At 35.6% G+C, this 127,311-nt stretch overlaps 2 protein-coding genes across 3 annotated transcripts; one reads left to right on the top strand and one right to left on the bottom strand.

The window, feature by feature from the left end:
• Positions 1–8,449: 8,449 nt before the first annotated feature.
• On the top strand, positions 8,450–21,580 carry LOC141829552 (uncharacterized). Of its 2 annotated transcripts, none has more exons than XM_074717055.1 (9): positions 8,450–8,647; positions 8,745–8,964; positions 9,060–9,153; positions 9,558–9,677; positions 9,758–9,806; positions 19,533–19,632; positions 19,724–19,785; positions 19,890–19,948; positions 21,313–21,580. In XM_074717055.1, exons 2-9 carry the CDS (start codon positions 8,813–8,815, stop codon positions 21,415–21,417), a joined length of 741 nt encoding a protein of 246 aa, XP_074573156.1. In that variant the 5' UTR covers positions 8,450–8,647; positions 8,745–8,812; the 3' UTR covers positions 21,418–21,580. The 2 variants fall into 2 exon arrangements, with proteins under 2 accessions (XP_074573156.1, XP_074573155.1); XM_074717054.1 differs by having other exon boundaries at positions 8,508–8,647; positions 8,790–8,964.
• A 31,779-nt stretch (positions 21,581–53,359) lies between these two features.
• On the bottom strand, positions 53,360–120,530 carry LOC141828989 (AP-1 complex subunit gamma-2-like). Its single transcript, XM_074716388.1, has 19 exons — positions 120,331–120,530; positions 115,056–115,358; positions 114,813–114,954; positions 106,945–107,118; positions 91,356–91,535; positions 91,033–91,187; positions 90,319–90,409; positions 86,838–87,001; positions 86,154–86,208; positions 85,139–85,261; positions 84,957–85,052; positions 84,256–84,383; positions 76,309–76,413; positions 75,938–76,209; positions 74,139–74,243; positions 73,964–74,050; positions 73,717–73,892; positions 73,178–73,282; positions 53,360–53,772 (listed from the first exon to the last, which is right to left on the bottom strand). The coding sequence occupies exons 1-19, from the start codon at positions 120,360–120,362 to the stop codon at positions 53,677–53,679; spliced, it is 2,589 nt and encodes an 862-aa protein (XP_074572489.1). The 5' UTR covers positions 120,363–120,530; the 3' UTR covers positions 53,360–53,676.
• Positions 120,531–127,311: the final 6,781 nt, after the last annotated feature.

Genomic DNA, 127,311 nt, shown 5'->3' on the forward strand with positions numbered 1-127,311 from the left:
TTGATGAATAAGAGATTGAATGAAGCCGAAGAGATAATAAAAAGTGTGACACTCAACCACTATCAATGAGCATCTGAAAGAGGTAACCCCACGAAGGTTGCGATAAGTATGATGTAAACACCCTAGACTTAATTGCAGTAAAAATGGGCTCGCTCACTAAAAGGTTTGAATCTTTTAACATTAATATGGTGGGCATAACTAATGTGTCCTATGAGGTTTATGGTTTGACAGGACATGCGATGAATAGTTGTCAACTAAGAGCTATTTTTGCACAAGTGGCCCAGGTCGAACAAGTAGATGTCATTAATAACTTCAACCAATGACAAGGCAACCCTTACTCAAACACATATAACCTTGGTTGGAGGAATCACCCGAATTTCTCATATAGGAATAATCAAGGTCAAGGAGGACAAGGCAACTATGTACAAGCCATCAGTGATGGTTCAACAAGCATCTCTAATATCTAGATTTGAAAACATGTTCGAAGGGTTCATGACTAAACAAGACCAAGTGAATAAAGAGTTTCGACAGCTACATGCGACCATTGAGGAGGCCATCAATCAAATAAAAGGTATGATTGACAACCTTATGAACCATACTAAAATGTTTGAAATTCAAATTTCAGAGATCGTTAGCTTGTCATCGAGGGCTCCAGGAAGATTTCCGAGGCAACAAGAGACAAACTCTATCGAACATTGCAATGTCATCATCCTGAGGAGTGGGAGAACCTTAAAGGAACTGCATGTATCTAAAAAGGATAAGAAGGATGATTTAATTAATGGGAACAGAGCAACTCGGATAACCATAGATGAAGAGGATATGCACAAAGAATCTGAGAAGAAGACCGACAAACCAAGCTCTAAGACTCCGTCAAGAACCTATGTACCACTAGTGCCTTTCTCCTGAAGATTGACAAAAACCAAGAAGGATGAGAAATTTGGCAAATTTAGAGGTGATCAAGTCCTTTTGCATAGACTTGCTTTTACTTGATGCTTTACAACAAATACTGAAGTTTACAAAATTCATGAAGGACCTCTTCGCACGCTAGAGGAAGGTAGAAGACTATGAAACCATTGCATTAACAGAGGAATATAGTGCATTAATTCTAAATAAGCTACCTCCAAAGCTCAAAGATCCAAGAAGCTTCTCAACACTATGCACCATCGGGAAGTGAAAGATAAGTAAAACCTTCTGTGATCTTGGCTCAAGCGTAAGTCTTATGCCTCTTTTGATTTGCAAGAAATTAGGGTTAGGAGACTTGAAATTGATAACCATGACCTTGCAACTTACCGATCACTCTTGTAGATACCTATTGGATATTCAAGAGGATGTACTGGTAAAAGTAGATGAATTCTTAGTGCATACTAATTTTGTTATATTAGAGATGGCTGAAAACCCCTAAGATCCCTAGGGAGGCCTTTCCTAGCCACTACCGAAGTGGTAATTGACGCAAAAAAATCATAAACTCTCTTTGATGGTAAGGATAAAATAGAATTTGACTTATCTGAGACCACTAACTATTTGTACAATGAGAAAATTTGTTGCAAGATTGATGATGTGCAAAAGAAAGAGAAGAGCAGATCGAACAAGCCATCATCGGATGGACCACCAAGTCGAGGATATCAAAAAGTTAAACTAAAGGAGACAGTTGACAAGTATATTATTCTGGCACCAAGAGAAAGAATTAAACTTGGGCCTCATGATGGAGACATCTTCAGAAGAGGGGAACACACGCCCCATAAGGCCAAAGCCCCAAGCTAGAGCTTAGACAGGGGTCGAGCATATGACCATAAAATAAGGGCTTCTTGGAAGGCAACCTAAGTTTTTCCTTTATTTGTCATTTCATTTTCATCTTTCAAATTTGTTTTCTTTTAGTTTTCAAGAAATTCATGAGTTGGTCATAGCTAGAGCAACGAGCGTGAATCAAAAAACAAACTCTGAAGTTGGCACACCTCTGTTGTTGGGTGTCTTTGTGTGCATTTTAAAATTTTATTTCGCAAAACAAGCAATGAAAGCATAATAATAAACTAAATTATTATAGCACGTGCATTATACATATATAGGATACATACATGTGTAGGCATAATCGTATAATTAAATTGTATAAATAAATTATACCTGTTTATGATGTGAAGTGGAAATGACATCAACTAGCAACCTTTTGAAAGATTGCCTTTGCTTATATCTAGGGTGTAATCGAATTGAGCTAAATCGAACATTAAGAGACTCGAGCTTGTGCTCGGTTCATTTTCCCTAAGCTTAAGCTCGACTCGAGTTCGATTCGAACTTTAATTCTCAAGCTTGAATTCGACTCGTAATAAAATTAAATAGTTCGCAAACGACTCGATCTTGATTTAAAAATGACTCATTTAAAACTTAAACGAGCTTAGTTCAAGTTTAGTTCGAAAATAGCTAGTTTAAAAGTTAAATGAACTTAGCTCGAGCTTGGCTGATTAATATACACACACACACATGAGTCTCTTAACGAAAATGTTCGTGAGCCTCTAAATACACACACACGAACCTCTTAACAAACATGTTAGCAAGCCTCTAAATGAATATGTTCGCGAGCTCATGAACCAAATACTGTTAAACTCGAGCTTGGTTCGATAATGTTTTTGAGCTTAAAATCAAGCTCGAGCTTGGCTCGTTAACTTAATTAAACGAACTCGAACAAACTTTTTTTAGAACCGAAACTCGAATAGCTCGAGCAGCTTGGCTCGTTTACACCCATACTTGTATCTACGTTGAGATCTCCGTGAGATGCCTTCACTAAGTCATGTATCATGTCTTCGTTTGAATACTAGTCAAAGGAGGAAGACAAAGCGATCCAAGAGAGGACTCACGGTTCAATTTAGTATTCGACAGCACAAGGCAACTCGATGATATGAAATACACTGAACGGAGGCAATGAAGCCGTTGTTTGAAGGTGGGAAAGCTCACCGCCGACAAGGGACAGCAGGCCTAGTGGTGTCAGAGTTCCGACAGCAATAGTTTCTCATTATTGGAACAGTATCCTAGGGTGGCGAAAGGGGCTATCGGGGGTGGAACAACGACTGTGTGGCTGTTGTCCATCATTGATGAAGGCTGCTACCGGCTGTGACTAGTAGCCACTGCACTCTGAAGGCCGGTGGCTGGCTAGCAGAGGAAGGAGTGGTAGGAGGATAGGTCTCCAACGGTCTTGGATAGTGGCGACTAGTCCATCGGTGGCACAAAGGAGAAGTTTTTCCCTTGGTGGTCAACAACACAGGGAGACAGGGGCGGAGCCACGAGGGGGGCAGGTAGGGGCCATCGCCCCCCCCCCCCCCCCCCCCAGCTTTTTATTTTTTTGAAATAAATTACTAATATTTTAATATATTTATTTTAAAATTAATAATTAATTATTAAATATTTAAAATGTGACCCCCCCTCTCGTGGAAACCTGCCTCCGGCCCTGGAGGAGATCAAAACCTAACCTTTAGGTTTTAATCCCAAAAATAAAAATGTTATTTTTCTCTTCTAACTGAATCTATTTATAGATTTCCTAATGGGGTTGATTAGCGAATCCAAATCCATATCCGCTAATCCAAAATTTAAATCATTAGCCTTAAGTTTGGTTCAAAATCAAATCACCTTGGTTCAATAACTAAACCATCTTTTAATTAAAATCAAACTAATTTGGTCTATAATTAAACCAAAGAGGGTCCAATTCATCTTCAAAAGATGTGACCCATCTACGCTTCCATTCTGATAAAATATCTTCCATATTTATCCTTCGCCTAGTTAGGGTTAAATATTCGGTTAAAACTGAACCAAATTAGCCAAAATCGAACTGTCGAATTTTCAAATAAAAATTGAACAAATCAAACCGATAAAATATCGATTAATTCAGTTTTTGACCGAATTAACTGAAATAACCAAAATTTTTAAATATTATAAAAAATTTACCAATTAGTTAGGGATTTATAAGTTTACTAACTTAAGAATTTATAAATTATTTTTTTTATTTTGATTAATTTAATTTATTCAGTTTATTCGATTTAATTGAATAAAAAATTTAAAAATTGAAATCGAACCGAATTAACTAATTTTTTTTTAAAAAATAACTAAAATTTTGAAATAACCAAATTGAATTTTTAAATTCGGTCAGTTTGATCGGTTTATTCAGTTTAACTGAATTTTTGCTCACCCCTACGTCTAGTCCATTCAGACTCAATCTCTCTCGATTTGAGAATTCTATTCTCAAACTTATTTTATGTCTTTTGGATAAACTCATAGTACGTGTGACCTTATAGGTTCTCAGTTTATATTGGACATTTATAAGCAACCATTAATTATGGATCGATCATGAGTGACACCTAATAGTATATCATGATCCCTAATTAATCAGAAAATCACAGTTAATTCGAGAACCACTTATGAACCCTTCGTCAACTATAGTTGTTCGTGCATCTATTCTTTTTACACATCTTATACTCACTTGGTTCAGGATATGGTCTATGTGTTAGTCTCCACTAGGCTGACTCTGTTATACCTAACCCAAGAAATAGTTCTTTATTCTGTATATTCAAATTACTCAAATAACTATCCAAGAGGATCATCCTCTTGACATGTTTCTGCTTTAGCCAAAGACTTACGAATAATAATCCTAACAAGTTGTCATAGGGTGTACGTCTCCTAATAAAAGGAGTGATGAATTCTCCGTGGGCTATTCAATCACCTTTGGGTACTTCGGCTTATACCCAATTATTTTGGGGTCATACTTCCAAATAGATGTTTGCTTAAGATGTTGAAGTATAAGTCTCCATGACCAAGATGACTTGAATACCTCAAGTTGAAGAAAACTTGCACTTGAGTTGCAAGGAGATCTTCATAGACATTCATAGAACCATATGAAATCTCATGGCAGGTTACTTCTAATGAACTAATTATCATTAACCAACATTCATATGTTAACTCTCAACATCCCAATGTTTCCAGCCAATAAAGATCAACTGCTTGGTAAAACCAAAGAGTCTAACATATGCTAGTCTCGTAAAATTAATGATGTCTAGTCTCATCAATTCATCGACTAGGAAATATTTCAATACGTATATAATTGCACATGTAGAGATACCCACTAATTGTGATAAATAATAATTTTATTTATCCAATAATTAATACAATATCTAAGATGATTCCCTTAGGACACCTCTAAAATATAACATATACATGGACGACATTGATCCAAACACAAATCGACTCCTCACAATTACAAGCTTCTAGAGGGGACACTACCTTTCAGATATCTAGGGATTCCACTGGCTTCTGTGAAAATGAGTATATCCGACTACACATCTCTATTGAATTTGTTATCTCAAAAAATAACAACATGGGCCAAGAATACGCTTTAGTATGTTGGGAAAGCATATCTTATAGCCTCTATCTTGTAGTGAGTTGAATGTTATTGGATGCCCATACTACTATTCCCTATTGGTATTATAGAGAGCATCTATATCATCTGCAGGGGCTTTATATGGTCAACTAAGCACCCAACCCACCAATAGCTTGGTCTGAAATGTATAGACCCAAAGTGAAAGGAGGGTTAGGATTTAGGAAATTAAAAGCATGGAATAATGCATTGTTATCTATAAGCTGAGGATAATTGACTACACACCATTGTTGAATTTTCTTTCTTAGAAAATAACAGCATGGGCCAAGAATATGCTTTCGAAAGCATAGCTTATAGCCTCTATCTTGTAGGGAGTTGAATGCTACTGGATATCCATACTACCACTCCCTATTGGCATTGTGGAGCGCATCTACACCATCTGCAAGGGCTTTATGTGGTCAACCAAGCACCCACCAATAGCTTGGTTTGAAATGTGCAAACCAAGCAAAATGAGGAGTTCAGACAATAACATTTAGCTACTGAAGAGTCAATCAAACAAATCATAGGGAAGCTGGACAACTTGGTTAACCATACCAAGATGTTAAAAATTCAAATTGCGTAGATTGCTAGTTCCTCTTTGAGATCTTCAGACAGATTTTTAGGTTAATTCAAAATGAACCCTATTGAACATTGCAATGCTATTACGTTAAGGAGTGGTAGAGTTTTGGAGGAACCTAAAATGAGCAAGGAGGATGAAGATGGTACAAAGAACAAGAAGGATGGATCAATTCGAAATTCACATAAAGAATAGGACACGAAGGAATTCAAAGAGAAAAGTGAAGAACCTAGCTCCGCGACTTCGGAGAGGACTTATCAACCATCGATACTGTTCCCTCGATGATTAATCAAGACAAAGTTAAACGAGTAGTTCGATAAATTCTTGGAGATGATCAAGAAGCTTTATGTGAATATACCCTTCATAGATGCTTTACAACAAACACCTACATATTCGAAGTTTCTAAGGGATATCCTATCGCACAGAAGGAAGGTCGAGGAATATGAGTTGTGACTTTGACGGAGGAGTGCAATGTTGATTTTATACTTGAGCAATCGATTAATAATCATACCGATTGAATTGATTCAATTAAAATTGAGCAAACTGAACTTTTTTGGAAATAACTGGACTGATTGAACTTTCCAAGAAAAATCGAACAAACCAAATGAGAAAACATCAATTAATTTGGTCAAAAATTTAACTAATTGATTTTCCATCATCAATCGACTGATACTTTTCAATAATCAATTGATGATGGACAATCAAACTTATCAATTGATTATGTAGCATTCTATTTTGTTTTTGATTTCCAACAGTCGATTGTTGAAATCATCAATCGATTAGTGGCATGAACTCGACCGCCCAATCGATTCCAAGCCAACAATCGATTGGTGATGGTTACCAATTGATTGCTATTATTGACAAACACTGATAACCTCTGATTTTTTGTCTGATTTCATGCCATATCGCATGGTTATACTTAAACACATTCGAGCTAAGCCACTAAACGCATATAACTCCCCTATATTCATAGAATTAATATAAGAACAATCAAAATATCTCCCCTATATTTATAGAATTAATTTCCCTGTGTATTTACAAAATTAACTCAATAAAATACTTCAAAATTATTTATATTCTTACATATCACAAAATTAACTAAATTAATTATCTCAAATTAAATCACATTCACATTCTTACATTTCACCATGAATGATCTACAAGTTCCCAACTTCCAACAAGTTCAACCACTATAAATTCAAAATTAAGAATAACAAGTTTTATCAAATGTCAATTAAAATTTAAGAGATGATAAACATAATTCTACTTCCATTGTTCCACATAAATTACATTGGAAAGAATAAAGAATAAAGATCATATATTGCAAACTTAATTCTTGTGCATGGTGTGGCAACGTTGAGATTTTGTTTTGTCCTCGACTTCTTGTGTAGCACTTGTCCCTGATGAATCAAGAAGTAAAAATTTATTATTTACCATCTGAACAAGATAATCAATTTAAATAAAATAAAATATTTAAAATATATAATTGATTATTATGTTTTTCATCCATGTATCGATGTTGTCGAATAAGATAAGTCCATTATAATTTTTGAGAATTTTGATAAAAAATGCAAGTCAATTAAATAAGTACTTTATAAGTTTATAATTATAAATAAAAATCTAACTATATTTTTCTTAAAAAGAAAAAACTTTCACTTTTAAATTTTTCCACATCCTCTAAAATTTCTTCAATGTTGATTGATTTCAAATTTAACCGAAATTAATCTTGAATACAAATAAGACTTTCTACTGCATTTAGAAGTCAATAAACTCCTGAAATAATTAAGTATCTGACCACCTATATTGAAAGCATATTTTGAAGCAAATGTTGATATTGGAATGATTAATACATCATGAGCAATTTGAGAAAGTATAGGCATCCCAAAATATCAAAAGCATCATAATACTTGTCAACTACTAAGTACTTGTCTAATTCTGACATATTATAAACTTTATAAACTATTATTATACTTCTTGATTTTATTTTATTTTCACTTGGTTACCTTTCTTTTAGAATCTATAGTTATTTTTGTTCCCACTAAAGGACTTGTGATGATATCAAATAACTATTATCAACGTCCATATTTCATAAATCTCTTTGCATTGACATATACAATAGATGATCTACATATATAATAAACATAATTTCCATCAAAATTAACAGTTGGATAATATCAATTTATTCAGTTTCAACGAATTTGAATTTTTAAAATCCAGATCGAACTAAATTATTTGAAATAATTGATATTAATCAAATTTAACTTATGAGTTCGATCAATTTAATTGATTAATTAGATTTAATCAAATTTTTACTCTGTAAGTAGCTGAGGCATATTATTGTAACATTATCGCACATGATCCAATTTGAGAATGACTTGATTTGAAGGAGTACCTTCGCTTTGCCGAACCTTTATTTAGGGCAGTTCACAACGGAAAAAAGAGGATTATTTGGGAATTTTTAATCATTGGGAGCGTTTTTGGGCATTTCCCCAAATTTGCCTCTATTTTCTGTTCTCTCCTCCTCCTCCTCCTCCTCGGCAAACGAGCCGGCGGCCGCCGCTGCACCCCCGGCAGTGTGCTGCTTTTTCGTCTCCGAGACTTGGACGTATTCCTTCCTTTCAAGTCGCATCGAGCAAGCACTGAGGCCTGTCGCCAAAGCAGAGTTCCTTATCGACCGACAGGTTTATCCTCCTGTCATATCCGGATCTAGATCTAGTTTCGAATTTATTTTGGTTTCTACTACCTTTTCTGCCTTACCTTTGCTCCATGCGATCCTAGGTAGATTGAACCTAGTGGGTGTAACTGATGAAGGAACTGCTTTAGGTTTGCAAGGACATATTACCACGATGGCGGAAGATCTTGTCCTTGACAGGGCCATAAGGGATTGGGTCTTGATTCCTCTCTCCGTTGTGATGGTGTTGATCGGCGTCCTCCGCTACTTTGTCTCCAAGCTTATGCGATCCTACCAGACCCCAGATCGTAAAGTTGTGAAGGAAGGGTTCGTCTCTCTTTCATTTGCCATTCTCCCTCTCTCACTTCCTAGTCTAATTAATTCTGCCCTCCAATTCTCCTGTCTTCCTTTATCGTTTTTAGGCAAGTGGTTCTTAGAGCGAGGAATTTGAGGGCTGCAGCTGGATTTATTCCCACAAAGTCTTTCTGGTCCCGAAGGGTGTATTTCACCAATGAGGTAGACATCTCGTTTCAGTGAAGTGCTTAAAAGAAATTGTTTTATTAATACCTTTATCTCCCTGCTATCCGTAAATCTTAATTTTCCTGAACTAGAGGCAGAGAGAATCAAACTTTTGTGATAATACGATGTATGTTTCATAAAATCATGGTAGAACCTCAATGGGTTATGGTAAAATCATTGTTGTTGCAAAATAGCTGGAAAGAGGAAATATGTTCTCTTTTATCTCATAACTACTCAAAAGGTTTTCTTCAATAGATTTGTGCATCTCTACTTAGCAAATACATTTTGCAGAAACATTGTCTATTTGATTGGCATAGAAGTTGTGTTGAGAAGAAAACTGTAATGGAAACAATATTAGCCAATCCAATCTTCTTGGATAGTGATAACACTTGGTGCTGCAGGAGAATGGCTTGCTGCATGTTCCAAAAGGGCAAGCTCAGAACCCACAAGCACAGATGTTTTCAGATCCAAACATGGCTATGGATATGATGAAAAAGAACATTTCAATGATTGTTCCACAGGTTAAAAACTTTCAGCACTTTTTTGAATGGCTTTATCTCCACTTTCATTTTTTGATGGAAAATAATATTATATCTTTCAGACACTTACCTTTGCATGGGTGAACTTTTTCTTCTCTGGTTTTGTGGCAGGTAAATATGTCTTCCATTGTCTGTTGTCAGTTTATTGTTTACTTTATGTAACAATTGGTTGAGTTGATAGGTCTCTTGCAGTAAAGGATACCACTAAACTTTCTTTCCTAATCCATTAATCATGGAATCATGTCATTATTATCAACCTCTACATTTTTAGGCATCATGGATCAATTTATTTTGGTTTGAGATGAATGAAAAGAAACAAGGAAAGTGAAGTATCTATTTTTTTCTTTCAAATATACAGTTGATGTAAATGCAGAGTAGCATATATAACATGATCGAGAAAAACATTTTTTGTCCAAGCCTTTATTCTTTAAGTGTTTGTCCTGGCGAACTCATACCATCTCTTAATCTTGGTGGTATGCCTGTTGCATAAACTAATGATCAAAGTGAAGGAATCTCTGGAACGGAAGAGGATCTTACCCTGTTTAGACACTCTTAGTTCGTAGAGCTTACTATTCCTCATCAGAGTTTGGACATGATACATGTCCCCAAGTTCTGTATAATACCTCAGAAGAATAATACCATCGAACCTGGTAAAGTTATGGAAGTAAATAGTTCAAATATTAGGATTCTTCTTCACTGCAACTTCTAAATTGGATATGAATTCATATTATTTTGGAACTCCTTTCCCCAAAGTTAGGATTCGATTGGATGTTTTCCTCACAAAAATATGCATAGGCAAAGTTGCTATCTTGCATTAATTAATTTGCTTGTTGTTGGATAGTAAAATCACATTTCTCATACTGAACTTGCAACTTAAAACTCTTGCAACCAGGGCTTGACATTGTTCTTCTATCCTTGGAAGTGATGTTAGAGATACAAAAACTACTATGCTCTTTTAGGAGGGAACACCTTTCTCATACTCAAAAGGAATTGGGGATAGGTTTAGCTGCTAGGAGATTTTAGCATCTAGATTCATGCATAGGAAAAGTGAAGGGCAATATTTGGAAGTGATTTAAATGAATGATAAGTAGTTGATACTGTATTGTTGTACTACAATAAAATTTAATGCCGACCCCCTTATTCTAGTGCAATATAAGGCAATCCGGATCGTGCCTTGAGGAGTGCAACAGTGAATTATAATCTTAAGATCAAATGGTAATGAGGGTTGTTTTTTGATTGAACACGAATGACAACAAATATGTAAATCAAATGCAACTAATAGAAATATAAATTCACTAAACTACAACATGAAAGAGATAATGACAAACGTAAAATGATGCATATAATAAAATTGTAACCTCACTAAACTACAGACGTAAAGAAATTAACGAAAACCTATAACATTCAAACGAAACAAGCATTATAGAAATTAAAGGAATTAAAATGCATTTATAGAAGTAAAAGTAGTGTAAGGAAATCAAACAATTGAGCTAAATGAAACCAAGCGCTAGAGATGATGGAACCTATCCCGATCGGGATGAGGCTTGCAGATTGAGCTCTAGAATCCCGGAGCTCACGGATGGAGATTGAGGTGGCTGGGGAAATCCCTTTAGTCGGTGTTGATGGAGGATGAAGGTGGAGGTCTGACAATGGCTTCCTTCATGGAATGAGCACCCTCCTTTTGATCAAATAGAGAGAGATGGCTATAGGAACTATGGATGAGAGATGGCTGGAGATATGGGATGGTGGCACCTCTCCCAATCTGGTTAAGGGCTTGTCGATGGAGGATTCAGCAATGGAGGTGTGGGATGGCGGCACCTCTCCCAACCGGGCCGAGGGCTTATCGATGGAGGATTCTAGCGATGGAGGTGTGGGATGGTGACACCTCTCCCAATCAGGCTGAGTGCTTGTCGATGGAGGATTCCAACGATGGAGATGTGGGATGGTGCCACCTCTCCCAATCGCGCCGAGGGCTTGTCGATGGAGGATTTTGACGATGGAGATGGAGCTTTGTGAGGTGGAATGGAGGTGCGTGAGTGTTGGATTAGATCTGATGGAGGCTTCCCATAGGTTTTCTCAAGTGAACCAGTTTCTTCCCATTGAACCAACGCTACACACGCCACGACTGTGCTAGGGGGCACGATCAGGCCGCGTGACCTACTATATTGCCCTAGTTAAGATACAACACGGGACACGACCAGGCCGTGTTCCTCTAGAAGTGCTCTGGACGGATTGATTCACTTCAACGATGGCAACAATGAACATAGCCATGTCAGTGGACACAACCAGGTTGTGTTGCCTTTTAGAGCTTCGGTTGAAGTCCTTTGATGCTATACAAGATAAGATACATTCACATTTTAAAAATAATGCTATCAATTAGAAAGAAATTGAAACGTTGAACTTGTTACCATTCGGCTGATATGGATAGGAATTGGCAAGTGTTGATCATATTTTGGCTTAGATCAAAATTGAGAAGTGTTGATTTGATTTTGTCAAGAAATCAAGCACACTTAGAGGAAAACTACAATATGTGAGATTATTGAAGAAAATAGGCAGAAACCAAGGATTGAATTTTCGAGCCGTATCGCGCGATACCGACGAAAATTTTAATTCCGCCGACGGACCAACACCAACATTTCGGTCGGGATACTGTCTAGAGGCGTCGCCTAGGCTTGGCAACGCCATCGGAGGTGTCGCGTGGGCCGTGCGCACTCCCGGTCGCGCGTGGCCAGTCACAGTTCTTTTTTTTTTAAATTTAGGTTTAATAAGTTTTTAATAATTAATTCCTAACTATAGTTGGGGATAATTTAAATAGGCTTAATTAAAGCCCATAAAATTATCCTATTATTTTAAAAAAAATATTTTATTTTTTATTTTTAAATATTTAGATTAAATTTTTTATTTTAGTTAATATATTTTATATTTGAAAAATATCGAAACTATACCGGCACGGTATGATACGGTACTGAAACTGTATCGTTCTGGTCCGAGGCCGAAACCTTAGTACGGCTTAAAATTTTCAACCTTGGCAGAAACCAATTGAAGAAAGAATCACATATAATTTTTATTGACTTGAAAACGTCATATGACAGAGCCCAGACCCTCCACTAATATTGTTGTAGGTTATAGAGAAGAAAGGAATTTCTAATAATTATATTGGAGTGATAAATGATACCAATCTTGATATAGTTACTAGTGTTGGAGCTATAGATAATGTGTCATAATTTTCCTATAATTTTAGGTTTCTATCAAAATGCTCAATTTCAACTTTTTATCTTTTTAATCTAATACTAGATGACTTCACCAATATAGATAAACGAATATTTGCAAATAATATAATTCAAAGATTTGTATTCTTAGAAAAATCTGAAACTAAGGGCTTCAAGTAGAACAAACCCTTAACATACAAGGTGTATGGGATTAAGTTAAGAAAAAATAAATATATTTAAGGCAGGTAATATTAAATTGTTGTTGCCAAGTTTTTTTTAAAAATCTTGGTACAATTATTTAGTAGGAAGTAAATATTTATGAAAATGACATTAATATGAGAATGTACGCTTGAAATGGAGAGAAGGTTCTAAAGTTTTATGCATTATTGTGCCATTTAAGAGAGAAGAAAATATATATGTAGAGCCCAAAGTTTAGTATCAATATATAATAAGATGTGGGAATAGTTTGTTTGAGGATCTAGAGGTCGAACTATAGGGGGTGAATAGCGAACATTTCTAATTCAAGATTTGAACGATTCTTGTTGATTGTTAGCAAGGTAAGATGATGACAAATCGAAGTGGAAAATAAATAAAAATAAATGCAAAGGCAAGCAAATTAGGTGTTGTAAGATTTAGTGTCGTTTACAACTCCCCATGAACTGCTACGTCCATGGTCTAAGTTGTTGAATCACTATTAATCTTTTCCTTCTCGATTAAGTAATGGAGGTGTAGAAATTTTTACACTTAAAAAATATTACAATTAACAACTCACAGGAAGGCTCTCAAATTGCTCGAGAATATCCTCAAATATAGTTGGAAATGTTACTTCTTCAAACTCCAAATTAAGCAACTTTTATAGTCTTTATTCAACCTCTTTCCGTTGTTGCCCGATGTTAGTAGTTGATTGAGATTTTTCATCAATTGATTGGTTAACTGTTGTTGTTAGTTGATCTTATTATTGTTGCTTTATCAACAACTTGTAGCAGTGTGGATTGCGTAACAGAAGTTGATCGGAAATTGCCCCACAAGCCGACTTAGCTGTCGACTGGGCCTCGAACAAAAACGTTCTTTTCACTAGCCATTTAGCTCTAGTCCATTGCATCATCTGACTGGACAACTAGCATACCTGGTTTAAAACTTTAACTTTTTATGCGATTTGGGGCTTCACCAGTTGATTGATTCCCATCCATTAGTCGATTGAAATAAAAAAACCACGAATAGAAAACTCTTTTGCTTGAACATCAAGTCCTCGACTTAGTCATCAACTGATTAGTGTCAAGTACTAGTCGTGTAGTTATAAACTCTGGCCATTTCAAAGCCTGAATCTACCTATGGTGAGATACTACTCTTCGCCTAGGTACACTTCTCTAACACTCAAACTCTCCAAGAGTTTACCTTGCCTTGAAGCCATCTCTCGTCAAACTATTTGTCCCTCAAATGCGCCTACGACTCCTTGTGCTATCCTTCATGCCTTCTCCTTTGCCTACAATGTTTGCTTCCTTAGCTTTGTCATCCCCCAATGCTCGTCTTGCTGTCCTTCGGATGCGTCACACCATTCTTCTCCGAACTCTATGGGCCTTGAGCCATTAGATCATCATTTGATCTTGGCTACACCAAGTCGTCTCCATGTGTATATCACTAAGTTCTGCATGACTTAAATATACATTAAATACAACAATAATCCTAACTTAAACTATTTGTTCAATCCATCAAAATATTGACCGTATAGGATCTCTAAGGATGTGATTGCACCAACATAGTTGAGATGACATTAACATGTTTAATGGCAACTAATAAATTTATGAATTGTTAGAATAGGTGTAAGGGATAAAGGGAAACTAGAGAAAATTTTAACATAATAAAAACAATTAAACACTTTGAATGTTACTAGTGATATAATTTTGTATATATATATAATATAATCTTAGTATTTAGAAATTCTAACTTTATTTGTTTTTCTTTTCTTGTGATAAATCGTGGGGACAACATTAGTATGTAAATAATGAAAAGATGTGCGCATTGTCAAAGTATGTATATGAGCATAAACCCTCCCCTGTAGTGGCCAGCTGCAGCTTCCTGATTTACCTCCTCACAAATGGTCGTGGGGCCGATCGTGTGGGGTTGTTGGGGTGGCGGATTCCACCTTATACTGAAGTATATGAGCATAAAGATTGTTGGATTGGATGATGTGGCTAGAGGGGTGAATAGACACATTTATATTTTTGTTATTTCGATCATCCTTGCCTCTATAATATGTTAGCGTGCAGCGAAAATATAAATCAAAACACAAGCACAAGATGCAAGTACAAAATTAGTTAGCATGTACGTGGTTCAGAATCTTGATTTTTATTTCATGGCTTATTATCTATTGTTATCCTTTCTCCTTTTTTGGATATACTCCGCTCTTAACAATAACTTAGTCTTAGAAGATCACAAGAAATGCAAAGGAATACATGCAAAATACAAACTAATGTGATAAATGAACTTAGAATCGAGAAGATCTCTTTGCCATCTTTTTTGTTGCTTTAGTTTGCTCTTTGAAGGATAGTGTCGTAAATGAACCAAACGTTTGTGGTAAAAACTTGTTTATGTTCGTTTAATATACAATGGACAAGTTTGAACAACTTATTAAATTAAACAAACACGCTTGAAGACACATGCATTCAGTTCATTAATATTCATAAACAAATATTGTAAACTCTTCGTGAATAATATCCACAAAAAAAGTTTGTGGACCATACTTATCAACAAAGTTCTTATTATACTTGCAAATAGACAATGAAACTCTCAAAATGAAAAAACAAGCTTGGAATATGAAGCTTATTAAACAACCAAATAAGTTTAAAATGTAAGTTTCAAGTAATCAAACAAACTCAATTTGAGTGCTCGATAACATTTAAACGAATAAAACTCAAGCCATATTTGAACCAAGCTCAAGTTCATAAAAGGGAAGCTAAGTCAAGCTTGAATAACTGTACCAATAACTTTATCATTTTAGGCTCAATCTGGTTTAGCTCAGCTTCCTTATTAAACAAGCTAGAACAACACAAAGTTTGACTCGACTTTGTTTATTTACAACCTTTTGAAGGTTCTAGAATGCAACAACACTCACCTAAGAACCCAACGAACAGATGTATTGAATCCTTCATGGATCTAGATTTTTGTTCATGACTTGAATCCGTCGATCAATCAATTGCTTATTGATTAATCAGTTGACACTTCTGTTAGTCAACTGGTATTAGCATCAGTCAATTAATCCAAATCATAATCCATTCAAATCACAACTTGCTGATTTTGAATTTCCAATCGACTAACAAGCTGACAGCAAGCACATTTAAGTTTCCATTTCATGTAAGGCTGAATTGACTTACTAGATGACTCTTCATCAGTCGACTTATCCAAATCACAAATTTGTCCAAACCAAGATTTAAAATATCGAGCCGTGCCGGAGTTTCGGTCCCGGACCGGAACGATATAGTTTCGGTACCGTATCGTACCGTGCCGGTATAGTTTCGGTATTTTTAAAATATAAAATATATTAATTAAAATAAAAAAATTAATCTAAATATTTAAAAATAAAAAATAATTTTTTTTTTGATAATTTATAGGTTTTAATAAAGCCTATTTAAATTATCTCGAATTATAACATTGAACTATAGCTAGGAGTTGATTATTAAAACTTAATTAAAACCTAAAGTTTTAAAAACAAAAAATAGGAAAAAATCGCACGATCGCGATCGGGTGCGCCCGCGCAGAGCATGGCCGGGCCCTGGTGGCGTCGCCGGGTCCAAACCAAGTTTGTGGTTTTAGATTAATCAATCGATTGCTCCTACGCATTAGTTGATTGATACTTTGATTCCAACCACACCAAGGTTGAATCTATGTCGTGCCAAGAGACTCCATCTCTTTGGGATTTCCTCGTTCGTCAACTACAAGTCAACCTTGACTCGATCTCGACTCACCAAGATTTCATTCATGCTTAGTATCTAGTTAAACTTACCAAGATTTTCCTTGCCTAGAGATTCTTCATCTCTGGGACTTCATCTATTGCCTAATGTCCATCTGATCTCGACCTACTTGGATTTCCACTTGCCCACCCTTAAGTCAACCTTAACTTGCCAAGACTTTCACTATCTAAGTTTACGTTTCTAGGACTTTAACCTTGCCTGACATTTAGTTATCGTTAACTTGCCATGACTTCATCACTTGTCTTGAGTTCACTCCTCTGGGACTTCAACATTGTTTGATATCCTATCACCTTTGGCCTGTTAGGACTTCATCACGTGCCAAGCATTCATTCATGTATGACCTTTCTAGATTTCCACCACTACTTTGTATCTAGTCCTCTTCCATGAGTTGTCTAAACTTCCGTCACTGCCAAATATCTAATCGTCCTTCACCTTAACTTTAAGCTGCTAGGACTTTTCTCATGTGCCTAAGATCCAATCCTTTTTTATTTGAGAGGACTTCCTTCATGTGCCTAAGATTCTATTGGCAATAATGGTTGCACTTCTCCAGGCCAAGGGTCTTGCCTGCCTGACTCATTTAGAGTTCCCATTAACTAAGTGTTCAATGAACCTTTATCTCACTTGGACTTTTTCACCATCAAGTATCTAATCAATTTTCACTTGACAAATCCAAACACATTGATGAAATATCAAAATTCAATCCATACCACGGTCGATTGCACCAACAAGGATAACAAATTAGGATATTAAAAAAATTGCTTGGTTAAATAAAAAGGGTAGTTATAAGAGAAAAAATGGACGACATCTACGAAGGCAACTTTTGATTTATTGGCTTATCTTTATCCAAATTGAACCTACATGAACTCAATTTTTTTTTTGATATTTTGCATTGATACCTAATAAAAAACCCAAGAATTTGGATTGATTTGGTTTCTTGGTTTCTTTTTTTGATGCCCATCCCTATTATTGTTACCATCAATACATCCTTAAAGTGTTGAATAAGAAGATTTGTATTGTTTACATCAAATAGTTGATGATAAATTGTTTGTGCATCTAGAGGGATTGAAAAATACATAACCTAAAAATAAAATTCCTTTATTTGCAAAGTCAAATATAAAGATTAAGTGTAGCGGAATAATAAAAGTAATAAGAGAAATTACAAGTGCCAACACGGATAGTTTACGTGGTACTACCCCACGACCTAGCAATCCCTTAGGTGGACTTAGTTTGAAATTCCCACTATGAAAGAACTTCTTGAGAATGGTTAAGAAACTTTGTACATAATATATTTTTACAAATATGAAATAAGCACAAAAAAGATACTACCAAACGTGAGTATTAGAAGTCTTAGAATGAACATAGAGAAGCTAATATTGGTTGAGCATACCCCTTACATCATGATTTATAGTAATGCTAGTGTATTCTAGCTCTTCTATCTCATCCAGGTCTTTTTTGGTTGGAATCAGTTGACTCAATTATTTAAGAGTCAACTAATATCCACATAAGATAATGTTATCACTCAACGACTAGCATACAATCGACTAACTCTTACATCCAGTTGACTAATAACACATCCGATTGACAGTCGACTGATTACACATCTAGTTGACTGTGTTGGATAAGATCACAAGCCTAAGTTCGAACATTAGTTAGAATAAGCATTAGTCGGATTCAATCTTTGGTTTTGCTCAACTTACACCTCGTAAACCCTCGTAATCCTTTGAGATCAAGCTTATGCTTAGATTATGACTAGGAACTCATGTTCCTCTATCGAAGGCTCTCAATCAAGCCTATCCAATATATAATCGTAAACCCAAAGATTCAATCTTCTAATTATCTCAGCTTTATGTCGTCTAAGAGTCCACCTCTCTCATTTGGGTGTGTTAATTCTATGGCTTGCTTCACATGCTATCCTTTACTTTCACTTATTCGGATCTTATACCATCCTTCTCTAAATTCTAATGGGTCTCTTGAGTTGGTCATGTCAAGTCAACATCACAATTCGACCATGTTGATCTACAATCCTTGCATGTGCACATTACCAAGTCGCTGTAAACTCCATGTACACATTACTCCATGTACACATTAGTAACATTGACAAAATCCTAATTTAAAAGCTTTCGCCAAACATATCAAAATATTTGTGAGTTTTGTGGCTAACATTGCACCAACAATTGTGACTCACAATCTGTCTATTCTTTTCAGTTTTGCACAATTATATAATAATCTCAATATTTTTATTGTAAAATTCATTATTGGTTTGATTCTAAAGCTTCTTAATTTGATTCTTGTAAATGTATAAAGCTACAATTACATTTTTTCCCCTTAATGTTTTGTAGTAAAATGCATCTACTTTTTCAAACTCTATTTTGGGTGGTCAGTGTTGTAAGCAGAGTAACATTGGTGAATACAAGTGTATATGTTTTAAGCAGTGTATATGACCTATCTTATCATGGTATAGAACATGATCTAGTCAATTGTCTTCAGATTTTCTCCAAATGCATTGCTAGTTAACATGATGATTTTGTTTAATCTTCCAAGACAGTGCTACAAGATTCTGTAAAGTTGTAATATTTGTTTATAATTTCTTTTAGACTATATCTTTTTTTTTTAATTTAATACTTTCTGTAAAATTGACCATATTATAAATATACTTGCAGCAAAAATACCATTTCCTTTAACCCAAAGATTCAGGGGAATGCTACAGAATGGGATTGACCTGAGCACTGTTGACGTCAGCTATGTCAGCAGTCGTTCTTGGTATATGTTGCTGTATTATTTACTGTTTCTGTTTGTCTGCCCTTATCTTTTACTATTCAAGGACAAGATATGAAATTCAATTCTCCAACAGGTACTTTCTTAATTTGTTTGGACTAAGGGGTTTATTCACTCTTATTCTTGGTGAAGAAAATGGTCAGTACGAAAGTCATCATTTTGTACTAACTTTTAGGATGCAGATTTGAGTTACTCATATGGCTGATTATTCTATTTGTGGATACTTTTGTATGTCTTCTTAGCCACGGATGATACACAGCGAATGATGCAGATGAGTGGATTTGGTTTTGATCCAACAAGGGTAAATTGTCTAGAAATCATATTCTGTTTCTAAAATTTTTTTCCTTACACTATGTAGCAACTTTTTGGGCAATACACACTTCGTTTCATGTGTGATTTTCCTACACTAATGCTGCACAATCTTCGATGGAATGAAGTAGAGATTGTTCATATCATTTTTACTACATTATAAATTACACTATGATTTAATGAGCCCTCTTTAGATATGTAGTTTACTGAAAATTATGGTTAGTAATTATAGAATTGTTTGTAGTATTAGATCAAATGGGATTAAAGCATCTCTTAAGAAAAATAAAGGTTGTAAAAGTGTAGGTCTGGATGGTAGTGAATTTAAAGAATTTAAGGGATCGACATAATTGGTCAATAAGTTAACAAAATTTTGAGGATTAAGAAGAAGCTCAGGAATTGAGGAAAAGTTCTAATATATATTAATAAATGGGATATACAATGTTGTAGTAATAGAGAGATTAAGTTGTGAGCTGTCATGAAATTTTTGGAAAGTATGAAATTTTGGAGAAAATTGAGATTTGAAAGAAGAAACAAGAGATAAAAATTTTCTTAAAAAAATTTGAGTTCATGGCCTGAAGATCAATTTTAGATGCTATTTAATTTACAAAATAATTAATAGAGAAATATATATAAAAAAGAAGAATTTACATATGATTTTTAAACATTGGAAAAAAAAAAGCTTATTATAGAGTTTATAGAGAATTGCTGTGGTGATTTCTAGAGAGTGGATATCTAGTGATTATATTAATGTAATAAGAATGTGATAGTGTAGTTGCTACCGTCACAATTTAATTCTTAAAACTGTAATAGATGATTTTTTCCATACTGTCGATTAACACCAAGCTTCAACTCTAGTAGGATCTATGTTTTAACATGACTATCTTTTCATCTCTAGGCAAATTTATATTAATCTGTTAAAGATTAATTGTCACAACCCATTTGGTCCTTTCCACAGGTGAAATTAGATTCATTTATTAAGGCGATATTCCCATTGGGATGATATTGTGCTGGTTGTTGGATCATCTAGAGGAAGCATTACAAAAATGCATGCAATATGGCAAAACCTGTGACTGATCAACACAGCATGAAAAATAACCAAATATAGTACAAGAACAAGGTAATAAATGGATAACTAAAATGTCACTAAAGAATTTCTAACAAACTAACCCTAGTTTGGAATTGTCACTGGCCAAACAAAAATGTTTCCTTCATCGATGGGCATGCAGAATAACACAAGATCATTGACCCTGTATTTATATATTGGTATTAATTGAATCATTCATTAAAATTTGGTCTTTCATCGTTGATTTACTTAATATCAAAAATTTAATCTTTATCATTTTTGATAATTTTCAGAGTTTAAGTGCCGAGAAGGATAGCCTGGACATCGTTCAACATGAGTGGGTTCTTCCCAAGATGGAGAAACGTGCTGAAGATGTCTTGAAGAAACTACTCAAGTAGCCACATCAACTAAGAATTAACACCCATAGTATGACTTTCCAAATTCTGTTTTCATTTTACAAAATTTTCCAAGTGAGAGATAGCTCATCTTGCTCTATTCCTAAGTAGTCCAGGTATTAAACTAAGGATTACCATGATAATTTATTTGAATTGTTCTTAGCAATTCACCAAACTCGATTATATTTTCTTGGTGGTTAAATTTTTTATATCTTCATAATCAACAAGTCATTATTAGGGTTTTAATGTGTTATTATATTTCGGTTTATATTTCCATTAAAAATGTCAAACGCAGGCTATTGCTTTAGATGTTGCTAGTAGAGGAAGCAACAAGTAAGCAAAAATTATGCGATTGAAAGCCAGAGCCGTATAAGATTTGCATACTGTAAGGTTCTTGTATAAATTAAAATGTTTACTAGGAGCGGAATGAATTAGGCGGCTGTATACTGTAAGGTTCTTGTATAAATTAAAATGTTTACTAGGAGCGGAATGAATTAGGCGGCCGTTATGCATGAGGTAGTGCAGTGACTAGATTGGAATTAAAAAAAAGGAAGCAAACATGAATCTTTCTCAAGTCTTTTTACAAGGGGTTTTTCCTAAGTGAACTTGGATAGAGCCTCCCCTCCCCTATAATAGTGTCAAGGTAGACAAAGCATATCACTTCCTCATATTGACCTAAGATCGAAAGATAAGAGTTAAGCCGATAATAAGATAGAGTTAAGTTGATTATAAAAGACATTTGTTTGTTTTTTTTTTGCTTTTAAAATACTCATTTATTTATTATGTGACTTGGAGCAAAGAAAAGAATATTAACAAAAGACATAATTCCTTATCTAAAAATTGATAATCAGGTGACTTATGTAATAATGAATTAAAGATGTTGAAACATCTATTTTTTGAATATCAGTACAATAAATATATATGGGAACATATCAAATAATGAATGAACATTAATTGTCAATGTTGACATTGAAGAGTGCCAACAAATAGATGCATACACAAATAAGAGAAATCTCATACCGAAATTGAGCCAAAAAAATATTGATAGCTCACAATCAAGTAGTTTTTGAGTCTACTTCTGTTTCGAAGTCTTGTGTTATTTACACAATAAAAATTCAAATGTATAGGATTATATTTATTCTACACTTTAATATTTAGATTTGATTTGAACAGTGGATAGTTGATATTCGTATAGAGTGATAGACATAATTGTTGTGTGAGTGTGACTACAGATTAATTTTATTTTAAATGATTTTAGAAAGTTAGTTAGAAGTGAAATATTTCATGCATTAATATATATATTTACATTTGAGATAAAAAAAATTACAGCAAAAATGAAAGAAAACTAATATGTCCCAACAAGTAACACACTAAAATAACAAGAGTATATCTCTAAGTCAAATTTAAAAGTTGACTTAAACAAGTAGAAGTAAATTATTAGCATCATGACAGTCTCTTCTTTGAGCATGGTTGTGGACTTATCGTCCACTATCTCACTTTTTTTTATGAAAGGTAAATATATATCATCAAAATGTATAAAACATACATGTGCCCATAGATAGCTGCTCATTTATGATGAAGTATCAGATTTGAATAGATATCCAAGGTATATGATACCATATACATGTGTTTGTACTCTCATGAATATCAATCTCACAACCAAATGATCACCATCAAGCATACAAACATACCATGACCCCTTTCTTGCCATGAACCTTGGTTGACATGGCAAGGTGCCAAGTCAACCTCAAATTGCTAGTGCCATGGTAGTGGCTCCTGACTGCCCACACTCCCTCCAATATATTATCACCTCCCATGTCACGTGCAGTCTCCAATTAATCACTAGTCATAGCTGATGCACCAATGCATAGTCGTCTCTGTGTCTGTTCATCTGGAGGTCATGTGCTCCTTTGCCTCCTCCGCTCACCACAAAATGTACCATGTCTATCCTCCGTTGGTGAAATGATGGGTCCAAGTATGTGCCAATGCGCATGTATCTCCTGCTATGAAATGAATGACATGACTAGGTGTCGAGTCTGCATCTGCCTGCTACTACCACGGCAACATCCATTAGATCTGTATCCATGAAGCATGTGTATACCCTCCAACACAATGTCTCTCTATAGGATGGTAATCCAACTACCCATCTCCAAGTGGTCCCCAGCCTCTAATCCTCCTCTGTGAATGTCTGGTCAGCTCGTATCCTCAATTTGTTTTTAAAAGGATTGTACATACGTGCTATGATTATATCGTACACTAGCTCTATATCAAAATGTATACTCTCAAAAAGCATACTATGTCAAGACTCTATGCATGAACTATCCAAATGCACAATGTGACTTGGGATATCTCCTCATGCCTGATGAAGTATCCGATCTGAGTGCCTAAGGTCCTATATCCTATAGATAAGTGTTAAGACTGTACTGAATGCTAGCACTAAATTGAATACTATATCAACATGTATATCCACTAGACTCAATATGCATGAAGGTAGTAATAGACCATATTATGTTAAAACCCTATATGAATGAAGTATCAAAATGCAAGATGTGACCGGGGTTAGCTACTTGTGACTGATGAAGTATCCAACTTGAGTAGCTATCCGAGGCCTTATATACCAGTGCTAAGAATGTACCGAATACTGGTACTATATCAAAATTTATACCTTCAAGACTCTATAAGCTGATCAAAGGTATCAAATTATTATTATTATTTGGATATCTACTCATGTCCGATGGAGTATTAGATCTGAGTAGATGTCTAAGGTGTGGTATACATGGGTTTGTACTTTCTTGAGGATCAACTCACCATCAAAATGTGCCCCCTCAAACCTGCTATGGTTCTTGGCCTGCCATGGTGTATCGTAGGTAGGTGTTGAGCCTGCATCAATCTGCTAGTGCCACGGTAGTGGCGTGGCGAATGAAAACACACAACATCCTCTTGTATGTGTTCATTTCCTGCGTTATGTGGAGCCACCATTGGATCCTACTCCAAAAGTGTCTAACATCCGAGCATTGAAAGAATAGATGCTCCTGAGTCTCCTCAGCTCCTCGACAAAAGGTGCAGATGTGGTCCTCCATATAGTCCAACCTATATCTGGTCGGAAGCCTGTGGTGGGCCAGTAACCATAGTGTGAATGCGTGGCTGGGCTGAATGTATCTCTTCCACATTGTGCCTACCCAGGGCTTCTGCCGTCTAGTGTCTCTGAACAAATCATAAGCCTGACTAGTTCCTTTTCTTGACTGACTGAACCATGTTGCTAATCTCTACTAGGCTCCTTCTATATACAATAGCTTCTTTATGAATGGGGAGTTTGTGTGCTTGGCTTGTCCCACAAGTCAGTCTGCCTGAGATAAGTGTGGTGCACCTATCGGATCCATAAGACATCTTTCTTATCCTGGATGCACCATAGTACCTTTGCCAATAAGGCACTATTCCATGCTCGCAATTCTCGATATCCCAACCCCCTCACATGGCCGACCAAGCAATGGGGGGGGGGGGGGGGGGGGGTGCTTAGTAGTCCACATGAACCCTCGGCAGATGGTATATACGCGCTCAACAATACCTCTGGGTAGAGGTAATGGACATCCAATAGCACTCAACTTCTTGCAATATAGAGGTGATAAGCTGAGCTTTTCCGACATATGAGAGTGTGTTTAGGCCAAGCTATGATCTTCTTGATCAATGAGTCCATCAATGAGTGTAGTCCAAATCATCCGCATTAGCAAGGTGAGTTATCCGTAGTTCTCCATTTGGGATGGAAGTGGAAATCAGCCCTTCTAATGTGTTGGTTGAGTAAGCATGCCAAGTACTCGATGCATATTTCAAATAGGTAGGGTGAACGGGGGTCTCCTTGTCTAAGGCCCCAAGCTCCTTTGGAAAACTCATACATGCCATCATTTATAGCTAGAGAGTATGATATAGTAGTGACACATTCATTGATCTATGCAATAAAAGTGGTGGGAAACTATAGGCCTATGAGTACATCATGTAGGAAGTCCCAGTGAACTGTGTCAAACGTTTTTTGTCGATCAACTTTCAAGATTCATCTTGGAGATATTCTTTTCTTGGCGTAATTCCTCATGATTTCTTGGGCTAAGTGAATGTTATCTATGATAGTCCTCCCTTTGACAAATGCGGCTTGTGCAAGATGGAATAGATGATCTACTATGTTAGCTAATTTGGTTGCTAAGAGCTTTGATATGACTTTGTAGAACACAGTGGAACAGGAGATTGACCTGTAGTTAGTCACCTTGCTAGGGTATTCTTTCTTTGGCACCAGCGAGATGAGTGTATGATTCCATTGTTTAAGAAGTTTCCCATGTTGGAATAATTCATGGATGGCAGTAGTGAAGTCATTTTGCACAACATCCCAAGAGTGTTTGAAGAATTTGGCTCCATACCCATCTGGTCCGGGTGCTTTCTGATCTCCAATGCTAAATAAGGGCTTACTTTATTTCTTCAATTGTTGGTTTGCGGATTAATGTTCCTTGCTGTTCTTGGGTTAGTGTTTTGCCAAACTGCAAACATTGGGTTTGGAGTGGAGTGCAGCCGGTTGTAGTGCCCAATTGGGTTTGGAAGGCATTCAAGAATTCAGTCGCCAGTTCCTGTGTGCTTGTGGTTTGCTCTCCCCCTTCTGTTTCAATCACAACTATCTCACGCTTCTGGTTGGTTCTCTTCACCAGAGAGTGAAAGTAGGTGTTGTTTCTATCCATTTCTTTGAAATAGTTGCACTTGGCATGCTGCACATAGAAGAGGTATTCAACTTTATTGAGTTGGGTGGCTGTTTTCTGCATTTGCTTATAGTTTGCTGGGTATGTTCCATTATTTAGCCCATTTTGTTGCAGCTCTTGTAGTGTTTCTTGTGCCCGTGCAACTCGCTCTCTCTCTCTCTGATATGTTGAAAATGGAGTTGGTTCAGTTTCTTCAGTTCAGGTTTCAGAAATTTGAGTTTCTATTTCAGTCTAAACTGTGTTGTACCCCTGTCTACTTGCCTCTCAGCCATGTCCCAGGTTTGTGCAACTAGAGGGTGGAAGTGTTCATGAGTTACCCACATGTTGTAAAACTTAAATGGCTTCTTGACATGGCCCCTTTCTCCCATAACAATAACAATGCAGGGGGTTGATCGAATGCATATCCAGTTTGCAGGAGGTGAAAATTCAGCCATGCTACTTGAATCCTGCTCCATCCAGATTTTATTCACCATTGTTCTATCAAGTTTGCAGAATACATTGCCAAGTTTGCAGAATACGTTGCCATTGGACCATGTATATTGGCAGCCCACTTGAGGAAGATCTTCCATACCATTGAGGATTACAAAGTCGTGGAAGTCTGAAATTTGGTAATTTGGGAAAGCCAACCCTCCCCGAGTTGGTTTAGTCCTTCCCATAGGCTTCTCCTGCTAGTAATTGAGAGTTGACCACAAACGAAGTTGATTGCATACTTCTGCTGGGTTAATTTGCAACAGATAGTGGTGTGAATGAATTGTTCATGCCATTGCCCTATCTCCAGTTCAATTTTCTGTGGATCCCAGAGTATCAGTATACGACTCCTGGATGAGGTAAGAGTGTGATGTTGTATCTCAAGATGTTGAAATCTCTATGTTTTCATTGTCTGAAAGGCAGTGTTTGTGAGTTTAGTCCCCATGATTCCCATCACTGCCAATCCATGTTTGTGAAAGAAGTTAGCAACTTCCTTCTGCTTGAGGTACAGGAACCTATCTTCATTGGGGTTTAGATGGCTGTGGCCGCTTAGTTGATTGTGATTGTCCACCATTTGCTTCCTGTTTACTTCCCTGCTGTTGGATTTCCCTCCCTTCATTGCTCTAGTGCTGACCATGTCAGTTTGTGTGCCAGTTAGTTCTCTTATAGCGGAGCTCCTATTTGTAGGCATTGCTTTGTCTGTCTCCTGAGCTGTGGGAAGAGGTTTGTCTATACCTAGCATTTGGTGAAACGCTGATGCTGGTAACACACTGACCAATTGGGTGTTCATTATTACATTCCGAGAGTTCTCATTGAGTGACTGTTCAATTAGTAGTTGTTGAGGAGGTAGTCTGGAAACAGGGTTTGTCTTTCTCCTCGCAGCTTTAGATCGGGTCTGTATTGTCCAGGGGCCCTCTAGATCATGGTTCTGTGCTGCTGCTTCAGTTGAATCAGATTGGATATCTGACCAGGTTCTATAGCTGTATCATGGTCAGTCTGTTTCCCAGTTTTCTGGTCTCTTCCATTGGTCAGGTGACATGGTGCTTCAATCAGTGTCTGACTTGCTGGTGGAGCTGGACTATCATAGTGTTTTGTTCTCCTTAGAGCTGACACTTGTGGTGAGGGTGGAACTGATCCTGTGTTTGAAATTGTAGGATTAGGGTTTGACTGTTCTGTTGACTGCGTGTCATTGCTAGTCTTGTTGCATGGTCTATCATCCTGTTGTGCTCTGGTTGACTTTACTGGTGTCTTGGTGTTCAAGGGCGAGGAGGTCTGTATTGGTAGTGAGAGGGATTCAGAATTTGGGTTTCAGGTTGTATTGTATTGATCCTGTTGGGGATGCTATTGCACTGATCTCCCGGTGCTAATTTCCTAATGAATTTTGTATCCATACAGCCCTTCTGGGTGTGCGGTTTATGCACATTGCCTGTTCCACTATCTTGCGAATCTACAGGCTATAAAATAACAAGTGACGTCAATATCATATCCCTAACATAATCAACATTAACATACACGAAAGACCCATAAAAAGGTCACAAATATCATATGCAACAACCAGTAAAATTAAAAAAAAAGGCCCTCTTCACAATAATAAAATAACCAGGTACCTTTCTTATTGATGTTAAACGGTGCATTTTGATGCAGACATCGAGGCACAGTGCAACAGTAAGATATTGCGCACGGTTTGAATCTTGGTCAGAAAGTATTTGTCTGCAGTGGGATTATAGACCGTGAACGTCCGACGTGAAATGAATGACGTGAGTATTCTTTGAATTTATTTTGATAATTTTTTTAATCTGAATTAATCATCTTTAAAATTAATCAATTTTAAAAATTGAATTATCAAAAATAAAAGATAAAAAACGGTGAGTCTGCATAGTTTTAACAAACATTTAACACCAACCCATCAAATCCACTTCTAAAGTAAGTCGATTGTAAATTGGATGAAGTCCATCAGTTAAGGCGACAATCACATTAATTGCCTTGTATCTTGGGAACTAAGTGCACTTTAAACCTTTTTTTTATCCCCTAATCCATTCTGGAATTTTCCGTTTAGTCCCTAAAACATTTTAGGCAGCCTCAACCTTGTTGAGAAAAATTGCATAAGGTGGTTATGCCTCCTAAATCCCATCCACCTTGAACTTTCTTGCAAATCCAATTAAATTAAAAATAAATAAATATTATTTTTTTTACAAGTATAATACATATTTGTAATTGCCATTTGTTTTGAATAATTAAGGTTTTCAAATACTCATGTCAAAATAATTACGATATTACGATCTAATCTATCACATTATTTTTTAAAATAAAATAAAATAAAATAGTATGATAAATTTAGCCAACTCGGTTTAATATTTTAATCCGCATAAATATAGTTATCTTCTAAGCCTTAGATGACATGCCATATTACTCCAATGAGACACAAGGTGATTTTAAGCATACCATAAAAGCACAAATCCTTTATTTAAATACAAATAAAATTGCAAAAATATAGATAAACTACATTTACATAGTAAAAATAAAAATTCATATTTATTAATAATAATAAAAAAATACAATGCAGGGTTCAAATAAAAAAATCAAAATAAATATTGAATTAATATTTTTTTATTAGATCAATTTAATTCCACCATATTTGATTGAATCAAAAATAATTTTTTATTCAGTTAATTGTAAATAAATTTAAAATGAAAATATTTTTTATAAAAATTTTACAAATATTTTTTTACCAAATGCTTTTTTAAATTTATTATAAAAGAGAGCTCAAATTGATGTTTACCGGTTTCACTCTTCTAAAACTAGCCAAAACTACTACTCGCGTATGATACTAAAAATATTAGATCCTAAGTCTAACTAAAAAACTTATATCACTCATGTGATAAAAGATGATAAGCGCTCCTCAATGCATGTTCCACAGCAATTTGAAAAAAGGTAAGTTACGAGTGACCTCTATAAGTGGGAGAGATTTTATTTCTTAAAAATTATTTCTTTGATGATTTGATGGTTATTTTCATGTGATAATCTATTATATGAGTATCAACATGTGATAATCTATTATATGAGTAACAACTTGATTATGTCCACAGGGAAAAAAATTTATCAGTCAAATCTATATAGTTCCTGTCCAAAAAGTACTCATATTTGCTCAAACAGTATAATTTTGTACCCATACAAATGTCATATCATCTCTGTAAAGGTTATTTCATCTCCTTGCTAATGGCTTTTGCTTCTCAGTAGACTTCTTCCCCTTGCTTCTATTTACTATTGTCTTTCTCTGTTTATTTATGTTTCATTTCTCTTTTGATTTTATGTATTTGTGTTAGGGTTTTTTTTTGAGCCACGTAGTTTTTCAAAACTACTGCATCAGCTTATATTAGTCTAATTTAATAACCAAACATTGTGTGATTTTTTAAAAAAGTTGCATGAGATATTCAACTAATTCTAGAAGTGACTAGTTCAGTTTCATGAAAGTTTTCCATCATCTATCAAAGTAAATCTGAAAACGCTCACAGTGACCCATTCAGATAGCCCGCTTTCTCTGATCTGCTACTCATTGGAGGAAAATTACTCTTGCAGTGTGCCACAGCTGAATCTCAAATTCGAGATTCTTGAGATCCATCAGAGTGTAGGGAACCTATGTGACAAACAAGAAAATTCGCAACAGAAGTAGGATCCCAACGAGCGATCCATGCGAAAGAAAACTTGTACGAAGTTTGATTTATCTATCTAATAGATCTATACCTTTGAAGCGTGCCTTTCGCTTATCCTGCTCGTCCTCGGTTCACTGGATCTCTTGCACGTTCAAGTGTCTGTGTCTCTATGCGTATCCACACGAACACGATCTCAAGCTTCGAAGAAGAATCACCTTTGTGGTGCTAGCCACACAAGGAGGAGAAAGAAAAGGGATGTTCGGCCAAGAGGGAGAAGATAGCTCAAAATGTTGATGCAAGGAGCACCAAATGATCGAATCTTAGTTTTGATAATGACAAAAGGTTCAAATTAAGTGTGTGATGTTTACTAATGAGCTGATCTAAGTGTGCAAATAGCATAGACAAGTCCTAGTTGAGGCTAGACATGGGCAAGTCCTAGTGGATACTAGGCAGTGGAAGTCCTAGTAGAGACTAGGCAGTGGAAGTCCTGGCTGGAGGCTAGGCACACAGGCAAGTCCTAGTGGATATTAGGCAGTGGAAGTCCTAGTGGAGACTAGGCAGTGGAAGTTCTGGCTGGAGGCTAGGCATACCTAACTTGGAGGGTTAGGTGGGAAGTCCTGGTTTGGAGGACTAGGTATTAGTAGTAGTCCTAGAGCCAATTATGTGATGATTGACTAGAAACTTTTATATTATATTCTATTATTAATAAAGGCAAGATTTTTGGTTATTATACTTTATGTTTGTGCCAAATAACTAAATATAATAATGTCCTTGGGTAACTAGTTCTAATCTACATCATATCGATCGTTTGAGTCGATAGTGAGATAATATAGAGAATATTACTCTTAATTATTCCTAGTCAAGCATTAATATTCAGGGATGATATTAATGCATTGAGACTAGCATGTAAGTCAATCGGATGACTTGATCTCACAAGTCATGGATATGGGATATCGAATTGACACATGAGTATACATTAGAGAATATATACTGAATTGACCCACCATGAGAAAGTTTCATGGATCGTTATATGAGTGTCATAAACTTTCTCATGTGACTATTGGTATGAATAGTCCTTAGACTTGAAGTCATTGCGGTTCCCTACATAAGGAGTTATGTATTTTGGTGTCGTCAAACATCACCTGTAATAGGGTGGACTATAAAGGCAATCACTGGTATGTAACAAATTATGCGGAGGGATGTGAGTGATATAGATGAGATCTATCTTTTCAATATGACGGGAGTGATATCTTGAGACCTCTTGATAAAGTAGGACCACGAAATGCATGATCATGCTCAAATGAGTCAATATAAGATATTGAGCTCATTTGCTTTAGTGAGTCTACTTGGGGATCAAGAAACACAAAGATTGGTAAAAGGATGACACAATCTATGCCTCATTTATTAATCTAGATATCGAGGATAGAAGGACATGGTCATAAATTATTATAGTCATAAAGGTTATGTCGGATCTTGATATTCTTGTCACTTGGGTAGCAATGATGCATTGCTAGATGTCACTCATTGCTTATGTTTCTAAAATAGGTTTTAGAGACATTGTCAATGTTACGAGAACCTATTGGGTCACACATAAATAATATTCTATTTTAGAGATGTGTTCATTTTAATTTGACTAAAGAAACAATTAAGCTCATTAGATGGCCGAGACTTGAGTTAGACTCAAGTTGATTGAATTTGAGTTGGACTCAAATTAAACCAAGTTGATGAATAAAGTTTGATTTATCATACATGATTAATGTAGATTGATCATGCATTGAAGAAGATGAAGTTAAATTCATTATGCATGATTAATCATAGCATTGATAAGGGAATACCAAAAGCCTAAAAACCTTTGGTATTCATGACTTGTGTGTAAAAGAGTTTTTTTTCTCCAAAATTCATGTTGGATGTTCATCTTCTTGCCCTCTCTTTTCTTGGCTAAGACTTACATCAAAGGTTGCTAGCACAACCAAAACTTTCTCTAAAAAGTGAGTGTTTGTGTCGATACACATAGAGGCACGGACACTTGAATGTGCAAGAGATCCGACAAACTTTGGACGAGCGGGATAAGTGAAGGGCAAGCTCCAAAGGTATACCCTATTAGATAGGATTTTGTAGATCTAAAGTTGTATGAGTTTGCTTTCGCATGGATCACTAAAGGGATCCTTTTTCCGCTACGATTTATTGTTTATCGCATATGATTCCCTACAATCACTTTGTAGACTTCATACCTGTCAAACATCCGGTCCTCTAGACTTGCTTAGGCTTACCTTTGCCTAACTTCTAGTTAGGACTGGTCACTCGATAGACTTTTCACTAATCAAACATCCGGTTCTCTAAATTTGCTTGGACTTTCCCTCGCTTAATATCCAGTTAGGACTAGTTGTAGGATCGTTAGAAGTGCTAGAGGAGGGGTGAATAACACTTCTGAGTGTTTTCACAATCTTTAAGAAATTCGTAAAACTTGCGTACATGAAATAGAATAGGCAGCGGAAATGGCACAAGTACATGATTGTTTTACTTGGTTCACAACCACAGGCTGTTACTCCAAGACCCATGATCAGAGATTATTTTCGACGGGCAATTCACTAAGTAACTCCCCTCTTACGAAAGAGAGTTAATCTCTTTACAAAATAAGTAGGATCGGTAACAAGTATACCGACCTAAAATTTAAGGATAAAAAATAAAGCACTAAAGTGTTATACTGATAGAGTATGAACGTGTAGATTTCGATGCAGCTCCTCGGCATGACGACAGTATTCTAAATGGAATATCTTCATGCAGACGGTCATCGTTAAGTCGTAATCAGATATCTCTAGGATTCCCCTTCGAGCCTACTTTTATTGACTGATTTGGGCACCTGGAACCTTTTTCAAGCGCCTTCACGTTGTCCTGTTGATCTACTTCCGACGTTGACTCAGCGTTTTTGGGTGCCTGTATCCCTTTTTGGGCGCTTGTATCCTGACATGGAGGTTGCCAGATCAACCTTGACTCCGCAATGCCTTATCCAGATTCGAGCGCTTGGAACCTTTTCGAGCGTCTGGAAGCTGAGTTGTTCCGACCATTGGGACTGTACCACCTCATTGCCTCGCTGGCTCGTTTCACTAATGCCCAATCGCTTGGAATCAATCCGGGCACCTGGAGGTCCAGTCGCCTGGATCCAAATAAGGGTGCCTGGAACACAAAGTTTCAGCCCCTCTTTTCCTACATTATAAGTTAGTGCAAAATATAAAAAGTAACAAGAAAGAAATAGTTTAACCAAATTATTTTGGTCTCGACATCAGGTTTCCAGTGAAACTCTAGGTCAAACCGACGCCTACTGTTCCCCTTATCAGGAACGCGCCATCATCCACTCCTTTCGAGAGAATTTACCTTGTGCAAACTAAGTCTTCCTGACTTGTTGGACTTTTACTTAGTCTCAATCCTCGGCCCCTAAGACTTCCACCGTTAGACATCTAGTCCTCCAGACTCGCCTAGACTTCCGTCTGGTGCTCTTGATCCGTCAAGACTTCCTGTTTAGTCCTCTTGACTAAGACTTCCTTACCCAACCCTCCAAACTAGGTCGTCCACTTAATCCTCCAGATTAGGTCTTCTTTTTTCTAGCCTCCAGCTAGGACTTCCACCACCTAGCTGCAACTAGGACTTTCCTGTGCTTAGTTGTAACTAGGGCTTTCCTATGCTACTTGCATACTCAGTTCAGCTCATCAAATAACTTTATACACTAAAACTTAGGTTCGATAATCTGGTGCTCCCTATACCAACAATCTCTCCCTTTTTTATTATGACAACCTAGGTTCCAAGTTAAGTAAAAATATTTTCAATAATATAGAAGAAATAAACATAGCAACAATCAATGCAAGTTATAATGATCAAATAGGACTTAACACACTTGACTCTCCCTCAATTCCCCCTGAAATTAAGTTTTAAAGAAGAATAATTTTTGAAAAATATTTTTCTTCTCTCTCCTTGAACTCGACATGTTTTAGTTTTTGATTAAGTTATTACCAACCATTCAAATCATACTTAGAATTAAAAAATAATTAAATTAATTTGTAAAAATTTACTTTGAAAAATCATATTTTTCAAGACTTAACCATTTGGACTCAAAATCACTTTGAAAAATATTTAACAAGATTTTTCAGGAGTTAAAAAATATTTTTGAATTTGAATTTAATTTTAAACTATCTTTTCCCCCTTTGACATAATAAAAAAAATTTAAAAATATTTTATTTTTGTAAAAAAATTTTAAAATCACTCAATCACGTAAAAAAATATAAGTTTGAGTCCAAGCATATTATAATACTAAAAAATACTTAAATAAAAAAATTACCTCATAGGCACATGTCCAACTTAGGTTTTGGCTAAATATCAAAAGATAGTAGCTTGACAAAGTTAGTCAAGTTTAAGTGTATCATTCCACTTAGCTTATGCTAAGTAGGAACATTTAACTTGATCCATAGTCTGTGTTTTTAGCCCAAGTTTTGGTTTGATGCATAGATATAAATATCTGAAACTCAGGCTATGACTCTATGCATCTCAGATCGTTCTAGGTTTTATAATACACAATTAAGTTACCTACTATGCTTTATGAGATGCGCCAACCTAAGTCTATAGGTGCATGATCTCTACTAGAAGTACTTAGATTAGGGCCAAAAATTTCTTTTACTTGTTAAAATCCTAAATTTTAAATTAAGTTTTTTAAAGATAAAATAAAATTTTGAAAACCATATTGAAAAACTAATTAATAGTAGATGAGTTATGAAATATAAGAAAATTTATACTTAGTTTACCAAACACATTCCTAATTGACTTCTAAGTGTACTAAACTTAGATTCAGGTAGTGGTTTTGTGAATATGCCAGCTAAGTTTGATTTGGACTCAACATAGTCGAGTACAATTTCTCCCTTAATGATATGATCTCTAGCAAAATGGTGTTTAACCTGTTTGTGTTTTATTCTAGAGTGATGTATTAAGTTTTTGGTCAAGTTGATTGAACTAATATTATCAATTAACACCTTGATATTATGATATTTCAGGTTGTAATCAGTTAATGTGTGCATCATCCAAAGTAGTTGTGCAACACATTTACCCATAACTATGTATTCTGCTTTAGTTATAAATAGTGCAACATATTGTTGCTTTCTATTACACCAGCTGACTAGACATGGATTTAAAAACTGACATCCTCCACTTATACTTTTTTTGTCTAGTTTCCAACCAGTATAGTCTGAGTCAGAGTATCCTACTAGGTCAAAGTGATTACTTCTAGGGTACCATATTCCTACATTCAGTGTTTCTTTAACATACCTTAGTATCCTTTTTACTGCTGTTAAATGAGATTTCTTAGTATTTGATTGATACCTATCACATATACCTACTGCAAATAAAATATCAGGCTGACTTACAGTTAGATATACTAGACTACCTATTATACTCTTATAATATTTTAAGTTTACTTATTTTCCTTCTGGGTCACTATCAATGTTGGTGTTGGTTGCTATAGGTATTTGTATTTCTTTTAAATTTTTTATTCCAAATTTAGTAATTAATTCTTTGGTGTATTTAGTTTGATAAAAATAATTACCATCTTCGGTTTGTTTTATCTGTAACCCTAAGAAAAAGTATAGTTCACCTACCCCATTTATTTCAAATTTATTTTTCATTAACTCAACAAATTCTTTTAAAAATTTAGTGTTGGTTGAACCAAAAATAATGTCATGTATATAAATTTGAGTTATAAAGAACTCTTTTTCTACAGTCTTAACAAATAAGGAAGGGTCAATTTGTCCTTGGTGAAAGCCTTTAGATATTAGGTATGTTGATAGTCTTTCATATCATGCCCTAGATGCTTGTTTTAACTCATATAAGGCTTTCTTGAATTTGAAGACATAATCTGGATGGTCCTTATCTTCAAACCCAGGTGGTTGACCTATATAGACTTCTTCTTTAATGAACCTGTTCAAGAAAGTGAACTTTACGACTATCTGGTAGAGCTTAAATCCTTTATGAGCCACATAGGCTAATAATATTCTAATGGATTCAAGTCTAGTTATGGGTGTATATGTTTCATCATAGTCTAGCTCTTCTACCCGACTAAATTCTTTAGCTACTAATCTAGCTTTGTTTCTTACTACCTTTTCCTTTTTCATCTATTTTGTTTCTAAATACTCATTTAGTTACTATGATGGATTTATTGGTTGGTCTGGGAACTAAGTCTCATACTTGGTTTCTTTCAAATTGTGCTAGTTCTTCTTGCATTACAATTATCCAATCAAGGTCAGGTAGAACTGTAACGACTTGGTCCGTCCGTCCTTGAGAATTCTACTTATCCCGACCCCTTCTATGGGTCATGGGCCGTCGACCATCGACCGTGTCGTTACCTACTAGGACTTTCCACTCCTGCCCAGGATTTTTGCCTTCCCCAGATTCGAACTCTAGACCTGCAGGCTAAAGTACTAAAGTTCCTTAAATCTGCTCACTTGGTTACCAGATTTAAGGAACTTTAGTACTTTAGCCTGCACTAGACGAATCTGGGGAAGGCAAAAATCCACTGGGCAGGAGTGGAAAGTCCTAGTAGGTAACGACACGGTCGATGGTCGACGACCCATGACCCATAGAAAAATAGGGGTCGGGATAAGTAGAAATCCCAAGGGCAGACGGGCTGGGTTGTTACAATAAAAAAATGCGCCTTTTTATTGTAACGACCCGACCCGTCCGCCCTTGGGAATTCTACTTATCCCGACCCTTATTTTTCTGTGGGTCATGGGTCGTCGACCATCGATCGTGCCGTTACCTACTAGAACTTTTCACCCCTGCCCAGTGGATTTTTACCTTCTCCAGATTCAAACTCTAGACCTGCAGGCTAAAGTACTAAAGTTCCTTGAATCTGGTAACCAAGTGAGAAGGTCTAGAGTTCGAATTTGGGGAAGGCAAAAATCCACTAGGCAGGGGTGGAAAGTCCTAGTAGGTAACGACACGATCGATGGTCGACGACCCATGACCCATAGAAAAATAGGGGTCGAGATAAGTATAATTTCCAAGGACAAACGGGCCGGGTCGTTACAATAAAAAGGCTATGATACCATTCTTTTTTTTCTCTCTCTCTTTCATTTTTTTTCTTCTTCTTCTTTTTTTTTTTCATATTTCTTCCTCTTTTCTTTCTTTCTCTTTTCCTCTTCTATTTTCTTTCTTTTTATCATTTCTTTTTTTTTCTTCTTCCTTTCTTTTTTCTTCTCTTTTTCTTTTTTTTTTCTTTTCTATCATTCCTCTTTTATCTCTTTTCTTTCTTTCTCTTTTATACTTTCTCTTTCTCACTTCTTCTATTTTTTTACTGTCTCTTTTTATCTTTATTTTCTTCTTATTATCTTCCATTATTTCATTTTATCTTTTTTCCTTTCTCATCTTCTCTCATCTATCTTTTCTTTTCTTACTCTCTTTCTCTCATCATCATATTATCACTTTCCTCTTCTTTCCTCTCTTTATTTTTTATTGTAACGACCTGACCCGTCCGTCCGTGGAAATTCTACTTATCCTGACCCCTATTTTTTTGTGGGTCATGGGCCATTGACCATCGATAGTGTCGTTACCTACTAGGACTTTCCACCCTTGCCCAGTGGATTTTTACCTTTCCCAGATTCGAACTCTAGAACTGCAGGCTAAAGTACTAAAGTTCCTTGAATCCGGTAACCAAGTGAGAGCTCTCACTTGGTTACCAGATTCAAGGAACTTTAGTACTTTAGCCTGCAGGTCTAGAGTTCGAATCTGGGGAAGGTAAAAATCCACTGGGCAGGGGTGGAAAGTCCTAGTAGGTAACGGCACGGTCGATGGTCGACGGCCCATGACTCACAAAAAATAGGGGTCTACTAGGGTCGTTACAATTAGAAGAGAAAAGAAAACACCCCTGCCCAGTGGATTTTTGTCTTCCCCAGATTCAAACTCTAGACCTGCAGGCTAAAGTACTAAAGTCCTTTGAATCTGGTAACCAAGTGAGAACTTCTCACTTGGTTACCAGATTCAAAGGACTTTAGTATTTTAGCCTGCAGGTCTAGAGTTCGAATCTGGGGAAGGCAAAAATCCACTGGGCAGGGATGGAAAGTCCTAGTAGGTAACGACACGGTCGATGGTCGACGACCCATGACCCACAGAAAAATATGGGTCAGGATAAGTAGAATTCCCACGGGCGGAGAGGTCGGGTCGTTACATCTTGTCAACCTCGATGCCTCGGGATGCCTTATAAAATGGACGATCGAATTGAGCGAATACGATATTCAATACCTACCCCGAACTGCTATCAAAGCTCAAGCCTTAGTTGATTTTCTGATTGAAGTCATGGGCTAAGAATCTTCAAAAACCTGGAAGATCTTCGTTGATGGGTCGGCCATTGAGAAGGATAGTGGAGTTGGAGTGTTATTGTGTACCCCACAAGGGGACATGTGGTAGCTGGCTGTGAAGTTACAATTCCGAGCTTCTAATAACGAGGTCGAATACAAAACTTTACTCATAGGGCTCCAAGCTGCCTGACATGTAAGCGCTTCCCGAGTTATCATACACTCGGACACGTAGTTGGTGGATCAACAAATCAAAGGCACCTTTGAGATCCGCAACGAGCCGCTCAATCGCTATGCCGAGGTCGTGGACAAATTGAAGGCCGAATTTCAGGAGATTACTCTACAGAAAGTGCCTTGGGTTGATAATCATAAGGAGGATGAGTTGGCCAAGCTGGTCAGTGTAGTGGCTACTTGGGATTTAGAGGAGCCCACCATACAAGAACAGCTGATTGCTCACATGGATCAAGTACCTTAGCCTGCCGGGCCTGTTGATTGGCAAACCTCTATCATCTCCTTTTTACAATAAGGGGCTTTACCCGAAGGGCCCGAGCAGGCTCAGACCTTCAAAAGAAGAGCCACCCAGTTTATATTGATCAAGGATACTTTGTACAAGCGAGTCTTCTCCTGCCCTCTCCTCAAGTGCCTCGGATCCGATGAAACTGATTATGTTATGCGTGAAATACATCAAGGATGCTGTGGCAACCATACTGGCGGAAGGACTTTGACTCGAAAAGTATTATTGGCCGAATATTTCTAGCCTACCTTACAAGTTGACTCAGCTCGGCTCGGCTCGTCAAAGGCATCAGCCTTGACTTCACCAATCGGCCGAGCCTCTAAAAAACTGTTTCTTGTCCCTTTGACAGTGGGGGATGAACATTGTTGGTCTTTTCCCTGCTTATCCAAAAGAAATTCCTTTTGATTGCGGTGGTAAGTGGGTGGAACTGATCACTCACACAGATCATAGAGAAGAGCGTTCTTAAATTTATATGGTAGAACCTTGTCTGTCAGTATGTCATTCCCCGCAAGTTGGTGTTTGATAATGGAAGGCAATTCAGGATCGCAAACTTCAGGAGTGGTGTCAGAATTTGGGGATTCAACAAGCTTTTACCTTGGTCTACTATCCGCAGAGCAATGGGCAGACTGAAGTAGTGAATCGAGATCTCATCTGAGGGCTGAAAACTAAATTGGATCACATAAGTGAGAAAACCAGTGTATCCCTTGTTTAACATCCTCTGTGCTTTTAGAGCCGATAGAATTTTCCAGTTCTCCTCTTTGGCCTCACTCGGTCTCAGGCTGAAATACCACTCTTCGCTTACGACACTCGATAGAAGCACTGTATTTACTCAGAAAATCCATACCCAATATGACATCAAAATCTTGCATGTCCAGCACTATCAGATCGCAGTAGAGTTCTCTTTCTGCGATTCTGATTGGTACGACACGCAGCATATGGGTAGATGTCATTATAACCTACATTCCATCATCATATGCCTGTCCATAGCATGTAAGGACAGTAAATAAAATATTTGTCAATATTTACTCCTCATTTATTGACAACAATATTTTACTCATGATAACAGAATTTATTTTATATACAACATTGTTCATTCTTATTACATTGACTCCACTCTACTTAGTGACTAGATAAGACGTCACTGCTCCCACGAAGAAAGATACCACAGTAGTAGTAAGGATAAGACCCATCTTCATGGCCTTAACGAAATCATCCTTAGGGGGATCAAGAACCATTGGAGGATGGTTCTCTGGTACCTCTTCGGGGTCCACTATAGTCTCTTCCAGATCCTCGTCTAACTCTTCTCCTTCCAGATCCGGCTCTAGCTCCATGGGATCCTCATCCAAACCCCACTCCATATCTATAATGTCGTTGGGGTTGATTCCTGGATCCAGAAATGATGTCATCATGTCCGGATCCTCTAGATCCATCTCGATCATCTCGATCATCGCCGGATCAACCTCCGGGACTTCCTCGATCATCGCGGGATCATCCTCCTCCACAGGATCATCCTCCTCGGACTCGAAATACTCCAGAATCTCTGGATCTTCTTCGACGTCCTCGGAATCAGACTCAGATTCCCCCAGATCCTCTGGAAACTCGTGACGCAGCAGTTGTTTGCACAACTCTGTGTATGTGAGGCGACAGTCAAGCTGGCCCCAAATCTGGTGTGCTACTACTCTAGCGCGCTTGGGCAAAGCACGCATCAGTGCCCCGATGCGGTGGTCGTCTATCATAGGGAATCCTTCTTGCTCGAGTTTCCAGAAAACTCGATCCAGTTTACCCATGACGCCCTGCACTCCCAGAATTGGGTTATACTCCACTGTCTCCAGCTCTGCCAGCAGCCTCTCCGCCATGCTGTACATATACATCACTTTATTACTTCTTCTAGCCATGTTTTTCTTTACAAAAATAACAAGTAGCTAGTCTAAGGTCATTGTCGTATTTGTTAATTCAAATACATCATAAGGTAAGATTTAATTACCCTCCTATATGCATTATTTCTTCTAAGTTAAGAACATGCTTCCATCATATATGTTTTATTCAAACATAACATTATCATTTAAAATACGAAGCAAGGTAACTTAGAATTCTTACTTACTTGGAAGCGGCAGGATGAAGGCTTGATGTGTGTGTAGTGAGATGACTTTAGGCTCTGATACCAATCTGTAACGCCCGCCCTTATCAGAGCCTTGACGGACGCTACAGTTTGCTTTCATTCATTCATACTAATACCACATACGAAAAATCCACAAAACTTCGCAGCGGAAAAACATAAAATATATAACATGGCAGGGATTTCATATGTGATAAATAAAAATATAATATGCATGTATTGTCTAGATTATTAAGTTCTAATTAAACATCATAGCATAGCAAGTCTTAAACCAAACATTAAACAATCCAAACATCCAACATGCAAGTAATAAAGTTTCATATTGCCAGGAACATCTGCCACGTCACCATCACACACATCATTGTCAGCCCTTTCCTGCTGCCTCCCATTGCTTAGTGACTTCTATTTGGCTCTGCAACATAAGAAAGAAAACTATAAGCACGAGGCTTAGTAAGCTCCTTTCCTACTCACCAAAAACCAATCGTCACTTCAAGCATAACATTTACATCACATAATAAACACATAAGCATGGAAGCACATTAACTTTGCATAAAGCACATAAACATTCTTTTCACCTTAACATTGAAATCATATGCATATAAAATGATGAAAATGCCTTTGAAAACTTATTATCATAATAGATAAACATAATCATCATCATCATTGTTTGGGGTCCCCGGCTTATACCCATTCATTCATTTTTGCATTCATTCCTTAAGTAGATCCGGGGTAGCTAATCCCGAACCCACTAGGGAACTAGGTCCTTCGACCTGTCTTCACCCGTTTGATGCAGTCTGACCCGGTGAGACTTGAGCCCGGTCAGACTTAAGTCTGTTTTGTTGTTTGACAACTAATTAAGTCCGATTAAATGAAATAAGATTTAAGTTTAGATTAGCCGAGATGACCGAGATAAGTTAACTCTAGAAAGCCTTTAACATATTAAAGTAATGATCGATTACAAGCTTTTCAATTAAGAAAAAGAGAGAAAAGATAAAAGAAAAGAAAAAGATTAAGATAAGATATAAGAAATAAGTATGTGTTGCTTAAGTATGGAAATGTGCATGCATGAAAATTAAGCATATTAGCATGGAAAATTAACGTGCATGCAACCCTTATAGCATGGAAAACCTTTTGCATGCATATAATTTTTGAAGGTTAATTGTAAATCACTTCACAATTAATAGGTTGGTCGACCACATGGTCGACCATCAGCTTTGATCGACCAGCTTGCTTGGTCGATCAGTTGATCGACCACGTGCATCGGTCGAGCCTGCCCTGATCGACCAGCGGTCGCTTGGCCTAATCGACCAGCTGGTCGACCAGCGTGCCGTGATCGACCATGTGGTCGATCAGGTCCTGTGTTATCGTGTTTTCTTAAGCCGGGAAAACTGCTCTTGGCCGAGAAGATACTGCCCGGGAAAATAATGTCTTGGTCGGAAAAATATTACTACCTTACCCGGGAAGAAGTTCATCTTAGTCTAGAGTAGGTTGGCCGGGAAGAGAGAAGTGAAGCTGAGAAGAAGAGAAGTGAAGCTGAGAAGAAGAGAAGTGAAGTCGGGAAGAAGAGAAGAGTATCGAGAGAAAGTTGCCCGGGAACCGGGAGTAATAAGTTTTTGCCCGGGAGAAGTAAGATCTTGCCCGGCAAGGAGATTAACTTTGTCGAGAGACGTTTGGCCGGGAGAAGAGATGTTTGGCCGGGAGAAACAAAGCCGAGAGAAGATTGTCCGGGAGAATGCTTGGATAGCCTGACTTCTGTCCGGAGGAGAGTGTCTTAACCGGAGAAGTGAGATCTTGCCCGGGAGATGTAAGATCTTGCCCGGGAAAGTGATTATCTGATCGGGAGAGGTGAAACCGGGAAGGTATTGCCCTTGGCCGAGAGACAAGAAGCCTTTGTGGCTCAGGACTGTGATTGCCGAGAGCTTGGTGCTCGTGGGCGAATGGAGAGAGCTTTGGTAGCTCGTCTCCGGATTGGTCCAGAAGGAGCCTTTGTGGCTCAGGACCGAAGTAGCCGAGAACTTGGTGTTCGTGGGCGAATGGAGAGAGCTTTTGTAGCTCGTCTCCGGGATGGTCCAGGAGAGCTTTGGTAGCTCGGCTCGAGGACCGTGAGCTTTGGTAGCTCGATCTTCAGGGAGCCTTGGTGGCTCAGGACCTGATTGGCCGGGAGCTTGGTGCGAATGGCCGGATGGTCCGGGAGAGCTTTGGTAGCTCGGCTCGGGACCGTGAGCTTTGGTAGCTCGATTTCAGGGAGCCTTGGTGGCTCAGAACCTGAGTGGCCGGGAGCTTGGTGCGAATGGCCGGATGGTCCGGGAGAGCTTTGGTAGCTCGGCTCGGGACCGTGAGCTTTGGTAGCTCGATCTCAGGAGGAGGGCCTTGGTGGCTCGGTCTCCTGATTCCTCAAGAGGAGGGCCTTGGTGGCTCGGTCTCTTGATTCCAGGAGGAGGGCCTTGGTGGCCCGGTCTCCTGTTTGGTCCGAGAAAGCTTTGGTAGCTTTGCTCGTGACCTGGACTTTAATGTTTTATCCATCCTTATACTATGTCCTTGTGCTGGAATGTTTTAATGCTGCTTTTGAGTGTGCAGATATACAGGACAGGTTATGGAGGAAAATTCAAATGGATGGTGAGAGTTCCAAGGCGGGCTTTTGAGCTGTCTCTTCTGCAGGGAGAGTTCTGTGACAACGGACGGCAGCTGGTGTCAGCTTTGGCAGGGATCCGTTGGGCACAAGAACCAAGCAGAGGCTATAAGAGAAGCGAGAAGCAGCGCTGAGGAGGTGAGCTTCACGACTATTCGTTGATCATCCTTGAGAGCTCAGAAGCGCCATTGCCAATCTTACGAGAGCCTGATCGTGAATCGAAGAAGAGGAAACAAGAGCAACGTCCTGTGTTTGGAGGAACCGGCTTGCAAGCTGTTCTTGTTGGCTCTGTCTAGAGCAACGTCCTGTGTTTGGAGGAACAGGCTTGTGCTGCTAGCTGTTCTTGTTGGCTCTGTCTAGAGCAACGTCCTGTGTTTGGAGGAACAGGCTGAGCAGCAAGCGGTTCTTGTTGTCTCTGTTGTCCGATCTTTGATTCATTGTATTCTCCTTGTCTTGAGCTTATCTTTGTATCATTTGAGACATTCTGTGGAGAGGTTCCTCCACCGAGAAGGAGATCTATTATAGCCGGTGTTTTCGGGGTCTGATCTACCAATAGATCGAGGGATCGTCCACCTTACGGACACGCCGAGGAGTAGGAGCATCATCTCCGAACCTCGTTAAATACCTGTGTCAAGTGTGCTGATCAGTCTTCGTGTTCTCTGATTGTTCTTTCCGCTGTGCCAACGAAGACGAAGGAAGAAAAGGCGAAAAGTGTGGACGGCTATTCACACCCCCCCTCTCTAGCCGGTGTCCATGGTTAAGAGATCCAACATTAGGTTTTAAAACATCACCTAAGGCCCTAATCTAATCATGGCCGAAACTTACAACATAGGGTTTCTTCATGCTCTTGCAACAACAACACATAAACATTAGAAATTCCATGAAAACATCAACATAGAGCAATTATGTTGCAAGGTGAGGGGAGACTTACACTTGGTTCTTGAGTCCTTAGAATTATACCCTAAACAAAGAAGATGAAGCCCTTCACTTGTGATCTCCTTGGTTCTTCTCCTTGCTTCCCTAAAGCCTCCAAGCCCTTGCCCTAGATCCCTTGCCTTGAGAGCTTGGTGAAGGAAGAAACCTCCAAGACCTCTCGGCCAAGGAAGCAAATGGGAGAAAGATGGAGAGATTTCGGTGAAAATGGGCAAGAGAAGGGAATTTTCGGTGAGGAGAGGTTTAAAAGGAGAGTGGGGAAGGGAGTTTCAATTAAACTTTGCAACTCCTTCCTTAAATTCCCATAAATCCATGTAGTAAAGGCAAGAGGTGTCTCTTCACTTGTTCATGTGCCCCTTCATGTACCTTTAACCTTAAGTAGCATTTCCCCTATCATTTTCATAACAAAAACTTGCTAGACCTTGTGGCTAACTCATGCTTCTTTTAGGCTTGCCACTTCCTTGAGGTCCAAGGTTCAATCCTTGACACCTCCATTCTTTTCTTTTTTTTTTATTTTAGGCAAAGGCCACATGAGATAAGCCCATGGTCCATTAAGGGTAGGAGCCTATTTAGTATTAAGGACCATTTAGTATTTCTACTAAATTTTTCTCATGACTAGGCTATCATTCATTAATATCAAGGAACTATTGAAGAAAAATTACGGGTGTTACAGTTCTGGTTTAATATGATTCTTTGAGATGAAAAACATAAGCAATTTCATGACTTAAGGTTTCATGGCATGCCTTGTTGATTAATATACATCCTAGCTCTATCCATTGGTAGAAAACTCTATCCTTCTTCATTGGTGATACTAAACTCTTCATGACCTTAAAACTTCATATTTTTGATACATAGTATCAAAATCATATTTTAATATGCAAAACCTTTTTAAATTATTTTTCCCAAATTTTATATCATGTAAGTAATTACAATATGAAATTTCATAATTTTTGGAAGAAAACTGAATTACTTATGTATCTTTGAAGCTGGGTCTGAAAAACTAAGTTTTTCAGTCATCAGTCGACTGATACAGAGATCAGTCAACTGATGTCACTGTTTGTCACTATTTTGATCTGTTTCTTGATAATTGGACATCCTTTGCCCTCTATTAGCTGATGCATGCTCTAGGAGCATAGTTATGATCTATAGGAATATTCAAAACCTATAACTTAGATGTCCTAACTAAATTGTTGGTGCTTGTTTTAAGGAAAGTATGATTTTAGGGGGAGCCCATGTCAAAACTACTCAAACTTGACCTCTAAGGCTCCATACTGGGATTTCCTAGGATGGATTTTATAACTTGTGGTGTAAAATCTTAAAACTATGGTGGTTTGGTACGTATGATAACTATGGATGTTAGAAGTTTAAACTACTTATTTTAAGAATGATGTTATATTATATTAAGTGTTTGTGAGTTGAGTTGCATTCATACTCATGTTAGATTTTTTATGCATTAAGGGAGAGTATTTAGACTGAAAATAAATTTTTGACACACTTGCATGAATTTAGGGGGAGTATTTAGATTGAAAGTGAATTTTTGAAACACTTGAATGAATTCAGGGGGAGTGTTTTAGGTTATAATAAGTTTCCAAGATATAAACTATTATCAAATTTCAAGAATTAAGGAGTCATGACATTTCTTGTAGGATATTACACATTCTAGGCTCCTTAATTGGTGAAAAGATCTATTCATACTAAATGTTGATACTTTGATCATGAGAAACTTAAAGTTTCAAGTTTTTAATACATGGTATCAAAATAACATTTTAATAATGTAAAATTTATGAAACTAATTTTCCCTAATGACAAATGAGTTAAACAACTATGGTATCAAATTTCATAATTTTTCGACGAAAATTGAATAAGTTATGAATTTTTGAAGTTGGGACTGAAAAACCATATTTTTCAGTCATCAGTCGACTGATGCAGCTACCAGTCGACTGATGTCTCTGTTCAACTGTGTATTTGACCAGTTTCTTGGCAATTGACCACTCTTTGACCACCAACTCCTAGTGTATACTCTAAAATATCATTATTGATCAATTGGACTGGTCTAAACTTAAATATTGATAAGTTGTCAAAATTATGTCAAATATTGATAAGTTGGACGTGTTATGCTCCTTATTGCTCTTAAAATCAAAATTTCTTTCTCCTCCTTATTGGTTCCTGTTGCTTTCTGATGATTGTCAAAAAGGGGGAGAATGAGTTCTTTTTGATGAACAAAGGCGAGTCGAAATTGCTTGAACAAAGGAGGAGTATGTGTTAAGGGGGAGAAAATACCAATACTATCATGATAAATACTACCTATTTAGATTCTTTTTATCTAGTTTTATTTTCCCTGTTAATTATGATTACTTTTTGCTGGTTGTCAAAAAGGGGGAGAATGGGGTTGTTTAAAGTTAGACTTTAATACTTTTATGCTGTTATTCATGATTATCGATTCATGATTCATTTAATATCATTGTGATAATTTGATGTTATTATATAATGTTGTATTAAAGACCTAACTTAAATAAATTTTTATCAAACATCAAAAAGGGGGAGAGTGTTGGTGCAATCGTGCCCCAAGTGAATTGGATTTTAATGTTTGGCTAAAATGAGTTTAAGTTAGACAATGTTGGTGATCTAACGTGTGTGAATTGAGTTCACAGGAAAGTCCAGGTTGGAAGAGTTGGCAAATGGTGAAGTCCCAGGGGCGTGACCTTTTGACAAATGTGAAGTCCCGGAGGCGAGACCTCTTGACAAAGGATGAAGTCCCGGAGGTGCCTCACAGGCGTGTCCCTCAGACGCGGCCGTGTCTCCCACCAGAGAAGCCCCTGCCTTTGGTCGTGTCCTATAGACACGGGCATGTGTCCTCCACAGAGTCATGCCAAGACATGACCGTGTCCCTTAGACATGTCTTCTAACAGAGAAGAGTCGGCCTCAGCCCGTGCCTCACAGGCACGGCCGTGCCTCAGGACAGAACCTCAACTATTCTTGGCCGTGCCTCACAGGCACGGCCGTGCCTCAGGACAGAACCTCAACTATTCTTGGCCGTGCCTCACAGGCACGACCGTGCCTCACAGGCACGACCGTGCCTCACAGGCACGACCGTGCCTCCACCACAGCTGGGCGACCACTCCAGGCCGTGTCTCCCAGACACGACCGTGTGACGGGGGCGTGCCTGGCCTATTTTCAGGGCATTTCGTGAGGGCCTATAAATATATCCCCTTAAGAGCCCTAAAAAGGAGGGGGAGATCTTGGAGAGCCACCGGAGCGTGCTAGAGCCACCGACGCCTTATTTCGGAGCCAGATTCGACGATCCGTTCATCCGCTTGGACACTTCATCACATCTATATCCCACCTTCGCAGGAGATTGCAGTCCGGAGAAGAAGAACTTCATTGATAAGTCTTATTTCCTTATTTCTCTTAGATTTCTTGGAATAGGATGTATTATTTTTACTCTCCTCTGTATTGTAACCTCCCCGATATGGAGTAGTCCTCCAGATTCTAGGATGTAGGAATAATCGGGGTTATTGGATGATTGTAAACTTGAGATTTGTTAATCTACCATGTTCTATGATATTATTATGCAATTGCTTTGTGGATTTATGCTTTATGCTTGTTTGATGATATGCTTGTGAATAGTATGAATCCATGAGGGTAGAGATTATTCATAATTTGAGGAATTCTTAGGATTGTATACCCGGGGCGCCTCGTGACAGAAGGAAAGCCTTAACCGGACCTTCCGAGGGATTGCTTAAGCTATGAATAATGTTTATGAGGGATAACTAACGGTTGTTTAGTGTTGGGGAGAGGTCTCTAAAAGGGATACCCTGTGACAGGGGGTAGGAATCTAGTAGTATTCTGGGGCGCCTGCGTGACACAGGAAAGCCTTGAACCAGGCTATCTAGAATCATCTCGAACCAACCTAAGTAACATTAGAACACCATTGATTTATTCCGAGGAAGCCTGACGAGGTCTAATTGGATAATTTGGTTAGAATCCCTACAATTGTGTAATGATTGAGGAATGATAGAGGATCCAGGTCAATCAATCAATACCCCGAGGAATCCGAAGTCCTAGAGTCGTTTTCTACACATTGTCACAGTCAGACTCTATCTTCGAATTAAGGTTTAGGAACTCTAGAACACTCCTTCTCCCCCACACCAAACCAATTCCAATGAACTCTCCACTCTTATTGTGCTAGGATAGTAATTAATTCTACGGTCCCTGTGGATTCGATATCTTTTATTACTTGGTGACATTCCGTATACTTGCGGAACACGCATCATGCGGCCTCTTGGCAAAGGAAGATTTAGCACGACGAAGCTGAGGAAAACGTCTCAAGCAAGTGCAAGAAGGGCACGAGGCTTGTGGAAGGCGTTTGAAGGTTTGCGTCAAGGCTAAGAGTTGAAGAAGAAGCTGAAAGGGGAGTTTCAGCTTGGTCAGTCGACTAGAATTGTGATTCAGTAGACTGATCAGAAGTATCAATCGACTGGACTGTAGTTTCAGTCGACTGGAGATTGATCAGAAGCACACCGAAGCAAACAGAAAGATCAGTCGAGTGAGCAGTTGACTAGTACCAGTCGACTGGTGTTGGAGTAGTCGACTGATAGACTACCGTTGGGTGACAATTGGCGAATTAAATGCGTATTAAAGAGCTGTTGAAGCCCATCAGTCGACTGACCCTTGGAGCAGTCGACTGATGCACGGAATTCTATAAAAACGCAGTTTGACGATTGGAGAAGGAGCGATTCATTCTTCTATATTCTTGTACGAACTCCAATCACTGTAAACCTGATTCTTCTTCCTCTAAACTTTACTACCAATCTTGTACAAGGAAGAGATCGATTTGTAAAGGTTTCTCCGCCTTCAAAGTGCTCTTTGAAAAGGAGAAGTTTCATAGTGGAAAGGTGCTCGATGTGTGTGGATCCTTAGATTAGTCACCTCGTTGAGGTGGATACCAAGTAAATAACCGAGTTAGCGTTTGATCTTTGTATTTAATTATTATTATTTTGCTTCCGCTATCAATCTCGCAGAGAAAGATCGAAAAATGCTATTCACCCCCATCTAGCGAACGTCTCGGTCCCAACAGCCTCTGGATAAAGCCTCGTATCAATCCAATGAGATTCTGTTAAAATTCTGTTGAGAATTTGGTTAGAATTCTGTTAGAATTCTATTAAAAATTCAGTTAATAGAATTCGGATTAATTCTAAATATAATTATCTTAATTTTGTTATCCAACAAAATTTTATTAAATTTTGTTATCCAATAAAATTATATTAATTCTGTTATTTTTTCCTAAATTTTCTATGATGGCAAAGCTATAAAAGGGGAGGATAGGGAGAGGCAAAAACACAATTTATATTTGCTTCTAAACCCATTAGGGTCGGCGCCTCCTCCTTGCACATCTTCCTCCTTCCCTTGCCTAAGGCCGACGCCCCTCTTAGAACTTCTTCCCCTTTGTGTGCTTGGGCGTTCCTCCTCTTACCCTTTGCTAGGGCCGGCGCACAAGGCTCCCATCCTTGCTAGGGCCGGCGGCCAAGAAGGGAGAAAGAAGAAGAGAAAGAAGGAGAGGAAGAGGAAGAAGGGGAAAGCTTCTACCTTAAGTTCTTGCCATCGGATTAGAAGAGAGGAAAAGAAGGAATTGGGTGGATTCATCTTGGTAGATCATCGCCCACACGACGTCTAAGAAGAGGAGAGGAATACAGCAGAAGATCAAGAGGTCTTCAGGTACTAATCATCTTCTATATAATCTACAAAGAAGAAAAGTATAACTATTTATTCTGCTGCATAGTTATTTTTGTTTTCCTTTGTATGGATCCTGAATACCAACACAAGAGTCCAAGATCATATGCTTCGATCAAGGTGTGCTTTGATTGGTCAAGAAATTGCTTGATCAATCAAGCACATGTCTGATCGAGGACGTAGGTTGTTTGGAAAGGTTCTGTACCTGAAAATTTTTGTCTAGCAAGAATTGAACGGAACAGAATTCCAGGCACCTTCAAAGTCTCCTCCAAGTGGATGTACTTAGTGACTCTTTCAAACAACCTTTGATAACTTGTTGGTAGTTTCTTTACCAAGGACCAACAGAAATTTTCATCTAGCAATCCTTGAGTGAAGGCACTTGTCAAAATGTCAGAGGAAGTCGAGGGCACATTCCAAACGACTTGGTCAAAATGGTGGAGATATTCTCGCAATATTTCTTGAGGTTTTTGCTTCATTGTGAATAGATTGAGGAGAGTCTTCTGATACTTCTTGCTACTGGCGAATTGGTGTAAGAAGACCACTTTGAAATCTTTGAAGGAGTAGATGTAGGAGGTCAAGAGTTGGTTGAACCATCATTGTGCCGATCTAGAGAGAGTATTGAGGAAGACTCGGCATTTGACTCCGTTTGTGTACTGTTGTAGCAAAGAAGTATTCTTGAAGCTTGAAGCGACATAGGTGGTCTTCTGGGTCAACGGACCCAGTATATTCACCCAATTATGGATGTTGAAAATGACGGAGCAGCTCCTACTCAAGGATTCCCTGGGCGAAGGGAGTCTTGGGCATGTTGTCAGAGTGATGGATTGGGGCCTTCCCTTTGCGCGCATCCTGCATCCCATCTTTTATGCGGGACTCATGCAAATCTTCTTCCGTAGGGGCGACACCTCGGTTGATGGAGCCCACAGGCGGCAAAATATCATCCAATGGCGATCGCCTCTGTCCTTCAAGCGGGCCATCGGTAGCAGGTATCGACGGAGGTGGAGGTTGTACATGTCATAGGGCTTCTTGGACAGCTCCATGAATGAGTTGATTAAGATCTTCCCGCGTCAACGTAATTGAACCCTCATGATTCCTTTCTTCAATGGGGTCATGGTTATCGGTGGTGCGTCTGGTGTTAACCATCATGACGTCTAGCTCAGTTTCCCACAGACGGCGCCAATTTTGTTCTGGTCTGATACCCTAGACGGTCAAACCACCAGTCAATAATATGTCACCTCATGCATTGTCACTCCTGCTAGCGAAGGACCTTGAAGACAAGCCGAGCAACCGGATTAGCAGGGTGCCGAAAATTCCCAATAAGTCACTTCGACGCTCAAGTTAGTAGAGGAAAGACAAAAGAAGAAGATGGAGTTGCTGGAAAATCGCTAAAGAGAGCCTTCGTACTTGCAGGAGGGATTATACACTCACAAGAAGGAATCTCCATGTTGGCACGAGGGCAGACCCTTGACGTGGCTGAAGGGGACAAGTTATAACCATCACTGTCAAGTGGCCCCGACATGCGGCATCTAGAGGACCAAATCTGACAACCTCGTAATTGCCCTATAGCTCGACAGAGCTGAATATTCTTACCTTTTGACTGTAGGTGCAAACACGAGGCTATACAAGGGACCAAGTCTAACAACCTTGTAATCGACCTGATTCTTTGACATGGTTCGCACATTTGAGAGCTTTTGGCATCTTCTGGGATGAGAATAGCTAAGAGAGAGAGAGAGTCGAGGTTGGAGTGACCGAGATGAGGACTGAGTGACCGAGCTTGTAGAGGTTGGGAGGGCCGAGAGATAGATCGAGTGACCAAACTTATCAAGGTCGAGAGGGCCGAGAGATAAGCCGAGTGGCCGAGAGATAGACCGAGTGACCGAGCTTGTCGAGATCTGGAGAGCCGAGAAGTAGGTCGAGCGATTGAGCTTGTTGAGGTTGAGAGGGCCGAGAGATAGGTCAAGCAACCGAGCTTGTCGAGGTTGGGAGGGCTGAGAGATAGACCGAATGACCAAGTTTGTCAAAGCCGGGAGGACCGAGAGATAGATCGAGTGACCGAGCTTGTTGAGGTCGGAAGGGCCGAGAGATAGACCGAATGACCGAGCTTGTTGAGGTCAAGAGAGTTGAATCTACCTAAGGTTGCTATTGACCCTTTGACTTGCCATATCAGCCTGCTTCTTGACTTTTGTTGCCACGTAAGACTTCTCGAGATCCACCACATCAATGATCAATAAAAACAATGAGCTAAACTGGAACAATTTTGTAAGAGTACACGGGAAATGACCAAAGAAACACCATTAACTTTTGCAGGCCGAATGACCTACCAAGTTTAGTTATCAAGTTTATTTATGAAGTCGACTGTTCAGCTTCTACAGTTAGATCGGCTAGAAAAGAGGAATATTTCATGTATCAAAAATTGAATGGAATGCTAGTTTGCTGTTTTTTTTTAAGTAGCTTATCGATGATAACAATAATGAGTGTCATTTTGATTTTTGTCCTTTATACATTAATAAAAATCAAGAGTTTTGGGTGGGGAGGAGAAAAAAAATTAAAGGATAAAATCGAAAGTAAACGAAGACACATTTAGTGAAAATCATCTGCAGACAATGTCCCCTTGAAAGCATCTGCCTCGTTCAGTGAAAGCCAATGCTAGCTTGGAAATTGACTTAACTAGAACAAGCAATACATAAAATAAAGAAAACAGTATTCATTACATGTTCGGTAAATGCTGCCATGTACAGTTCGACAGTTCGACATGCATGACACGTACACTAACACCTTAAGAATGGATTTTATTGAACAATCGCTTAAAATTGCAATTTCAACTTTTCCAATTATCCAAGAAAATCAGTAAACAACACGCCACCAGTGATAGATATAGCCATCGGATAACATTTTACATCCACTAGCTCAAGTTTCATCACAATCTTATCCCTCCGGGAGAAATGAATTGACTTCTGAACTAATGCTAATCCAAATGGGAGTAAAAGAACTCCCCATGGTGGAAACTTAACATTCTTGCACAATTCTTTATGAACTATACATTGCATTGGATAAGGATCAAAATTTCCCAGCATTCTTTGAGAACATGAAGAAGAGAAAGCAAAAGGCCTATATTCCTTGCATGGAAGGGTAAATTTACTAGGGAAAAAAAAGATGTTTGAAGACTCATAAACCAGGAGGGAAATTGTTGATTTGTCCTTGTTCCAGTTTCTCTTGATTGTTAACTTTGTAAACAATCCTTATGCGCATGGCCAAGGCTTTCTGAAATGACATAACAAGTATTTAGCCATAGTTCATAAAATCATGATACCTTTATAAGAAGATGAAAAAGAATGTACATAGTAAAATTCAGGGCTATAAAAAGGATGTGGAATTATCATATGAATAATACAAATTTTCCTAACAAAGTCAGTCTCATCATTATTGTGAAGTGCGACTAAGATGCTACCATGAGTTGGGAAAAAATATATGAACTGCTACATGGAATATAAAACCCACACAAGCTATTAAGTAAAGATAATTTTCAGTAGTTACTTCAAATAAGAAGCAATACACATTCAGCAATTTGACACAGTGTGAGCCAAATCCATGTGCCTTAGTCGACAATTTCACAGATTTGATGTGGCACTTTGATATGCTGCTCAGTTGACGATCTCTTGGGTTTTCATACAGTAGTTAATAGCAAAATTTTAAGAAAATGAGACTAAAATTTAAAATTAGATCATGATCCAGTTTATCTTAATAGGCCAGCTTAAAGGATTTATTTTTATTGCTTCAGTATCCATCAAGAAATCAATTTCTGTTATGTTGAAGAATTGTCTTCAAGGAACAAAGCATCTGCTTCATTGTCATCTCCTTTCATCTATTCCAACAAATAATGTAGCACTAAAAGTTACCACATGGCAAAAACACTGTATGCAAGTTAACCTTGATTTTGATATGCTGAAATGATAGTTTCCATATATTTTATATTTAAAAAATATCGAAACCATATCGACATGGCACGTATCGTTCCAATTATAAACTAAAACTCCGATACAGGTTGAAATTTTAACACATGGATTGGGGTTAAAGGAGTTGGCATATTAAACAAATAAGCAAAACCAATCTTTGTAACAACATGAGTTGAAGTGACACGAAGACTATTGCAAAGCTTTTTTTGGCATGTTAAACAAATAATCTACACTAATCTTTCTCACAAGATGAGTCGGAGTATGAGTTGGAATGACATGAAGATTGCTGCAAAATTTTTAAGGAATTATTTAGCTATATGAACCAAGGCTTCAATCTTCTATATTTTACACTTTTAGTCTTTTATGTTGATTAGCATGTAATTTGTAATATTTGTTGGAAACAAGATTTTGTAAAAGTTGTATTAAAAATCTAATGGAAGTTTTAGGATTTTTTATTAGAAAAATTTGTTATAAAAAAAGTCATGAATTTATAAAAGAGATTAAGATCCCATGTATTTGACAAGTTTTTTTAAATAATATATTTTTATATTTTCAACATGGTATTAAAGTAAACCCTAGTCGTCACTCCAAATGCAAGTCGTCTATCCTGTCACAACCGTTGGACTACTAACCCTAGCCTCCTCTTCCCTTGTTAAACGTCACTAACAATACTTATTTGCTATTGTTACGGGCAAACATCCGATCCCTCTCTTCTCCCCTTTTCCACATTCTCTTTTCGTTTTCTATTTTTAAGGATAAATAAGAATATTTCTTATACCAACCTTTGTAATTTGATACTTTATAGTTGGATTAATTTTTCCTTGTTTTCTTTTACCAGCTGGACTTTTCCATGTTACTCGGCCTTCATTGTGGATTTTCCATGTCTCTAATCAGCTTACAATCAAAAGCTCCTAATCGTGTTAATTTATGGCGCAATGTCATACTTGTAAATGGTGTGGGAAGCTTCATGGAAAACCTCTCAGCCAAGAGTATAGACATAAAAGAAAACAAATAAGGATCAATAGTTAGATACATATGGAAAATACACAACAGAATGAAGCAACACCCAAAGGAGTCAGGTGGATTCAACAAGAAGAGGCTGAGAAGCTAAAATATCTTATTCGTAACCTTAACAAGCCTTTAGATACTTATTCGTTGGTGCACTCAAGTATGTTTCCATCCTCTATTAGATTAAATGTCTCAGATACAACTTTTTTTCAATTCTTAGATCATGGATCCAGGAGCTAACAATTATATGACCCCCTCACCCTTTTCCATATACTCCCCCTATAATAAGAAAATATCCGCAGCTAATGACTCTTTGACTACCATAGTAAGTGTAGGAGATGTTAAAATAAGTTCATCATTAACCTTAAGAGATGTTGTTTATATCCTCAGAGTAACCATAAATCTTGTCTCTATCAAATAATTTACTCAACATTTCCATTGAAATGTGATTTTTCAATGTGTATTTTAAGACAAAAATTTGGGAAAGATGATTGGACAAGCTAAAGAAAGGGATGGGCTCTACTATTTTGAAATACAAGGTCAGTCAAATATTACCAAAGACAATGTTAGCTTCAACTTTAATTTTAGAACTTTATTCGTCTAATCATGATAAAGATTTGGCTTCACCATCATCGACTTGGACATCCATTATTTAAAATCATTAAAATTTTATTTCCATCTTTATTCCAAAGTATAGATGTTGAGAGTCTCAATTGTAAAGTGTGTGAACTTGCTAACCATACACATGTCTCTATTCCATTAAGTAATACAAGAAGCTTTCCCCCCTTTATTTTATTCACAGTGATTGAGTGATTGGTTTGTGTCATTGATTAATTATTGTACTCATTTTACTAGGATTTTTTACTTAAACATAAATCTGATGTTAAGAATGTCCTCCCAATTTTTGTTATATGATAAAAAACCAATTTAGGGTCAATATGAAAAAGTTTAGAACGAATAATGCTAAGGATTATTTTAATCAAGTCCTAATCGTTATTTTTAAAAAGAAAGATAATACATTAAGTCATTTTGTGTCATTACACCACAACAAAATGGATCTGCAGAAAAAAATGGTCAATTCCTACAACTAACCTAAGGCCTTTTATTCCAAAAGAATGTGCCTAAATCTTTTTTAGAGAGCAATTATTACAACTGTTTATCTTATAAATTGCTTGCTTTCCAAAATTTTAGGATTTACGAGTCTAATGGAAACACTCTCAACATTCTATCCAAACATACCAAAAATAATTGTCTTTAGGATATTTGGGTGTGTGTCATTTGTTAATGTGCGCAATCAATGCAGAGATAGAATTCCAAGCAATGGCTCAAGGTGTATGAACTACTTTTGTTAAAAATCATCTTAAAAGACTTCAAGATCAAGTGGGATGATCCAATAAGACTTTATTGTGATAATAAGTTTGCTAATAGTTCACAATCTAGTACAACATGATTAAATGAAGCACATTAAAATTGATAAACATTTCATCAAGGAGAAACCAAAGAGTGAGTTGATTTATAGCCCTTATGTATCTACATAGGCCATCAAGTATTCTAATACATACAAATCTCAAATTTGGAATAATAAAGGAAGATATCGTAGTAGATAAAGGTATGTATTGACGTCTAGTAGGAAAACATATTTATTTATATTATACATGACAACACATAGCATATGCAACAAGTGTAGTTAGTCAATTCATGCATAAGCCAAAAAAAGCTCATCTACAAGTAGCTCATCAAGTATCATAGTATGTTAAAGGAACATAGAAATGATATTTTGTTTAAAAGAAATGGAGGTTTAGTGCTACAATTATCATAAACATACTCATATCATTATATTTCCTTATCATATCCCATCACATCAATCATAACAAAAAAACAGGTAAGTAAGGTATACCTAAATATCTTACTTGAGCGGCAGGATAAAGGCTTGATGTGTGTGTGTAGTGACATAATTTGTAATCCAACTCATTATCTTACTTAGTGACCCTTTGTGGGAATAAAGATCATTTGTATGTGCCTAAGGCTAAGAAAAATGCTTTTCAAAGACTTGCCCTTTTAAGAAACATCCAATATATCACTAACCCTGCAATAGGACAGACTTCTACCATATTTTATCATCATTCTTCTGAGATCAACCAAACCCTCAAGAGCTCCAAATCTCGAAGAGCCTCCTGATGCCTTGTTCTCTTTAATAAACATTCCACTTATTACTAATAGTTACTTTGTAGACTTGGAACCCTTTGTACTTGCTTTGGAGTTCAAAAGAGTAAACTAAACTAATTAAATAGAATGTCAAATTAAGAATAGCCAGCTAAGTCAAAGCATATCAATTTCAGCCTACAGATCTCACTTTGAGGTCTCCTTTTCAGCAGAGGGAGCAAGGCAATGAAGAGGCTCAAGCCCTTCCCTTCAAGAACGTACTGCTACACAAACCAATATATCTATACAATTCTCTTATCTTGATCTTTCCACATTTGTATCACTGGGTAAAACGTGATTTTACAATTAGCTCAGATTCAATCCTTTTGCCAATTGACAAATTTGCTAATAAAAGTTTTATTAGAATATCTTCTGGTATTTATCTATTCATAGTTATGTATGAATCAAAAGAGCATTAGCTTGTTGATTTCGTTTCCTTTGTCTATTTCTTTTCACCAAACAAATAATTCTAATAAAAAGCCTAAAAACTCTAACATACTTTCTAAAACTAAATGCAGGTTATCGACATAATATTCTAAATACCTGTCTTGCCTACATAAAACGATAAGTGCGCTTACTAATATAAATCTAACCACCCATATCCGGCATGGAAGGTTAGCCTATTCAGGGAACCATCCTTCATAACTTAAGTCCCCCTCCTAACTACTTAAGTGAAAGTTCCACTCCATCTTCCACCAGTATAGTGATCCTCTTCTTCAACATATGATACTTAAAATGCTTTATTCCCATCTTATTGATCACCTTGCTCTTTACATACTTCCACCTACCTTAGTTAGGAGGTGCTACCCTTCCTACTAAGACATACAACGACATGATGGTAAATAACAACCACAACTGCAAAGTCATGACAAGATCTTCCTGTGGTGGAACAGGAGCTATCGGAGCAGGGTTCTCCGGTATCTCGTCAGGATCCTCTACAGTCTCCTCCATGTCCTCATCTGGATCCTCTATCTCAAGATCCCCATCTGCTTCTTCCTCCTCCAGGATCACCATCTCTATTTCTTCATTCTCCTCAGGAGCGTCCTCAAAACCCTCCTCAGGCTCAGGGTCCTCCTCAGACTCATAATACTCCAGAATTTCTGGATCTTCCTCTTCGTCTTCGGACTCTGATCCTGACTCCCCTAGATCTTCTGGAAACTCATGCTGTAGCAATAGCCTGCACAACGCTGGGTAAGCCAGGCGACAACCATGCTGACCCCAAATCTCCTGAGCTACCGTCCTCGCGCGCCTGGGTAAAGCACGCATCAGTGCCCCGATCCGGTGGTCGTTCAGCATAGGGAACCTCTCTTGTTCTAGCTTCCAGAAGGTTCGATCCACTCTTCCAATAACTCCTTGGATTCCTAGGACCGGACTGTACTCAATTGCATCTAGCTCATCGAACAACTCCTCCAATCGTTCATTATAACGAGCCATGCTGTGAGACAGTATATCAAGTCAAGTGAGTTATCATAAACATAACAAAGGATGCTACAGTACTTCAGTTGAGGGTGGGTTAGGCAATTCCTATCTATTGTTGTTTAGCATAGGGGGAATATACTTAAGGATGAGTGGCAAGATATTTCCCTTAAAGGATCATACTGTAGGGTGGTGTGTTTCCCTATGTGGAGTTATGTGTTTTAATAGAGTGAGCTTCAAATATTATTCAGTATTTAGAACCTTATAATAAGCCTCTTCTATTGAATTAGGCAAAAACAATTTAATGCTTTCTTACATTTCCAGTCGTATCCGTTGTGAACTATTCTTGGACTGGCCCAATTTCATTCTTAATGTTAAAATTCATATGCAATTTATCATACTTTCATATTTTGTTAGAATTAAGGATAATGTTAAATTTATTCTTGGTATGTACCTATGTAAACCAATTTATCATACTTTCATATTTATCATTCTAAATAGGCTTGAGCACTTTGCTTGAATTTCTTTGGATCCAACAAGTTTCATTGTGGCAAATTATGCTAATTAATAGTTGATTATACCATACTAGTTGACATAATTTTCATGTAGGCTAACCAATTAGACAATTAGATCTAACTAGTTGGTATAACAATTAGATCACGTTGATGTAGAGGGTATCAGATAACATAATTTTCATTGTGGATTTGATATCTTTGTTAAGTATCCAGGACTTAACAAGAAAGTCCTAATAAGTCAGGTGGACTGAATACTAGGCAACGAAAGTCTTAGCGGATCAAGAGGACTGGACACCAGGCATAGGAAATCTAGATGGGTTAGAGGGACCGGACATCTGGCAGGACGGACTTGATGGGTTAACAAGAACTGAACATCGAGTTAAAAGAAGACTTAGTGGATCGAACAATAAGCAAAGGAAGCCCAAGCAGGTTAGGTAGACCGGAGGTTTGGCAAAAAGTAAGGAAGGTAAGCTCCTAGAGTAGAGTGGTCCTTCTGAAAAGAATGCAGTGAGGACGTGTTCTCATTGAAGGGACAAGCTTAGACATTGATCCGACTAAGAATCTCACTCGGGGTTCAAAATCGAGATTAGACAGTTACTATTTAACTATCTTAATTAAATCATTCATAACTTATCTTATACTGTATTCTATGCTAACTTTGTATTGTAGGGTTTAGTTGACCGAAAGGTAAGTTCGATCGACCAAACAGAAAAGTTCAGTCTATCGAAAGCTGAAGTGACATAGTAATCTGAGCTGGCTCAGAAGGTTGACGAGGCAGATGATGTGTTTGGTGACATAGCTTAGATAAGCTCCAGAATATTGACATGGCACAAATAAGTCTCAAAGTGATGAGGATGACATGGCAACAAAGGTGTCAAGATATAAGCTTCGGAAAAGTTGACATGGCTGGAGATAAACTTCGGAATGCTAATGTGGTTGTTGCATGGTCAACGATAAGCATCAAAGTTCTAACGTGTTAGATGACGTGACTGAGGATAAAGGTCAAGCAGTTAACGTGTCAGAAGATAAGCTGCAAGGATCCGACGTGGACAAGGTTCGATCAATCAAACTTGTGCACCGATCGACCATAAAGGTAGATCTGGATCAAGTCGACTTAAGATAAGATTGTTGATCAATTGATCGAACTAAGGAATTGATTGACCGAATAACACCTATAAAAAGGACTTCAAGCAGAGGGTTCAAAATATTAACTCATATGCTCTCGAGCTCTCGTCTCGATGTTCAAAGCAACAGTTCTATGCCACTGTGCTATCTGACAATCTATGCTCAACTTCTATTCTTTGTTGTTGGTAAATTTAAGTTACTGTACTTCTTTTGTGCATTCAATTCTAAAAGGGACGGTAAAGTGTTACTGGACCTTTTTTGTCTGTAAGAGATTTCTCCACCTCCAAAAAGTCGTTCGGAAGGAGAACTATAGTACTTGCCCACTCATAAGCGATCCACGATCGGATCACAAACCTTGGAGTAACAATCTAAAGGATTGTGAACCAAGTAAAAAAAAATCACTTGTGTGCTTTCATGTTTTCATTTTTTCTTTCCGTTGCATTCAACTTTGAGAAGAAAAGTTTTAAAAAATTATTTTTATGAGCGATATTCACCTCACCCCCTTTATCGCTTTTAATGATCCTTCAATTAGTATCAGAACGGGGTGCTCTAAAGTGGTCTAACCACCATTCAAGTTTTAGCTTTTAAAATTTTTTTCTCTTCTTTAAACAATTTTTGAAGTTGTTATAATTTATTTCTTTTATCGCACTACTTACCCAAGAATTCAAAAGTCTTGGAACATTCTTTCGTTTTTGTTTTTGCAAGTTAATTGAATGACTTATCAAGAAGCGTACAATATCGTTCATCCTCCCCTATTCAATGGCAATGATTTTGACTACAGGAAAAGACGAATGGAATACTACCTGAAGGCCCAAGTTGAAACGTGGATTATCATAAAGAAATGATTTACATTACCAATCAATAAGGATGGAGAACAGTTAGGATGCGAAAAATGGACCCCCGACATCAATAAACAGATCAAAGTTGACGTTAAGGCTACACAAACCTTACAATGCAATCTAACCAACGAAGAAGTCAACTGAGTCGGGTCATTCGTTAGTGCAACGATCTTTAGGACAAGCTAATCTAGCTCCACAAAGGGACCAACAAATCAGAGGAACCAAATCAAACTAGCTTCATGACCCTAATGGCGAAGGAAGACGTAGCCAGTAGCCAATTCCGAGTCAAATCAAGGGTCCGAGTCCGAGTCAAATTCAAACAACAAGAAGATGAGGTAACATCTCCTCTAGTTGAAAAATTATATACAATTATTACATATTTAACTAAGAAATTAGCTAAGTCCAAGGAACGAGTTAGGTTACTTCTTAAAGAGGTAAAAGACATTAAGGAGGAGACCGACCTTAGTCCCCCAACCAACTAAGTTCAAGAAGAAACATCAACTCAAATTCAAAGACTAGAGGAAGATAATTCTCTCTTGAAAGATCAAGTTGAGGAACTCAAAGGTACGTTGGAAAGGTTCACCTCAGGCTCTAAGTATTTAGACATGATACTTGGTTGTCAATGAGCTGTGTACAAAATCCGGACTTGGATTCAAAGCTAAGACTAGATATAGATCCTACATGTCATTAGTAAATAGACATGTTAGAATGAGTCCAAACATAGGTCCCAAAATCATATCTAATTAACGAAATAGGGCATAACCAATATTAGATCTCCAAAGATCAAATTCACTACTTAGATAAAAATTATCAAAGTTGTGATATAAGGGGGAGGCAATAAAAAATTTATCTCATTAATCTAGGAAGAGCAATTAATTTTTAATTTTTTATGTCGCATGCTTGTTTTAATGTATTTAATTTCATGCTTAATTTGGCTAGATAGGACTAGAACAGTTAGATGAGAAAAAAAGAATTTGATCTTAACATACTATCAGGACACGGTGAGTTGATAATACGTTAGAGAAATTTAAACTAAGTGTATGTTTAGGCTGGATAAGGCGTATCATACCTAGTGCACCTAACTAAGTGGAACTAGCTGAAGCTAACTCACCACATCCTAAACTAATTAGACCAAGGTTTTGTACTAAGTTAGTCAAGTGTGCGATTTCTTATATTAATTTTGTCTAAGGATGTGGTTGTTGATCCGATTAAGAAGGTCTCTGAGTCTCGCCACAACCTAAAAATCAGTTTAAGAAATATCCACTCAACTGACCCAAAGCTAAACTTAAATCTAACCCAAGGTCAAACACCTCTCCCAAATCAAACTTAAATTAATCAAGTAAAATTAAAAAATCATCTCACAAAACTCTACCATGTTTAAAAAATTTAGAGTAGGTGAAATGGAAAAATAATAAAACTAACAATTTAGTCAACCCTAAAGGACCTCAAAAACTAACTGGTACCAAAACATATACTTTATGTGTAGGAACATAAAAGTTTGGATCAAGTGATGCTGAATATGTAGTAAAATTTTTACCCTCTGAATGCTTAATTAAACATCTTGAATGTCCTAAAATAATACTTAAGGGAATTAAGAAAAATAACATTTACTCTATAAATCTATCTAACTCTTCACTTAAGTGTCTTTTGACACAGCAAAAGGAAATAGGATTGTGGCACAAGAGACCGGCTCACACCCACTTTAGATATATTTCAAGAATAAGAATGGACTAGTTAGAGGCTTACCCAAATTAAGGAATTTAGAAAACAAAATTGATCATACTTGTCAACAAGGAAAACAAACTAAATTCACACATAAATTAACTAATCAAAATCAAACCAATTCTATACTTGAATTACTATACTTAAATCTATTTGACTCACATGGGACTAAATCACTAAGTGGTAATCAAATACTACTTAATTATAATTGATGCGTTAAGGGAAATTAGAAATGACCAAGATAAAGATATACTTGAACAAAATGAAGATGAATAAGAAGAAAACAATAATCAAAATATAAGAACATCTAAAATAAATTCAAGTAATCCAACTGACCAAATCTTAGATGACCCAACTCTAAGAGTTAGAACCCGATCATCTTATAGGAACATGAGTCAAATTGCACAAAAATTAAATTTGAACCCAAAACCATAAATGAAGCACTGCCTAATCCTGATTGAATGATAGCAATGCAAGAAGAACTAGTCAAAATTCGATAGAAATCAATTCTGGGATCTCCTACCTCTACAAAAAGATAAAACCATTCTAGATACTAAATGGATTTTCCAAAATAAACTAGGCGATAAAAGAGGAAATTATAAGAAATAAAACTCGTTTAGTAGCTAAAGGTTTTAGTCAGGTAGAAAGTCTAGACTATGATGAGACCTATGCATCAGTAGCTAAACTTGAATCTATTAGGATGTTGCTACCTTATGCAGTACACAAAAGATTCAAGTTATATCAAATGGATGTTAAATTCGTGTTTCTAAATGGTTTCATAAAAGAAGAGATCTATGCAAGTCAACCATCAGGTTTTGAACACTAAGACTACCCCAACCACGTATTTAGGTTAAAGAAGACTTTATATGGTTTAAAACAAACACCTAGGGGATGATATGAGACGTTATCAACCTACTTAATTACAAAAGGGTTTAAACAAGGATAAATTGATATTACTTGAATTTGATACAACTCAAATATACGTGGATGAAATAATATTCGGGTCAACAAATATAAAATTTCTAAAAGAATTTATAATCCTCATGGAAAATAAATTTAAAATGAGCTTAGTAGGAGAGTTAACTTTCTTTTTAGGACTACAAATAAAACAAAGAAAAGAAAGAAATTATGTATATCAAAATAAATATGCATGTTTAATTTCTAAGTCTGGGATGGGATGCATGATTGGAATCTTAAGAATACTTATCAAAGTAAATGCTTAGCATGTGTTTTACATAATTAGCATATCATGCATATTCATATTTAAATTGCTTATTTTTATATGCATTTCTTTTGAGTAATTAATTGCTTATGTTTAAGTGCATATTGTTTGAGCAATTAATTGTTTATTTAAATTGTTGATTATTTTCAAATGCTATTAAAAATATTTTTGAAAAATTATTTTGTAAAGTGTTTTTCAATGATGTTTTTAATTATTTTCCGAAACATTCTTTGAAGTTAGATTCAAAATATTTATTATGTTTTCAAAGGATATTTCATAAAACTATATTTTGAAATTGATTTGGAAATAATTTTGAAAAATCATGTTTGAAAATGTTTTGAAAATCTTAACACATTTTGCGAATGGTTTTCGAAGAAAAATTACTAAAGTACTTTGAAAATTGTGAAAACCATTTTTCAAAATTTATCTTGAATTTTAAGGAAATTTTTCAAAACTTAAAATTTTGAAATATATTTTTTCCATTTTGATTATGTCAAAGGGGAAGAATATATGGTTAAAGTTTGAAAAATATTTGGTTTGGTACTTTTCAAAACTTCAAGGGGAGTTTTGAAAATGTTTTAAAAGTTGATTGTATATTTTTCTTAACTTTAAACGGGTTGTCAAATATAAAAAAAGACGGAGATTGTTAGTGTAGGTAGCACTAGATAATCGAACTTATATTTTGATATTGACAAAGGTTTAAGTTAAGTTGTTGTGGATCTGATATCTTTGTTAAGTACGCAGGACTTGATAGGAAAGCCCTAGTAGGTCAAGTAGACAGGATACTAGGCAACAAAAGTTTTAGCGGATCAAGAGTACTAGACACCAAGCAGAGGAAGTCCAGATGGGGGGACTGAACATCTGACAGGACGGACTTGATGGGTTAACAAGGACCGGACATTGAGTCAAAAAAAGACCTAGTGGGTCGAGGAATTGAATGCTAAGCAAAAGAAGCCCAAACAAATCAGGTAGAATGGATGTTTGGCAAAAGGTAAGGAAAGTAAGCTCCTGGAGTAAAGATGTCCTTTTGAAAAGATGGCAGTGAGGACGTGTTCTCATTGAGGAGACAAACTTAAATATTGATCCAACTAAAAATCTAACTTGAAGTGTCGAGATCAAACACTTACAACTTAATTGTCTTAATTAGATCACTCATAACTTATTTTATGCTCAATTTGTGCTCAATTTATGCTCAATTTGTGCTCAATTTTCTTCCAGAGGACTATATACCAAGTAAAAAAACCACTTGTGTGCTTTCATATTTTCATTTCTTATTTCTGTTGCGTTCAACTCAGAGAAGAAAAGTTTTAAAAGATTATTTTTACAAGCGATATTCACCCCCCCCCCCCCCCCCCCCCCCCCCCTCCTCTATTGTTTCTAACAATCATCATACTAGTTGCCACTAGTTGGCAAATTATGCTAATTTCTTTGTAGACTATTGGTTTAACATGTTTTTCCATTGTCATAAATAAAGGCTATTGTTCTAACTTGTTTCGTTATATGTCTGACACATATTTAGGTTTGTTTCATGTCTTTAATATATCAAGGAATTAAGCTTAATTTTACCATAAACATTGAGCTATGCAAATTATGGATCAAGTTGTATGTTAGTATAAGATAATGCTCTTTACTTTCATCAATTCACCAAATAACTAATCAACACATTCTCAAAATAATCCAATCTAAAATTTTGTCCCTCCATATTGATGAAGCATTTATCTCAAGATCCACAACGTTTGTATCACTCAAAGTAATGACAATAATTTCATGTCATTGCATGACTATTAGAACGTAATGATACTTACAAAATAAAAAGTCACCATAAACTACGACAAAATAATAGAGTTTTTAACTATACCTCGGTGAATATTTTGTGAATATGATAGAGTTTTGGATCAACATACGATGAATTTTTCAATAGTTGAATATTAAAAAATAAAATTAGCCAACAAATAAAAAAGAAAGAAAAAAGAAGACATTGTGAATTTATCGGCTTATTCAAATTAGGCTATTTAAAATTGTGATGAATTTGAATCTCAATTAGTTTGTGAAAATAAATTTATATTTAGTAGGCTTCCTCTCTTGTATAATATTTTTGCAATTTGTTTTGGGTTGAATCTTGAATCTTCTCCTGCATGAAACCCCAATTTTCTTGAAAATGATTTTGCAATCTTCTAAATCCAAAATTTTGAATCTGCACTTATCAAATACTAAAATTTCTTGAAATACCCTATGTAATTTATATTGCATTAAATTGTGCATATTCCAAAATTTATTGCAGCTTCCCTTACAATGTACGCTGCATTGAATCCTAAGCCTTTGTTGCACTTTATCTCTAACTAGTTTTAATTAAACAACAAGGAAAGGCGGAATGTTGGTTGAGAAAATGGATGCCTGACAGAGAGGGCAGTGGTGATTTTTAATTTTGTGATGGTGAGGAGTGGAATCAATGGAGAGTGGCAGTGAAAGAAGGGAAAGACAATGAGCTAGAATGATGGGAAGATGATATAGTTGAGTGTCAATTGCCACCGATGTTGATCCCAAGTCTGGATGAAAAAGATTGAGGATTGCGACATTGCATTAGGTTGCCAATCATTGTCAAACACAGGCGAATATTCTATGAATAAATCCATTGAACTATTGAGCTAATGTTAAATTATCCTCGGAATGAACACATTATAGGGTTTGACTGCAATATTCCGACAAGGACCGTTATATCTCCATGAGAACTTGAATGTAATGTTAAATATGCAAGAGTTCTTACACCATAGGTTGGATAAGGACAAACATTATAGAAATACTGATTATCTTAGATTTGAAATATATAGCATAGGAATGTTCACTAATAAAGTAATAGAGGTAATAGAGACAATAATTAGAAGAAAAAATAATATTTAGAATTTACAAGACATAAAATGGATATGAGAGGAAACAGATGATAGAGAGTTTAGGTTTTAAGCTATGGTACATAATAAGTTGTAAAATAAGAAATGAAGTAGGTATTGTTATAAATAGTTCGTTAAAGGATGAAATAGTAGTAATTAGGAAGAGGATAGGATTATAACTCTCAAGATAGCAGTGGTGAAAAAAATTATTACTATAATTAACATATATGCACCTTAAGTAGCATTATATGGAGACACTAACTATACATTTGGGGAAGACCTAGATAAAGTAGTACAAAAAATTCGATCAAACAAGATCATTTTAATAGGAGGAGATCTAAATGGATATGTTGGAATAAGAAATGAAAAATATGATAGAATGAATGGGGGTTATAGTTTGTGAACAAAAAATGAAGAAGTAAAAAACTATATTGGATTCTGCAATAGCATATGAACATATAACAGCTAATACTTTTTTAAGAAAAGAGAATAACACTTAAATATGTTCAAAAGTGAAAATAATAAGTCACAAATTGAATTTTTTTTTATAGTCAGGAAGAAAGAAAGATTTGTAAACCTTACAAGATCATCTCAAGAGAAAACTTAATAATTAAACATAAGTTAATAATGTTAGATATGTACCTCAAATATAATATCAATAGAAAAAAACATACATGACTCCTAAAAGAAAACTTAATAATTCAACATAAGTTAATAGTGTTAGATATGCACCTCAAATATAATATCAATAGAAGAAAAATATACACGACTCCTAAAATCAAGTGGTGAAAATTAAAGGGCAAAGAAACAAAGCATATTTAAGGAGAAAATAAGTGCACAAGTATTAGAAAAAATTCATAGTGACTCAAATATGACACAAGATAAGATGACATTAAAGTTGAAAATGATGACTGAGAGCGTACTTAGTAGGTCAAAGGACATACACCACAAAGTAAAGAATCTTGGTGACGGAACGAGAAAGTACAAGAGAGAAAAACGAACAACCTATAAGTTATTATAAACTTGTATAAACGAAGAAAATTTTAAAAAATATGCAGTAGCTAAGAAAAAGGCTAAGAAAGTGATGCGTGAAGCCAAAAATGAAAATTTTGAACGCTTATATCCACAGATGAACACAGAAGAAGGAAAAAAGGACATCTATAGAATAATTAAAACGAGAGAGAGGAAGATATAAGATCTTGCCCAAATAAAATGTACTAAAAATGAATGCAACATGGTACTAGTGAATGATGAGAAAATAAGAGCGATGAAAAAGGTATTTTTATCAACATTTTAATGAAAGTTTAGATGACCAATTTTAACTTAGGTAATTTAAGTAAGTCAGAAGAGTATAAAAATTTAAATTTTTATCATAAAATTCAAACTTCAGAAGTAAAACAAACTGGGATGCAAAATGAAAAAAATGCTTGGATCAAATAATATTTTGATAGACGTACGAAATTACTTAGGAAAGTAAAGTATTGAATCACTTACAAAATTATTTAACCTGATATTGAAAAAGAAAAAAATATATAATCACGAGACGTACAAAATTATGTGAATTATAGGAGCATTAAATTAATGTGTAATACTATGAAACTTTGGAAAAGAATAATAGAGAAAAGACTAAAGAAGAAGATCATAGTGACCAAAAATTAATTGACTGCTAAGATTACTTAGTAATTATGAGACACCTGATAACTAATAGTCGATGCTTAAAAAATACAAATAATTGACTACCGGTCATGAATTAAGATTCAAAGTCAACTTCTAAGTGTCTTCTTTATTCTCCGAAATCCTAAACCCTAAATCTACCTTCCTACACCACGTTTTATTAGGATCGTATGGCCAGCTAGAAAGGGAGGGATGAATAGTGATTCGATACAAGCTAGTGTGATTTTATACTTCTCTTGCTTTCAATAACAAGGTCACAACATGATATTAGTAGTGAAATAAACATACACAAACAATCACACTTACCGATCACTATCACGTTCTATGATCTATCAATAAATCACACTCGGAAAGCACCATTATTTCTTCTTCTCGATCAACTACCGAAGGTGGAGAAACCTTGATTGCAAGGTTTATAAGGAGATGAACATTCAAAGAAATATAAGGCTTCTAATAGGGTTTAACCAACTCTATTTTGCCTATATTCGTTTTCTCTCAACATTCAACTCTCATGAAGTTATACCTTGGCCTTAAAATCATCTTCCTTCGGGCCTCACGTCCTTCAATGCACCCAATCCCTCGATTCCTATCAATGTCATCTTTTATGTTTTTGCCTTTGAAGTCCACTTCCCTTAGCTCCTCTTCGATGTTCCTTATCCTGCAGTCCCTTAAATACTTCACGTCATCCTTCACAGATCTCCATGGACCACGAGCCATCAGGCATCCATCGACCTTAGTCACACTGTCATTTTCATGTGTATTCCTCCTAGTCTTGCAAGACTCAAACACACACATTATAACTTAAAACAACCTTAACTTAAACTCTTTGCGCACACATCAAAACCTATGATCGTTCTCAATCACCAAGGAGATAAATGCACCAATAAGCTTATCATTGGAGCTTCAATCTAAACTCAAATATGAGTCGTATGGAGCCTAGGTAATGTCAATTATACTTGAAAATCAATTTCTACAACTTTTTATTCTTGATTCAATGCTAATCCGAATTGTTTGTTGTTTGTGCTTGTTGTTGGGTCCAAACCAAACAATTTTGATGCATTATGATTAATTTCTACATTGAACATAACATATTGTGAATATAATATTATCGCAATCTTGTCGTTGGATCCTAGTGCCTTTTTGTGTTAATAATAAAATGATCACATAAGCAATATGGAAAAGAAACAAAATTTATATTTAATTTCACATATATAATAAGGTTGTAAATATTGGTGCAACCATGTTCTAGCTTGGTCCTATTAGATCAATAGCGGATGATTGTTGTGTTATGATGTTTGGACAATGTGTTGGTGCAATCATATTGTGAGCAATATAATTGAGATAAGATTAAATTAGGTCAATATATCAAGTAGGTCAAGATTGACTATATACTTAAGTTAGATGAATTCTAAACGGCTAAGTTGACCAAACATTTAGCAAATAGAGAAATCCAATAGAGAATTGAAAGATAGAAAGTCTAGCAAAGAGATAACAAGAGGAAAGCCCATCAAAAAGTTGGCAATAGAGAAGTTCAACTGATCCTAACATGTGGCAATGATGGAAGTCCAAGTAAATCATATTGTTTAGCAATTGATGAAAGTCTAAGCAAGCAAGTTAAGATTGACTAAATGTTAGGCAGTGTTGAAGTCCCGATACATTATAGTTGACTAAAGTCCTGAAGGAGTGGTCCCTAGGTACATGGAAGTCCTGATGGGTTAAGGGTCACCTAAGTCTAGGCAAGTGGAATTTCTAGTAAATTAAGGTTGATATAAGGTTGGGCAAGTGAAAGTTCTAGTGACTCAAGGTTCACTGTCACTAGGATGAAATCCTGAAGGCTAGACTTCTAGGCAATGAAAGTCCTAATAGGTCATGGTCAATACATATTAAGCAAACGATGAAGTCCCAGAGACAACCTCTAGGTATTGGAAGTTTGGGTAAATTGAGGTTGACTTATACTAGGCATTGGAGGAAGTTCTGAAGACAAAGGGTCTCTTAGCATGACGATAACTTAACCTTAAAGTGGTTAGAGTCATGGTTTCAGTCATTGATACTTGAGTCAAGTGATATATGAGTTGACTAGACAATTGACTTAGATTGGAATGAAATTGAATAAAATGTTTCTGTTTGGTAGTCGGTTGGTTGCTTAGACAACTGAGGAATAACCATCAGTAAGATTAGTCGACTAATGTTATCGATAGAAAACTAGAAAGAATTATTGATCGGATAAGGTTGCAGTGCAACAATCACATGTTTAAAGGTTATAGTGCCCCAATCAACTAATAATGAATTCCAATCGACTTCAAGTAGTCATTGTCAATGTCGGGCTGACACAATCAAAAGAAGCAGTTGATTGATGGTGGCTAGTAATCAATTGACCACTAGACTTGAAAGCAACAAATGCTCTATAAAGTGGGAGTTGCTTGGAGATTTTGGCACCGGTTCTTGAGCCAACATTGTTGCATTCCTAAGCCTATTTTAGTCTATAAAGTGAAAGAAAGCAAAGCAAAAGCAAAAAGTGTAATATTTTCTTTTATGTTCTAATTGTTTGGTTTGACAATTGTGTTACCATGAGAAGGAGAAAGTATATTGGTCATTTCAAGAGTAATCTACCGACGGATTATAGGTCATGAAGCAGGAGCAAAGGCCGTCAAACCATGTACATTTTGATTTGTTGTTGTATGTTCATTGTTTTGAGTTTGCTATTTATATTTTACATTGAGCATTAAGATTACAAACGAACATGAGAAAGAAAAGTAATCCTCTATTCACCCCTCACCCCCCCCCCCCCCCCCCCCCCCCCCCCCCCCCCTCTCCTTGCCTTTCTTGATTCAATAGTATCAATGCAAGATTTCAGACAGTGGGATCTTGATTGGATTATGTGCAATCATATTCCAATCGAGCACCAATAATATCTGATAAGGTCCTAGAACCAGTGGAGCTGTCATAAGCAATATTTACCTACGGGTGTGAGTAAATAGCTGAATTCTACTGGCCATCAGAGCCAAAAGTAAGAGTTTGCAATCCCAGAAAAGTGATAAGGGCATTTGACATCACATTATATAAGGACACAGAGCCACACTGCCTCCATCATTTAGTCTGGAGTGATGCTGTATCAAAAAAAAAAAAAAAAAAACAATCTGTAAGAGTGATCGTTTAAGTAATATAGCATCAAGACCTTCCACAGTTTACTACAATCTTGTCTGCTATAATACAAATCTACTACTCACTGGCCCAATTCAACAATAAAATTCTAAGGTCTGTGTGGCCTTTCGGAATTGACATCATGTCAAACAAGGCACAACTTGTACACAAAGAATTGTGGGCAAAGAGAATTTTTCTCAATAAAGTTGTCAAGAAATTAATTCTGAACACATTTACATCCTAACTATTCAGAATTAATACCAAAGACTGTTGACCATATTGAATTTAATTTAACAAAATGAAAAGTTTCACAGGCTAATGGTAGTTGATGATGAATTGCATGCACTGTGGTACAAGCCAGATAAATCCAACACATTTAAAAGCCTGAGCTCGTTTTGATTTCAGTTTGAGTGAAACAAACTCAGTTTGTAGGATACACACAACTGGTAATAATTTTTTTATTTTATTTTTCAACCTTCTAATTCCTCTAGCAACTAGTAAACTTGAAAATGAAATAACCTAACCAAGCCATAATCACTGCAGCTAAGCAAGCATAAAACCAAGGTTCAAAATCTCTAAGTGTGGAACTTTCAATCTTTGACTGGAATAGCACGTGTTTGGTACTATGACAATGCGATGACATATGATCCTAGTGATAAATTAGAGGTGGAAAGAGAAATTAAATTCTTTTGATAAAAAATAAAAAGAAGATATTTATATACCTAAAAATACACATTCTAGCAACTGGCGTAGGCAGCCTAGGAGAGATTCAGTGTCAATTAGTATTGAGTTTTTTAATTTATTAAAATGATATATTTTAATTTTGCCACTCAACATATATAGGAAACAAGTATGGGATTTCAAACCATACATAAAACTGTTTTACAAGATTAATCCAACAACATCAAACATATAGCTAAGGGTAGTCAAGTAGTAAGAAAGTCCACAACAGGAACTCACATACCTGTCCATGCTGACCATTAGTAACAGTTAGAGTTTGTGTAACCACTCCATTTCCATTAGAAGGAAGGTGATTACTGCTGGCTGGATCTAAATGTAAATTGACAAACTGTAGAATGCAATAATATTAGCTGTCATGACAATAGCAGATTGAACCACTGATGGATAATAAAATCTGAGTTATGAAACAGCAAGGCTATGCTACCATACAAGTAAAAGAAAATATTCAATCAAGACAAGCAAGAAGACAAATGTTCCAGTACACCCGAACATGGAAAATATATCCAACTGTACAAATGCATAGCAACAAACACATATAGGGATATCTAAACATCATTTCCAAGATAGAACAATGATTACTAGATCTTACTAGCAGCGGCATTATGAACTAACAATTTCAAGAAACAACCTTTAAGCAATGCAAGTATCTTATGTGTTTATTGTAGAATTAGCATGACTAACAAGACATATCTAATCAACTAAATTCAGAAAACAAACAGACAATGTGTAAAGAAAAAACATTAAGTTAATATGTTGGTTTACCTTTGGAACAGCTGCTTGAAAAACAAAATCTGAATAGGCATCGAATGACAAATTAATAAATGTAGCAAGGATCTGAGTAACTTGTGGTGTATCAGGCTGCTTCGTGAAGCTGAATGTAATCTTCAGGGTACTGCTTTGAAAAGCAGTAATCGAGGGATAAACTGGACTATGAACTTCTGTTCAAGCAAAAAGATGTCATCACAATTCCCATTTCAGTGTAAAAACACTAATCAACAACCAAATTTACCAGGCAGAACTCCATTTGATGTTAATCCATCCAACAAATCTACTACATGAACAGTACTAGAAACCGGTTTGGTTATCGGTGATAATCCTAAGAGAATGCAGAAAACAAGATTAAAATCTAGCAAGAATATAAGGATGAATAAAATTGCTATATTTAAGCTTTAATAAATTGTTACCTTTATCGGAGGAACCAATTTCAGGTGAAGTATTACTTTGATCAGGTGGTGTTCCAATAGATAAAAGATCCATAAGAATATCTGTACCACTAGCTGGAGCAATGCCTTGTGTGCAAGAAAAAGAATTCAATTAATCCTTCAATCAATATATAAGTTCATATGAATCAGAGTTTAATGCACACAAGATTGGGAGCACGTAACATTTCAATTACCATATAACTGCAGTACCCAAATACTATTAAACAAAAGCAAACTACTGTTCCATGGGGTATATTTCTCATTGCTTATTTGTTTATCATACATGATTGCAACCATATCATCTATGCCTTTGAAAGGATGCCAATCAGAATATTAGTCATCCATCAATACAAAGTAGACAGAAATAGGATGAGCACAGTAGCAATATAGTTTCTCATTTCTAAATCTCGTGTACTGGATGTGACTAGTGATAAAGGTTTAATGATCATAAACAGCCATTCTGATGCAATGATCTTTGTGAAACACGTCAACAAATTAAATTTGGTTGGTAATAATTTCGCACTTGTTCAAATTATGTAACTTGGATAGTCAGTCCTCCACTAAAAGTATTCTGTGTTGACTTTTAAGCGTAAATTGAGTTATCAATATTTATTAGAGATAAAAAAAAAGAGCAGTATTTATGCATGAATAATTCACAACTAAAGAGTGAACTAGTTAACACAACCATGGTTTAAAAATTTGCACCAGCAGCAAGAGAAGTCTATGCCTGGATGGACTCAACAGTATTGTTCATGAGAATGCACCAAGTAGTAGTACAAACAATAATAAAAGTGCAAGAGGGTGTTCAACATAAAACAATAAAATGGAAAAGAGAATATGGACTGCCAAACATGGAAATGAATACAGCTCTCTTGATTTATCTCAAGCACCTGAATCCTTTATCAAACTGTTACATTCGTGTCATACCATGTTACAGCAAGTCTAGACCAACCCAAAAGATTAGCCAGTTAGCTAGGTTCCTCCCTTTACCCCCATTAAGTTATGTATCACCTCCATCTAAATAAAGAACCTTACTACCTCTTTAGGCACTTGGCATCCATCTTGTTTACAAAAGCCAAAAGCCCAAAACTTGTAGGCCCAGAATAATGAGCAAGTTCAAACCATGTTACCACAAGCTAAAGGTACACCAACACAGAACTAACCAGTAGGATAGTGTCACCATTAGGCCATGTATCACCTCTGATCTAATCAACCTCATTCTTACCTCTTTAGGCACCTGGCATAGATCCCATTCTCATTGTCCCATAATACTTAATTTAAGCCCAAAACAATGACCTAGTTCATTCTTGATCTCATCACCCACACCTGTGCCACCCAGCCCATCTCATCCAATGTAAGAGACCTGTTTTGGTACCTTTTTTAACAAAACCAGCATGACAAGTCAAATGTGTGTGTATCTTACATTCCTACTGAGATATAGATCATCAGCACCTAGCCTTCCTATTCGGAAAAGCACCTCATGAAAAGATTTTTCATGGTCAGAATAAAAATTATCAAATGGCCTTCATGGCTACATTAAATATTTTTATTTGGTTCTCAACAATATTAAGGAAACATTAACTATAGCACACATTCTTTTTCTTTGAATATAAAGTTCACCTCTAAAGCTAGTTTGCCTGCAAAAGAAGCTAGATTTTGTTCGGTTGACCAAAAAAAACTTATAACGCGAGTAAGAAAATTAGAATAAATTTATCCAACCAAATGCAACTCATCCTAAACTTTAAAGGTGTTTACTATTTAGTGGAGCAGAGTATTGAAACCTGAGGACGAGTTTGTCAAATCAATGCCCAACAAATCATGCAGAAAATCATTAGAGGTTGGCACAGAAACTGGAGTATCATCAGAACTCAAATCAAGTAAATCAACCAATGGTGCAGCAGTTGGTTTTGCAACACCATTTGGAAGCTTAAGTGAAGTTCCAGAAGGTGGTTGTTGACTAGATTTCTCAGTTGAAATGCTGGCTTGTGAAGACCCAGCTCTCTTAATAACAGTTGACTCGTCCAGAACAGGCATTCGCTCAACCAAAGAAGATCTGCAGATTCACAATAACTTTTGTAATCATAGATTACAATAACAAAAAGTCTCACTATATTATTATTCTGAAGTGGTAGTTAGTAAATTTATTGCTTACTTTATGTTTTGATGTCTCTGTATTATGGAGTTGAATTCAATTGCTCTTTGTTGCAATTCAAGCACAAAACTTCCTTTGTGAGCAGTTATAATCTCCTTAACCCTCCTGGATAATTAATGGAGAACAAATATATTGAAAGAAATTCCATAGAACAATAGGTAAAATAAGAAGCTAAGAGAAAAAAGAATCCTAGGAGATGTACAATCTAGAAAACAACCAATTGGTGTATTAGATTTCCAGCTCATACAGAATTTTAAAGACATGTAGCAAAAGAACAGTGAAGAAATATTGTACAAGTTCAATGACATTCTTAACTCTTAAAGCTAGGATAATCATGGTTTAAAATTTCGTGCCATATCAGAGTTTCAACTTATGACCAAAACAATACAATTTTGGTATCATATCATGTCATGTCAATATAGATTTGGTACTTTTTTAAATATAAAATATATTACTATAATATTTGATTATTATAAATACTTGCTATTAGGTTAAACTAATATTTTAAAAATTGGGATCGAGTAAAAGCCAATTTATGATTAACTAAAGTCTATACATAATGATTAGCTTCCAACTAAAGTCTACACATGGTGAGAGTAAAGACTCAAATCATGTGAGGCTCTTCCATTCCAACTTTATTTGGCATGTACATGTGCATACTATGAGCTTCCGGCATAGCTCCACCAGCCATTGCCTTATGATGGATAAATCCACCCTAGTAGTTTTGATTTCATGTAGAGGCTCACAAATGGTTAAGGAGGTCATCCATAAGGTCCATGATGGTCAAGCTAGTGGACAAAAAAATGGAAATGCCCAAGTATTCTCATTATAGGATACATGGGCATGTAAAGCATGTATGCTAGTCTCGCCATGGCTATTCACGTAGTCATCGTGTCCATATACTAGACACCACTTCCCCATATGGTTAAGCAGCTTAGTCTAGTTCCACTATTGTAGTTCCTGCTAAGGAGTATTCATGTTTCCTCAAATAATAAGTTGTTGCTAAAGTTTCAATTTAGCAAGTTAAACTTTTTAGCTCATGGAAGTCCATCTACTAGTTTACAGACCATCCTCTTGGATTCTAGATTAGGGAGGATCTAAGGACATTTATAGTAATATCTACTCTTTCTTTGCTCTTGCACAACCAACATGTACAACTAATGTCAAAGTTGCCAGTTAGTCTCACTTAAGATTAAGTACGTTAGGGATCTTCCTCCTTCACCTCTGTTATCTCTATCCTTTATATTTTATATATCCAATCTACATTGAGCTTACCATAAATTAGTTTGATGACACCTTTTTTATTCATGATTCAAGGACAAGGTGTTTGGCGTAGTAGAGCATGAGTCTTGTAGATTGTACTAGTTGAAGGAACATTGCTACATGTATCAACATCTTAGATAATTTATAGAAAGTAACAAGGTATATTACAAGGATCATCTCTAAGTCCATTATTTTGGCCGATTAGACACGTGAAGGAATAAATACTAAGTTCGAATTTTGACGGAATCAATGGAATTAAAAAGTTTTAGAATTAATAGAGAAAAGACAGAATATATAAAATTTAAGTATAGTAGCAAACTAGCAATAGACGTAGTAAGGAATTGTTAAGATAGAAGATGATTATTTATTTGTAATTGAAAGTTTTAAATACGTAGGATCATATTTGCATAAGGATGGAGAGGCTGATAAATGTTTTACATATGATACAAACAGGATGATTTGTTTATAAGTAAAATGTATATATCAAAATAAGTCCAAAGTACAATACCCGATAATCAGTAGTGTCTCATGTCTGACATAATGTCAGATCAGAAAACACTCCTAATGACCGGTAAACATGGATTTGTACATTTCTAAAAATCTTCTCACTCTCCAACTGTCCCTCATCAAAGATACAATTGTTCCTAGCTCTCCATACAAAGTGTATCAAAGCCGACATCGCAAGGTGTCTGACTTTAGTCAAGAGACGACCTCCTTCGAAGAAACACCCGAAGACTCGCAGCATCCGCCGGTAGGTAAACATCAGGATAGTTGAAATGTAGAAGGGCGTTAAGTGTTCTTTATAATCGTAAGATATCTCTAAAACTTAAAGGGAAAATTTACAAAACAACAACTAATCCTGCTATATTATATAGAGTTGAATGTTGGACTATAAACAAAGCATACGAATAGAAGATGACAATCATAAAAATGACAATATTACAGTGGATGTGCATACAAGGATAAACATGATAAGAAATAAGAATTAGAATAAAAATCAAGATTACACCTATTGACATGTTACGTAATAACCTCAAAAATCTTCATTCATTACAAGAAACAAGGCCCTATTTATATACAGAAATTAAGGACCTATTCTAAGAAATATATTTTATAGCTAATACTCCCCCTCAAGTTGGAGCATAAGAAATTAATCATGCCCAACGTGTTACAACGATAATCAACTCGGATCTCATTTAAAGTTTTTGTGAAGATGTCCCCTAATTGTTCTCCAGTTTTTACATATCCTGTAGTGATCAAGCCTTGTTGAATTTTCTCACGAACAAAATGACAATCAATTTCAATGTGCTTAGTCTGCTCATGGAATACAGGATTTGATGCAATGTGAATAACTTGATTATCACACCATAGTTGTGCTGGTATTGACATTTTGAATCCTATTTCAGTCAACAGTTGATATATCCACATTATTTCACACACAGACTGCGCCATAGCCCTACATTCTGATTCTGCACTGGATCGTGACACAACCTTTTACTTCTTACTCTTCCATGATACTAAATTTCCTTCAACAAAAATACAATAACCTGAAATAGACCTTCTATCTATTTTAGAACCTGTCCAATCTGCATCTGAAAAACATTCAATATGAGTGTGCCTATGATTTTTATATGCAATACCACGTCCGAGTGCGCCCTTTAAATAACACAAAATTTGCTCTAATGCTGCCCAATGATGAACTGTTGGAGATAACATATACTGACTAATAACACTAACCGAATATGCAATATCTGAACAAGTCAAGATAAGATAATTCAACTTCTCAACCAACCTTCGATATCTCTCTGGATGTTCAAATAATTCTCCATTTACTGTAAAGTCCACATTCTAAGTTATCGGAGTACTACAAGGCTTTGCCCCTTTTCTTGTCTCAGTTAATAAGTCGAGAACATATTTCCTTTGAGATAGAAATATATAATTTTTACTCCTCATAACTTAAACACCTAAGAAATATTTTAGCACCCCTAAATCTTTTGTATGAAACTGAGTGAGAATGAAAGATTTGAGAAATGAAATTCTCGTAGTATCACTTCCAGTGATAACAATATCATCCACATACACAACTAACAGAATAGCACCAGCTCATGACTACTTGTAGAACACAATGATCAGATTTGTTTTTCTTCATACCAAACTTTTCAATAACCTGACTAGATTTTTCAAACCAAGCACGAGGACTTTGTTTTAAATCATAAAAAGATTTTCGAAGACGACAAACTCGCCCCATCTCCCCTTGAGCAACAAAACCAAGAGGTTGCTCCATATACACCTCCTCTTGAAGATCACCATGAAGAAAAACATTCTTGATATCAAATTGATATAAAGGCCAATGATGAGTAGCAGTAAGAGAAATAAATAATCGAACAGATATCAACTTTGCAACAGGAGAAAAAGTATCAAAATAATCCACACCATAGGTTTGAGCAAAACCCTTAGCAACAAGACGAGCCTTTAGTGTGGCAATTGACCCATCTGGATTGACTTTAACAGTGAATATCCATTTGCATCTAATAGCTTATTTTTCTGGAGGTAGATCAACCAAGTCCCAAGTATCAGTATCATCCAAGGCTTTCATTTCCTCTATCATTACATCTCTCCAACCGGAATGAGATAAGGCCTCATGAATAGTTTTAGGAACAGAAATAGAGTCAAGTGAAGCAATAAAAAAGCAAGAAGAAGACGATAGCTATTATTAAAAATAAACGAAGAGATAGGAGAAGTACACTGGCATTTACCTTTACATAAAGTAGAAGATCATCATTCGGAGTTGAATCTGATGACGAAGTAGTAGGTGCAGGACATGAATCAAGAGGTTGACGCCTGAAGTATACTTGAACAATAGGAGGCTTGACAAGAGCCGATTCTGAAACAGGTGTGGAGGATGTGATAGAATATACCAATAGATCATCATCATCTTCCCTTTGAGAAGTCGTGATATATGAGGATGAGAAATAAGGTGTGTCTTCCATGAAAGTAACATCGATTGAAACAAGATATTTATTAATACTAGGACAATAACACCTATAACCTTTTTGAAGACGAGAATAACCAAGGAAAATACATTTCAAAGATTTGAAATCTAATTTAGTGACATGTGGACGAACATCCCGAACAAAACAAGTGCTACCAAATATCCTAGGGTTAACAGGAAACAACGACTTGTTAGGAAACAAAACTTTGTAAAGAATCTCACCATGAAGAACAGAGGATGGCATACGGTTAATGAGAAAACATGCAGTAGAAACCGCGTCTGCCTAAAAAAACTTGGGAACATTCATTTGAAATAAAAAAGCTCGTGCAGTTTCAAGAAGATGTCTATTCTTACGTTCAGCAACATCATATTGGGATGGAGTATTAACACAAGAGGTTTCATGAAATATACCATTCTGACTCATATAAGATTGAAATAGACTTTGACGTATATTCCTTGGCATTATTACTTTGTAAAGTACAGATGAAAATATTGAACTAAGTTTTAATTTCCAAACAAAAAGCACAAAATAGAGAAAATAACTCAAAATGATTTTTCATTAAATATAACCAAGTTACACGAGAATAATCATCCACAAAAGTGATAAAATACCTAAAACAAGGTTTAGACAGAATATGACAAGGACCTTAAATATCAGAATAAATTAACTCAAAAGAACTAATAGCACGTTTATTTATCCTTAGACTTGAACTAAAACGATGATGTTTTGCAAACTGACATGACTCACAATTTAATGAAGACATGCTACTATATTGTGAACAAAATTTCTTGAGTAATGGAAGAGATGGATGTCCTAACCTACAATGAGCCTCAAAAAGAGAATTTACATCCGAACAAGCGAGAGATCTTGGGACAGGTGAATCAAGAATGTAGAGACCTCCATTTTCATGTCCTTTACCAATAGTCTTCTTCGTCAAAAGATCCTGAAATAAACAATGATCGGGAAAGAATGAGATGCAACAGTTAAGATTGCGAGTTAATTGACTAATAGAGAGTAAATTAAAGGATAAATTAGGTAAATGTAAGACAGAGGATAAAGAAAGCAAAGGAGTGGTATTGATAGTGTCAGACCCACGAAGGCAAAATGAAGACCCATCAGCTAAGGTAGCAATAGGAGTGTTAGATTTGTGCGTGAAAGTAGAAAAGAGACTAGAATTACCTGTCATATGATCCATGGTGCCAGAATTAATGACCCACTTAGAGGATGAGGAAACAAGACATATATTGTTGTTACCTGAATCAGCAATAATAGTAATAGAGGAAGATGAAGACTTAAGTGATTCCTGATATTGAGAAAACTTGGCAAATTCATCTGTAGAAATAAGCACCAATTTATCAGAGGGATCTTTAGTGGATGCAATATGAGCCAGATGTTTTTGCTGATTTTTGTACTGAAGCTTTCTGCACTCAAACTTTGTATGACCCGGCTTACGACAATAATTACATATAATACCACTAGATGTCCGATTTTCAAAGTCTTGTGAGTCTCCTCCTTTGTTTCTATTGTGAACAGTTAATTTCTTTGAGACATAATTATTATTACGACTCACCAAAGCACCACTAGGTAGAACAAATATGGTATTTTCTGTAGGGAGAATGCGGCTAAACACTTCTTGTAACGAGGAGACCTCAGAACTAGATAGAATTTGTGATTTAGCAGATTCGAAGTCAGGTGATAAACCAGCAAGGAAGCTTATGATAGTCATCTGCTCCCGTTGACGTTGTTAAACCTTCACATCAGGGCTAAAGGGTAGCAACATATTAAGCTCCTCATATGTCTTTTTGAAAGCCATAAAATAATTAATCTGATGTTGATCTTGTTTTCCACACGGTAAAAAGCTTTGTAAACCTCATACATACGGGTGAGATTTCCTTTTCCAGAGTACAAAAAGTCTAGATAATCCATCAATTCTTTAACGAATTCACAGTGATTAATTAAACTAATTACCTCATTATCAATACAATTCCGAATCTGAAGGAATAAGCGAGCATCTTCTCTAAGCCATGTCTGTTTTAAATCATCTTGTGGCGGGTCATCAGTCAAATGTCCATCTTTGTCAATACTTCGTAGATAAAGACGGACAGTTTTACTCTAATCCAAATAGTTTGAACCATTTAACTTATAATCCGTAATTTTAGAGACCACGGACACCATATCCATCACGATAGAAGGTTTATTTTGAGATGAAGAAGAATTCCAAATTCAAATAAGCTTACTATTAAGGTAGTAAGGAGGTTGAGCGGAAACAATCCCGATGATCAGCCGCAGGCAGAAGGCAACCGGCTGGTCGTCGGCAACGGCAGAACAAAGCAGGAAAACAGGGCGAAAAAAAAACTAGGGTTTTCCTTCTGAAGACTCACCGCTGACCTTAGAAGCAGAATCCTTCCACGAATCTGATCACCACGATGCACATGTTGGAGACGAAGCACCAACTCTCCGATGATCTGAAGAAGCAGAATTCTGCCGCTAACCTTAAGCGACAGGAGCGATGGCGTCGGAAGTGTGTGAAAGCTTCGGTGGCTTTGAAGGCTAGGGTTCGGCGTCTTCCGCGATGTAGATGAAGAAGACGGAACGCGATCACGAGGTGGATAGAGGAATGCGATCGCAAGGTGGCGGCGCTGAAAACCCTAAGCGACAGGAGCGACGGCGTCGAAAGGCGCGTTAAAGCTTCAGTGGCTTTGAAGGCTAGGGTTCGGCGTCTTCCGTGATGCAGATGAAGAAGAAATGCGATCGCAAGGTGGATAGAGAAACGCAATTGCGAGGTGGCAACGCCGAAACCCTAACTCAACTCTAATACCATGTTATGTAATAACCTCAAAAATCTTCATCCATTACAAGAAACAAGGCCCTATTTATATACAAAAATTAAGGACCTATTCTAAGAAATATATTTTATAGCTAATATAACAAAATTCTAAAAGACGCATGTAAGATAATATGGACATATACTTAGGCGATCAATTAATATTCAATTAGATGATATGAGACCAAGACAAAATACTCACATTAATTGAGCAAAAAAGAGATTATAGAAGACTTGATTAACAATAATAAAACAAGACAAAATTAAGATATATTAGGGAATCAAGTTCAATGGCGTAGGACGATCATATAAGTCACCCCATTTAGTGGGATAAAGGTTGTTGTAACGAGGTCTACAGTATCCATTTACAAACATGAACCAATGTAAATAATAAGACATTCAGAAGAGGCTAGAAGGTAAAGAAAAAGGTGTGTCATGGTCTTATTTTAAAAAGTAGAATAAGAAAAAAATTACTTCGTGATACCTGGAAACAATCATCAAACAGCTACTCAGGTAATGAAGAAGTGGATTGTGTTCTTTCATATAAATATAGGTTTAAAATGCTTGCACTCTTATAATAAGGAAAGCAAAAGGAGCGAATCCTAGAGCTGGTGCACAAATCAGATAAGAAAGATGACTACCAAAGTCATAACAGGTCATAATTATAATTAGAAGATTCTTAGATTGAGAATCTTGTATAAACTCCTCAAATTTATTATAATAGTATATAAACATTCAAATATATGTTTCAACATAACTACCTGGTGTAGCTACGCAAATTTCATCCAGGCTGGTCAAAAGCACCTCATTCAAGTTTGTAAAAATGATAAATGGAAGGGATAAAAAAACATCAAATGAATAGCATACTCTGAGGTTGGTGGAAAACGTGATGACAGCTTCAGAAGAGCAATCAAGGACATCAATCGAGTTGCAATGTCTGATGACTGACTAATTAAACAAGCCTCCAAAACATCCACAGCATCAGATTCAGTCACCTGCAACAATTTATCAAGTGGGTAGTAAAAAAGGATTAACCAGAATACAAAAAAATGTCATGAAAATATAGATGCTGCAAATCCTTCTCTCTTTTAGATAATCATCATAGAAAGAGTAAACATTACAACATGGGGAGAGGAGTTCTCCATCGTACGGATTTAAAAGAACGTGAAAGATTATGGCAATAATGAATAATATATGTAAGAAAACAAAAGAAAATGTTGATGGATATAGATATGCAAAATTATACTCGAAATATTTACTTAACTAGTGTAAGTTATTGAGGCTCAATATTTTAATATGTCAATGAACAACATGGATTTAAGAATAACAAGAAAAGTAATGCAAAGAATCATATTTCAAAACCTCAAAGTATAAACACAACCAAAATAACATAAGAGAAAAGAAATTATGAAAAATTTTAGTTGTCTATTGGTTGAAAAAGAAGTGCCATCACAACCTAACATGTTTTAGAAAATGAAACTAAGCAGTAAGTTGACAATTAAAAGGAAAGTAATAGAAGTATCAGTGTGACTGCTAGTAAATAACTAAACAAAAATCTATGCACATACTGTCGTTGGTTCTTCAACTTCCAACACCCCAATATTGTTAACCAGCATCTCACCATATTCGCCAATGCACCACATTGTTACACATACTAAACTTACCTGGACAATAAATTCATTACAACTGTAATATTTTCTTCATAAAGAAATAATATTATAAAGCATAAATATCAACATAAAACACTTACCTGTTCAGGTGATGTGTGGAATGCCTTGTATAAAGATCTTACAGAGTATCCTTGAAGATCAGGTGCATTGCTTATTACAACTATAAGTGCATGCCACACATTGTCTTTCACATAATTCCCTGCCTAGACATCAGATAAATAGAGAAAACAAAGAAGATGCAATGTTATTTAGGAAAAGATTATAGATAGAGAAAATAAAGCAAATGCAACTAGGATTCAAGTGGAGGGTTTTTTTATAACCCAGGCTCGAACTAGCATGAACAAACTAAAGAGATTACTAGATCTGGTTTTGGGTCTTGGAAAATGGGTGTAAGTGGGTCTTGTACACATGTCCTATATTATGACCTTTTTCTACCAAAGTCCATCTGTCTCAATTTGGCGAAAAAATCATGCATACAACATCTGAATACATTCATGTGGATACGCGTACCCGACTTCAAGTACAAAGGTCAAGGCAAGATAAGACTATTTTACATATTCATAAAAGAGATATCTAAATATATTTAAGATTTTATTTGTGCATATTTTAAATTTACAAATTTTAAGGATTTAAATTATCCATAATATGTTTAACAAACTGATAACAGAGATCGGTTTAATTGACCATGTTTAGCCTAACTAATAAATACAGCATTGCTTCTAGTTAACCATAGTAAAACTCATTCTGCTAAGCTTAATGAACATTTTAGTAAAAAATTTCAACACAATATTGACCTCATTTACATTGTGCATGGTTCAAACTTCTAACTTAAGCTTTAACATAGTTGAACTGGACTCTACTTGACACGTTTACAATCCAGCGAATTATTGCACTAGAGGTTCCATCATATTCGGCGACTAAATGTGGTTAAAAGTGATGGAGAATCAATGAAAGTTCCCAGATGGAATTTCAAAGAGTCATGAACTATTTGAAATTAAGGCATTACTTCCAAAAATAATCTAAAAAACACAGACAAAAGCAACTACCATTCAGTATCTTGAAAGGAGAAGGAATTCATCAGAATACTTCACATACCAGAGATAACACTTTGAACATCTGATCTATGTACCATTTCTTTTCTTTGGAAAACCTATAAAAGAAAAACAAAAATCAAATCCATATAACATATTGATGAAAAAGAAAGAGGAAGAATCCATATGACTGTTCTTCAGCCTAACATGAATGCTCTAGTTACGAACATAGTGAAGTGATTCTAAAAAATAGAAGTTCTCAGTTGTCATTTTGTGTTTCATGTATGGGGAATTCCAACACGACAGTGAAAGATAGGGATGGAAAAGCAATTCTATGGACAAAGAGGTCCTGAAACTGTACAAAGTTTGCACTAGCTTTTTTTTAATTAATAGTCCATGTAAACCTGATAGAGAATAGAGAAACAGGCCTAATTGCAAATGAGAAACAACAAAATGCAAAACAAATCCAAAAGCATTGTAGGAATGGAATTGATATTTAAAATTAATCCAAGAAATAGGTTTCAAAGGATAAATGATACAAGCTAATCATAAGCAACTGCTTAAAATTTCATCATAATAAATTAACATTTTTCAACTGAAACTACAACTAAAAATGTGAAGCTGTGTTAAACATCATAGTTCACTTCAATCAACCATTGGAAGCATACACATAATAATTTTAACATATGATTTTTCAGGTATTTCTGGCTAAAGTTACATATAACAAAAAGCTAGCATTTTCACTTACTTTTCAACAATTGAGCAAATTTTAGCAGTAAGGTCTCCTTTAAAATCATGATCAGCCACTTCCAGATAATCAATAAGCTCTTTTGTTAAAGGTTTAACATTTGTATCATTAACCAACAGATAAACAAGCTCCAGAGCCCTTTTCCTAATTGAAGCATCAGAATCCTGACAGTTACAACATCAACAAGATGCATTCTGTCAGATGGTATAAAGGAGTTGCCCATCAACAGCATTAGCAACAAACATTATCAAAGAGTTATATTTCCATCAAGGAACAGAATAACAAACAAGAATCCAACTTGAAAAGGGAAATTGGAAGATCATGAGTGATAAAACTAACATACAGATGGAAACATGAAGGCAAAAGTAATGCACTTTATGTGAAGCTACTTTCCAAATACCATCACCACCAAATCAGAGCCAAAGATAGTTAAAATCTTTATTTTTCTCATAATAACAAGGATGATGAGAGAGACTTTTTGTAGCACTTATCAACCATTTCATATAAAAAGAAAATGTGATATATGAATTAAGGTTTAAAATTTCAAACCATGTTAGAGTTTCAGTTTATGACTGAAACAATACGGATTTGGTACTGTAATGTGGCAGGTCAATACGGTTTTGGTACTCTTTTAAATATAAAATATATTAATTAAAAATATTTTTATTGATATTTGATTGTCATAGATGTACATTATCGAGTAAAAGTCGATTTAGGATAAGCAAGTTTAATTTTAATTTATTTTGATCAACTTAAAATTAAATCAAATTTGTATATAGAATAATTTAATTTATTATAATAATATATTTAATAAGGTTAGAATTTATATTATATTTAATTTTTTCTATTTTTTCTAACAATCCATCTCTTATTTACCGCGAATTTATTTACCAAGAAAGAAGGAAAACAAATTAACAAAGGGGAGAGAAAGGAATAACTAGAAATAAGGAGAAAAAAGAAATTAAAAAACAGCCTCGTAGCTAGTCGCGGCGGCCTTACGACTTTGCAGAGGTCTTTGTGAGGTTGCCACGACCTCATGAACTTGCGGAGGCCACCATGAGGCCATTGCTGCCTCGTAATTCCGAGCCCGTGCCAAAACATGTTCCATACCGATTGGCTGGCAAAATGATAAATTCTTGGTACTTCTAACCATGATATAAATGTTAATATTGACTATTAGTATTATACGGATTTTGGATACTATAATGGATTTGGATACTAGAGTTGACTTGTTAGAGATTTTAGTAATATGTTTTATGGGTTTATCCATACATTGGATTTTTTTTAGGAGTTTATATTGAGTCCTATTAAGTATATAAGTGCTTCATTGTCCAGTCCATAGTAACAATAATAAAATATTTCATCACTCTTAATTTCATATCAAAGGCCACAATGAAAAATAATTCGCAGCCTACCGTAATGCAAATAAAGAAATTAAGTTTTAAAGGTTATAGATTTTTAAAGAGTTTACTTTGCCATGATTTTTACTTTAAGATAATCAGCTTTTAAGAAGTGTTTTAAGATGGAAACTGTTTATTTTAAGGCATGGTTATTAAGTAGTTTTGATATTTAAGGTAAATAGTTTTGTAGGAATTTAATTAGATTGGTGCATTTCCTAATTTGCATTTAAATATTTTCCAAGTTTGTTAGCATTAACAACAATAAAAGAGGTAATTTTTAAGTGTTGATCATCTTTCAAGTTAATAAAATTGAATTTTTAATCTCAGTATAAGTTAAATTTATTTCTTTGTGTGAGATAGTAATTGCTCAAGTTGCATCAATTCAGTCTTGGTTCTATTTAGTGTTGTTTTAATTAAATATGAGAGCAAGTTATACTATATTAATTTGTTATTTCTGCAACACAAATTTGCTATTAGAGCCAAATTCGTATTTAACTCAATATTTTACTTTATTCCTTAGGGTTCGTATAATACCCAATTTTCTTTTAAAATTAAGGAGAAAATTAATATTTCTTAAACTAGAGGGGTCTTTTGTAAGATTTCCTATTAAATCTCTTAAGGTCCTTTTCCACATACTCTTCGTCTTCTCACGTAGATGACACTGCACTCTTGGTTGCTCTAGCAACCTCATCAATTCCGCATAAAACCAAATATTGCTGCCCTTGCCTATAATGAGACCTAACTAACTCTTGCAACAATGTCATAGCACCACCAAGCCCTTCTGTAACACACACTCCAAATCACGAGATCTTGTTCGCTCCTTCGTTGATTGCATTGTAGTTGGTCGCCTCTGCCACATGGAACAACTTCACAAGATCTAAATGATAACCTCTACTTCAACATTGCCCCTTTTCCACAACATGACTGCCCCTTTATCCAAGCCCATTAAACTCGATCATTAAAAATGTCTTATTAAAATAATAACAATCAAGCTTTTATCCCACTAAATAAGATCGGATATATAAATCCTCTTACGTCATTAGGCTCAATCCCCTACTATATCATCTATTTATATTTAAATAAATTTTATTATATTTTATTATTGCTAATAAAGTCTTCTTTAGTCTCCCTCTTCCTCGATTAATGTATGTATTTTATTATAGTCTCACATTGCCTAACTATGACATTTATTGATCGCCTAACTACATATCCATATCATCTTAAATGCATATCTCAGAATTTTTCTTCAATAAATACAGCCTCGACTCTTTATGATATTCTCATTTCTTATCATATTAATCATCGTATGTCCACACATCCACCTTAACATCCTCATCTATGTGACTCTCATCTGCTTATGTTCTTGAATCATAGCCCAACATTCAACTCCATATAGCATACAAGATCTATCGTCATTTTGTAAAACTTCCCTTTAATCTTTAGAGGTACCTTACAATCATAAAGAACGCCTAAGACCCTCTCCTATTTCACTCATCCTTCTTGTATCATAAGTAAATCATCTTTGCCTACCGGAAGGAAAAAAGATAGTGGGTATTCAAGGGGTGACTTACTTAAAAAGTCCATCGGTCATAGGGTTGAACTTGAAAGCTCTGAACTATATCAAATGAACCGAGTTATCATTGAGTGTTTTATTGTTGCATATTTTATTTACTCTATGCAACTAACATTTAATTTAGAGCCGGCATATGGATCCTAAAAATATATATGATCCAACTTGAGGATTATTAAAGTTAATGGGTACCCTACCCCACCCACCCCCCTCCCCCTCCTAGGTTAGAGTTGCTAGTTGAATGTGTTATGGGATTAGTCCCACATCAGATATTTTAGTTATAGGAGTTTGTGTTGAGTTCATAAATATTATGGCTCAGTCCTCTCTCATGATAACAATAATGCAATACCAAGAAAATAAAAACTAGAGATACACCAGTTACATTTTCAGATTTGTCATGAAAAGAAGAGTTGACCTTATATTAAATCTTTTCATGGAAACAGCTGTTAGGCACAACACTGATTATTCAATTTGGCAGAAGTTCAAACCATTTATTGAGAAATAGTAATACCTTGACACATTCTAGAATTGTTGTTCTGTGCCTCTGTACTGCTTGAGAGTCTACTGCAACAGCTTTCATAAGCATGTTCAAGGCAACATATCTGACAAAGGACAAAAGAAAGAATGTTCTCAAGCAGTAATATCTAGATGTACTTGAATGCAATTTTCTTCTTACGTTGACTTTCCTTCTGCTGATGACTGGTTTTCACAGCACTGGATTGCACAATCTTTACTACTAATATTGGCTGAATGCAATTGCATATCTAACTGTAATCGCATGGCCAAACTTGCCAAAGGAGCCATGTCTTTAGGAACTATTACAGGGTAAAGTTTGCAAGCACCACCTTTTAACTTTAAAAATCTTGCTATGTATGTGACTAGTATATCTGGCACTTATATTGGGTCATAATAATATAGCTCATAAATAGCTAAACTGATTATTGTAAGTTAAGGATTGTCCCGATGCTAACTTGCATCACTATTATTAAAGGAGTCAAAAAGGATTTATTCTTTGGAATAACAAAGATATGCACAAATGATGGCACCAATATCTTCATACAAAAATTTAATGCAAGCATGTGCAGAATAGAGAGAAAGATGCCTTTTACCATCATTGCTCTCAATGGGCACAAAACTCTCAACAATAAGTTGTTATCTAATGACTCTCAAATATGATAATATTGATTCAAAACATATATTGATGTTATAGAGAAACAGGAATCACCTGATGTTATTGTCACGATTTGACAAGAATCTACCCAGAATATTAATTGCAAGCACACGTAAACCACTAGTAGCTTCTATACCCATTATAGTTTCCACACATTCATATAGAATAGCATTCCCAGCATTTTTGTTTAATTCAGTTTTTGAAGCAACCTGTAGAAGGAAAACAGATAGCGATATTAAGTTTAATACTCATCAAATAAATTATAGCTACAATGGCATAACTCATGATTTTAGCTTAGGAAGTATTGCTACCTATATATGGAATTGAAATTGTGAGTATCAAATTAGAAAAATCAGAGAATATAAAGGAAAACTGACCTGTGCAAGAATATCATTTATATATTCACTGGTATCGGAGTCTCCTTGGCCACACATTCTCATCAGCCTAAGAACCCGAATATGTAAGAAGGGATCTGTAATCCCAGCAATGTCATACTCATGTGAATATGGGCTATTGGAAACATCTTTCAGTATTCGAACCAATCCTTCTGTGCAGTTCTATAATTAAAATGGAAACTAATTTACAGCATGAACAACATTTAAGCAACTACAAGGATGACAGTTTATGGAATCCAGAAAGTGCATAACCAAAAAAAACAAAATATAGCATGATTACAAAGAAAGACAACATTCAAACTTAATATCAAAAAATGTTATTCAAATTCTTTACACATGCAGAACACGGACAAATAGTTGGGACTAGCAGCTTCTGAATGTTTAAACATCATCTTTTGAGGATATGGGAGGCAAAGGCATTAGTTTTAGTGTAGTATTATTAAAAAAACCCACAAAGAGAAAAAAGGATGGATAAGACAATAATGCAACTAAGTTCCTACTCAGCAAGATATTGCCCTACATATCCCAATATGATGGGCCAACCACAACTGCCCAAAAATAGCATTGGCATTTGATAGTAGACACTATGGTTTAAAATTTTGACCCGTGCCGAGGTTTCAGTCTCAGATAGGAACAATACAGTTTCAGTACTGCATCATGCTGTGTAGATATGGTTTCAGTTTTTTTTAAATATAAAATATATTAACTAAAAGAAACTTTTAATCTAAATATTTAAAAATAAAATAACTTTTTATATATATATATATATTAATGGGATAATTTTATTAAATTAAGTCTATCTAAATTATCCCAATATAACTAGGAGTTGATTAAAATTATTAACCTAAATTATTTAATTAAACCAAGATTAAAAACCTTTGGCCCCCGTCCCCTATTCCGTGACGCATCTGCAACGGCCTCGAGGCCCGCATGACGTGTCTAAACACGTGGACAGGCCCGCCCAATGCGTCGTCGAGCTCACATGATGCATCCGAACTAGTCGTTGTGCCAATGCGACACACCCGCGAGGCCTCTAGGTCAATGTGACACGTCCGAACGAGTCGTCGGGCCCATGCAACACGTCTGAACGAGTCGTCAGGCCAGCGTGACGCATCCGCATGGCCTCAAGGTGCATCAATACCGAAGGTGTGGTTGTGTCAGTGCTGATGTCGGTCCACCAGTGGAACAAAATATTTGACACGGATCGTGCGAAATGGCTCGAGATTTTAAACTATAGTAGATACCACGGTTTAAAATTTCGTACCGTGCTAGGCGAAACGGGTGGAATTTGCCATTCCTCCTGTAGTTTGGCATCGACACAACAACCACTGCGGATAGCAACGATCTTCATGGGGTCACGAAGGCGCGCGATCCCACATTGACCTCTACTGGGTCGTAGAGGCCCCCCGTGACCTTCGCGACCCCACGGCACCTTCGAGAGGTTGCGGAAGGATCACGGCTGGATCGCAGGGACACCGCAACCCCAGAGACCTCTTCAGGGTCACAGCGCCCCCGCTATATTTTTTTATTTTTGATTTTTTATATTTTTTATTTTTTAATATTTAGATTAAAATTTTTAATTTTAATTAATATATTTTATATTTAAAAAAATATCAAAACCATATCAATATGGTTACCGTATCGTTCCGGTTGTAAACGAAACTCTGAAACGAGTCGATATTTTAAATCATGGTAGATGCTACTCCGATGAGGAAACCAACATAAACATTTCAGAGGAATATGAAACCACTGACCCAACAAGAGATAACCAATGGCTACGCGGAAAAGCATAAGTCATCACGCAAGGAGAGGCAAAGACACCATAGCTAAATGGGGAAGAGCATTGGGCTTTAATCCTAAAAGGGAAGAGAACTAAAAGGGACATGCCCAAGTGTGTCTCCAGCATAGCACAAAGAGCCAAGAAGGGATGCCAAATTCTGGAAGTATGGCACAACATCAAGAGACCCAGGCCATGGGATAACATCTAGACAATGCTATGCACTATCTAAGGACTCGATGTCAATTGTTTTGAAGATGCCAAAATGAGAAATGATGGAATGCACTTAGGTTGGTTAAAGACTAACAAAGGCAACAAACAAACCTTCCAAAGGTGTGTGACATGGCAAAATCTTGGTTAATCTTGCGAAAAGTTTGAAAAATGTACGTAAGTGATGCAATTATATCCAAGCATAGCATATATGCAAATATGTGGTCCTATATGCAGGGGCATATGCAATCCATAATAATGTAAGTAATCATACAATTAAAAACACATGATGATGTATGAACATTCTATTTAATCATCCATGAAAGCACATCATGTAAGCAACATCCATATAATTGAATACTTGCAAAATAAGTAAATGAATTACTTCTACAAGTTATCACACCAAAAACTTAATTTATAGAAGTGTTAAACAATCACAAAACCATAAGCCACTGTTATTTGAGAAAACCAGAATAAGTAATAATTTATTTGGTAATATTCAGCGCAAACAACTTTCTGTGAACAATAGTTAAACTTTGGGCCTTTGCAAATGCAGGTTGCATATAATATATAAACAATTATCTAGGATATCCTAAACCTATGTTTGATTTGTCATTGAATTTCTTCATAATAAAGCTTACATTTTTGTATGTAATAGTGACTCTAAGACCAACACCTTCATTAACCACATGTAAACATTTCTATAAATATCAACCCCTAGCTACCTACCGTATTTGATCCTCACTCTTGGTCCAAATACATGTGTTACAGGACATCAAGGGCCTCTACCTGTCCTAGTGCATTATGGATCAATATATGATACAAAACACTAGATCCGTCAATTTAATTTAATGAGTTGTAGACCACTATTTGCATCCAAAAACATAAATACATAAGATAGGGATAGCATAGGAGTTTGTCCAATTCTACAAATGAAGATATTGAAAAGGCAAGTGAACTGAATACTTCAAATGAAGCAAAAGAGAAGAAAGAAAAATTACACAAGAGGATAGACAAAGATATTTGACATGAAGAATGGAAGAAAGCATGTGAATTATAAAAAAGCACAATGTGAGAATCATCCCAAAACTATAGAGGAACCCTCATATTAAGCATTAAGATTTATGCAGTCTCAACTAAATGCCTATTATTCCTCTATGCAATACCATTCTGTTAACATGCACGGGAGAAAAATGACAGATTGAGAATATCTTAACTAAATAGAAAATATTGAAAGGTATTAAAGAAATCCTCTAACTTTGTCCCTTATCCATACATGAATAAAAGTACAAATTATATTTTTATCTCAACATAAAAGAAGGAGAAAATTAACATCAGACTATTCTTTCATTACAAATAGCGAAGTCATGCATGAGTGATTATAAGGTAACAAAATACCAAAAGCTTTATGACCATCACTAGGACACCTAAACATAGAATAAAGCAAGGACAAAGGTGCAAAAGAATATTGTTATTAGCTAATTGGGCTCATTTGTAAATGTGTAATATAAGGATCCATTGGTAATATTTTATATTTATAATAATATCTATATACGGAGAGAGAATGAAAGGGCAACCTAAAGTTCTAATAGGAATAACTCCTCCATGTATTCGACGCTCACCATTGTGTGTCTCTCTCACGGCAAGTAATCGACAGAGACCTATATGCAACAATCGCAACATCCCTCCATGCCAAGATTTAAAATCTCAAGCCATGGAGTAGTTTCGATCTTTTATCATAATGATACAATTTCAATACCATAGTGTGTTGATACAATTTTAATGTCTATTTAATTAAACTATTATTAATAAAATAATTTTACATAACATAAGTTAAAACTTTTAATTATTTATTTATTATAATTAATTTTTACTCAATAATTAATTAGATTGCTAGAAGGAGAGTTTTGGCTCAATAATAAAGTTGCTATCGTGTGACCTTATGGTCACAGGTTCGAGTCGCAAAAACAGTCTCTTGCAATATAGAATAAGACTACATACAATAAACCTAATGTGGTCTGACCCTAGTCCCAAGAAACCATAGGTCTGGATAGTGTGGAAGACCTATGTTTAGCCAAGTCATGCAGTCACATTCTAAATGTTGGAGCAGCGATGTCTTCCCACTAGAGATAGACAGGAGCACTTAAAGGATTGACAGTGCACTTTCTGCCATCAAGAAGCCCCCCCCCCCCCCCCCCCCCCCCCCCCCCCCCCCCCCCACATTGCGGAGCTTTAGAGAAGGATCAGAGATCGACTACATATGCGATAGGAGATGTCCACATACAAAAGGATAATGCGCGTCTTTGGTAGATACTACTAAGGAAGTCGACTGTTGACAAAGACCCATTACCTAACTTTGTCTTCTATGATTCACTATTTTTGACGAGCGAAGAATAGTAGTTTCTTTAGGGAAGGGATAGTTAGATATTAAGTGGATATTCAAGAGTGTGCAAACACATGTATACCGATCACTGGGGGTATACTTTGATCCGACATTGTGTCAAACATAAGTAGTCCTCAGGGATAAGAGACGGTTGATTATGGTGATTGGGCTTGCCTAATCCTGGTTGGACACTTTTTTCTTTGGATTTACTATATTTTTATTTATCCAAAAAAATATGATCCGACCCTTCCTTGAAAATCCGCATGGATGGGAACTTCGTGTACTGAGTTGCCTTTTTTTAATCAATTAGATTACTAATATATGGTTGTGCTTCTCGTATATTTATTAATTAATTTGATCATCTTAGACTTCACAAAATAATTACAATAAATTAAGTTTTAATTTTTAAATTTATTTCACTTATATGTTATATAATGCTTTTGTTTCATAATAATTTATAATCTATTCAACTTTTATAAGTAGAACATTGCAATGAGCAATAAGAAAATAATCCCTTGGTCTTCCAAAAATGAGGCATGCTATGGTCTTGAATTCTGAAACATTATAGCAAACTTGAAGCATTTTTGTTGATCTAATTTTATTTGGAATGAGCATATATTTTTATGGATTTATATAATTGTGTTTGAAATTTATTTATATGCATTTCATAAATATAACTTTATTTCTTATATTTGTTTAATAAAACAAAAAAAATTCAATGAAATGAAATAATTTAAAATTCTCTTGTTGATTTTAATTTGTTTTTGTTTCTTTATTTAACTACAGTAATTACAATCAATGAAAAATAAAGATATGTAAGATTTTTCAAATTTTCAGAAGTAAAATAGTATATTTTAGATTTCACTTAGATTTTAAATTTTGTAATTAAATTTATTTAGTTTTATGTTTCAAATTTTAAAAATATAAAATATGAAACTTGAATCAAATTCAATTAAATTTGAAAATTTTGTATATAAGATTTGTTTAATAAAATTAAATTCAAATTTGAAAATTTTTTATACATTCATTGAACTCCTAGAGTATTTTCTAAAAAAAAAATTAGTTTGATTTCATCAATGCACACCTATTGCAATCATCATGTATCTTTAATGATATTCTAGTGAAATTAATTAAAAATAATAAATAAATTATTTTCTTAACTTAATCAAATAAATTATCATTTAATCAAACTCACAAGTCGAACTCTAGCTATTGCTTGATACTCAAACTCGAACCAATTTTGAATCAAAGCTAAAAGAAGAAACAAAGTAGAAGTAGAAATTCAACACATTCTAGCTAAACTATAATTTTCTTGTTTCTTGCTCACATGGTGTCTATTAGTTTCTCCTGGTATCTATTGGTTTCTCCCAATATCACCGTTATCTTACATTTATATATAATGTGTTCTCATATCAGGTGAATTGCGAGTTGTTACCCTTTACATATGTAATGCATCTTTTAATGGATGGATTACAAGTTGTTCACCCACTTAATAAATTATGTTGATTCTCAAAAAAAGATGGCAATTTGGGTAATGTTGAAAAAGAGAAAGCAAGGAGAATTGATAAAATTAACTAAGAAGCAAATGAGAGAAGAATAACAAAAAGGGAGTAAAAATTAAATGATTCTCAAGAATGTGAAAACAAAAGTTAAAAATCATGTTATTCCCATATTTTATTTTCATGCACTTCTCTTCTTTCTCCACTTTGTACTGTGTGTTCACTCCCTCATTTTCTTTGACCTCCAAATTCGTAAACTTGAAGAGATTTTTGAGGTTGGAGAGTATTATGGGATGGTCTAGTTCAGAGATTGCTCGTTACTTTATCAATTTTGGTATTTTGGACTTTGGTGTACTAGAGTCCATTCAGTTTATTTTCTTTTATATTGATTGCATAAATCGTTACTTTATCAATTTTGGTATTTTGGCACTTTGGTGTATTCGTTTCATTTTCAACATGAATCTAGTTTTGTCAGTTGTGTCATGAGTATAGTAGAGTCATTATTTTGAATTGAGCATTATGTTAACATTCTTTCTATATTATTAAATAAATTGTTAAATCTTCATGTTTGTTATAGCCTGGCGCACCATTAGAGATATTACTTGTGGTTTTGATGCAGCGATGATGTTGTCCGAGCAAGGAGGCTATCCCTTATGTAGGGTCATAAGGGTTGGAAGCCTTCAGGTTGTGACAGCCAATGTCTCAACAGTGACAGAAAGCCTGTTAGCACTAGCCTCAGCATTGCTTCGGTTTGCATAATCCATGCATATGCATGCCTTTCCTTAGCCACCGCGAGTAGCCACCACAACCCAACATCAACTGCACATGGTCTAAGGGTCACTGATTGCATCTCTTATGGAGCAGTTTTCCCACGATCTACCATCATCATCATGAGTTGCAGAATACATAAGCACTCATCACTCCAGTCCTAGCCCAAAAATTCAGCCCATCATTTCTGAGTTAATCAGGGTGTTGGCTTGGCCTACACTTTCTCTGCAGTCAATCCTCCTTTAGGTTGTTGCCTATGATCCTTCACAGCCTGACATCTTTCTGGTCTTTCCAAAGTCTGGTCCACATCTCTGGGCCACAACTTTAGCACTTCCCGACACAAAAAAAGTCAGATATGAGCCTAATGGTGAGATCAAGGGGGTTCGTTTTGGTTGAGTATTTAGGCACGTCAAGTCGCCTACTAGTCATCCATATCCAATTGTAACTTAAATACATCCTCATCAACTCTATCTAGTTCCAGCGGCTGAGTACTCAAGACTTGTCTAATTACGAGTGCTTCATCCAGTCAGTCACCTCATTTGTCTATAAAGGTATCTCTACTGTGTCTGTCTCATCTAAGTTGTGTTCATGGATCATAGACTCAAGAGCCTCTTAACATATCCTCTTTCTCACATCCTGTGAATATGACAATAGTCAATGGTCTCATAGATTAAAGCATCAGAAATGTTTCCCCTCACCGTGAGTTATAGCTAGGTTTCTCAGCTAAATGTTCACTAGATGACATTGTTGTCGACCATAAAACTTGTTTACTAGCAAAGGATTGCCCTCAAAGTTATAGTGGTAACTATATTGATATTTTTCTCCCACCACTGGTATTACTTTCAGTTAGTCTCTTCCTCTTTTTTGTTGTTGTCTTCCAATAGAATCTTCATCACCTTGATATCAAGAATATGTCCTTCACAAGGATGTTTCTAATAAGGTTTATATGGAACAACCTTGATTTCTTACTCAGTGATAGATTCATTTCACCTATAGGTTGAAGAAGTTACTATACGCAAATTGAAACAATTTCCTAAAACTTGGTTAAGGGAGTTCAACTTAGCACTTCTTCAATACGACATGCCTAGAAGTCTATAAATGATTCACTATTCTACTCATATTACAGTCCAGAAGGCATATTCTCTTTATTCTATATGTTAACGACATTATAGAATAAAGAGAATATGCTCAAGGAGGCTAGCATTACTGCCTATGGCTCCATTGAAATTACCCAATTAAAAGATTACCAAGTATTTTCTCAAGTGAAGTTATATCTCATAACATATGTAACGGATATGCTCGAGGCTAGCATACTAAAGACTCAACTAGTACATACTCTTATAGATTTTGATGTCAGGTTATACCAGAATAGGAAGAAACACTAGCTAATCCACAAAAACAAAAACAAAAAATGGCCCTTCTCACAGTCACCAAACCAGGTGAAAAAGACCTAACATCTTATCTGCTTTCCTACAAAATCCATATCAACAAACATAAGACAATACCTAAAAAGTGCACCAAAGAACATATATTTATGACTCAATTAGGGAACAAGGATCGTAGGTGCTTACCTAATGAACAAAATTCACACTGAAAGACTTATAGAGTCAATAGGATTTCCGTTTAATTTTGTAGGTTAGAACGATCCTAACGACTATTTAGTTAGGGAGAAAAAGACTTATCCACTAGAGAAGATAAATGAATAGCCACAATCTCAACCGAAAGAAGCTTCAAGACTTTTGTTGTATCAATTACCCTTCTAATACGTAAATTCTGAATGAAAAAAAAAAACAATCACTACGTGGTATACAATTTCGAGCCATGCCGGTCAGCACAGGTGGAATTTACTGTTTCACCCGCCAATCGGCATAGCACGGAATGCAATGGCCTCATGGCGGCGCAAAGACAATCACGACGCTCTGCAACCTCACAACGGCCTTCACAAGGTTACAAAAGCAACCGCAACCCTCGCGACCTCACGACGAAGCCTCACGAGGTTAAAGAGGCAGTCGTAACCTTCCACGAGGTTGTGGAAGAAGCCAAGATCCTCCACAAACTTGCAAAGGCCTCGCAAAGTCGCGAAGAAAGTTACAAACCTCGCGGCAGCTCACAACCTCACTAAGGGCCATGAGGTCTATGAATTATTTTTTAAAATAATTTTTTATTTTTTATTTTTTAAAAAAAATTAACAATAATTTTTTTCTTATCCTATTCCTTTACATCTCTTAATTTTTTTCCCTCGTACTCCTACCTCGTTAATTTTTTCCCTTCATCCATCCTCCTACCTTGTTAATTTTTTCTTCCTTCATCTATCCAAGAGGGTATACAAAAAGAAAAAACCTTCCTCTACATCGTTAATTTTTTTTCTTCCTTCATCTCTCCATGAGGGTGAACAAAAAGAAAAAGCCTCTGATTAATTTTTTTTCTCCATCATCCATGAGATAAATAAGACAAAAAAAACTCTTAAAATGTGGTTATTTGTTCTTGAGGTAAAAAAAATTGAGGAAATAGATTCTTAAGAAAAATAAAATAAATATAATATAATATAATTTTTAACTTTAATATACTACTATGAATTAAATTATTATACATATAAATTTAGTCTAATTTTAAACTTATCAAAATAAATCTAAATTAAATATAGTTTAAAACTACTTAATCCTTCCATGTTTATAATAGTCAAATATTAATACAACAACAACCAAGCTTTATCTTACTAGGTGAGATAAGCTATATGAATCCTTCTACGGCACTGGACTCTATCCCCTACTATATCATCATTTATATTTAAATAAATTTTATCTTATTTTATTATTGTTAACTAAGTTTTTTTATCTTCCTCTTTCTCGTTTGATATGCACATTTGTTATAATTTCACATCGCTTAACTAGAGTAATTATTGGTTGTCTAAGTGCATGTTTGTATCATCTTAAATGGGTCTCCCGGAGTTTTCTCTAAATAGGTGCAACTTCGATTTTCTCTCTAATATTTTCATTTATTGTCCTGTCCATCCTTGTATGTCCACATATCTACCTTAACATCACCATCTCTACAACTCTCATCTTCTGCTCATGTGTTCTAGTCATAGTCCAACATTCAGCTCCATACAACATAGCAGGTTTAACCATTGTTTTGTAAAACTTTCCTTTAAGTCTTAGAGGTACCTTACAATTACAAAAAAGCATCTAACGCTCTCCTCCATTTCAACCATCCCGCTTGTATACTATGTAAGACATCTCTCTCAATCCCTTCATCCTTTTGCAAAAAAAATATTAAATATTTAAAACTCTCAGTTACAAAAACTCATCATCTCTTATCTTAACACTTGTCTCATCAAGACTAATATTGCTAAACTTAAATTTCATATATTCTGTCTTACTCTAATAAGTCTAAAACTTTTACTTTTAGCATTTCTGTCAAGATTCGAGTTTAGTATTTACTTATTCACGTGTCTTATCTATCAAAACAATATCATCTGCAAACAACATGCATGCAGCACAGTATCTTTAATGTGTCTAGTGAGTTCATCCATGATTAGTGTAAAAAGGTAGGGACTTAAAGTTGATCCTTGATGTAAATCTATCCTTAAGGGAAACGCTTCAATTAATCTGCCTGAAGTTTTCACTCTTATCATTTTATCCTCGTACATATCTTTAATTAGTTTAATATGTGTTATACTAACACCTCTCTTTTCTAGAATTCTCCATATAATTTCACTTGTGACTCTATCATAAACTTTTTCTAAGTCGACGAATACCATATGCAAGTCTTGCATTTATTCCCGATACTTTTCAATTAGTTGTTTGAAAATATATATAGCTTTTATTGTCGATCTTCCAAGCATAAATCCAAATTGATTTTCGATCACCGTGATCTCTTTAGTCTTTTTTCTATTATTTTTTCCCAAAATTTTATAGTATGACTCATTAGTTTAATAATCCTATAGTTTGCATAATTTTATACATCTCCTTTATTCTTATATATAAGAACTAAAATTCAGTTATCGAGCATTTTTTTATTTTTTAATATCAGGTTGAATAACTTTGTAAGTCATTCAATACATTGTTCCCCTAGGCACTTTCATACCTCTATCAGAATATCATCTGATTCAACTATTTTTCCATTTTGCATCTCATTTAAAGCTTATTCTACTTTTGAAATTTGAATTTTATGATAAAAATTTAAATTTTTATACTCATTTGATCTACTTAACTTACCTAAGTTAAACCTTCATTAAAAAGCTTCCATCGCTCATTTATTTCCTTATCATTTATTAGTACGCTATTGCATTCATCTTTAATACATTTTATTTGAGTAAAATCTCTTGTCTTATAAGTACATTAGTACGCTATCGCTTTAATTATTTTATAAATATCTCTTTCCCCTTCTTTTATATCCAATTTCAATATAAGCATTTAAAAATTTCATTATTAGCTTCATTTACTGTTTTTTAGCTTTTTTCTTGGCTAGTATATATTTTTTTTAGTTTTCTCGTTCTTACAAGTAAATAATTTTTTATAGTTTGTTTGTTGTTCTTCACTTTTTCTTGTACTTTCTCATTCCATCACTAAGATTATTTACTTGGTAGTGCATGTCATTTTTGACTCACCAAGTACACTCTTGACTACTATTTTCAACTTTAATATCATCTTATCCCGTATATTCAAGTCGCCATATATTTCTCCTAATACTTGTACTCCTACCCTCTCTTTAAATATATTTTATTTTTCATCCTTTAACTTTGACTACTTAATTTTAGGAATCATATGTATTTTTCTTCTATTGATACTATGCTAGCGTCGTATATTCAACACACACTAACCTATGTTGGGTAGTTAAATTTTCTCCAAAGATGGCCTTGCAATCTTTATAAATTTTTTATCATTCTTCATAACCATAAAAAAGTCAATTTACGATTTATTATTCCCACTTTTGAACGTGACCAAGTGTTCTTCTCTTTTCTTATATATTACCTGGTATAAGGTTATATGTTATTCGAAAATCCAATATAATTTTTCCTTCTTCATTTCTTGTTCTAAACTCATAACTCTCATGCACCCTATCATATTCCTCATTTTTCACTCCTACATGCCCATTTAGATCTCCTATTAAAATCATTTCGGTTGATAGAATATTTTGTAATACCTCATCTAAGTCACCTCAAAATATAGATTTGATGTATTCATTTAATCCTACTTAAAGTGCATATATATTAATTACATTAATAGTTTCTTTCCCCACCACTATCTTGAGAGTTATAATCCTATTCCCTTTCTAACTACTCATACTACTTCATTTTTTAACAAACTATCAACAACAAACCTACTTCATTTCTTATTTTACTCCTTCCTATGTACTATAACTTAAAACTCGAATTCTTTATCATCTTTACCTTCTCTCCTACCCATTTTATCTCTTGTACATAGAAAATATTAATTCTTCTCCTAATCATCATTTCTATTACCTTCATTGTTTTACCAGTGAACACCCCTAGATTCCATGTTCCATATCTTAGACAATTAATTTTCTTATAATATTTGTTTTTACCCAATCTATAGTGTGAGAACTCTTGTATATTTAACACTATACTCAAGTTCTTATAGAGATACAACAGTCATTGTCAAAACGTCACAGTCAGATCTTACAACGCATTCCTTACGAGGGAACATCCTAGCATTAGCACAATAATTCAATTGATCCATTCATTGACTATATGTCTGAAAGTCCACACTGGCTAGCAACCTACGCACAAACCTCGTCCTTTTCAACCGAGCTTGAGACCGACTTTAGCATGTTTAACAATCAAATATTAATAAAAATATTTTTTAATTAATATATTTATATTTTAAAAAAGTATCAAAATCGTATTAGTACGACACAATAGGATACTAAAATAGTATCATTCTGATCATAAATTAAAACTTCAGCATGACTCTAAATTTTAAACCTCGAATCACTTAGTAAAGGTCATTAATTAGTTTCTTCTTCTTAAATAATAAATTCAAACACATATAGAAGATAAAATATAATAATAAATAAGCAGTAGAACCAATCCCCTTCACTAATGAAAGTCATATGTTGTGTAAGGATATACAGACAGACATATGTTGGATCATGCATCAGTGTGGTAGAGTAGGGCGAATACCACTAACTATGATTTTAGTGTTCTACAAAAATATATGCAATCAAATAAAATTAAACACCAAAGAAAGATAAACCAAGTATTTAAATGAATTTACGTGGTTCAGCAGCCCTTAGGCTACTACTCCACGACCTATAATTCATAAGATGGATTACCCCCAAGAGTCTCTATATTGCCTCCTTAGCAGTACGAATGTAGAGAAACCTCTTACAAATCAATAATTTACATATAAAATAAAATAAAAAAGTAATATGATAGAGCTCTTAGTATGGCAAAGTAATGTCAATCTGTTTCACTTAATTGTTAATCTTTCTCGCAATCCCTTGAGCCTTTTTTATAAACTTCTCTTTGCATTTAATCATTTATTGATGTGACGACCATCAGTCAGTTGATCATCGATCATCAGCCAATTGATCCATTAGACTTTATCTGAATCCTGTTATTGAAACTTCCATCTTTGACTGGATTTAAATTGGTCACTGTAGCATCAATCAACTAGTCCTAACATCAATCAACTAATAGTACTCAATTAATTGCAAAATTCCATGAGAAAACATTCTATTTGCTCAAAACAAACATCGTCGACTATTCGTTTAGCATATGTCTAGATCATTAATCGATTGGAGCATGTCAGTCAACTAATCCACATCAAATATTCCAACCAGACTCAACTTGAGGTATTAGACCGCCAGTCAACTAATCCCCAATTATCAATCAAGTGGGCAAACCATAAACCCCAAAAACACCTGGGGTATTTACTCTATTAGCCACCAATCGACTGATCAACAACCATCAATCAACTAGTTAAACCAAAAAAGCCCTGCAATACTTAGGGTGTGTTTTCTCCATCTCTAGTCAACTGGATCCCAACACAAATCAATTGGCTCCCTTAACTTTGAACATATCTAAGGTCAAGTCTGCCTAAGCTATCATATAACCTTGTTTTTTTTATATGAGTCACTCTGCTCACATCTATTTGTAGAGTTTTCTCTAAGTCTTGAGGTTTGCTACCATCAATTACATCTCTCAGGTACTCCAAGTCCTTGGTTCCTAAGCTATCATATACCCTCGTTTTTTTATATACAAGTCAGTCTGCTCACATCTATTTGTAGAGTTTTCTCCAACTCTTGAGGTCTACTACCATCAAATTATATCTCTTAGGTACTCCAAGCCCTTGGTTCCTCCGCATGTTATCCTCTGTCTTTGCTTGCGTAGATCACCTCCTCGGCTTCCATGCTCCGATGCTCCACGTCCTGCATTCTTCTCTGATCTCATAAACCTCAAATCATCACTCACCTTGGCCATGCGTAATCTACCTGCATAAATAGTAGATCATGTGCAACTTAACACACAAAGTTAGATCAAACTACAAACCTAACTGGAACCCTAATGCAACTCATCAAAATCCTTAACTGCCTATACGTAGAGGGGGACGAAAGTCCTAACAACATAGATATACTTAGGAGTTCTCGAATCTAGAGTGCAAATTTTTGACCTAGTAGTATGTGTCATACAAGCATAAGTACCATCATGGAAAGAGACAAAAGGGACTAAGATGGTGGTTTTTTTAGTAACTCGCCACTAAAGTAAACATCAAGATTACCACTAAGAAGATTGGCATGAAAAATTACTTCAACTAAATCACACTGCAAGTAATGATGAGAAAACAACAAATTGGAAGTTTGCAAGTTTCTAGCAGATTGGTATTGTACATGAAAGGAAGAGTAATGTTGTAACAATAGATTGGAAGAAAAGTTGGCAAGATGGTGATCACCACAAGTCGTAAATTATAGAAGGAAAAGGAACATGAGGCTCACCAATGCACACAAGTAGGACATAGCATTTGAAAATAAGAAGTTTTGGCTAATCTCCACAACAAAGAGCCCTGTGCTGCTTGAACACAAGAACAGAATAGGAGAAATCCTGCACCAATCTTCCATCAGATGAAGCCTGCTAATGTGGTAAGTGGGGGAGGGGGCACGGGATTTGTAGAAGAACCACCACAGATCTGGGTGTGTCACCTCTACCATAGTTTGAAATTTCATACCGTATTAGACAGCATGATTGAAACATATCATTATAATAAATTCCATAATCTCGATACTACTCGGCAGTGATCTATTATGTGTCATCATGTTGATGAACATCATGATATTCAATACCTATTGCCATGCTACAATATGCTCCAAGATAAACTGAAATAATATTTTTTACCTTCTGTTCATACAATATAGTATCAAAACTACATCGTTCTAGATGGCATAGAGGCTGCTCTCACCAGGAGATCAATGTCATCCAAAGCTGAGTCAAACATCCAACACCCACACTCCCAGTTGAGTTCCAACTCACCTACTGATCACTTGTAAAAAAATGAGGATTTTACCTGAATCTGATTATCATAAGTATAAAATACCATTCAATCCATGCGGTTAAACTAGTAGTAGAGAATTTGTGCCATGTCAACAAGGTAGCTTGTTGAGTCCCATTGGTTGAAATAATGCCCTTGTCAATAAGCCTCAGCTGATATTTGTCCATCAATAACAATGCTATCAGCATGTTCTCTAGTCACTCTTGCCAAAAACCTAACCATTATAGTAAATACCTAACTCATTCTAGAACTTGACGACATTATCAAGATAACCCTCTTAATCTCTAATATATCTAATTGGAACACTCCTATTCTCTACTAAATTTAATAATTCCAATGGTTCAACAACGAGCTAGAATTGTATTGTAAATTGCAATATAAGTGCTTTCAAGAAAGATCGTATACTAATGCCTTCATTCTATACCTTCCTCAAATAATTGCTTGCATCTGCACTGACTTTACAAAGATCTGTACAGAGCTGCACTCCAGCTATTAGGACTCCGTGATGCTTTTCCTTCAACAAATTAGCTGCCAAGCTCAAAAAGTTTTCTGCCAAATCTGGTACTTTTCTTATGATCCTGATAGAGCACAAGGCAGCCTAGAGAGCAAGAAAGCACATTAAGTTAAAAGTTACCATAATTGCATGATCTTTTTGAAGGTAAAGGAAAATATCAAGAAGATTGATACAGCAATTTAAACCAAAAGTGTTTATCTCAGAAATTTTCAAGGGATGTCTAGTTGCAACAATTTAGTGATTTAGTTTCTTCTTCTCATAAAAAAAATCAACACAGAATGTTTCAACATAAAGAGTGTAATGTAATACAAATGAAGTGAAAAGATAAAGGTTTAACTGCAACAAAAAGGTAATTGTACCCAAAATGACATAGGTGGGTAGGTAGGAGAATACTTAGGGCGCAAGACAACTCTCCCTAAGGAACTCAGGGCCACAAACAAATCGCGAGGGATATAAACCATAGTTTGTTAGGCTTATAGCCATAACAACCCAAACTCTAAATGAAAAGGGATGAGTGTTGCATTAGGCCTTAATGGTCAACTTTAAAAATGCTTAAACCTATGAGCATGAACCTTTGACATATTTCTTGTAAGGCTAGATTGTCACCCATAAGTGACATGAGAGCCCTTCACCGTTGAGGTACTTCAATAAGCAAAGGATGATCTAAGCCAGGTTTAAAATTTCGAGTCGTGTAGAAGTTTTAATTTATCATCAGAATGATACAATTTCAATATTGTATTGTGTAGTGTGAATACAGGGTATTTTTTAAAATATAAATATACAACAACAGTTTAATGGATCCATTTATAGAATATCCATCTATGTTTGACACTGGCGCAACCTAATGCAACCCTCAACCTTTCCCATCTAGGCTTGGGACAAGCATCGGTGGTTTTAAAAAATATAAATATAATAATTAAAATTTATTTTTATTAATATTTGATTACTATAAACATAGAAGGATTAAGTAGGTTTAAATTAAATTTAATTTGGATTTAATTTATTTTTATTTGAGTAGGTGGTGTTAGTTTCTCTCGCATTATGTGTGTTGATGATCTCTTGCTGACAATTAAGAATAATAAAAATTAATGCTCAGACCTCTGATCTGCATTTAATTGTTCCGATGAGTTAGTTAATCAAAGAGTTAATTTTGACAAATCTGAGATTTTCTTTCCATTAAATACAATAGGCATACTATAAGTATGGTGTGTAGCATTTTATGTTTTATCAAGGGTGTTTTTCCTTTTAAGTACCTAGGGGTTTATATCTCTCCTACTAGAGTTTTTGCTAGTATGCAAAAGCAACTGGAGAAAGGGGTTGCTGAGGTGTAATCTCAGAATGATAGACACATTTCCAAGGCAAGAAGTGCTATTTTGATCAATTCTGTGTTGATTGTCTTTCTTGTGCATTCTTTGGCTTGAGGTGGGTGAATGAGTCATTGCTGGAAAAGATTTATGGAGCTTGATGGAAATTCTCATATGGCAGTATGAAGATTGAAGGTCATGTAATTTAATTAAATGAAAATTTGTGACAGCTAGATAAGCGATTAGTGGAAACAGCATCCCAGATGCAATATTACAGTAGTAATCCTCTACCTCAAAGAAGAGGGCCTTATGCCTTCACCTTCTGAACAATGACAGCTCACTAGGAAGACTGTTAAAAGGGAAGTATGGTTCATTTTATCTATGGAGTGGTAGATTTGAACTTCTTAGTTTCTCATATAGAAAATCTATTTGGGATTTCAGAGAGTATCTCATAGGATGTAGTGGTAGTGGGAGGCATAGTAAAACCTGAGAGCACCTTGGATGGATTCTATTTTATGCCTTCTTGAAAAATGTGTTGTTTTAGCACGGTGTCAAACAAGGGAGGCAATTCAAATGGCGGTCTAACTTTTTAAATTTAGACCTTGTACAGTCATGAGTAAATTTTAGCCAAAACTCACTAATGTACTTAGGCTTATCAAACTAAAACGAATATATTCCTAGAAGCCTCATGAGTGTAACCGTACCCTCTAACCTTGATTCCACACCCCATATAGTATGTTGTAAGTTTTTGGAACAAATTAAGTCTTGTGTAATTTTATCACAACTCACTTATGCACTTCAACATATTCACTCAACATCAACACTTATGTGTTACTTGGACTCTCATGATTCTGACCATATTGAAAATTTATAAATATAGAACTGTACAGCCATCAATGAGTTTTGATCAAAAAAATCATTAATGGAGTTAGAGTTATCAGATTCAATACAAATCATACCCAATGCATTCTTAAAACTCTCTTAACTGTAGTCGTGCCCTCTAACCTTGATTTCACACCCTATTTAGCCTGCTATACATTTCTGAAATTTACCATGTTAAAAATTTTATATTTTGAACACCATACAGCCAACAATGAATTTTGGTCAAAATTGACAAATGACCTTAAGCACATTAGAATCAATTCAAAGTAGTACTAATGCTGCATTCCAATGAATCTCCTGAGTATAACCATGCCTTTGAAACTGATTTCACATCCTAAATAGGTTGAAAATTTTCAAATTCGCTAACATTGTGCCACCATCAATGAATTTTGACAAAATCTCATTGATAATCTTAAGCACATCAGAATCAATTCAAAACAAGATCAATGCATTGCTACAAGTCTCCTAAGTGTAACAATGCCCTCCAACCTTCATTTCACATCCTACATAGGTTGTTGTGAGTTTTGAAATTTATACCGCCTTGAGTAAATTTTTCATAGACTCACTATTGAATTTAGGCCTATCATATTCAACCAATAGCAACACCAATGTGTTTCTGAGACTCCCTAACTCTAACTATGTTGAAAATTTCAGATTTTATACATTGTACGATCATCAATGAGTTTTGACAACCTTAGGCACACAATAATCAATTCAAAGCATGAACAATGCATTCCTAGGAATCTTCTAAGTATAATCATACTCTCCAATCTTGATTTTACAGCCTAAAAAAGTTGTTGTGAGTTTTCTTGAGTAAATTTGACACACCCTCACCGTTGGACTTATGTCTATCATATTCACTCAGCAATAATACCAATGTATTCTTGGGACTCCCTTACTCTGATCATGTTGAAATATTAGATTATGTACATTATACGACCATCATGAGTTTGGATAAATCTCACTAATGGAATTAGACTTATCAAATTCAATCCAAACCATGACGAATATATTCCTAGGACTCTCATGTGTATAACTACACTCTCCAACCTTTGTTTGACACCTTATTTACTTTGTTGTGGGTTTCTGAAAAAATTTCAATCCGTCTAATTTTATAATAAAGTCACTAGGAGGCTTAGATTTTTCATATTTACTCAACAACAGTACCTATTTCTGGGATTCTTCTAATTTTGATAAACTTATGTTGATCAAAATAAATTCAAACCAATATCAATGTATTCCTAAGAGTCTCATGAGCGTAATCATACCCTCCAACTTTAGTTTGACAACCTATATAGATTGTTATGAGTTTTTGAAACAAATTCAGTCTTGTACAATTTTATCACAACTCATTAGTGCACTTAGATTCATCATATTCACTCAACAATAAAATTTACGTATTCATGTGGCTGTAACTCTCATAATTCTGATCATGTTCAAATTTTTTGAATTTAGACAATGTACAACCATTAGTGAGTTTTAGCCAAAACTCAATGATGGAATTAGGATTATCAAATTTAATTCAAACTCGAACCAATGTATTCTTGGAATTCTCTTGAGTGTAATCATGCTCTTCAAGTTTGGTTTTTCCTATTTAGTATGTCATGAGTTTTTGAAAAATTTGAGTCATATGTCAAATAGTAGTTATAAAGCCCAATAAAACACAGCCTATAATTGGAGATTTCAAATGTGCTTCAATGGTTCAAGTGGATTAGATAAGCACTTGACATTAGCATGGAGAGACACAGGAGTATTTTTGGAAAGAAGTGAATGATTTGATAAATTTGATATTTATGAAAATTGTGCATGATTCAAAAAAAACCATAATTTATATGTTTTTGTATTATATATATAGACTACTATTAATACAAATAATTTAATATTTATACATTTATAAACAAGTAATTAAGAAATTGACTCAATGAGGTCAGGTTCTTGATAAGCGTTTAGGACTTTGTAACTTTATTAAGAATTTAGTGTATTAGGTACAATTATTATACTAAGTTATTATACTGAGTTTCTATGTCCTATGTTCTTATGATGGTTAATACAAAGAAACATGAAATTTTTTCACTTTTATAGAATTTTCTTATTATTAGGAAGGCAGCTTGAATCATCTTTAAAACTACAATATAATGACTAGAAAAATCTTAACTAATCAATTGAATAGTGTTAGATATCAGTTTTAGAAAATGCAAGAAAAGTTATTTTATGGCTTCAAAAGTTATTCTTATTCTAAGCATTCTGAGATAGAATTTCAATCTTTGCCTAAAACTATATAGTGCTAGTCTAATGTTGGGTGTGTAAACATGTAGTGTTGAAGGCATCAAGGAGGAAGGAATTGAGGGGAGGAAAAAGAAACGAGGATGATCTAAAAGAAGAAATAGGAGAAGAATAAAAAGAAATCAGCTTGCCTTGTCACACAAACCATAGCCCTTATGATCATGGTAACTCATGAAAGTCACCATTGCTTATGAAAATCATTCTTGGTCTACAAAAGTTGCTATAGGTTGCAAAAGCTAGAACGGCAGAAACCCTCTCTTTGTATCGCAACCTTAAGTAGGTTTTGCATATCAGTCCACGGATGGAACAAGAAGTTTTGGTTGTGTTTGACTAGCACAAAAGGGTTTTACAAACCTTAGTGTAATTTTAAAGGCAACAGTGCAAAACTTCTCAAAAATATATCGAAGAAAAGAACAAAAGTGTGCATATTATGTGTATTTCGACGGTAAAATATGTAGACATATAACCAGATCAATCCTTTGAGATTCAAAGGTCGAAGTGCAACATATAGAGTTTGCGGTAGTGCAAGAAAGTCCAAAATTTTATTAGTTTAAAGAAGAATGTTTTAGAGATCAGAAAAATTAAATAAATTTAAACTCAAATAGATATGAAGTAGCTAAATTTAGGCCACCATAGTAATAACTATACAAAGTTTAAAATATATGATATAACAATCTAGCAAATAAGAAAACAGAATAAAATTTATTGAATTGTTAAAGCTAGGAAAAAAAATTGTAGAGAATGCAATTAAGAAATGATCAAAAAAATTACATACTATTTTAATGAACACTTGATAAAAAAATATATATGGTTTTGAAGAATGAATATTGTAAGATCAAAAATCTAGATTGGTTTGTAAAATTAGATTGAATAGAATTCAAAATTTTAAAGAAAATTAAGATCACAAAATCTGTGAGAGTCTAAATGATGTTCCTTTGAGAGTTTCAAAGAGTTTTGTGATTTAAATGATGTTCCTTTTAGAGTTTCAAAGAGTTCTGGAGATTAAGGAATAATTTCCTACTATGTTATTCAACAATATTATGAAAATCAGAAGCTAGCCACAATGTTCAAAATCCTAAGTTATGTGGGAGTTTTAGTGTTTGATTGGAATAATAAGATTTTGGTATCGTGTCACCATTCTAACTTACAGTGTCAGTGGCAACTTGGAAGTGGAAGAAGGAAATAAAGAAGAAAAATAAGAAGAGATGACAATTATAGGTCTAAGCTCAAAACTTAATGTCTCATTTGAATGGTATAATTTTGATATTACATTATACAGACATGCTACAAAATTGTAATTCATCTTGGCATGTATTAGTGTGCCAAAGAATGTCAAGTGTCTGCATAACAAGATACTCATTGATTTGACATGACATATGAGAATATTAAATTTTGATAATTTATCAGAACAATATGTTTCAACCGTGTTACCTACATGGTATGAAATTTGAAACCATGGCTACTCAATGAATGGATGAAAAACATCTCAATAATACTTTATAAAATAAAAGTGATAAACATTTTTGTTCTCAAGTACATGAATAATACCATGATGCTTTGGAAAAGATTTATTCATAGTAGAATAAAAGGAGATAAATATTTTCTAAAATAATTTTAAATTTATATCTCCAAGATCAACTACATTTGTCATGACAACCAATGCAAAATATAGAGAAAATAAGGGCTTACATATAATTATAATTGAAAAAAGAGATTGGGTTTCCTAAGCAATTATTGTGGTGGGTTTTATAGAAAATAAAAATATCTAGTAACTATATTAGAGTTTGTAGAAATGTGATATGATTTTCCTATATTTGAAACTTAAGCGTTAATTTTAAGCCCTCTTTTTACTTCAAGACAAATTCTCTTTATGGTTTATTAGCGTGAAGGGGAGGAGAGAAGTGAAGAGGAGAGGGAGAAGGGAGATATGAGATGGAGATCGAATTCATGAAATTTGTTTACCTTGGTAAAGAAAGGAGGAAGGAGTGGGGCTAAGACAAACAAAATTGACTACCTTACTCATGCTCGTGCTCTCACCATCTGTGCCTCCTTGTTGTATGCCCTTTTTACCCAACATTTGCAGCTCACTCTCCTTCATTCAATGCTTATAGCCCAATCTCCATGCTTGTCGCTCTCAATCATCATCATCATTTGGAAATGCTCATTGCCTCACTCATTATCACCCACTAACTCGCTCATCAACATGGCCATCACCTCAATCATCATAGTTGCTTACACTTGTTGCTTCTCTCAACAATAAGCACAATTTTAACATTTCAAACATTTGTTGTTGTCCACCTCACTCAATCACATCGTCGAATTTTGAGAATGATGTTTAGGACCAACAATAACTCAGAAAATAAATCAGCAGTAACATCGCTGCCTTCGCATCACTAGTCGAGTTAATCAGCAGAAAAATGTATCATCCTCATTGGAAGTCATTCCTCTTCACTAAAAATGTTTTCATCTGCTAGGGTGAACAAGCTCTTGATTAGACTAAAGCAATCAACTATAGAAATTAAAAATGATTTTTACTCAATTTTTACTTCAATATATGCCAATATGAATTTATATCAGTTTTATGATTATTATTCCTTAAACTCATTTGGCATGTCAAGTATGTCAAAGAGCATCAAGTGTCAACATGGTATAATTGCTAATGAACAACATTGGCAACACAATAGAGATTATCCATGTCAATCAATCATAAATTCAATAATTTACTAAAATAATCCTTTTTTATCGTACCACCTAGCACAGCACGAGATTCCAAACCATGAGATCTATACATCTTTTATGGTATATGCATGTTCGTTCAAATGTACATTTCAAATTAAAGAACAGTTTTTATTTGTAAATATTCTTTTTGTGATACCATACGACCTAAGTTGATATGCATGGCAACACTTCACAACCATACTGATTGTGGCTATTGAAAATTTTAAATCAGCATGGAATAGATGATGTGTTTAGATATAACCAAGTGAGCTTCTTATAAGTCATAACCAACATTCTTTTGTCCTTTATTATCCAGTAAATGTTTAAATTTTAAAACAACACCAGTTAAATATATCATGTTTTCCATACTCTAGAAGGTGACGCTAACGGCACCAGAATACACTAGCCAAACATTAAAAAAACTGAACAGCAAATTTTATTCAAGTGAAGATTCTCATTTTGACATTAGACAATAATGATTTAGGAGTTCCAGTGTCTATTTCCAGGAACCTTGTAGATCATAAAACATGATTTTAAGTCATATAGACACATTAAGAAAATGAAATAAACTTCCCAAGAGACAACAGGTACCTTTTTCTTAATGTTTGGATCTCTACTTAGCAATAATCTTTCTACTTCAGGTGCTAGATCCCTTGCCATTTCTGCAGAACATATATTTCCTAAAGCACAGAGTGCAAGACCCACAATATATTGATTTGAGTGATTAAGATCTCTGCACAAGAAACACAAAATAAGAGAAAGAATCAATGTTTTAATTAGAGTGTAGTTAACATCATTTCATAGAATCTTAAGACTGATTAAGTTAATGCATACTGTTTCAAGGAATTCGTGACCAGCATAAGAACTTCTTGTCTTTCATCAAGAAGAAGCATAAGGCCTAGGTAACCAATTCGTTTCTCAGGAAATCCAGCAGAAGCTATCAGCTTTAGACATTCCATTTGACCAAAATGTGTTGGATAACCAAGCATGTGAATGAACATAAGTTTTGCAATGTTTCTGTGCCTGTAACCTTGATCATTTTCACTGATTGCAGAACGGATAGCTGCACATTCTTTTCTTACAACAGCCCTTTCTTCTGCAGCAGTTTTGCATGCCCGAATGGCTCTAATCATGTCCCTGAAATAAAGTAGAGCATAAAATGCTAAAGAACACAAAATAATTTTGCAACAAAGATGAAATCTCATAATATGAACTTTCATATCTACTATTTGAAGCACAATAATTGAGAACAGAGTATTATTAAACATATTAAAATTAGGACTAAAAAATATGTCTTGTCTATTTCATGTCATGTATAGGGAAACATACTTGCTAAATACAATACTGCAAATGTTGATCCTGATCCTAAACAAGGAAAGATGGATTCCATCGCGCTCTAACAGCTAGCATAAATCCATGTTAACAATCTCATAAATACTGATCTTAATTATAGTTGAATTCAATGGTAGGATAAAATCCGCCAACCCTAAATAGTGAGGAATCATGATTTGTTTTATGGATCTTATTCCACCATTGTGCTCTATTAAAGGCTAAATCACTAGTTATATTAAAATCTAATAACTTTTTATTATGTTAACTAGAGTTTTTATCTCCCTCTACTCATTACACCGTGCACTTAAATTAATTCAAATAATTTGATTATAAAATACATATCGATCTTTGGACATGTCCATATAAGCCCAATCTTTGTATTGTTAAGCTACATGAGCTACTTTGTGAATTTGACTTGCATAACAAGCTATGTTTCTAAAGGATAAGGGACTAGCAATGGTGATTGAGAAGAAGTAAAAAAGAAATCCAAGAAGAAGAAAGAGATGGAATCATCCTATTCCAAGTCTACAAGTGAAACCAAATCTAAAAGCGTTGTGTCCAAATTGGAGATGACTCAGTTTGTAAAGAAATTTATAAGAAAAAGTAAAAATTAAGCAAAAAGACATTAAAAGATTCTTTAAGAAACCACAAAGAACAACCAAAAACAATCATAATACCAAAAATGTAGCATTCATAGGACTTGATACTTTTGGTAATGAAAATTCATCTTGTAATGAAGATTCCTTAAGCTCTAGTGAGGTAAACTCTTCCCATTTAGATCATTTGAATGATATTATCACTTGACAAATTCTCTAAGGATAAAAAAATGTCTTAAAAGGAACTTAGGGCAATTAAGGAACAAATCAATTCAAACTCAACATGCAAAATTCACAAGCATGATTCTTCAAAATTTGATAAAATTATTGAAGAAAATGCAAACTTGAAATCGCAAATTGAGGACTTAAGAAATTGTCTTGAAAAATTCACTCTATGATTAAAGAATCTTGATATTATGTTAAAAGATCAAAGTGTTATATATAAAAGAAAAAAAAAACATTCTTATGTTTCTTTAATTACAAAAAGTACATCATTAATAACCTTACAAAATCTAGACTTGTCAAAGCTTGGGTTCCCAAGCATGTCTTATTAATCTGGTTGGACCCAACACATTCTGGGTACCAAAAGTTTCAAGTTTTACTCAAATACATGGACATTCAAATAAGTGGATCATTGATAGTGGTTGTTTAAGGCATATGATCGATGATTTAAGTAACTTCTTTACTTTAAGCTATAAAGACAAAGGAATTGTGTCCTTTGGAAATAATAGTAAATTGAAGGTCATTAATATTAGTAATATTGAGTTGAATGCTAACTTTGTCATCTATAATGCATAATGTTCTTATTATTAAAAGAATGATATGTTCAATTAAACATGTTAATCTTGATACAATTCTCTTAGTAGGCAAAAGAAATGAATATATGTCTTCGATCTTATATCACTAATTCCTTGATTAATGTCTCATGTAGAAAGAAGAAGAAGCATGGAAATGGCATAGAGATTTGGCACACACAAATATGAAATTGATCAACAACATAGCTAAGGAAAGTTTGATGAAAGGAGTACTTGAAATGTCATTCAAGAAGGATAAAGTTTATGATGCATGCCAAAAGAAAAAATAATAAGATCTACTCAAAGCTAAAAACATTTTATCTTTCAATAAAAGTAAATATTGACTTGTCATTGTTGATGAGTTTAGTAGGTTTACATGGGTATGCTTCTTAAAACTGAAATAGTTATGGCGGTGAGAATTTGAGTGCCTTAATTTTAATTTTTGTAAAATAAATGGCTATGCTAATGAATTCTCATCCCCTAGACCACCATAACAAATAGTGTTATGGAGAAGAAAACACGAACATTACAATAAGCCACTAGGATTATATTCAATGAATACAATCAATTTTGGATCGAAGCCGTAAATCATTCTGGTCAAATATTCTTATAAACCCCTTGTAAGACTATATTTTAATAAGAAATCTATTATGGATTTTAAAGTTTTTAGGTGTAAGGTACAGATACTACACACCAAAGATGGTAGAAAAATTTTCACATAAAGAGGATAAAGGGATTTGATTGAATATTCTTGATCTAGTAGTGTTTTGTAGGGTCTATAATAAAAATACAATAAAAGATCTCTAGAAATTGAGGAAACTGCTAATGTAGTATTAATTTGATAAAACCAATGGCACATACTCCAAAACATCTCCCATTGATGAAGACATCAATGAGGAAGTAAACAAAAAGAATGAACAAGAAATAATAGAAAATGTTGAAACTAAAGAAAACATGGTACATGAACAACAAGAACAATCACAAACATATAAAACTAATATTAATCCTATTGGGAAGACCTAACTCAAGGAGTTAAAAGAAGATCTTATTTTTAAAACTTAGAAAATATTTTTGCTTTAATATCACAAATTGAACCAAAGAATGTCAATAAAGCATTGGATTGGATCATTACGGGGATTTAACCATGATTAAGAAGAGTTAGCTCAATTTGAAAGAAATAAAGTATTAGAATTAATTTCAAGACCTCAATGTAGCTAAATTGTAGATATTAAATGGGTCTCTAACAATAAAGTAGATCAAAAAAGGAATATGATTAGAAATAAAGTAAGATTAGTAACATGAGGATTTAACCAAATAGAGAGAGTAGCCCAATTAGAATTTCAAATGAATGTTTTTGCATTTGTTGCATATAAAGACAGTCTTTTAAATGGTTTTATTAAAAAATAAATCTAGATAAGTCAGCCATAGAGATTTGAACACCTAAAATTTTCAAATCATGTATACAAGCTTAAAAAAGATCGTACATGGATTAAAACAAGCACCTCGTGCTAAATTAATGAATTGACTCATACTATGTTTAGTCGACTAATAATAATAGAATAGTTAATTTGTTACAGAGCCAATTATAGGATCTTGAGTTGACTAATGAAGCAATTGACACATTGCAACAGAATAATTAGCTACAACAACAACAATGACGATCAATCAGCTGAAGTGACAAAAACTAGCTGACTAGAAGCACAAAACAGTCAATTGAACCAAAACAAAACATATATTTTGAACATTGAGTGAAGATTTAGTTGAAGTATATAGGGGCTTAAAGGCTAAAAATTCATTTATTCAAAGTGTCGATACTTTGCTAAATTCCCTTATCTCCACTCTATCCTCTCGCTCTCACTATAATCCTTTATTCTAAGTATTTTCTCTTGTAAATGAAAGCTATTGTAATAGGTATCTCCATGACCCACTAAAAGGTTATAGCCTGTGGAGCAGAAGTCTTGGGATGTCAAACCATGTAAATCATTATATTTGAATTGTTTCTTTACTTGCATTGTTATTTACCTTTCAACTTGTATTCTTTCAGTTTCTTTTGTTTGTTTTGGTTTTTTGTCGCTGCGAACTAATTATTGTAGAAGCTTTAAAAGAGGTTATTCAGCTCCTCCTCCTTCTAACCTCCTTTAGACCCTATAATAACTTCGTAGGTCCTCCATTTCCACCACTCACTTTTTTTATATCAACATTAATATCTCCATTCTGTTGGATAATATGTCAAAGAAATCTTAAACTCTTACTTATAAGAGTTTCATGTCTATTGATCTCAATTATTCCCGCAAGTAATTGCTAAATATTTGATATTTTTGTTCTAATTCTACTTGATTTAAAACCTTTAATTTCTTTTTTTTCCCCTACAACTCAACTTGTTATTCTGTTTAACCTCTAATTAAATAAAGCATATTGACTACAATATGTGAATAACATATAACGAGGAGGTTTTCCCTAGCACTAATAGTAAATTTATAGCGAGTCTGCTAAGGTTCAAAATCTCAAGTTGTGCTAGAGTTTCAATCTTTTGACCAAAACGATATTGTTCCGATATCGTGTCAACATTGGTGTCCGTGATGGATAGAAGGTTGAAGGAGAAAGGAGATGAATCAGGGAGGAGATATTATTTGTATCGAGTAGTATCAAATTTCAATAATTTATTGGAATAATATATTTCAATCATTTCATCTAGCACTATACAAGATTTCAAACCATCAGCTCTACCGATTAGTATTTTGATATATATTAGAGAAATATGAGCATAAAGTGCTCCATTATTATCTTTATGGTACATTGTTATCCATTTATATAACATAATAAGTTCCTTTGAATGACATCGATCAAATTCATACATAGGCATGTCAATTAAACCACACTAATAATCTTAAACTTGAACTTGTATACAAGTTTTGCGTTGTAAACCATAAAGTGTTTCATCCCACAGCAAATAAGCAAGATTAGGATAACGAACAGAATTGGAAGAGCAAATGCTGTTCTTGAATTCATAATAAAGAGGGTAAGTTCTTAGAATTCATGCTTGTGCACTCATTTCAATATAGTTGTTCCATGATTCGCTCCTCTCAGCACAAAATCACCGCAGTTTACTTCAAATTCAATTACTATCAATTATCGGCCAATAACTTATCCGCAATTTAAAAAAAAATTCAACTGATTAAAATTCAAGCGAGGTTCGGAAAACCAGATATCACCATTTCGCTGCGACAAAAAATCGCAAGCTCTTTCAGACTGCGGGCAAAAATGGAAAACGAGCGTAAAATAATCTCATTGTAAGCGAACAGATCTGAGAAGAAGAGAAGGAGCAAGAAGAGTGGTGCCGACGCAAGAATTGGCTGCTGGACAAGGAAAGTGAAACTTTAAGCTTACCTCAATCGCGTGCCCGAGGAGAAGGGGTTCATGGCTGTGGCGGCCGCGGGGTCTCCCAAGGCTCGACCAGCGTCTCCGGCACAGTGCGAAGCTTGAGGATCTAGATCTCCGGTAGGATACGAGGGCAGAGGTCAAGATCTGGGCGAGGGAATCTCTCGGATTCGAGATGAGAAACGGAGAGAGAAAAAGAGCTGGATCTGAGCGGGGACACAATTTTATTCCGATACAATAAAAAGCGTTAAACATTGTAAATTGCTAAGTTAGCCGGATCGATTTGTTGAATCTACGGACGGAATTACCCATTTTATGACTTGTTTACTTGGAGTGAAAGATATGGGAGGAAGCGAGAGAGGTTATATATATATACTCCTTTAAAGGATCGAACCCCAAAATCCTTGCACCGATCGAAATTCCTTTCATCTTTACACGCCTGACGATTAAGGAAGAAGATCCCATCTCCTACTTTATTTATACATGAGACAGCCGGATGGAGAAGATACAATCATGATTTCCTTCCTATTTTTCTTCAGTGCCGATTCGCTTCCAGCTTTCGGCGAGAAGGAAGATTTCTTTTCTTGTGCGCGTCGGCTAGAGGAGAAGCGCATCATTGCGCAAGGAAGAAAAGGAGGCGAACCGGGAAGAGCTTGAAAGGTTTAGGGTTTTCCTCGAACCCGGTTCAATGCTTTAGGTTTGCTTGATTTGGTTCAACTCGAATCAGGTCTGGTTTGGTTCAACTTGGTTCACAACCAAAACGTTTAATCCAGTAACCAAACGAACTCCCATTTGACTAAATAAGTTTTGTTTGTTTTGTCTTCTCAAGACGAAGCTCATCATTGCTTCCATTTTACCAAAATGCCTTCCATCACGAATCAAATCAAATTAGTTCAATCTTTGGTTCAAAATCGATTTGTCTGGTTTGATAACTAGAACATTTTTGATTTTGTTTATTCCGTCTTCATAAAATAAAACCCATCATTTTGTCTTTGTCCGGTATCACCGGATTTCTCTTGTTCTGAGAATCTAATTCTCAAACTCATTTTAAGTTCTTCTAAGAAACTTATAGTTTGTGTGACCCAATAGGTTTCTGGTTATGTTGGTTGTCCGTAATTAACACTTAACTTCGGATCTATCATGAGTGGCACCTAGTAGTACATCATGATCTCCAATTGATCAAAAAATTAACAACTAATTCTAGAATAATTTCCAAACCCTTCAGTAGCTATAATAAAATGTGCCTCATTTCTTTCACCGTCTTATACCAGCTTGGTTTAGGACATGGTCTGTGTGTGTCAGTCCCTGCTAGGCTAACTACATCACACCTAACCCAAGCTTACTTCCTTGTTCTGCAAATTCAAGTTACTCATACACGTGTCCAAGAATACCACGTTCTTGACATGTGTTGTTTTGGCCAAAGACTTTCAGTAACAATCCAAACAAGCAGCCATAGGGTATACGTCTCTTTTATTAAGAGCGGTGAATCCTTTATGGGCTATTCAAACACCTTCGGGCACTTCAACTTATACTCAATCATCTCAAGTCCACACCTTCTTAGAGATGCTTGCTTAAGATATCAAAGTATAAACTTCTGCGACTAAGGTGACTTGAATACCGCAAGTCTAAGGAAACTCACACTTAAGGCTACACTAAGATCTTCATTAACATACAGAAAGAACCATATGAAGTCTCACGGTAGGTCACTCCAATGAACTAGTTACTTTTAACCAGCGTCAATGTTTAATTCTCAACATTCAATGTCTCAAGGTAGTGAGAATGACTGCTTAGTAAACCAAGAAGTATAAACGTGCAAGTCTCAATAGAATCCATGGCGTCCGTGTTCATCAATTCATTGACTATGGATAGTTTCAATACTTTTATAATTACACATGTAGAGAAACTCACAAGTTGTGATCCAATCACAAATTCTCTCATTCTATGAAATGTATTGTGGATATTCAGTGAACAAGTTTGAGATCCAATCAAACATATAAAATATGCACTTAAATAGTGAATTTCTATTTATTCAATAAATAGTACAATCGTAAGGCGATTGCCTTAGGACACCTCTCAAATATAATACCTTAGTCCTCCACCCCTTGTTATACTTGCGGCCGACGTGAGAAGTGTTGGTACCGATGGAATCCAAATATCTCCACAATGGTATGATATTGTCCACTTTGGGCCTAAGCCCTCATGATTTTGTTTTTGGGCTCTACCTAAAAGGCCTCATACTATTGAGATATTTTCCATCTTATCACCCCAGGATCTTTTTCATGTATTTCCAATGTGGGACTTTGATTGTATCCCAACAATCCTCCCCTCAAACAAAGGACCACTAGAAGCCCCCTACCATTATCCCAATGGTCCGGGTTCGGGCCTCCCCTACCTCCTTTATTTTTCCCGAGGGTCCCCACACCACATAGACCATGGCTTTGATACCAATTGTTGGTACCGATGGAATCCAAATATCTCCACAATGGTATGATATTGTCCACTTTGGGCCTAAGCCCTCATGATTTTGTTTTTGGGCTCTATCCAAAAGGCCTCATACTATTGAGATATTTTCCATTTATCACCCCAGGATCTTTTTCATGTATTTCCAATGTGGGACTTTGATTGTATCCCAACAAGAAGGCAGCGCCAGAGATGAAACCGCGGTGAATCATCCAACTATTCCGTCAGATGCGGGCGCCGCGTTAAAAGATGATGTCGTGCACGAGGAAAACACGTGGGCCTAGTCGGGGTTAAAAAAACTAGATTTTTATGGTTGAACTGGGTTTGGATTGAATCAGACCTGAGCTATTGTAGTAAATCAGTTCGATTTTGGTTCGCTTAGTTCAATGACCAAATGATCTCCGATTTGACTCAAACTAATTTTGTTCAATTTATTTTCACAAGATAAATCTTCTCATCTCTTTTATTTTACCAAAATAATTTGCATTATAAACTAAACCAAGTTAGTTTAATTTGGTTCAATATTGAATTACTTGATTCAATAACCAAGTCTTCTCTAATTTGAGCTAAACTAATTTTTCTTGTTATTTGGTCCAACCAAATTAATATTCTCTCGATCTGAGAATCAAATTCTCAAAATCATTTTAAGTCCTTCAGAAAACTTCTAGTGTGTGTGACCTAATAAGTTTCTGATTATGTTGGTCATCTATAATTAATCATTAATTACGGAACGATCATGAGTGATACCTAGTAGCACATCATGATCCCCAATTGACCAAAAAATCTATTAGATTTGAGGGGTGTCCTAAGGCAATCATCTTACGATTATACTATTTATTAGATAAATAGCAATTCACTATTTGAGTGCACATTTCATATATGCATGATTGGATCTTAAACTCAAATATTGAATGTCTGTAATACGATTCATAGCATGAGAGAATTTGTGATTGGATCACAACTCGTGAGCATCTCTACATGTGCAATTATAAATGTATTGAAATTATTCCTAGTTAAGGAATTAATGAGCACGGACGTCATCGATTCTATCGAGACTAGCACGTTTAGACTCCTTAGTTAACCAAGCAGTCGATCTCACTACTAGAGACATTGGATGTTGAGAGTTAAACGTGGATGCTAGTTAATGGTAACTAGTTCATTGGAGTGATCTGCTTTGAGACTTCATATGGTTCAATACAATGTCAATAAAGATCTAAGTGCAGCTTAAGTGCGAGTTTCCTTTGACTTGTGGTATTCAAGTCACCTTAGTCATGGAGGCTTATACTTTGACATCTTAAGCAAGCATCTTCGAGGAGGTGTGGACCCGAGATGATTGGGTATAAGTCGAAGTGTTCGAAGGTGTTTGAATAGCCCATCGAGGATTCACTGCTCCTTGAAAAGGAGACATATAGCTTGCGCGGTTCGACCACCGATCTTTGTCTCCTCCCCGATCGTGTGGCGTCTTCTCCCGAGCACGTGAGCCATCCTTGAGCGTGGCGAAGAACAGGGCTTCCGGTGGTTGCAGTGTGGTTGGTCGCGGTGAAGAAGCCGACCGGAGACGATGGTCGAAAACCCTGGCTGGTTCTTCTCCTCCGTGCAAACGCCGATGGACAGAGCCTTTGCTTTGTTTTCTCCCGATTACGGGTGGCGGCGCATCTCGGTGGTGGTTGGTTGTGGCGGCGCTTCATCTTCTTGTTAGTATCAACCCTTAGTGCCAATCATGAGATGATTGTTTAGGGAATACATGTATCATATTCATTAATAAAGGCAAGATTTGCTTATTATATTTATTTCTTATCCATGCTATATGAATAAATATAATAGTGTCCTTGAGTAGTAGGTTCTTATCTATAGCATATCAATTAGTTGAATTGATAGTGAGAGTCTATAGATATATATAGAACACTACTCTTAACTATTCCTAGTTGAGAATTAATATGCAAGCAATATTAATGCATTGAGGCTAGCATGTAGGTCAATTGATGATTTAATCTCACAGGTCATGGATATGTGATATCACGTTGACACATAGGTACATATTAGAGACTATGTACTGAATTAAACTGCCATGAGAATATTTCATGGATCGTTATATGGGTATCATAAACATTCTCATATGACTATTGGTATGAATAGTCCTTAGACCTGAAGTCACTACGGTTCCCTACAAAATGAGTTGTATACTTTGCCTTCATCAAGCGTCACCCGTAACAGGGTGACTATAAAGACGATCATTGGGTATGCAATAAGTTATGCGGAGGGATGTGAGTGATATAGATGGGATCTCTCCCTTTCATATGACGGAAGTGATATCTATGGGCTCCTTGACAGAGTAGGACTACAAAAATGTATGGTCATGCTCGAATAAGTCAATATGAGATATTGAGCTTATTTGATTGAGTAGTTTACTTAGAGATCAAGAAATTTATGATTGATAAGAGGATGACACGGTCTATGCCTCATTGATCAATATAGATATCAATGATAGAAGGACTGAGTCATACACGATAGTAGTCACGGAAATGTTGTGTCGGATCTTGACATTCTTGTCACTTGGGTAATAATGATGTATTGTTAGATGTCGCTCATTACTTATGTCACTAAAATGGTTTTAAAGTCATTGCCAATGTTACGAGAACATATTGGATCACACACTTAGAACATGTGATTTGCAGATGATTCATGTGATGAATCATTGGACCATTGGGTTGAGTCTAATGTAGATTAGATTCATTGAGTGGAACTCAAGGTAGACTCATTGAATTAGACTCGAGTTGGACTCAAGTCAATTCGGATTGAGTGAGACTCATCAAGAGGGTTGCATGATCATTTAAGATGGGATTAATGAGGTATTAATTCCATGGAATACCAAAAGTCAAAACCCTTCATATTCAATGGTGATATATAAAAGGGGATGAGAGGCTTTTTCTTTTTCTCTTCGATAGTTGTATGATCTTCTTCCTCTTCTCTTCTACCTCCTTGGTTGAACCTGATTTGTGGCTAGCACCATAATTTGGTTCCTCTCCATCTCGGTGTTCGTGTGGATTCCATGGAGGCACAAGCACACTGATCGCGCTGAGATCCGCCAACCTTTGAAAGCAAGAGTTGCTGTCGGAATTACGAAAGGCTCGCATCGAAAGTAACCTCGATTCCAGTAGATAGAATCCATAAAATGAGTATGGTTTTCGCATGAATCTCTGGAGGGATCTTTTTTCTGCTGCGTTAGTGCGGTTAAAATTTGTTTTAGGCGCAACCAAATCCCTACACTTCTGCCCTAATCACGCTTTCTCCACCAGCGGTCTTCTTCTTCCCGAGTCCACCGATGGTCTCATTCTTCTTGAGAGCACCAGCAACCTCTTTCTTCTCTGTGGATAATCGCGCGTGAAGGGACTTCTTCCTTGCTGAGAATCGCATGTGTGGGGTTTTGTATTTCCAGCAATTGTCGATTTTTCCTTTAACTTATCCTCCGCAAAAGCATCGAGAGATCCATCCTCTGTTGTGGAGTTTTATGATTTATGAAGTTGCCAGAATTCCACCGAAGTCCTTGTGAAGGACTGTCAAGGCCAGGGATGTTGTCGATATTGTTGTTAAGGTTTACTGTCAAATTGTTGTAGAGATATGTGTTGATTGCTATTATTGTCTACTGCAGTATTTTCTATGATTGGAAATCGTTTCTAGTCATTAGAGAAGTCATGTGTCAATGTCAGGTCTATCAACCAGAAGCTTGTGAAGCATCCAGATAATTATTCCATCATCATCGGAATAGTTTCAATTATTTGTCCGTTATCGGCAGTCAAAGGTTGACCATCGAAAACTACACTGAAAATACGATTCTTGATGATAGTAAAAAGGCCTCGGAACGATCGCGACAAACGTTGTTGCGTGGTTTCCGAAATAAGATTTCTCTCGATTCGATGATCATCGATCATCAACTAGTACCGAAGACGATGACATGACTCGTGACTTCCGAAGCCATCCAGATGAGAGCTTGGCGTCGATCATCAGTAGAGGCGGGACTTCAACAAGGACTGCTCGATTGATACCAACATTGCTTAATGTCACCGCGAGGTACGCGTTTAGAATAATTTACTATTCTGAAAAATTTTAATTTTCTGTCATACCTTGTACATGTTGTTTCCTGTTTTGCCATGCAAGTGTTATGATAATAATTAGCTTAATTATTTGTATATTTCCATTGCGCACGTTTGCGGAACGTGTAAACACGCGCATTGCATCAGGACGATCCCAACAAAATCAACGATTGATTTCAGAATATTTCTAAATCCTTCAACATCTATAATGAGACGTGTCTCATTCTTTTCACCGTCTTATACCCACTTGGTTTAGGATATTGTTTATATGTTTCAGTTTCTATTAGACTGATTACGTCACACTTAACCCAAGATGCTTTCTTGTCTTATATATTCAAGTTACTTGTACATGTGTCCAAGAGTGTCATACTCTTGACATGTGATGTTTTTGTAATACCCGTAATTTTCCTTAAATAATTCTTGGATAATAAAATAATGA

The sequence above is a fragment of the Curcuma longa genome, chromosome 5 (genome assembly GCF_044706935.1).
Source record: "Curcuma longa cultivar G26 ecotype Majalengka, Jawa Barat chromosome 5, ITB_CL_G26_1.1, whole genome shotgun sequence".
Classification (NCBI taxonomy): Eukaryota; Viridiplantae; Streptophyta; class Magnoliopsida; order Zingiberales; family Zingiberaceae; genus Curcuma; species Curcuma longa.

What these genes read in the sequence shown, in the direction of transcription:
- LOC141829552 (XM_074717055.1), top strand. Translation starts at nt 8,813, where the DNA reads ATGGCGGAAGATCTTGTCCTTGACAGGGCCATAAGGGATTGGGTCTTG. An exon ending in TTTCAATGATTGTTCCACAG is followed by an intron (nt 9,678 to 9,757) that starts GTTAAAAACTTT and finishes TATATCTTTCAG; the next exon opens with ACACTTACCTTTGCATGGGT. An exon ending in TATTCTTGGTGAAGAAAATG is followed by an intron (nt 19,786 to 19,889) that starts GTCAGTACGAAA and finishes ATGTCTTCTTAG; the next exon opens with CCACGGATGATACACAGCGA.
- LOC141828989 (XM_074716388.1), bottom strand. Translation starts at nt 120,362, where the DNA reads ATGAACCCCTTCTCCTCGGGCACGCGATTGAG. An exon ending in TCCTCGGGCACGCGATTGAG is followed by an intron (nt 115,359 to 120,330) that starts GTAAGCTTAAAG and finishes ACTTTATTTCAG; the next exon opens with GGACATGATTAGAGCCATTC. An exon ending in CTAATGGTCAGCATGGACAG is followed by an intron (nt 53,773 to 73,177) that starts GTATGTGAGTTC and finishes ATGTCATTTCAG; the next exon opens with AAAGCCTTGGCCATGCGCAT.